Source organism: Platalea leucorodia (genome assembly GCF_965183815.1).
Source record: "Platalea leucorodia genome assembly, chromosome: 6".
Classification (NCBI taxonomy): domain Eukaryota; kingdom Metazoa; phylum Chordata; class Aves; order Pelecaniformes; family Threskiornithidae; genus Platalea; species Platalea leucorodia.
In genome coordinates, this window is record NC_138828.1 from 36,554,337 (window position 1) to 36,693,624 (window position 139,288).

Sequence of the window (139,288 nt, forward strand, 5' to 3'; positions counted from 1 at the left end):
TGAACAAGGGAAACCCCCCTGTGTCAGCATGGCTGAGCTTTAAAAACAAACAAACAAAAACCAACCACCAAACCAACACCAGGAACCCAGCATTTCGGCTCCTTCAGAGCATCAGCAAAGCCTGAGTAAGGCAGCCGAATTAAGACGTGAGCTTGCTCTGTCCCCATGCAAGCCGGCAGGAAGCTAAGCCGCCCCCACTTGAGCTAATTCACCTTTGGGGCATCTCAGCGTGTGGGCAGGAGCTCACGCTGGCCTGCAAGGTGCCGCAGAGCCATGTGCTTGTGCTCGGCTACCCAGTTCTGTAAAACAACAATTTAGCATAAAGCATAAAGCTTCTAAGCATATTTTCAGCCTAGAAGGTTTTATCCTGGTTCTCTATCAGGAAAAAATTAGCATGTTTTCTGCCACGGTGCAAGGAGCTAGTCAAAGATCAGGATGACCTGACTGCAGGTTTAAGGGAAAATGGTTTCTCAGGTTGCCAGCCCACTCATGCTCTCTCGTTTCAGCTGGCTTGTCCCCAGAACACCTTCCTGGGGCAGGGGGCAGCACTAGCTGGTGGTACAAAGGGCAGGGCCTCCTCTATCGATCCAGCCTGAAATCATTAACTCACACAGGCCAGGCAAAGAAGCTCACAAGCACCCAGACCCTGCCGTCTCTATGCCACGCTCTCACAGCATCTCCCTTGCAGCCCATGGGTACCGCTGCTGTTCCCTGTCCTTACACCGGCTTTACCACCAACTGCATACACGCTGCCTACAAGACTTGGAGGGGAGCAAACCCAAACCTGCCCCTTGCCCAGGTGATGACAGCCCCCGCCACCCTGCAGCCCTCCAAGGCCATGTCCCGTGGTAGCGGTGCACCCTGCTCGTTGCTGCTTGACTACTGACGGCATGGCTCAGAAACCCAAATTCCCATTGACAGACTAAGACCACTCTGGGGGGGCATTGCTTCTGGGAAAACATGTAATCAGAAGGCAAATGCTCACAGCTTTTAGAGCGTCCCAAATTGTTCAAAGCTGCAGCAGCTGCATATACAACTATCCCCACAAGTTCATCAAATGCCGTTTGCCTCGATCCCTTAGCAAGTAAGAGTTGTTCTGCTTTAGTAGGAGGTAGGAATGACCAAGCCCTAGAAGGCAGGTTAGTTAGCATCATGGGCTTATCCAGCTCAGGTTTTCAAAGAGGGACGGGCTGGCAGAGAGATGAAAAGTCACCCTTGCAAGCTATACGGGGCTCCACAGCTCTCAAGCCATTTTCAGTATCTATATACAGTATCGTAGCCACAGGGATGATGGGTGACCTCATTTTTATACATCTACTGTCAATTCCCAAGTGAGACAGCGCCAGAGACCCTTTTGGAACACAGAAGGAATTGCCACCTGCATGACCTCCAAAACTCACATTTAGAAGCTGCGGCTTCCCTCAAGTCGCATTTCTTCTCACATGGCAGGGAACACGCATTTCATGCCCATCAGGCCTGTCCTGCCAAGCCACAAACAGGTCCAGCATTAAGTCTGAACTTCATCCGCCTGCATGCATCTCCCACCTTGTGCCCGGCCCTCACTGAAGCGGGCAGGGAAACGAACGCAATACGCTGAAATGGCAAAAGAACCTCTTTCTGGAGCCGTTGCCCCTGCCTGCAGTCAAGTCTGCGTGTGCACGCACGTGGCATCTGCGTACTGGCTGCCCCGGGCCATGCTGGCGGGAGGTCTTGAGAGCTCTGCCAACGATGCTTGCGCTGCTCCTGCCTTTAGTGACAAACGGCTTTCATAGCCGTTAATAAGTGGGAGATAGAAGCTGCGAGTTCCTTAATAAAGTTTATTTAATCATAACTATGCTTAGGACAATACACTTGTAAGGGTTAATATAATGCAATTTAGTTTAACTTTATACTACATTTTGGACAAAAGAGTTCTTATACATGTTGTACGTAAAAACAGGATGTATGATCTGGCTTGTTTTACATCTATTACAAACATAGAAAAGACTGTCATGCACTACAGTAGAGAGAGCATGAAAAAAAACTACCTTTGGTTTAATTCAGAGAATACAAGTATTGCACTGTAAAAGCATCAAACATGGTGCAACTAAACATCATAAACATGTTTTCATGCCAGCTTACAAAAGTTTGTTAGCTAGTGTAATTTTAGAGGGGGAAAATACATGTACACATAAGACAATTCCATTAGCTATTTGGATTCTGTTAATATTGTATGCACGCCACATATCTACACAACTGACATTCAAGAAAATCTTGAATTTAATACCTTTCAGCTACATTAAATCTGTTGAAATCAATTAAATCTGTTGAAATCGATGACGTTACCATATCTTAACTGGCCTGTCAGTTGTTAAACATTCTTCTTCAAACGACTAAAGTTCCAGCCTAGATCATCAAAATCCAGAAACAGCAATTATAATACCATGGATTATTATTAATGCCTAGCTACCCACTTCTAGATCATTTCTCAGGGCAGTTACTCCGAGTGTACAGATTCACACAGCAAAAGCCCCAAACACCACGTTGCTCAACCGAGGGCTGGCAGTGTAGGGCTATCAGTGTGCTAATCCTTCCAACCACATATTGGAGGTTGAACACTCGTACAGATACTATTGCCAAGAAACACAAAAATGCTAACATTGGCAAAACCAACACAAAATAATTTAAGAATATTGAAAAAGACAAAAAAAAAAAAAAAGGCATTGTTTAAAGGGAGATACAACAATGTAAGACCACCATGTATGGTGGGTTACCTGACCTGCACCCCCCCCCAAATACTCAATATTATCAATGTCTTAACATTTTAGTTACACATAATGCATTACATCCTTGCTGCTTTACCGTAACATACTCCCAAACCTTGGTCTTAACCAAGCAGAGAATTCCAACACAGTTCTGCACCAACATCAGGTATTTCAGCACATTGTTGATGGGTCTCAGATAGAAAGAATCAACTTTTCTTCTTCTTAATATGTTAATAATTTATTTGCAGTTTCTAATCTTGTGGTAAGAAACACTGCTGAACAGGAGCCGACTGTCGTCTTCAAAGACTTCTTGTCAGATCAAGCATTGAAACCTTGACCACTTCACAGAAATGTGCAGCAGAGTATCTATCTCAGAGAACCACATCTTTGTTTTTATCTCATAGAGAGAGATTTAAAGTCAGTCAACACCATTATTTTCATTTAAAAACAAACGAGAAAAAAATTCAGGCCAGTCCACAAGTTTATTTGAACATAGCTAAAGTCCTTGAAGTCTCTCACGAGATGGCAAAGGCTCTTCGCAAGGATATGAAGGGAGTTATAAAACCTCTACACAGTACTGGAATTCCCAGCATCTGCTCACATCGCTCACAAATGGTGGCAACATTTATATATAAAGGAAACACTATTATGAAGAAAAAAAATACACCTAAGACTATTACAACTCGTTGTTTAGGAAAACAATTCACCTAGGTTTATTTTCTTAATGTTTAACATAAATATAGTTGCAACTTGATCTTCAGTTGACAATGATTGTCACAGCCAAGGTAAGGATTGAACACTATCTAAGCAAACAAAAACTCACTGTACATTATACAATTTATTTCTGCCACGAGGGATGCCTTCCCTCTCAAATCTTTGGCCTCCTATTACCAATCTCTCCCAAAAGCAGAAGCAATGTAGCATCGTTGCTCTCTATTCATTCAAGGCAGTGGGTTTGTTCGGAGGGGAAGATGCTGAGAAGAATAGGGCTTATTCCAGAGCTTGCATCGAGAGTATTTGCCATAAAGCCTCTGACAAATACTGTCTGAACTCCTCTCAACTCCACTCTCCAGGTAACACCTGCCTCCAAATTTGCTTCTTTGGAGTTGACAACCAGAGAAGCTGCCCCCAACTGCTCCCACTGGAAAGGCGGCTAATGACGGTCAGAAGAGTGCAGAGACGGGACTGGAGGGTTTTGCTTTTTCCCTGCTGGTTTGGATTTTGTTTACCTTTTGCCACTGGTTGGCTACAAGCAGTAAGCATGCAATCGCTCTTGTGTTTGTGTGTGCCAGAAATTAAATCTGTTTAGAATTAGAAACTCCTGGTATGACATTTCTTGCATGTAGACCTGAGATGACAATCTGATCACTTATGTGTTTCTCTCCACATGGAAGCAGGATGATTTTATTAAATGCAACTTGAATGAATAAGGAGCAGGAATTCCTACAGTTTTTAATGCCAGGTTTGTTGCTTACCAGTTGATTTATCTTTATTTGTATTTTTGGTGTGTGAGATGTTAGAATTTGATGAATCGTATTTGCACCAGTGCTACTATTTTACCTTTTTTAAGCTCATGAAGTTTGACTGCTGTCCACCCCAGAAATGAAAAGAGGAGGGGGGGGAAAAAAAAAAATCATCTGGACTTGCAGAATCTGCAGACCATTTCCATTGAGATTGAGTATTTTCCTGTCTGGTGACCCCAAATTATAAATTAGAATGTATTACTTTGTCTGCGTATTCAAAATATCAGAAGTGGCATTTCCATGATAAAACAAATCCTATAAAATAGTGTTTTGAAATTGCATTGCTATCCTTTTGCTCAAGAACTATACAATTTTAAAGCCAGTCAAAAATACATAGCCAAGCACTTCATAATTTCAGCAACTTCATGCACAACTAATAATACCCCAGGAAAACAAGAAAAATCTACAGTAAAGAGCATCAGAGAAAACTGTCACAGAAAACGGTTTCATGGTAAGCAACGAATCTGAACCTTTCCAAATTAAAAAAAAACACTTACTTACACAAACAAAACCAAACATGCATATATAAAGTGTACATGTACTGCACAAGCGCTATTCCTAAAAGATTAAACTGCATAGGTAAAAATCAAAAACAATGTGCAATATTTTAAGCCCTTAAAGCACAATCAAAAAAAAAAAAAAAAAAAGCAGAAATTAAAAATAACAGACTTGCTCCCCCTCAACAAAGCAAATTACATATCATAGTCATTAAGATATTAATCAAGACAGAGGTTCTCCAATCAAAAGTTGGAAGGACTACTCCTAAATTTTGGCTCACCATTCACACTTAGGGGATCTGAAATGTATGTTCACAATTATAATTATCTTTAACAGTTATGTTCATCACTAGCCAACTTTGATTTCTTTTACAAAGTGCTGTTTTATGGAATAGAAGCTATCTTCCCGGTAGAAAAACCATCAAGTAGTTTAACACTTTGAATATCAACACACATCAAGAAGAACTAAAAAAAAAAAGGCGGAAGGGAAGAGGGGAGAGAGAGAAGGAGTTGGCTGCTAGAACAAAAAGCAACTAATGCCAATGGGTCTATAAACATCCAACTTGTGTATTGCTAGCTACAGTCTTGTTCCTAAAACACAATTTATAAAAGAACTGCATAAGCTAATAGACTAGAAGCTTACACTGACTTTACACGACACAGCCTCATACACCCTACCTGCCTTCTCTAATGAAGAGCTCCAATAGTTAATGAGTTCACCATTACACAAAAAGTTGTCAAAAATATTTTCAACTTAAAAAAAAAAACCAACAAACCAAAAAACCAAACCAATGCAGACACTAAAGCAAATCGTGCTTAAAAAAAAAAATAATCTACAATATCTGTACATAAGCTGTGTAAGACCTTACAAAAGAAGATTCCCCCAAACCACAGCTATTTCTACTCCTGCCCTTTTGTTGCCTTCTCAAGATAATACACATTGACTAAGTGGCGATTGAGGTGCTTACTGTATTCACCTTCCTTTTCAAATGAACGGTCACAAAAAATGCATACATAGTTCTCCCTGGCCACTGCGGTGTCTGCAGCTTCTTGTGACGTCTTTGGACTTGTCTCCTCTTGTACAGAGCGAGCGCCATTTAACCCCGAGTCATCGCTTCCTTCTGATATGTTGTCACTTATGTCGCTGCCTTCGTGGCTGTGGATGCCCTCATCCTCATCCATTTCCTGAGATTCATTCACTGCTGTGTTATCCGGAGATGATAAGGCCAGAGCAACTTTAGGGCTTTGTGTACACCCTTCTGGGGGCGCAGGTGCCGGCACGGCATCTCCTGTTGCCTCTGTCGCTGGCAGGCATGTCTTAGTCAGGTCCATCGGGTCTGAGTTACTCACAGTTTCTGCCACGCAGGTTTCCTCTGGCTCCTTCTCAGGTGCCAGATCTGGTACCACGTCCATGGGCACATCGAAGCTTTTTTCAGAAGACACTGCACGGGAAGATTCCTCAGGGCAAGTGTCTTGCCCTCTGTCTGCCTTTCTCTCCTCCTCTTTTTCACCAACAGTGTCTTTGCTCTCTCCTGCTGCAGGAGGCATTTCTTGGTCCCCCACCTCAGCTTCTGTGTTTGCAGCCTGAGCTGGCAGACAAAGCTGTCCTGGGTCTTGTATGCAGCTTCCTTTGGGATCAGTGCTCTCCCCCTTGGCAGCATGGCCACCATCGCTGTTTAATGCCACTGTGTCAGTGGGATCTTGCTCCTTCTGGTCGCTGCCCTCAGTGTCCGGCTTCACGCATCCATCCTCTTCTGTGACAGGGCACTCGTCTGGCATCTCCTCGTCCTCGATCTTCTCCTGATCGAGTTTACCGCTCTTCTTACTGTGCTTACTTTTCAGAGATTTCTTTTTTCTGTTTTTCTTGAGGCAAGAATTTTGTTTTTTAGGCTCCTCCTCTGGTACAACATCACTTTTTTGAGCTTCCTGGCAGTCTCTGGGTTTAGTTTCCACTTTCTTTTTCTTTTTTGTTACTGCTGAGGTATCATTTGCAGGCTCTTGCTTTGAGGAAGTTACTTCAGCCTCTGCCTTTCTTTTGATCTTCTTTGTTTTACATGTTTTCTCAGTGTTTTTCTCAGTTTTAATATCCACCTCCTTGTTTTCTGAAGCCGATTTCCGACTTCTGGTTGTCACCTGGCCTGCAGAAACATTGCTCGTTGGCTTCTTTTCCTTTGCCAAATTATCTTTTTTCTCCACTTTCACAGTTTTCTCAGTTTTCTTTGCAGCTGTATCCCCTTTCGTTTGTTCCTTCTCTGCTTTGTCATTAATGCTCTCAGAAAAGTCAGCTTCGCTCTTTTTAGTCCGTAGCTTCACCTTTGAAACATCCATGGTGATGTCAGAACAATCAGGATGCCTGGATTTGATGTGATACTGCAGGTTACATTTTTTAGATGCCGCGTAATCACAAACAGGACAGAGAAACTGGCGCGGATTGACGTGGAGCTCAACGTGCTTTTTGAAATTGCTGCGGTCAGCTGTTTTGTAGTCACAGTGTGGGCAAGTCAGAGGCTTCGGCCCATTGTGAACCTGCCTTGCATGACGAGTTACTTCATGCTGGTTTGAGGCCACATAGCTGCACTGATCACATTTGAATGGCTTCTCACCTAAAGAAGGAAGGGCGGAAGGGAATGATGGTGATTATTAAGCATGGGGGGTGAGGGGGGGAATCACTTCCCACTAATACAGATACAGAAATATGAAACTCATAAAGAAAAAAAAAATCATCCATGCGCCTTTAAAATTAAGTAAAGTCAACATAAGAAATCCACAAGTCACAAACACATTCACAAGACACCAAGAACAAAATACAAAAAAAAGAGAGAAGGGGCAAGGGTTGGGAGGAAGGGGATCCAAAAACCAAACAAGCAGTAACAACGTCACAGGTTCTGGCTATGCATACATACCGGCAGAGATCTCTCTACAGTAATATTAGCAAATGGAATCCATACCCAACTGGTCCATTGAATGCATTGTAGAAAAATGGAAATGTAACATTTGATGAATAGCAGTTTCACACAAACGTTTCAAAAAAGTCCAACTTTACACAGATTTAGCATACTTCATGTTTGCATTGAAAAGGAAACGAGGGAAAAGAAGCTAGCAAAACCCAAAGCACATGAAAAGGACACACTGCTCAGATGATCTTTACCTCTGATAATTCAGTTCACTGTTACGATGTCTCAAAACACATGGCGTACTGGCTGCAGCCTACTCTTGGCAAGCCAACCATATGCAGTCCAAAGCCATTGTGTTACTACTGAAATATGGATTTACAATTTTGCAGTGACTCTTGCAGAAGCATTCCTGAAATGTTCTGCTTAGTACGTGCTGCTGCAGCAGAAGTGGCTTTCCATTTACACATCAAAGCAAACAGGAAAAGCACTTCCAGCGCAACAACTCAAGTCCAGAACTACTTTGAGAACATCTGTGCATGTGCAAATTCAGCTGAGGAATTTAGGATGCTCCTGAGCTCTGAACCAGCATCTCAAAACCGACCTGCAGAACTAATGCATGCCACTTCCTAAGTACGTTGAAAATCTACTCCAGCCCCTTCTGTTCACGGTACAATAGTACTGCTCCCACCCCTGCAACCCACTGCCCTGACACTGCCCATACTCATGCTGCTCCTCTGCAGCACAACTCAGGAGACCGGAGCAGCCTGCAGTGAAGATGAAGTCACTGTGACTGTGGTGTCTGTGTGTTAGCCTCATGGCAGACCTGCAACACCCGCACAAACTCTATATAAGGCTGTGCCACCTCCCTGGCAGGAAGGATGGGGACACTTGTTCAAGAGTCTAGATCATTTCATGTCTGCCTGCAGCATCTCTTCATTATTTAAAGAAGGGTTACTTTGATTCCCTATTATCTTCAGCCTGTCTTCTTTCTTTCCTTCCTTCCTTTCCCCCCCCATTTTCTGGCGACATTTTCCACAAGTTTAAGCTTGATGTGCTTCACTGCTCATCCTTCTCGCAAGTATGCACCTTTATCGCGTGCACTTCAAGGAACAGTTCCATGTTACACAGAGCGAGGACAAGAACAGCCTCTCTCTCACATACACATGAACAAGCCGTTCTAACTGCACCGAGTGCTCAGAGGTAGCTGCAACAGGGTAACTCAAAGGTTGTATGCGAAGATTTTGTGTCCAGCACCTCTACTAAATCCAGGGGTTTTGTTGCACAAGTGGAAAGGACATGTACCAAGATGGCTACGAATACAGCTGTGAAGTAGGCTCTAAACCACTGTCATTCACTGTCTGACATTTGAAGAAAGCTCCAGCACCAGTTTGCCTTAAAAGGCCAGCCTACAAGCTTCAGGAGTCCAGAAACTGCCACAGAGAAGGTTCACTGCCTGGGCAATGCAGCAAGACATGCAACAGAAGTTATCAGAGCTATTAATAAAACACTCCCGATAGCAAGAGTCCCATGTGCACTCCTACTTCTCTCAGCACAGCTCACGCCCTCCCTCCCAGACCTTTGAGTCAAGGGCCAAGGGCAGATCCCACTCCTCATCTCCTCTGGATTTGAAACATCTTTGCACAGACAAGGGGAGAATAAGGAGTTCATGAAATAGTTTCTGGGCTCAGTATTGACCAAACCATTTGCAAATTCACATTTAGCCCAGAGGTTCAGCCAAAAATGATTTTTGTTTCTGGAAGCACAATAGTCGATTCACAAAATTCTCAAACCAAAATACTGGCATGTCATTTTAAAGCTGGCTATTTTTAATGGGTCCAAACCCCTCATCCTCAACAGTTAAAATTGCCTGCCTTCTGGTTTGAAGTAAAAGCCTCATCTATTGAAATTGAAACAATTACTGATCAGGAGACTTTCAGGAGACTGTTTTTTAGGATTAGGAATTCACGTGGGTCTGGCCAATTCAGATATTAGCAAACCAAAAGGCACAGGCTGAGATCTACCTGAACTCCCCTACGAGGGTCACAAAGGACGACTGTGCTTGTGTCTAGCATGCCTATGCTGTTACAACTCACAAAAATGCTGTTAATTCATTCAAAAAGAGATTCGCAAGAGAGCGAGAGCAGATATTTGTAACACCACAGCTTATGACCAGTAATGGGAAATAAAGGCTAGTGAAAATTGCTAATTTGGCTTTTAGTGCCACAAGACCGAGTAACTTGTGAACACCCTCTGAGTTTGCTTTTTTCTCTTCCGTGTCTCCTTGCCATAAGCAGACACTATTTTACATCTTTCTGTAATACTGAGCAAAAGCTAAGGTTTCCCTCAGAACCCCTGGATAAGATGAAATCACAGACATCACAGAGGAGACTCTCAGCTGCTCAAAATTTTCCCAGCTTCATTGATTTGAACTGAGTTACGGCAGCAGACAGAAGACAAGAATCTGCTCCTATATCATCACAATGTTGTATTTGCTACTAGATTACTAGGACTACTAGAGCAGCCCTATGAACCTCAGACTACACCTTGGAAAGTAAAAGGGAAAGAAGATATATTCCACTGTTATCACTTTTATTAATGACACTTCGCATTTCCTTAGCAGGTAAAGACAACCTCCCCTGTTAAAACAGGAGCTAAAGCTCAGGCCGTACTGGATGACATCTCACACAGAACGGGGCAGCCCGCTCTCGGTGGCCCTGCTTGACCAGGGGGGCTGAACCAGACGACCTCCAGAGGTCCCTTCCAACTTCAACCATGCTGTGATTCTGTGAACCACCCCCTTTTCCTGAGTCATGCTGCTGCCGCCCCTTACCAACCTGAGTGGGTGCGCATGTGCCTGGTTAAATGGGTCTTCTGAGAGCTGGAGTAAGGACACATAGCACATTGATAGGGTCGCTCTCCTGCAAAAACAAACAGCAAATTAGTTACTGAAACACAGCTGATTCCCAAACTTGGCTACCAAGCCATACATGTGAGGCTGTCACAGATCCCCAAGTTGTATTTGAGGGCACATTATCTCTCAGCAAAGGGCCACAGTGAGAAGCATATGCCCGAGCTGGACCAGTGCACCGTGTCATGCCATATGAACGAGGGTAGTGAAGGGGCAGAATAGGAGAGAGGCACATCCTGATGTCCATCTGGGGTCAGACGGTAACCTCAGGCAAAAGGTGATGAGGACAGCCACCTTTAGGAAGGCCTAAGCCACCAGAGCTGACTTTCCTACAGTATTTTCTCCCAGCACTCAAAAGATGCACAGAAGATATAGACCCTGTAAGAAACCAGGTATGTTCTCGCTTCATGTAACACCTTACCTGAAACCTCCGTGTTTAATTCGGATTAAGATGGGGAGCAACCACCCATTCAGCACAGATCTGCATTTGCCAGAACACAAGCACAGATAGAGACTGGGTCTCTACTTCCAAAGTTTTATTGGCAGAGTGAAATTAGCTTGGAGCATGGAAAAGCACGATGCCCTTGCTCAATGAAACTATGCTGCTAGCAAAAGCTCCAGCGTAGCAGCAACATTTATTTTGAAGACTCAAATCCGTCTGCCTGCAGAGTTATTGTTTCTGGAGCACTGATGGAAACTAACCTGTCATAAATTAGGTCTCCACAAGGGACAGTTAGCTTGTGTAACTATCAGTACAGCGATACTTGAAAATCCTCTTCAAGTGAAGACAAGCCCCAAATAAAGGCAGACAGTTTTAGAATTAACATGTTAGGCAGGTCCTGATAAGTACATGGGGTGTTTGCCCCAAACTGCTAGCACAGCCAAGGGATCTAGGCTGCCTTGTCTCCACTACAAGTTGTAAAAACACTTTTTAGTCTAGGGTGGATGGATACCCCCAACAGAAGAGGGGAGAGAAGCTGGGAAGGGAAAAGTAATATTTATTACTTGGTTTTAGTATTTATTCAAGTCATGGTCAGAATTACACTACAGCACTTTGCTGCATCAGTTGAAGCATACAACCAACGTGCTCTCCAAATCACTGAGACCTGAACACGAGCAAAAGCCCTGCATACAGGCTGTTCACTTTCAGAGGCATAGCTCTGTCCGCCGCAGCAAAGACCTTCATCTGCCAGCGTGTGATGTGAGGCTCCACTGCACGCCTTTGCCAAAAGAGCAGCAGAAGCGGTCTTCCTAACACAGACTGATCCCACATTTCTTCCTCCCATCAAACATTTAGACTATCGTTCTTGATTAGATCAGCAGTTTAAAGGTAAATTCACCCTAACAACCATACCCCTCCTCCTCTTCCAATTAAAACAAGGTAGGAGATTGGTGCAATACACACAATAAGATTAAGTCATGTACAAGGGAGGGGTAGGCCTTTTGTTATAAAGAAATGGGTTTGTTTTTAAATGACTCCTTATAATCTGAAAATATGTGGCCAAAGGTCCTGGAATATTCAGTTATGTCTTCTTCCCATTACCTGAAATTTCTTATCTTTAAAGTTACCTACAACATTAGGAATGTGGAAAAGGCTTTCTTTCAGGTATTTTATACAGAGCACAGCATCAAAACGTACTAGATTTAAAAGTATGATGAATGCAACTCATTTAAAATGTGTTATTGCCACTTGAGAATTAAATGCCTGACTATATTGTAAGGGCTGTTCTATAAAACGCTATTCCCCAAAGGATTTTTATTGTAATTTTACAGGCTCATTATATGCAAACAAGCCACCAAAAAAACTCTCCACAAGACACTTAAAGAATAAGCACCGACCTAGCAAAAGCTTAAGCAGGCACATAATTCTATGCAAATGAACACATCAGTGAACGAGGTTAAGATCATCTCTTTGTAAAGCCTTTCTTGTAAAAGTATTAAAAGTTCCGTCTGCTTGAAAAGAAACTGCTTCCACCAAACTTCCAACACAGTGGCAAGCAAGAAAGCTCCCCTATGACAACCAAAAAAAAAAAAAAAAGACAGCCCAAAGTTAGGCACTGAACACTGGGAAGTGGCTGTCTTATTCATATAGCTCTGCAGATGATTTTCAATTAAGTTTTCTAGAATTTGCTTCTAACAAGTAAAATGGAAAAAACTGAGAACAATGCTGCACTGTCTTGCACGTAGTATAGTTCCAGGATCAGCAGTGTGGATAGTTGGTGGGATAAACCAAGTCAAAACTTGGTCTAACGCATCTAATGAGCACAAATGAGTCCAGGTAGATCTGTCCCTGACACAAAGGGTCCTTTCTGCCCCATCAGCAAAGGAAGGAACAGCCCTGAACATCTCCAGCCACCCCCTCCTGGGCAGCAGACAGGCTCTTCTAGATGTAGCTCTCCCAGCTGACAAGCTTATGACCATCTGCAGGGTCCTTAAACCACCCCTCCGCCCAAGGTCCCCCATATTTGTCAGCAGCCTGCCACACAAGCACTGTCACAAGCTGCAAGGCATCTTTCAGTACAGGGCGGGTTCATGGACACCTAGCTTTCCAACACGGACGCAAGCGACCGGCAAGCAGCCAACCTCTGCCAGCCTTCCCCGGGTGCCCAAACATGTGGAGGATCAGTTATTTCTCCCACCGTGCAACGTACTAGCAGGCAGCCCCCTTCCCTGCTCCTGGCCATGTGCTCTGGCATCTGTATGCGTCCTTAGTAAGTCGATTCAGTTCACTAACCAGCAAAAAAACAACCTGGGGAAGAGGAAAGGAATATTTTATTGCCATTTTAGTGAGCTGAATCAACTAGTCCCAGGATACAGGGAGAAAACTGAGACTGCCTTTCTCCAGCAGCAGCAGCAGCAGAGCATTTGATCCTGTGAAACTGCACTCTGTACAGAGTCAGTGTTTCAGAAAACTGGATGGCTCAAACACAGCAGGATCCAATTATCTGCAAGGAGGCATTTTCCCACACAGAAAAAAAGCAGGTGAAGTACAAAAAATAGGAGAGAGAAAAGAGCATCTAATTATCTAACCTATTAGCAATCAGGAAACTAAAGAAACAAACAATTCCAACTTTCTTCTTAATATTCTGAACCCATAAAATAGGAAGAAAATGCGGTATGTATTTATCCCTCGCATCTTTTTTCCAACAAATATTTTTCTTGTTTTAAATGAAAACTATAATCCAAAGATATTTTAGTATTATTCAGACAGTTCTTATTAAATTCAGTAGTGTTATGTTAACAGTCTGCAAATACTTTTGACTATAAAATATCTGTGGGTGTTTTTTTGGGGGGGGTTGTTTGTTTGTTTGTTTGTTTTGCATTGTGGTTTTGTTTGTCTTTTTTTAAGGCAATTGATTATACGTTAATACCAGCAGAAACTTTTAGCCTGATGTATAAATATACCTGCCAGTAGCTTCTTCATTCTTCTAATACTCTTCCTTTAGCTTTAACACTCTCCCCCACGAAATCAATGTTACTGAAAACAAGGCACATTCCTAAATGAGCCTACTAACATATTTGAAAGATTTTTATCAAGTGAGAGCTGGCTGAAAGATCTAAAGTTTTAGGTAAGAGCTAGCAAAGAAACAACTACCAGGGTGGACTAAAAAATGCTGAAATCATAATCACTCATTTCAGCTTAATTAAAACAATGAAAAGACATGGCAAACCAAAGAACCCGACACCTTGATTGCACCACTATTTTTAAAGGAGAAAAGAGGAACTGGACAATAGCCTACATAGTTAACCATGCTTGATTTTTTTTTTTTTTAATACAGTTCACTGGTAAATTGGTCAAATGCAGTGATAACAGAGCGCTTCCTCAGCAAACACGCTTTCATGGTTAGTTCCTGTAAAACTCAACAAGAGCTTTCAGAGATCAGAGCGGGGACCTAATGTCATGTACAAACACAAGCAGGGATGAATTTAAAGTCGAGACAAATGTAAAACAGACAGGCACCACAGCATGGGGTCACATTTGGCCATGAGTTCCCGGGATGATTTATTTCTTTTTCTCCTATTATTTCGTCATTTTTACCTGGTCTCTCTCCTGTTATCTCCCACAATACAAACAAAGAAAACAAACTGGAGGATAAACCACACCATTTTCCTAACACCTCTCACAACAATCTGTTTACTTGTTTAGGAAAAAAATATTTAGACAGGCCTGATTTTTAAACTGATGGTATCCTCTAAACAACAGCACGTGGCTATTGTTAAGAGAAGAACATGCCTTAACGGACTAAAAATCCCAGCAGACCCTCCCAACCCCGTCAAAGCAGATACTGATGCACGCTGACGAATGCAAAGTTGTGCACACTGGAGCTCAAGCCCAGCCCCGTGGCTGCCCGAGTCCAGCCCTCCCCTTCCAGACAGCTGCAGACAACTGAACTGAAGCCTCCAAACCATTCATGTCACTGCTGTGACAAAACATGACTTCAAAAGAGAAATTCCCCAGTGTTTTGCTCAGCCGGCACAGCCTACAATAAAGGGGAACCGAGTCAGGTCAGCCCGCTAGAAGATGGTTAGCAAGTCTGCCCTCTCCTCAGAAAGCCTTGACAAGTTGGAAATGAAAGCTGCTGAGAAGCTGCAAGAAAGGTCGGAACTGCCCTCCTGCTTCCACAAAAGGGATCAGGAGGCAAAGCAGCTATACCCCACTGCCCGAAGAGGTGAGGGGGCTATGACGGCCCCTCCTAGAAAGGAGTCTCAAGTTTGGGCACGCTTCAGGACTCCCCATGTGAGAGGCTGGCGAGGCTCCCCGACACCAAGGAAGGTATTTCCTAAATCACCTGTGGCCCCAGCTCACGGGACGGCAGCAACAGCGAAGGTCCTCCGATTCCACTTGGTATAAACCAGAGTAGAAAGGGGCCTCACGCTTTTCCTCCAGATTAAAACCGATGCTAGGAGAAGACGGGAAATCAGGCCAAAGACTCCCTAGAGGGCTTCCTCTAGGCCAACAGAAGCATGTGTCTACTTCTGGCTACTGCAGTGATGCAGACCTTAGAAAAAACGAGGCTCCTGCACATTAAGAGGAATTCATTCACTGGGAGCACTACTCAGCTCTTATTCTGACTTTGTAGATGCTGGAGGGCTCCTTTGCATGTGTGTATCAGCCCTTTCTTCTCTGTAATTACAGCTTAGTCAAGTTTCAGCTCAGTATGAAGGTACCATTTTCAAAACTACCTATGTGATTTAGGCACCTTTTGTCAACCTGCCTGTTTTGTTTTTACACTACATCAGGCTTTCGTGTCGTAGACCCTGACAATCATCACAGCTGCACTTTGTCATGCCCTCTTCAAAAAATCGGCTTAAAATTACTAAACAGGATGCTCTTCATCTCCTCTTTTCCCCAACATCGAGAGATTTTCTCAGCCCTCTAGGACTGCAGACTGTAGCTCCAACCAAATCCACACTTCCATGAGGCTACAACCTGGTAGCACCAAGAGGAGAGAGCGCAGAGCTTTATCAGGGTGCAAGAAACTTTGCAAACAGAAGACTCTTGGCTTGCTTCATTCATCACAGTTGCTCAGTACTCTTACCACACTTAAATCAAAAAAGATGAAAGCCTTACCTGTGTGAGTTCGAATATGTTGAATATAATTGTTCTTCCTGTCTGAAAAATAGGAGCATTGTGAGCAGGTATACACTTTCCTGGGAAAATGATTTCTTAGGTGTTTCTTCCAGTGATATTCACTGACGGTAGTATAAGTGCATATGGTACACTTGTAGACTCTTTCATTTTCCCCTGCTTTGTTGTGGTGCTTCAAGTGAGCCAGATAGTGATCGTATCTGTTAGTGTTATAGCCACAACGATCACAACGGATCGGGCCCTTCGAGAAATCCACCTCTTCTGCGGTGCAAGAATCAGACTCCTTCACCTGGGCTTGCTTTTCTGCATTTTCTTCCACAAAGAATTTCTTAGCACTGTGAACCCTGATATGATGCACAAACTCCTCTTCAGACTCTGCCTCATACTGGCAAGGCTTACAACGAAACGGCTTGCTCTTCAAGCTCTTACACTTGTCCTCTGTGCTTTCGGGAGTACCCGGTGCTTCCAGTGAGGCATCTTTGTCCACACTGGGAGTCTTAGGAGGAGGGCAAGCAGATGGACCTTGGGTTTCTGCAGCAGGAACTTCCAGAGAGCTTAATTCCACATTTTCAGGTGCCTCGCGGTCACTCTCCGCAGCCTGGGTATCTTCCATACCCTCTCCATCGCTGTCTGAGAAGTTGCTGTCCCCCACCGTTGTCAGTTCTGCCATTTGTCTCTCTTCTCCAACCAGGTAATCGCAGCAGTTGCCATTGACTTCTCCCGTCAAGGCCACGTTTGCCAACATAATAAGCTGAGGAGCTGCCAGCTCAGCTTTAGAAAGGTCGTGTAAGTCATACATGTCATTGGACAATGCCATACCGATATTAGCGCTGCCAGGAAAGAGGCTGTTCCCACCAGACTGTCCCAGCACTTGAGTTGCCATGGCAGTAATTCTGTTGGAAGAGGAAAGAACACCTGTAAGCACCCGCGTTGCACGAGAGCCTCCTCTGCTTCGTCCTGTCCCAGCAGCCCTCCCTCCAGGTACCGCCAGAAAATCAAACCTCTTCGCCGAGGCACCGGGGCGGCGGGTGGCAGGACCCGGGCCCAGAGGCCTCCCCGCTCCCACGGGCCCTGCTCGGCCTCGGGGGCGGGTGGGGGGTCCCGCTCCGCTCCCCGAAGGGCTCCCTGCTTCCGCCCCGCGCCTGGAGCGGGACCCCGCCGTGCGGAGGCCGGGCGGGGGGCGCTGACAGCGGCGTGCCGCCTCCCCGGTCCCCCAGGGCCCAGGCAGGGCTCCGGGCCGGGTCGCAGCGCCGCCCGCTCCCACGGGGGCCGCCGGGACCCCCCCGCTGCGGCGAGGCCCGCCATGTCAGACACCGGGGGCGGCGCAGGCGCCCGCGGGTGGGTGCTGAGGCCGCCGGGCCCCGCCGAGGGCCCCCGCCCGGCTGCCGGCCGCCCGGGGGACCCCGCCGGGCCCAAGGCCGCCAACAAAAGGGGGCGGCCCGGCCCGGCCCGGCCGCCGCCCCCCCTCCGCGGCCCGGCGCACATCCGCCGCGGGAGGCGGGGGAGGCGGCCGGGGGATCCGGGCCGTGCCGTGCCCCCGCCGCCGCCGCCCTCCCTCCCTGCCAGGCATGCGGCCATTTTCTGCCTGCCCACACAAAGCGGCCCTCCCCGCGCCGCCCGCCGCCACCGCCGCCCCCGGCCCACCCGCCGTCGCCGCCGCCGGGGGGCCTTGGCCGGGCACGGCCGCCCCGCCGCTCCCCCTGCCGCCGGCCCGCGGGGACGGGAGGCGAGGCGAGGGCTCGGCTTCCTCCTCCCCCCCGCGGCGGGCAGGGCAGGGCAGGGCAGGGCAGCGGCCCCAGTGCGGGGGCGCGGGGTGCGGGAAGCGGCTCGGTACCGGCAAGGTCACGGCGGCCGCGCCCACCCGGTGCCCGGCGGCGGGAGGGCGAGCGGCGCCCCGGGCCTCCGCCCCGGCCCGCGGCCTGGGGCTGCGCCCGGCCCGGCCCGGCCCGGCCGGCGGCGGCATCGCCTTCCGGCGGCGGCGAGGCCCGGCTAGCGCCCCCGCGGCCGGCGCGGCGCAGGCGGCGGCGGCTCCTTAGCCGTGGTGCTGATCCCCCCCGCGGCCCGGCCCGCCCCGCCGGGCCCGGCCGCCCCCGCCCGCCCGCCGGCCGCAGATCAGCCCTGGACAGCGCCTCTCGCCCGGCCCGGCCCGGCCCGGCCCGGCTCCCCCCCTCCCCGGGCCCGGGCCCCGCCGGGCCCCGCCGCACTCACCGGCGGCGCGGGGCCGCCCGGCCGCGCGGCTGCTGCGGGGCGCGGGGCGGTGCGCGCGGGGCCGGGCGCGCGCGAGGCGGGGAGGCGCTGCTGGCGGCGGCGGCGGCGCGGCGGGAGGCGCCGCGCATTCCAGCACACAGCGCGCAGCGGCGGCCCCGCCCCGCCCCGCCCGCCCCCACCGGCGCCGCGCGCCCCGCCCCGCCCCGGGAGGGGCGGGGCCGGCGAGGGGGCGGGGCCGGGCGGGGAGCCGGGGGGCGGCGGGGGCACGGCGGCGGCGGGGCTGCCCCGGCGCTGGCGCTGGCGGCCGCCAGCCGGGGAGGAGGCGCGTCCCCGGGAGCAGAACCGGCAGCCGGGGGGCTCGTCCGTGCCCGGCGCCGCTCCCCGGACCCGCCCCGCGGTGCTGCCGCGGCGTCGCCTTGGCCGCGCTCCGCCCTGGCACCGGCCGGGCAGCAGCGCGGTACCCACGTCGCCCGTGCGTGCGGAGCGCCTCGGGGAGCGGCGGGACGGCGGCCCCCGTGGGGGTTCCCCTTTGCTCCAGCGCGGGGGGAGCGGCGGGGCCGGTGCGGCTGGCAGAGCCCTGCCGCGGCAGCTGCCTGCCGGGGCGGCGGCCGTCCTGCGGGGCTGGCGATGGGCGCCGCTCCCCAGCGAGGAGCCCAGGCTTCCCGGCGGCTGGTGCTTCTCTTGGGCGCTTCGCCGTTCCTACCTGAAAAGTCACCTCGGGCCTGCAGTCCTTCGGCTTGAGCCCGTCGGTAAACGGGGAACCTTTCGGCAGGTGGCGAGCACCTCCCGAGCCGGCGGCGCGGGGGGGCTGCGGGAGCCCTCGCCTCGCTTCGTCCGGCCAGCTGTCCCGGGCAGCCTCCCCGGCCGGCAAGGCCGAAACCTCCCCGCAACCGGGGAGAGCAAACGGGGTTTTTTCCTAGCTGCAAAAATAACCAGAGAATTAAAACTGCCTCGGGAATTGCTGAAGGAGCGTAAAGATATTTTGTCAGCTATTTAAATGGGGCATCTAACGGGCATCCCTGACCCGTTCCTGTTTAGTCTGTATCCCAACAGGAATTTCGGCTCAGCTGAGCCCAGTTGATGCCAATACTCCTGGGCTGCACTTCAAGTTGTGGAAAATTTTGAAACTTCCCCCCCCACAGATGGCTGAGAGATTTCATATGGCGTTTTCTTCCCTGGGTTGTGAAAGCTGTTTTTTTTCTAACCGTCATCAGCAGAGGCTCTGATCGAACCAGGCCCCCGAAGGCTTTAAAGCAGGGTAGGGGAGTTCATCTTCGAAGCAATTGTACAGTATTTAATTTAATTGAATGGTACAGGTGCTGGGGTCAAGCTGCAAGTACCAGGCGGCGGGATGCAGACCGCAGCCTGATAACTCCTCCAGACGTGCTTGTAGCTGTGTTTTTCAGAATCCAAGCCCACGTAATTACTTAAATCGAGATGTAGACAAACGCCGAGATTTTAGGGCTCGCCCCAAAGCGCGATGGTGAGTCGTGACCTTCCCGGCCCGCGCAGCAGAGGTTCGGGGTGCGCACCGGACGGGCCTTGCCACCCTCCTTGCCAACGCGCCTGCGATGGGCACGCGCCGCGACCCTTCGGTTTAAAGCACTGCCACCGGCCAGCTCTTCGAATCTCTTTTTCAGTATCTGATGAAGACCCGTGGCGCTTTGGGTTTTACGCTGGAAGGGTTTTTTTCAGGAAAATATAGGAGTGGACTCTTCTACCACTTCAGTGCTTTTTTAAGTGTGACGCTGCACTTCCAGCTTTCAGAAAGCTGCTGAATAAAACTTAGGAAAGCATATAATAATAACCTAAGAACGTAGCTTTCTTTCAAGAAGGCTTCATTTTCTAAGCCATTTTAAAGGAGTTTTGATGTTTCCCACCTCCTTTGAAAAATTCTTAAATGCCTTTTACAATTTATATTTCTAGAGTTTCTTCATTGTATAATTATTTTTTTTAAAAGACTCATTCATTAGCAGTCACAGAAATGCCAGCCACACTTGCAAATCTTTCCAACTGGCCCTACTTCTGCTTACGTATTTCTGGTTCCCAAAGGCAAGCTCCTTTCTCCAACCCCCATGTCTGCTTGCCTGTCATTTGCTTCATCCAGAAAAGGAACTCTGTAATACAGGTATGTTATGTTATGGATTTTTATATATATATTTATATATATTATGTTACGGATTTATTTGAAAGAGGTGGCCCTAAAATCTTAACCTGAGGTCCCTTGCCAAAGCGTCATGCTCTTGCGACCTCCACGTGTCTTTTCTCCTGCTCTGAGGATAATTTCCCCTAGTTTGGAGTGGGGTGCTTGGACCACAGCCGCGCTCTGGTATTAACACAGGCTACAGCTCGGAGCTGCTCTTCAGGCAGAGAAAGTTGAGCGCATGGGAGGCCGGACTCAGGTCAAAGCTTTGCCTTTCCAAAAGATACGGATGCGACTGGGTCAGACTACTTGGCTCCGAAAAATCGAACCTGACTTTCAGTCCAGCTTCCGTAAGTGGTTTCGACATTGCCGTTGCCGACGCCTCTTCCTGAAGAACTCGCCTTATTTCGCAGACAGCTCTTTGCTCAATGCTTTCCTTATCCCAGCCCAACACAAAAGCTGCGTTCCCCAGTGAAAAGCTCCTTTGAGCTGTAAAAGTTGAATGTTGCCCCTAAGTCAAGTCTGAGCCATTCACTAACCCCCTTAACTCTAGTGGCTGCCACATCAGATTTGTAAGTTAAAACTCAAGTTACACCACTCCTTAGCTGCGCCAGCAGTCAAGTGCTGTTAGTTCTCCAGTGCCTTCCAAAAAATCCCACATGTGCACCCCAAGAAATCTTAGGGGCACACGGAAGTGGCTACAGCAATTATTTTGTGGTTGGGATGCTTTCGAGCAGCTTGAATGTAGATAATTCTGCAGTGAATATGTCTCCTGAAAGAAATGATCCACATCAAAGCCTGTAATGTCTGCAAAAAAATGCAATAGTAAATAAAAACTTCTGCCAAAACAAGAAACTTGACGTTAACGCTAAGATGGATTGTTTCCATTCTGGATCAGCTGGGGAGCAGGGAGTTGAAACTGGATTTGTAATAGAGAGCATACTTCGATATTAACATCCATCTGTTATAAAGGCGCTGCATTTATAACTGTTAAAGCATTTTAGATCACTCGAGGTTCCTAAGGGAACTTAGGTTCTTTCCTTTGTGTATAATTTCACAATTGGATTTGACATAAGTGCCCTTTTAGTTTCATTCCCTGAAGTGTTTTTTTTTTTTGCACCGTCTGGTTTTCCTCATCTGTTTTGGGGTGGTTTGGTTTTTTTTGAGTGACCAGATTGCTTAAGCTTCTCTGAAAGCACCACTATTAATGCTATCTTAATAGTATTTTAATGTTTATCACTTCAACAGATCTCTCTCTCTGTCTCTCTCTCTCTCTCCCCCCCCTTTCAGAAACCAGTCTGACCAGATTTCTCAACTTTTGTACTCTGCAAGTACTCCAATTTGCTGTAACTGTCTATGTTAATGTTGTAAAAATGTCTTTATGGTTGCAGTGTTCTAAATACCTTAAATATTAATTGCTTCACTGCCCGGAAAATAGACCCTACAAGCACTTGCTTTAAAAATACAATGTAGGCTCTACTGAACTTCTAAAAAGCTATTCAGAGCATCACAGGATATATACACTTTGCAGTATTGTGCTCTGGGAGGACTCTCTTTTGGTGCTAGTGGAGAAAAAGCATTGCTGCCTGGGTTAAAAAAGGTCTCCATTTGTTTTGTTTTGTGTCATTTGCTACTTATAACACACCTCGTGTTCGAAGGTCAGAATAGGACAAAATTTAAGCCCTCTGCAGCATCACTTGCATTTCAGAAATCCTGGCTTTAATGAAAAAGCTCTTTCTACAGCTTTCAGAATATGCAGGTTGCATGATGACAGGCATCTAATCAATTTTTTTTTCCGAATAGTCAGTAAAATTCTCCGACTTGTAGCCATTCCGCTGTGGCACCTCCTCCCTCCTTCTAACATGAAGGTTTCTGCATCCGTGTGGCGAGCAGGATCAGTAAAACAACACATACTAAAATGACCTCTCCAAAAAGCCCCTCTTTGGTCAGCAGGGTCGGCTTATCCCACCTTGCAGGGTCAGTGGAAATGCCACGTTAGCCCTTCTGCGTAAAAATGAATGTAATGCAGAGTCAGTTTGTGGGAATACCAGTTTACACGTGGTTGTCTGGACTTAGCTACTTGTTCCTAGCTCTTTCAGAAAAGCACACAGAGTAGATTGCGTTTGTTATGGTTTTGCTGCCTGCTTGGGTAGCAGTGGCTGCTGTGAAGGGGCAAACTTCAGCGAAGCCATAATTTTATACAGTACAAAATATCACGCTCAAATAAGGCAAAGACTCTTCACGTAAGTACTTACTGAAAGTCATTTTTCTACTCACAGGGCATTTCTCTACAAGCAATAAGGTTTAAGATGTCTACCTATTTTTACACAGCCTTTTCAAAATGTCTTTTGGCTCCTAACGTACGCCTGCTACCAACTGCTGTGGCCGTGATTTTACCAAGCAGTAAATCTGGCGTTCAGGCTGCCGCTGCCAGACCTAAGCCACCACAGCCGCTGGCCTCAAAGCACGAACACGGCACAAATGCATCCTGTAGAGTCCTGTTCATTTCAAGATGCTCTGAACGCTTCGTTTTGTGCCATCAGACTTTACGCAGCTCCCATTTATGTGGCTGGGTTTCCAAATGATTTCAGGCCAGGGAAGGGAGAGCCGGTAGGTGCTGCGTGCTGTGGAAAGCCTGCTCTCAAGTTTGCAGCTGGAAGCCATGCAGGGTGTCAGGGCTAGGCCCATAGCACCTCATCCTCTGCAGCGATCCCTGGCTTCTGAACCAGACAAATAAAGTTGCCCGAGTAACTGTTTGGAGGGGAGGGCAATGCTGTCCTCGCAGTTACAGTGCCACAGCCTAAACAGAGGTGCAGCCGCCACACATGAAACTGTTTTGAAAAGCCTTTCTCGTATGGAAGCAGAGGAGCTTGCCCTGGTGTAAGCGGATTTGGAGGGGTACATCTTTTGTCTTGGGCGATGGTGGCGTAGGGAACGGTGCTGGTGTCTGGTGTTTGACAACAGTTCTCCGGGTGAGCAGTTGTTTCTGAAGCGTCAGCTCCCTGCTCTTTGCCGCTGGCTAATGGCTAGCGACAGCGATTGTGTGGGGAGGAGAGAGGATGCAATGGGCAATTACTGGGTAAGAGGAAGGATACGGCGGAGGAAGGCCCTCTGTAGAAAGAAGGTGCGGTTGTGTGGTGGGGCTCAGCTGACCACGGGCCCTCTGCCTTGGTTTCCCTTTCATTCCCAGCAAGTCAAACACCAGGCTGCACGTCTGCTCTCAGTAACTCTCCCGCTGGGAAGAGTCTGGCTTATTCACCTCAGGTTCAGAAATTCCGCCTAACTAACTTTCCTAAACACACACCTCTGGGTTTAACCCACAATCCTCTCGCTCCTGCTTCTCACCAGGCGTCCTGTGCCCACTGGCTGGGAAGTGTCACTCAGCCAAACCCATTTGGGATGTTCACCCCATCTTTAATCGAGTGCTTTCTTCCTGCGTTCCCTCCTTCCCCAACTCTTCGCCTTACCTTCCCCAGCACGGGAGCCGCCGCCTCTTCTGGCACCTGCTGCAGCACAAGCTCGTCCTCTGACACCCAGGCAGTATTTAACCCCGAGTTTTACTCTCTGGAAGAGCTGTACCTTTCCAGTACCAGCGACAAAAGAGGCTAGAGACTGGAGAGTAGTGAGGGCAGGGTACCCCAAATCATGGGGTAAGACTGAAATACATCCAGCGTTAGATGTAGAGATGCAGTAAAAGCATCTTTGCCACTTGCTTCAGTGCAGTTTTTTTTTTTTTCCAGAAGACATGAGGATGCAATCTCATTGTATCAAGTCACTGTTTGCTCCAGCCCAGCTCTCCAACCTTTGCTGTTTGCACCAGCACAGCTATACTGGGGAAAAAATGAAAACATTGCCTAAATAAACATATAAACTATGTGTCCTTTCCACTTCGCCTCCAGTAATTGTTCAGTCAACAGAAACATCGTTCCACCAGCCTGAAATAATCCCTAAGAACCAGTGAAGTGTACGAGCATTTTCCCAAGCACGCTTCCCTGGAGTTTTACAGACTTTCGCAAAGGCTGAACCCTCGGTGATGCTGTGGCTCTGGGCGCTGGGAGAGCCGCAGGGGGCAGGACACCCAGCTCCCGGCTGGACAAAGCCCCCGGGGGTCTTTTTTGCCCTTCTGTTCCCAGGGCAAGCTGTGGGGTTGCAGCACAAGTTTCAAGAGAGGTTTCACTGATGCAGCCACACCAGTACAATATTGGCTAATGCCCAGATGTAAGTGAGGCCTAACATTTCTTTTAAATATGGAAAATTCAGTGATCTGTGCAGAGAAAATGTCTTTTCTATTGTCCTTTTTTTTTTTTTTTTTTTTTTTTGAATGGGAAGCCAGGAAAAAAACAAGCCCCAAACTGACAGCGCTCAGTAACACCGATTGACCTCGATGGGCAGTTCAGCCTCAAACCCCGGTTATGAATGTCCCCCTTTTCACTCTTTTCTTTCGCGTATCTCTGCAGCTCATCTCGGACTGACAAACCTCTGCCCACGAGGTAAGCGAGGAACCGGAGAAACCGCATCCCACCCATCCCTGCAGGGCGATCCCTGCCCCCAGCCTTTTGTCTGGGGGCCCAGCAGGACCCGGGTTGTGCCTTACTGGGCGGGGGGGGGTGGGGGTGTGCAGTGCCCAGTACGATCGGTTTCCTCTCCCAGTCTGGGCTGGGGCCTGAGGCACTACTGCAGGGTAGGAAAATCGTGCCAGTCCTGTTAACTCTCCCCTTGCCAGCCAGCCAGCCCCCTCTGGGACAGATGCAGTTGCCAGCTGAACTCAGTGGGCTTCAGCAGCAAGGCAAGTTGCTAGGGAAAAATAAGCTGAAAAAGCTTATTGCAGAAAAATAGCGAAGAAAAAGCAAAACGCAAACTCTGTTTCATGCTAATAAAAGATATTTCTTCTGCCTACCGCTCTCACCTGGCTTATAAAAGTAGCCTGCTATGGCAAGAAGAAGCTCCTGCAACATCCCTGTCTCGGGTGGAAATGCAGACTAGTGCACTGAGATTTTATTTGCTAAGATCTCTCAGGTTTGTTAAGATCTTATCTTCTGTAGGTCTAGGTGTTATGTGGCCGCTCTGATATAGCACACGCTGTAATGTAGCACAGACTACAGCTCCACCTCTTGAAACACAAATGAAGTATTTGATAATTGGCTTTTTGTTTATTTAGGATGTTCAGTAAAAATGGCGTAGTTGTCCGAAATGTTGACTATGCCTTTTCGCCTGATTTCAGTGGGAAATCAGGCCACTTACTGAGATGAAAGAATGTGGATTTTATTTCATCATCAAAATCTTAACATTAATGTTTCATGCACAAACTCTCCTGGAAGACAGGTAATAATGTTACCTGTCCGGGTCTGGCACTTTGAAACAATAACCCTTGTTTAGCAGTCTTGTCTGCAAAGTGTGAACGTGTCTGCATGCAGTAAGGGTAACTTCTTATTCAAGTCATTGGTCTAACAGAAATGCTGAATAAAGGGTTGCCAGCTATTGTAACTTTATTATTAAGTTTGGTCTACATTTAAATTTTCTGCTAAGAAGGTATATTGGGACAGGAATGCAAAATACCTGTGCTCTTCTCTCCTTCCACCTACGCCAGCAAAAGCTCTCGTGTAATTACAAGTATGCTGTTTGCAGAATTTCAGTAAACTATACTGGGAACAGCGCTTCTCAGATAGCATTACCCTTCTGTCCTCTGAGGCTGTGCCAGGAGACTCGTCCTAGCAGATAAGGATGTAAAAGCTGTCATACTGCCTCGGAAGAAAGCTCTGTCCGCCCCAGCACCCCAACTCTGACAGAGGCCATTAACACCTTCTGCTTCTGGACTTCAAGATCTAGGAATTTCTGAGCCAGAAGTCACATAATGGCTCAGTCACTGATGTGTTTACTTTCTGAGAAATCGCCTAATCCCTTCCACCTCATGTTTGCTTTTGGCCTGTACAATGTCCTGCGGTAAGGAGTTTCATAAACCAGAGGGCCTGTATTTTGAGGTGCACATTATCTCTGAGCTGGCGAGATTGTGAAAATGTATGGTTAAGCCATACATTTGCGAGGAGAGGAAGAGAACAGTGGGGATGGCCTGACCCGGCAGCTGAATGTACGTGGTGTCCTCATAAACCATGTGCAGACTGGGGGATACAGCGCCTTTAGTGTGCACGGAGCACAAGAACACCCTCCAGTACATCGGCTGGCTTCACCCGAGCATCCTACATCATTTTTCAAAGATCTCTGTTGCTGACCGTCCCTCGCCCTTGCTTCATTTGTCATTTCAGGGCATGAAACATTCCTGTAGCTCAGCTGTCTTCCCAGGCCTCTCCTGACATGCTGTCCAAAGGTCATCAAATACAATCATCTTCCCTCGCCCACAGCCTCTTGGCTTGGAGATCGGCCAAGCCGAGGCTGAGTGGTGGCACTCGTTGCTTCGCGAGGCCTCTCAGGTGCTTGAGCAAACAAAGACTGGAGAGGAGCAGATGCCTCGGTAGCGCGTTCAGGCTGGAAGCGCTCACCGGTTCCTGCCCGGGACTCCTTGCTCTCCCCTGCCCTTCTCGGGTCCAACGCTGTTGGAGACGGCGCACGTTGTGTTTCTCTCTCAGCTGCTGCAGAAAGTTCTGTTTCTCAGTTATGCCCAAAGCAGCTTTGCAATGTAAAACCCAAAAAATGTCCAAACCCTAATTTCTCTTTAGCAGCCGTGTCAGCTGAGCTAAAGGGAATGTATGAGTATCTTGGGTAAGACTGGATTACTTGGTTCAGGTGCGGTCTTCCTCTCATCACTTATGTTTGCACTGTTCCAGCTCTATACACATTCACTTAGTTGCAGCCTAATCCCCAGCTCCTTGTTACAAAGGAAACAAACCCTTCCACCTGTTATGAAAGAGAGCATGCAGAATTAACCGGCCAAGCTTGCCAAGAGAGAATCAAGCTGCACCGTGACCCAGGGGGCCTGGCCGGTTTTCTGGTAGTCGTGATGAGGACACGGGAGTTGCCCGCCTAAGGAAAGCAGCGCTTCCCTGCTGACAGTAGGTGTCAGCAGCACACGGCCATTGGTGCCGAACGGGATCTCCTGGGCTGGAAAGCAGAGACAGAAACGACTCTCTGAGCTGTTTCAGCCTACGTTGAGCTTGCTTTTGACCTCCATTTCAGAAACAGCACAGATCGGTTTGTTTCTGTCTGTGCTGCAACCACATGAATTTCTGCACTGATCTAACTTCACTTGTTACTGCTACCAATTCTTTGCAAGGTGTGTATCAAACTAGAAAGAGCCCCAGACAGGTCTGACTTCATTGAACACCAAACCTGTTACGGTTCTAAGTCTCCCACTCTTGCTGGAGTGCTGCAGAAAGCACTGGTGGTATTATTCAAATCCACAGCAATAATAAAGTACTCCTGCTCCCCCTGGAAAAAGAATGCTGGTAAAGCATTCCCAGCGTGAAGGTCAGCTCTGCAAAGTTGTTCCACCTCAACATTTTATCTACATTCATTACACCACTTCTTTCCTTTTTCCCCTGAACCGTAATTGTTCTCTGTCCATTACAGCAGATGTGATGCATTTACAGCTGCTAAATGACATGAAAACAACTGCAGGAGTTGACTGGGAGATGAATAACTCCCGTTACTCAGCAGCAGCAAAAGGTATTCTGGATTGGTGGCAATTCTAGTGCTGCCTCAATAAAAATACATCCCCACATGCTGAGTACAAGGGCACAGGAGGCCTGTAGAAGACGGCTTGCAGGGGCTATGATCTCAGGGCTATGATCTCAAGGCCAAGTCTCAGAGGATCCTGTAAAATGACATCCGAATACGGTTGTAGAGCAAAGACTGCGCAAGAATCTCAGTGCCAGGGAAGTCAAGGCAAATCCAGTAAACAAGCAAAAAATTCCGTGTGGTAACTCCAAGAACCTGGTCTCGAGGTAGATGGTGATTTGTCTCCACCAGACTTCCCAGTGGATATTTGGAAGACTGAATTGGGCTATGGCTGAGACAGTCCTCAGAGCAAAAGGTGTCAATACGTATCACTGACAATTGCCCTCAGGATTTCTTTAGGTACGCAGGATGAAATTTTCAAGCCCAGTAAAATAATCCTGATAGAACTGCTATTAGAGCTGCCTCGTGTTTCCTGCTGTGGTGTAAGAAGAGTGAGCAGGCAGGACGTATCAGGGCAAAGGCTCCACCTGCAAGCCTGGCTTTGGCCAGCGCAGGTGTAAACTTGCTACCCTCTGGCGGGCTGACCCTGGCTGGACACCAGGTGCCCACTGAAGCCACTCTATCACTCCCCCTCCTCAGCTGGACAGGGGAGAGGAAATATAACGAAAGGCTTGTGGGTTGAGATAAGGACAGTTTAATGAAAGAGGAAGCAAAGGCTGCACGTGAAAAAGCAAAAGGCAAACAAAAATATTTTATTCTGTACTCCCCATCAGCAGCGATGTCCAGCCACCCCCCAGGAAGCAGGGCCTCAGCACGTGTAGCGGTTGTTGCGGAGGACAAACACCGTAAAAACAACGAATGCCCCCCCCGTCCTACTCCTTTCTCCTAGCTTTTATTACTGAGCGGATATCATACGGTACGGAATATCCCTTTGGTCAGTCTGGCTCAGCTGTCCTGGCTACGCCCCCCTCCCAAGAGACAGCCTCGATGCTGCGCGAGCACCGCTCAGCAGCAGCCAAAACGCCGGTGTGTTCTCAACACCCTTCCAGCTATCAGTACAAAGCACAGCACTACGAGGGCTGCTACGGGGAAAATTAACTTCCTCTCAGCCAGACCCAACACATACCCTTTCCATTTCTGGCCTTCTCAGTTCATTCCAAGACACACCGCAGTGGGAAAGAAAGATGGATGCAGGGCCAAGTCCCCTTTCTTGTGCTTGGCATGAGCACTGTGGCGTTTTCAGGAGCATCTGGTATCTTTCAACCTACATCTACGGACAGGATTTGCAATGGCATGTCTGTGGAGCAGCTGAGCTAGCAGATCCTAGGCCAGCTTCCTGGTTACGCTAGTACCAGTCCTTGTCATTCCTAAGGTAGGATGGAGAGGATGTTTTCAGGTCCTCTCCATGCTGCCCGTTCACCAGTCCTTAATCTGCTCCAGTCACCAGCTGCTAATACCGTACCCTTGACAAAAATCCTTCTCTGACAGAAGGCTGAAAAAAGTGCTTTTCACGGCCTGCAAAGGTCAATTCACAGCCTGGCAGTTTGCTCCCTTGACTTCATCTCAATCTCCACCAGCCATTCCCAGCTCAACGTACTTTTTGCAAGTGCTCGTCACTTCCTTACTGAAGAAACATTGACACTCAGCAGGAACAGAGGGAACTGTAAGGCGGAAGACAGTGGGAGATAAGAAATACAGGCCACAAAGGGAGTCTGCTGGTTATTTTCATTAGCACTGGCAAAACACAGCTGCAATAGAAAAGGAGGTGTCAGAAAGTGAAAACTACTGTAGTGGGACATGATATCAGGAAAGCAAGAGATGGGCTACAAAGGAAGGTTTCAGCAAAGCATGCTGAGGGATAGGGAGCCTCTCCCAAGCAGCACTTCACCCTGAACTGCCCCAATAGGTACGGAAGGAGAACAAGGGACCTAACACTATGTTTCATTACACACAACATGAGGCAACAGCTTTGGCTGTTGGTACAGACTGCATCTCTCAGATTTTTATTTATTTATTTATTTTTGTGGGTTTAGTCTAACACACACCTTGCACCCAGATAAAAGAGCAAGTCGCATAGCATGACAGTCTGCGGAGCTAGCCAAGATCCGACCTGCAGGCTGAGTCACAAGACAGACTGGCATAGAGAAAGCTTATCTCTGTGCATCTTTTTTTCTTTCATCACATGCTTCAGGGGAAGTCAGCTGTAAAACCAGGAGTTTTGTTCCTGTAATGAGCTTTAGCTTGGTGTGAGGATGTAAGCCATGAGCAGAACTAGTCCCAGGTGCCAAATAGAACTGCAATTATCCTACAACAGCATTTAACAGTTTAAGCATTTACATATGCCTTGCAACTATGAAGTTGCTGTGAAGATGCTGCCAAAAGCCTGCCCAGGAGCAGAAGACAGACTAGGATCTTCCATATCAGATATTCAGGAAGGAAACTCGAGATCTCTCACAAGTACGAGCGCTAAGCTGCCTTCCACAAGTTCTTTTCTTTCAGGAGCCTCACCAACATCCTTGATCAAGGAAAATTTGATACTGGAATTTGCAGGCCTCCATTTAACCTTAACATTACTACTGCCAAGAAGTTGAACTGCCTCTAGCCATAAGCCATGTCTCTGTTCAGCAGCGACACATTCTCAGTGTAAGCAGCAGATCTGCCAGCTGCTACCCCAGGGCGGAGTTCTGCTATACCCACAACCGGGAACAGCAGTGGTGATCATAACTTCTTTTGCAAGGTTCAGCTCATCACCTTGTAAAACCAGAAACTCACCAACATAATCCAGCTTTTCTACAGACTCAGATATGAAACCTTGATTTACAAGAAATCCTTCATTTCATTACATGGTTCCGTATTTTGTTCTTGAAAATCCAATCAATCAATAAGATAACTCTATTCACAGTATTGTTTTATTTTGCTGAAACAAAATAGCTTACTAGCTCTGCATCTGGGAGTAAAGGCTGTTATTACACCAGCTGGGAAGCTAATAGTGAGACATAGCCAATCCTGAAAAACAAAAAAACAAACAAACAAACAAACAGACAGTGCCATCCCTGCAGGCCTCAATACAGTGCTTTAAAGACAAAAGTACCCCTTATTCACTTATTTCATTACTTTATCAAAGGGAAGGGCAAAAATATCCTACAAACAGATTCAGGAACTATGGTAATTCATCAGGTTTATGCATCAAAACACATTTCAAGCAGAAACTATAAATACAAATGAAAATGTTGTTTAAAACATAACACATTTGAGAGCAAACTTCAGCTTCAAACTACCTAAACAGTTAGCAAAAGTCATTTCATTGTTACGTAATTAGCTGGCAGAGTACTGACTGTGACAAGTTTCAACCTGAATACACTTACAAGTAAGTACAAACTCCACATTTAAAATATGTTATTTTGCTATATTTGTTCAAAAAGATTTATCATATACCTTTCCTCGTAAAAGGTAAAACTTTCTAATGGGCCAACATTAAGGTCTTTGCCATTTCCCTGCTTCCCAGGTTGACAGAGCAGGCTGTTAATGAAGATATTCCCCCCTAATCCTCAAGCAGCTCTGAGCAGCAGACCACTATTTTATCCTGAAGTTATTGATTTTATCACGATTTCCATGTCTTCAGCACAAACTCTACACTTTTTTGTTGCTTCTGTTGACATCTTGAAGATTTCTATGAGTTTGGGTTTTTTTTGTTGTTGTTGTTGCTTAAGCCAGGCACTGAATTCAGGCATTATCATTTGAGCCAATTATTTCTTGTACTCATGAATGGACACGGTTGCTTTTTGATGAGAAACACTGAAGTCACTTTCCTAGACTCACCATACCTGATAAATCTCCTTGTGGAGAAGCAGCTTGTATCAGCAAAACAGTGCTTTGCTTTTGCTGCAATAGTTTACATCAATTCCCAGACACAGTACTTCACAGTATTTTCACAAGGATGAAAGCTATGCTTCTCAGACTGCTGCCAGCATCGAAAACCTGTGCACACACACGCACACTTCTAAGCCGTGTTAGGATGGCCTCTGGAGCAGACCTGGTGGTCAAGCAGCCCATTTTTCAGTCTTCGCTTCTCCCCTCCCCCTGCCAGTCCTGAGAAATTTCTGAGTTTTTTTTCCAGCAATGCCTCTCCCAGGGCACAGTCAATCACACAAGAACTGTACGACACTTCTCAGAGCCTCAAAATATCGTTACAGAACAAAGCAAGGCCTCTCTGCTTCCCACTCTTTGACAGCACTTTGTTTTTAAAAAGTACATTTGGGAAAGTTTACATCCCATTAGACATTCATTTCCCTTTCTTTGCTTAGCCTCAAGGCCTTCTATGTTCTAGAGATACCACCAGCTTTGGATTAAGAGTGCTCCCTTCCCTTTTGCAATGAGCACCTTTGGTGTACTGTGTCCTGGACAGGTCATCTAGCAGGACAGACAAGGGCTGAGACGTAAGCCAGTTCACATCTGAAGTTTTCATAGCACTGCTAACATCCACTGCAAAAAGAAAAGTCTGGAGCCTCAGTGTGGGCAAAGTGTCTGTAGCCACCTGAATTTAAATTACGTCACTCTTCCAGAAGAGGGCCTGAATTAGAGAAGGACTGTCTTGTCTCATTTCCAGTTTTTTTTTTTTTCCATAATTTAGACACAAAATCCCCCAGGTTTGCACAGCCACTTGGATAAACCCTAAAACATGGAGTGTCCTCGAATCTGCGAATTTTGGTTCCGATAGAATCATAGCACAGATACAAACACTATATTGATGTTAGTGTCTCTCTCTAGTTTTGCTCTTTTCCACTAGCGATAAACCCCAACACCCGTCAAAATAGCTGATTGCACTTACAGTAATGTTCACATGAATTTTACAAAGACAAACAAGAGTAGCTTCAAAGAGCAGCCCCCCTTAGATATCAGGTAGATTACACACCAGGTCTTTCAGATGCTGGATCACCAAGAAAAAGAAAACCTCAGAAATTCTGGATTAAATGAAATTAAGCCCAGAACATGAGCTACTTGCTTTGAAAATCTGGTAGGGCTACCATTGCCATAATCCCTCAAGTACAGACAGATATATAGGCACTGTGACATCGTTCTTCTGAACTTGGATGAGTTTATTTTGTATCTTCTGAGAAGCTGTTGTTATGAAATAGTGGATGTTCCAGCACCTGTAATACCCTAAACAAGAGAGAGAGTCCACAGTTCCCCAAGGAAAGAGAGGAATTATTTGCCTAGTCCTTCACACCTCTTCTCATATCCACTTTTGAAGCCCACTGCTAATAAAGTGCTAGCACACAGGAAGATTTAGTTCAATCACTCAGATGTAATAATGTCAAAGATTTCATCTTCGTTTTGTGCCCCCAAAGCCTGTAAAAGAAAAAAAAAAAAAGTCAGGTGCACCACAGCCTTTCCACAGGGCTCTCCCCAGTTCTAGAAATGCTCAAGGTGGTAAGCGAGATGAGTTAAACATATTCACATAAAGCAGAACAGCAAACAACTGTTGAGCTGACTGGCCTGAAAAATGTCCTCCTCTTGCAGATTAGACAACCTGCTTTCTACAAAGAAATCATGTTTGCACATGTTTGCTAGAGAAGGGCATGTGTAGCGCACACCAAAGGGGAAAGCCTTAAACTAATGCACCCTGCAGGTGAAGACAAACCCAGTGCCGGTGGTACCATGCCCAGTGTAGGCCTGTGGGGAGTTTCATGCCCCACAATGCTGCCCTACTTTCATAGGAAACAGAAATAAGGGACACGGTTACATGCCCACCTGTACCAAGTGGGAAAATAAAAGAGAGAACGCTGGCTGAACCTCAACTCACATCTGTGTATTTTTGATAGGTCAAAGTCTCTCGAGCTTCAGGACATTAAAAGGTCTTTTGCCTTACCAGAAGCAGTTCTTGTTCCTGAACTGCTGCCTTGTGTGGAATTGCTTGACTGCCCATTCATTGGAGGCGCAGCTGTGGGATCCGTCCACATACCGTAATATGGGGAACGTGGCTGTGCTCTGATGAGTAGAAGGAAGGCTTCATTAGCGCCCTTATGAAAATTTAAGGAATTACCATTCCAAACAACAAGGGGACTGCATCTCCGAGGGAAAACTGTAAGCAGACAGTTGTTTCAAAGCTGGAAATCTCCCTATTTAATATAATTAACATATACATTGACAGCAAGGATATCCAGCATTGTCACAAGAACATCTGTAGATTTCCAAAAGGAATTTAAACCTTATTCTTCAGGATAAGGAATTTAACAACTTCAAATGAGGAGATTTCTCCCTCTGAAATTCTGTCAGACAAGAAAGTAGATTTGACATCTAAACCTTAAATGCATTTTGACAACACCTACATCTCAGCCACGTAAGACAAAAGAAAACATCCCTCTGTTCTGTTAACTATCTTGAAAAGGTTATAAGACTGACACATCATGACCTTTGACTCACTGATTTAAATTGCTTGTTTCTATGGATATGGAATTTCCTGCTGTTGAAATTTACAAATAGCTCGCTCTCACCCATGTTTTCAGGCACATCATTTCAAATGACTGAAAAAAAAAAAAAAATAATGGACCAAAGACTGTTTCAAGAGAAAAGAAGCCCAAGTTAGGAAGCTTGTTCATGTATTTGGACGTAAATATTCAGTTAGGCCTCTAATCTTGAACAATAAGAGGTGGCTACTGAAATGGGGGGTGGGGTGGGTGGAGTGGGGTGTGGAAATCAAAGGAACCTGTATGTAGATAATACACAAATACTGCTTAAACACAAGGGTCCTGTATTTAAGACTTAAGAAATATCAAGTCAATAAAACCTCTAAAACATTATACCTTTTAAGAATTCTTAGCAGGGTTAATGTAATAGAACAAGATATGACCTTTCAACCTCTAAAGCTCTATTCAAAGTGAATTTATAGACAATTTCTACCGTTGAGGACATCGCTGTCCCAGTTTCACCTTACTCGATCTCGACTCAAGATCAAGACTGCACACTAGACACTTTAGAAATTCTCTTACGTATCAAGGTTTTACTTCCTTAATAAACAGGCAATCCTGATAAGGCTTCTGTCATTACCACAAAACTTTACAATGGAGGAAGATGCTTTAACACACTCCTGTCCACATCATCTCTTACTCCCAAACTTTCAACATATAAAAACATATGTTGTTTTATTTAATCTGTTATATTACTGCATTCTTACAGGATTAGGATTGATACACATGCAGTTATTTGATAAATAGAGGAAACTGCTCAGGCTCTAAAGATTCCCTGCAGAAGCCACATATTTTCTCTAGTGAAACCTAAAATGGCAGCAATTGCTCCCTTTAAACTGTTTATTAAGATGCCCTTTAAATGTTTACAAGTATTTAGCAAATATGACCAGCAGATGTTTACTCCAGCACTGAAACTGCTTTTGAATGCTGTTTCTGTTATTTTTTTCCCCAAAATGCAACTTACATATGACATACAAATCCTTTGGAAAACGACACCTTTTGGATTTCCATACATGGGCTATTAGGAGACGGTAAATTAAAGGCTGTTTAATCTGACCACGCTGAGTATCACAGGAGAGCAGCTGCCATCCAGACGGACTTTAGGAAATGGTTTTATGCTTAATATTAATTATCTGTGTTTTAAGGCAGTCTGGAGATGGATGTTTAAATGCTCATTTTAAATTTGCAGGCCATCATGCCAGGTCAGAGTAATCAGCTAAAGCAGAATGAAATACCTCGGTCCTCCCAATTCTTCTTCCCCAGAAACGTGTCTCTGGAGGTATAAATTGCTGCTCAAAGTTGTTCTAGAGGTTAGGATTTTACAGCTTGAATGATACAGGCTTGAAAGCTTAGAAACAATGTAAACATAGTATATGGCATACCCCCTGAAAGCTTAAATACTTAAAATGTGATAGCATGCATATTTACCTGTGACTGCCAGCCAAGTAGCCCAGCAACCCTCCTGCTCCTAGTCCAGTCCAAAATCCTGGTCCTGAATTGGTTCCATGACTGGAATGAGTCCCAAAATTATGGCTGTCTTAAACAAAATGAAAATGGAAAACATCACTTAGCGGCACCTAATTCTCAGGCCAGCTGTGGCAACAAGACTCTCCCCTGTTACAGATAATGGAAAACTAGACCATGAACTCCTCCTGATTTCAGCAGATTCTTGATCAAGCTTAACTTGAAAGGCCTCACAGTTTGCAAAGCAGGAAAAAACATGAAAATGACCACTAAATAATGTAAAGAGCTTTATGTTAAAAAATTAGCTTCCACTCAATCTCACAGCCCTGATGCTCTCAAAACATGGCAAAAAGTCCCTGCCTGCAGATTCATAAACAGACAAGTTAGATTAGAGAAGGAAATGAAGACAAAGTAATCTGCTCAAGGTCACACAGCAGAAGCAGGAACAGAAATCAAGTACGTAAGACCAAAGACTGAACTAAACACTAGGACACACAGCTTCTAATCTCACTCAGAACAGCTGCGCAGTTTGAGTAACAGTGGCTTCTAATCTCACTCAAAACAGCTGCAGTTTGAGTAACAGTGGCTCAGTCTAATGGCTAACATTACTTTGTATTGTTTCTGGTAATTCTAGTCAGGTATTTGTTCTCAAAAAGACATGCTAACTGCAATCACATTGCAATGTTTTTTATTATGCATGAGTCACCAAGCTTGACAAATACCTTGATGAAACTGCAAGCGTATCAAGTGGGTTGTGGGGGGAGGAGAGTCACATTTCATGTGACCCACATAAGATGAAGTTCTGACTCAGAACCAAATGTCTTCCATTTAGAAATAAAAAGAGAAGATGCAAAACCAAAGTAAAATCATTTCCTGGTCTAAAGAAAAACAAGGATGCAAGAATAAGCTCAACCACAGGTTTAACACATAAGGAAGTGTAAAAGGCAAGGACTGGAGGTTAGAGTCTCCCTGAAATACACCCACCTAAACAAGTGGACCAGAGATTGTGTGTGTAAAAGTTATACAGGGCCTGGTTTGTCTTCAAGCTGGTGTGGATTGTTTGACGTCACAGAAGATTAAAAAAAAATATTTAAATAATCAGTTTAAGTCTATATTGGATTTGATATTGAATTTCATTTTTAATGCACTGGGAGAAAAACTCGTGTTGGGATGATATACCCATTAAACTATGCTGATTTAGAACAACAACAAAAAAATAGTACTTCATTTATTGTAAAAACAATGTTAATCAGGGAGATGAACCAACTCATTTGTTCAAAAGCACCATGGCTCAACACTGACTCAGAAAACTGAGTCATTTTCTGTTGAAATATCTAGAGTAAACGTTAAGGATCATGTCAAACCACTAACTGAGCAAAAGCAGAATTTAATTAAGATAGGCTAGCTAAACACGTTTCACAGGACACATTCTGCATGTTAAGGGGATTTTAAAATGAGGCAAATTAAATATTAACAGCAATAAGTGAATGACAGTGCTTTTCATTAACATCCAAATTTTCAAAGACTAATACATTTGTGGAACATATGGACACACGCACTGAAATGCGCTTTTGCTCCGCTGCCAAAATCTAAGGCAGATATTAAGTGCATGAAGTAGCATAACACTTAAGATTTTTAAGGTGGCCCTACATTTGACAGGTTTCCTCCTTACACTGTTTGAAATCTACAGAAAGCATTGACACTCGTTATTAAAAATGCCATAAATTAAGCCTTATATGGCTCCCAACACGCATTTTAACTGTTTCCATTTTCAGTATTAATCAAGAAAACATTTTCAAGGCCCTACCCTTGCTAGATTTCAGACTCCTGCAATGAAAAATGCATTAATGCAATTAATTGACAAGGAACAGGACAGAAGAAAAAAAATAATTAAGTAACCCTGCACTCTGTTTTGCCTGTGCCTGGTAGGACAGAGCCCTGTCTTAGGACCAGGACTTCTAGTAACTACCACAATAACGCCAGCAGCAAGTGGCATGGACACAAAGCTACTGATGCACACAGCATAGACAGGCTGTCTGAAGTCTGAAATAACTACATGGAAACCAATTTGCCAAGCCACTAGTAATACAGAAGCAGAACCCCTTTAATTTTCTGCTGCAGATACATCTGAAAGTTTCTGCTGCACATGCCCTGCACAAGGATATCCAAAAGAGTTATGCTGGCACCATCTGTTGGCCAAGTGCCTTGAGCAACCCTGGAAGAAAGCATTAACAAGCATTACTAAAATATAAGCTTTTCACTAAGCGAACTTAATCCTTGCTATTTATTTACTTGACAGAACCCCTTCTCTGCTGCACAAAAAAAGATGGAGATTATGCAACCTGTCAGAATGTAATTTGAGTTCCAGTGCTGTGAGCATTTCACATGTTCACAGGTTTAATGAGTTGGTCAGACACCAGATGAATAATGTCTATTTCCCCTAGACACCATGACCCTCTAAGGCAGCCTATTTATTAAGTGACAAAAGTCATCAGTTTTCTGGGAGAAGCAAAAGTGCACTTTTTCCTAGCAGCAGCCTTGTCACTACTTACACAACTTCCAGCTTCAGATGAAAGGCACTGCATGAGATTCAGGTGCTGCACCCCTAACGACAGTTCACAGACACTGTTCTCTGCTCTGGGAACCAAACCTTTCAGCCACTGGGACAACACTGAAGCACCTGTTAAACCGAGGGCTAGTACAGGATACTCGACTTACCAACCGTTTTGTGAGTGCAATCAAGGGCCAGCAGCCCAGCGGCTGAAAGACCCTTCTGCAAAGTTTCACAGCGCTTCTTTGGCATGAGTTTGTTTCTGCCTGCATGAGACTATCCTCTCTTCCAGGTTACTTATGAAAATTATCCTTCCCTGTCGCAATCCTCGTATTTCACAGAGTAAGAAAAGAATGCAGAGCACGGGGAGATGGATTGTCAAAGGTTCAAAAGGCAGCTTGCTGCACAGCCTGCCCTAAAAGCCTGAGGGAAACCAAGTTTCATTTTCACTTTCGAACAAAGAACAGAATGCAAAGCTGGCTGCAGGCTCTGCAGCTGATTCAGCAGAGTCACCTGCCAATATATTGGTTTTAAGTCTATCCTACCTACTCTCACTGCAGATAAGACAGCACAATCCTGCTTGCTCTTTTGAGTACTGTAAATGGCTTGCAGCCTTACCTGTGAAGCTGGACTTAAAGCCAGGAGGAGGAGGTGCCTGCTGACTCTGCCAGGAAGGCCTAGTGAATCCATCACTGTCACCAAAACTCTGCTGAGGCTGCTGGTTACCGAGGAAGAGCTTGTATACTCCAAAAGCAAGAGCCAGGAGAACAATGATAACAATGGCTCCAGCACCAGAATCAGAAGGACCCTTCCTTGACTGATAATAGCCAGAGCCAAAGCTTCCAGAGTTCTTCACTTTCCTTTCACCTTCCTCAGTCAGCTCTAGCCTGAACAGCAAACTACAGGAGCCTCTTAAGATGTAGGGATCATCCGGATAATCGTAGCCCTCACAGCTCACTTCAATCTGTCCAAAACGGTAGGTATTTTCCAAGTCTGCTTTGCACTGCCACTGAAAAAATAAACAAAATACAAAGTAAAACCACCTGCTCCAGAGATGAAAATACCTGTCTGCTTCCCCAAATACGCTCTGAAATAAAGCTGTAATTGCTAACAAATCATCTCAAAGGCCACAGGGTAAGAAATTTCTGAGCACTCTTATTTTGAAAAGGACTAAGAACTTGAAATTAACTAAGAATGTTTTTTAAAATCCTAGAAGTTAAAAAAAATCAGACCTTTCGGAACACAGAAGTGTTACAACGCTGGAAGATTTTGTTTTTCTTCACGGAACAGGTTTTTCAAGTATCCCTTCTTTAGGTATAGGAATACTTCTGAAAATAACTGTGCAACAGTTACTTAATAAAAATGCCTGTCCTATGTAAACTGGATGGCAGCTACAAAAACATAATACGGAAACCTGAAATCCAGTGCACCTGATTCCATTTATGAACACAGAGAAATCAAAAGAAGTTGGGACAGACATCATTAGGCATTCACATGCAACACTTAACAATCAGATTGCAATTCTGCTGTTGAATACATGCAGATTCCTCAGTCTCACATTTCCTTGAAGTATCTGAACTTAGGTATCACCTCTTACTGCAAGTGACACATATTTGGGGGGAGAAGCAGTTTCTAAATTATTAATTCAGGACAGCAGTACCAACTGCCAATTCAAATTTGACTGTACTTTTACAACACTGTATCAGTTTTAACAATTATCTTCAGCCTTGATTCCTGGTTAATCTACTGGTAGAAGCCAAGGTAACAAAACAGAAATACATGACCATTTACTGGCTAGTACTGACATACTAACATGCAAGAGGAAGTCACGTAAGTCTGAAATTTAGTTTTTAAAAGCTAGAGCTGAAGGGATGCAAATATTTATAGCCCCTTCTACTCTAAAAAATTGGACATCCACGCAGCAATACCAAAGCAAGAGCATGCTCAAGGGTTCACAAGAGTTGGATTTTATAAACTCGAGCAACATTTTAATTAGAACCAATGAAGGTTTGCTATGCAGTGTTTTTACATTACAGTCTTTAGGAATATTTCAAAGATATACCTACAGTAGTTCTAGAAAATCCAAATGCAAAAGTATTTAGGTTAAGCTTTAGCTGTCAAAGGTCCTCTAACAAGAAGCAAACCGAACTGACACCCTAGCCTGTTTCTCTTTTCTCCTTCAGAAGTTACCAAGTCCAGGGGAAGATGATTTCATGAAACGTTTAACAAGTTTTAAAGAGTTACCTGTACATCATAGCCATCCCAGCCTTTGTTGTAACACTGAACAACCTCAGGGACACGGGAACATCCAGCAGTGCCTCCCGTACACTGTAACTGTGGGACTGCAGCTGTCCGGCGGGACGTCGTGTACTGACCTCTGCGGAGAGTGAGCGCCTGCACCTCCCTCAGCAGGACCCTCCCTGAAACAGGCAGCACAAAGGTCAGCGCTGGCCCAGGCGCGCTCCCCGGAGCCACAGGGGCCTCCTTTCAGGAGAAGGCTGACAACACAAAGGACAAAACAGCGTGCTTCCTCAAGAGGCGAAGCTCTAAGAAGCATCGGACGCGCAGAGGGGTGCGCGGCGGAGCTCCCCATTCCCTTCGGAGGGGGCTCTGGGCTCCTCCTCTCAGAGCGCACAGCCACCACGGGCGGCGCAGCGGGATTATTACTGCGGCACGGGCCGACGTAAGGGCAGGCCGAACCAAAAAGCCGCGCTGGCGCAGGCCCCCTCCCCCGTACCGGGCCGCCGCTGACCCAGCAGCGCTGCGCGGCGCTCGGGCCCGAGAAGCCGCCGCGCCCCCGCTCCGCCTCGCCGCAACGGCGACGGAGGGGCTCGAGGCCCCTTCAGCCGGGAGGGCCTGGCAGGGACGTGCCCAGCCCCGCGCATCTCACCCGGCTGGTCCCAGCCCCGCGCGGGGCCGGCGGCAGCGCAGAGGAGGAGCAGGAAGGACGCAGCCGCCGCCGCAGCCGCCATGACGGCCCCGAGGTGAGTCTTCCCCGGGCACGGCGCCTCTCATTGGCCGACCCCACCGGAAGCGGGCGGGGCCCGACGAGGGGCATGCGCCCTGAAGCCCCGCCCCAGTCGCCATCAGGGCCAATGGGCGGCGAGGGCGCGGCGCGCCGCGGGCGGGCCCCTTGCTTCGAGCGGCGGCGCGGCAGCTTCGCGCGCGGCGGGGAGGGGGCGGAGCCGGCGCCGTGGGCCCTTCGCGCGGGCACCACGTCGCGCGCGTCACGCGGGCGGGGCGCGCCCGGCGCCTGCGCCCTCCCCTCCCGGAAGCGGCTGCGGGCCGCGCCAGTTCCGCTTCCCGGCGCGCGCCCCTCCGCCTGTGCGGCTCGCGGGACGGGCGGCGCCATGGCCGGCATCAAAGGTGCGCGAGCGGCGGGGGGGCGGGGGCGGAGCGGTTGCCCTGGCAACGGCGGCGGGGCGCTGCCCCCGGTGGGCCGCCCGGAGCCCCCAGGGCGGCCGGGGCGGGCAGGGCAGGGCAGGGCAGGGCGGCTCGGTGGTTCCCGCCGGCTGTGGCGGGGCGGGGGGCGGCGAAGGGGCCGAGCGGCCCTGCTCGGGCGGGGCGGGGCGGGGCGGGGGGGCTTCCCGAGGGGCTGCCCGCCCCGGCACCCCGCGGGCCGCAGGGGAGGGCGGCGGGCGCGGGTCGCGCCTGTCGGAAGGCCCGTGAAGGCCTCTCACCTGCCGTCGGCCTGTGCTCTCGTTGCAGCCCTGATCAGCCTGTCCTTCGGGGGAGCGGTCGGACTCATGTTCCTGATGCTCGGCTGTGCCCTTCCCCAGTACAAGTAACGTGCAGCCTCCCCCCTGCCCGCATGCCTGCACCCCCGGGGCAGCTCGGCTTTCAGGCCTGCGGGCGGATCAGTCCACTGCGTCTAGGAGGGGGTTTGGGTGGGGTGGTTTTGACTTCAAAAGACTGGGGCGGAAAAAAAGACCACCCAGGAGTTAATTCGCCGTAAAAGTAAGGGCAGCAAAAGTTGAATTACCAGGCCTGGCCGCAGACTGTTGGAGAACGCGCTGTCGTAGCGGTCTCCGGTGTTGTCCCTCTGCGGCTGATAAGCAGACGGCGAGCAGGTATTATCAGGGAAGCCTTTGCATTTTCCCTGGCTCCTTGGCGGTAGCTGGGCTGTGGGTGGCTCTCAGGTGGCCCCTTGGCCGTGCACCGCGCCTGGTAATGCAGCGTCCGCGGTAGCTGCAGCTGCTGCCTGTACTTTCGCTCTACTGATTCCTATCTCTCAGTTTCCAGGAGATAGGAAGCAGTAGACCAAAAGTTCAGAAAGTTAGGCCTAGGGCTTTCACCCTTTGCAACTGAATGCTGACTTCACAGAAAATCTTTCGACTTACTTAATGTTAAATAAATAGCAAAAATCCTGTCGATAGTCCTGTTGGTGGCTGTGCATTGCAGTTCTCTACATATATGACTAGCTTTCTTGTGCCAGCTTCCTTTTGTTATGAAACCAGGGCTGCTGACACAAACCCTTAGGAAGGAGAGCATCATGCAGTCACCCTTCAAACTGCAGTAAAGTTTTACTGAAACAATGCGCAGCTGCATCACTGTGTCTGAGAAATCTAGTCCGGCGAGCTGCAAGCGGTAAAAGAAAACATTGCCAAATATGATGGTGTAGTTTTTGTAGGTTTTTGTTGGTTGCGTTCAGATTTTAAAAAAAAATATGTCTCGATGCCCCATGGCGGCCGAGTATTGGCTGAGAACAATGCTCTGTTCCATATATGTGCACTGAAAGCTTACAGGCAAAATGATGTGAGGGCTCTGCAAAGGTATCTCTGCAATTCTTGAGTAGAGCTGACAGGTTAAACTTAAGAGTTAAGCTCATCTCGTGAGGTGGTGTTAGATTTAGGCTTGCTTAGTGAAATCTTGCTTTATGAATATCCTATTAGTGAGCTCTCTGCTGCTGCCCTTGAGGTCGGCTGAAGCCGCTCACAAACATGGTCTGTTGGATTAATGTCAGCTTGGTCCAAAGCGAAGGATTTGCTTTCTCTGGGCTTGTGTCTGTCTTTCCCGAATGTGGATGCTGGATGGGGAAAATGCCTTGCATTGATTTTAGGAAGAACAGGAAGTAAATCAGGTTAACTTTAACTTTTCTTCTCCTTTCTTTTTCAGCCAGTACTGGCCACTGTTTGTTCTGTTTTTTTACATCCTTTCTCCTATCCCGTACTGCATAGCAAGAAGATTAGTAGATGACACAGATGCTACAAGTAATGCCTGCAAGGAGCTAGCAATATTTCTTACAACAGGCATTGTTGTCTCAGCATTTGGGCTACCGATAGTGTTTGCGAGAGCAGAACTGGTTAGTAATATTTCAATCTATGATTTTTTTTTCCCTCCCTAGAAAACTTTGTTCTTTATGTTTTTTTTACTGAAGGTAAAGCTCTCATGCACTTATAAGTATGTACTTAAGATGCTTGCAGTGGAAACAGAACAAGAGTTCTTTTGGCAAGAAAAACTAATACTAGAAACGGAAGCATGGGAGAGTGTCGTGATTGCCAATTGCTTCACGTGGTCATGGAATAAACCCTAACAGCCCATATGCAATGCAGAGAAAACGAGATAGAAAATAGTGTGAAAACTCAACAGGCAAGTAACCAAATATAAAAGTGTATAGAATACTCTGAAGACAATTTGTGAAATAGTTGGGCTGAAGAAGCATGAATAAACAATGCACTCACTGTCAGTGATATGTGGTGTTATTTTTTAAACTTGTGAGTTGTCGTTACATCTTTCCCAGTATATGGCTTTTCACTAAAATCCTTTAAAAGGTGACCTTGTTTGTGTGAATTTCAGGGAGCACTACTAAGTCAAAAAACATGGAGTGTGCTTTCATAAAATCTCTTTAGGCAAGAACAGCTCAGATGGTCAGTTTGAATGCCTCACGCCCTTTGAGCAATCCACTTACTCTCCTTGGAAAACATTCACCTCCTTTTTTGTTACTGGGATATCTGCTGGCATTTTGAAGAAAATGTCTGTTTAAAAAAGTCTCGTAGCACAGCTAGCCAGTATAGCTGGGCTGCAGATGCGTTTGATGCTGTTGCCTAGCCTTACTTTACGATTTTTGGATGTTACAACAGAACAGCTGTGCCCGCTAGCCAACGCTTTGTAGACAGCTAGAAGAAACTCGCAGTGCCCCTTGGCTAACTGTGAATGGGTCGTTTTGGGTAAACCCAGCCTTCTTGGCCTAACCACAAATAATGAGATACTGCCTTCGTGCATCGTGGGCCTGTTGCTGAGCTTTGTCTGGAGCGTGACGTTAAGACGTTACCTTTTATCTTGTCAGTGTTCGGTTCAAAACGTGTCTAACTAAAGTCCCCTTGTTCACAGATTTACTGGGGCGCGTGCGCACTTGTGCTAACGGGGAATACGGTCATCTTTGCCACGATCCTAGGATTTTTCTTGGTGTTTGGCAGCAATGACGACTTCAGCTGGCAGCAGTGGTGAAAGGAAGATAAGAGAACTATCACAGGCATCTTGTCATGCAGTGGCCATCCATACAAATGAGAGAATGGGCAATAAAGAGAAGTAGCGTAGCAAGCCTCTTGAGTATTCTAGATGCTCCTTTTCACCTTGTTCGTTCTGAGTGTACTACTGTTGCTGACAGGGTTTCTACATTTTTATGAAGTGGAGATGATTGATTTCATTTTTACCTACGGTATGTTTTTAGGTGCTCTCTTGGTTTAAAATTGTCATCCTTCTGTCTGGTGTTTATGTGAAGCTTTAAATCTGGAACAAGAACATTTAAACATGGTTTCAAAGAAGATTTAAAGTTGGTGTTTTTTTGTTTTGTTTTGTTTTTTTTTAAGTTAAGCATTAATACTGTGTTCAAAAATACCTTTTTTTATATAGTGATTAAATTATATACAAACTGAATGGAGGTAAGAGATTGTGCAGCACCATTGTCAATTACCAGGTCAATAGATTGTTGCTATATTTTAGCAGAGGCAAGGCGGGGTGGGGAGTACCAGTTGCAGATCTTTGTTCTGCCCATACCTCAAACTGGGTGATGAATGTTGATAGCCTTCATTTCAGGAGAAGGCTGAGGAGCAGGTAGAGTTATTTGGGAGAAGTCCTAAATTTTAACACCGCTAGCACTTTTACCTGCTTTGTTATCAATTCTTGTGTGGATGTGACATTCAAATACTCTGTAAACGTATTGATGCTATGACATACAAAACTGAAGTGTAATGTAGGGGAGGGGAAAATGATGTTTAAATTCCATTTTTTAAAAAAAACAATCTTTTGAACTCTTTCTAATTATAAGTATTCTATGGTTTTGAACTTTTATGTCAGCTTTTTACCACAAAGATGGTAAAGTGATCATTTATGGAACTATTGGTCTGTGTTAATTTGAAGCATATACAAAGCTATTTCCTCCTTCCCCTTTTTAATTTATTTTATACATAGTATATATATATAAATAATAAAACAGCTTTTCAAATGTTGATTAAAACTTTGTGTTAAACTTGCCTAGGAATGATTTTTTTTTTTTTGCTCCTTCCCCTTTACACAATGCAGTTGAGGCATGACTTTGCAAGTCACTGGCTGAACTGATTTCACTGACTGTTTTTAAGTTCTTATGCACTATCAGTTAATAAGATTTAATGTTATGTCTGTAACTGTAGCTTGTGTTCTGTAAGATTGCACATGTAGCTTCAAATATTTAAGACAAGTTTTCTGCATACCTCTCAATTGTCTGGATTTTTTCATTTAAAGAAATCTGCCATTAGACATTCCATCACAAGATAGTTGATAAGTGCCAGTTAACCAGGTTTGATTGTACCACATGCGGTGATAAACTTGACCAAACATACTTCTAAACTATATTTTTGTTCAATCCTTTAAAAAAAAGTCTAGGAAACTTACTGTGCATAATTAAAAGCTGACGATTGCTTAGGTTTTGCTTAACAGCGCAGCAGCACGGAAAGGCACGGCGTTGCAGGTCTTAGCTGTAGCATTTGTGCGCAGATGTAAGCAAAGTATAAAGCTTGAATATTTGAAGTCTGATAGTAGTGGTAGTTACCTACGTGATACGCTCAAGGAACTTACACCAGCAGGTAGGGGCAGCAGGGGTGTAGCTACCTACATGCGCTGCTTTGTTAATCTCGTCCTGTGTATAAAATAAGGGCTCGATTTTAGGCGTGCTGGTAGAGGAGCAAACGGGTGTCAAGACCCTAGCGCAGAAGCCGGTCTGTAGCAGACGGTCTTTCAGCCACAAGTGCTTCGCCAGACCGCCTGCGATGGTGACGTTCGGAGGTGTGCAAGGGCTGTAGAATCACTCCTTTCATCACCGCTTTCAGTGAGACTTCTGCGTGCCTGCCCCCAGCGCGGCGGATGCTTCGGAAAATCTTCCAAACCAGCGGCTCAGCGTGCAGTCCTTTGCAGTCCTCGTGAAGGAGGAACGCTTAGGACTTGTGCAAGTCTTCTCAATCTGTTACGGACTCCTTTTTTGTGGTCAGAAGCTGTGTTTTCTTTTTCATTCGTGTGCTGCTAAGCCTGCTTCTCAATGTGATGCTACGCTCCGGATCGCTGGGCCGTAGAGCTGACCGTGTATGTATTGGCGGTGCGTTTTTGTATGTTAATTGCATTACAGCATTACCTTCTTTTGCTTGCACGCCGAGTACGTGCAGCATTGCTCTGATTTATGAGCTGGACACTTGAGAGGTATGATCCTTCCATATAATATGCACTGAGGTAGCGTTACCGTCCTTCTAGAGGGAAAAACTTTGAACGATAGAAATTTTAAATAGCAATTTTGAGTTCTGTATGTTTAATCAAAAATACTCTAATAAAAGGAGTATTTTGTTTAAAGTATTAATCGTTGTGTTTTTTTTTTCTTTCTTTCTTTCCTGTGGTTGTCATGCCTGGTGAATAGGTGTCACCAGATGACTCAGTAGTCCTTCAGGGTGAGTGTTTGCGTCGTTCGCCTTGGGCGGCTGCGTAGAGGGGCCCGACCGTCCCGCGCTGTAGGCGCTGCACCGAGCTGGCTTTGCCGGTCCTGCCTCACCCCTGCAGCCCATCGCCAGCCGGTGCTTGAAGCCCAAGCGCTAATCCTACCTCGGCATCATCGGTGACGCAAAGCCACAGCCGGCTTCGCCCTCGGACAAATTTGTAATTTTTGTTAAAAAAAAACAGCCTTTCATGACGTTTCTGAAATTTGAAAGCTGATGACTGATGGCAGTCTTTTAGCAGAAGAAAGTAATGAGAATTGGGGGGGGGGGAAATCCTTTTGGGGGGGGCAATCGCCCCGTTCCCCCCCCCCCCCCCCCTTTGGTCGTATCTGTTGATTTTTTTTTTTTTTTTAATTCTGGGAGGGGAAAAAAGTTGTTTAAAATATTAACAGAAAAACCCCAGGGCTTCAGTTAAAACATTGGAAGAGAAGTGGAGCCGAAGAACGCGGCGATAACCCAGGCGCGCCCGGGCAGGGGCGGCGGCCGGGGGGCGGTGGGCGGCGGGGGGCGGGGCCCCGCCCGGCCCCTCGCGACGTGGCGGCCGGCGCGCGCGGCCCTTCCGCTACCGGGGCAGCCGCCGGCCCCGCCTCCTCCTCCCCCCCCCCCCCCCCCGACGTGTTTCTCCTCCCGGTTCCAAGATGGCGGCGGCGGCAGCGGCGGGAGGCGCGGGGGCGGCGGCGGCGGCGGCGCTGTGGAGCGAGGTGAACCGCTGCGGCCAGAACGGCGACTTCGCCCGCGCGCTCAAGTCCGTTAACAAGAGTGAGTGAGTGAGGGCCGCCATGCCGGGGCGGGCTTGGCCCTGTGCTCGGCTGCAGCCGCGGTGGGAGCGGAGCGGGGCGGAGCGGGGCGGGGGGGGGGCGGTTTCCGCCGTGCCGGGCTGCGGGAGCAGGGCTGCGGGCACGGGGCGGCCGGCGGCGCTCCGGCGCGTTTCTGGAGGCTTTGCGGTGCCCCGGGAGAGGCACAAGCGGATGGGGGAGGCGAGCGGGGCAGCCGCCTAGGCCCCGCTCCTGCGCCGGGACCGCCGGCTGCCGCATCCCGCAGCCCTTGCTGCGGGCCAGGCCGGCAGGGGCACCGCGGCTTTCCTCCAGCTTGGGTGGTGGGAGGAAGGAGGGCTTTTCCGCCCGGGAGCTGGAGGAGCGGTGTTGTGCATAGGGACCGGCTGACTTGGGAGCGAGAGTCCGCGTTGAGATGTGTTGTTTTGATAGTTTGGCATCCAAAACGGGATCGCGACATAAGGCACGTTACGGCTAAAAGTTCTGTCTTTGCTGTTTGTAGGGAGTAGGGACTCATCTCCTGTCCCGGCCAATCTGAGAGTTGGGGTCACGTGAAAAAATCAAATACCAAAACCTGTTTCTCTCTCCTAGTTCTCCCTTGCTGCCTTCCACTGGCAGAAAGTATTAGCGTATAAAGTGAGAACCTGTCTAGAGCCATACCGATCTTCTATACCAGGTGTTTTTCGTCCTGTATACGTTTCACGTGGCACTCAGGTTTTGGTACTGTGTTCTCTGCCTGGAAGTGAAATGTCAACAAAAGATTTGTCCAGGTGTGTACAGCTCCTTCGGTGCAGCTCTGTTGCAGGCACGTTAGCACAGCAGTCACTTTGGGTAGGTTCAGTATTCGGATTGGATTTTTTTTTTTTTTTTCATCCTGACAGGATTTGTTTCATGAACTGAGCCAAAGCAAGCTATGCCAGGACCCTCTTAAATTGATGTGACTGCTCTCTATGATAGGTTTTTGTGACTGTAACAACATATGGCTCTCACAGAGCCTTCGTGTCTGATAATGAGCTAGATCATTGTGTTGAAACTGGTTTCTTCTCCAGTACTGCAGATCAACAAAGACGATGTGACTGCACTTCAGTGTAAAGTAGTGTGTCTTATCCAGAACGGGAACTTCAAGGAAGCCCTCAGTGTAATCAACACCCATACTAAAGTGTTAACCAGGTAAGTTGTGTCTCACTGTACTCTGCAAAATACGAAACCGCAAGTCCCTGAGAAGCTGCTGCAGCTTCAGTGGAGGGGACTAATAGGCAGCAAAATAAAGAGCAGGAGGTGCTCAGAGCCATTGGGATTGGGCTTCTCAGTGAAATGCTGATTTGTTCTGGGTGTATGGTCTGGATGAGTTTGAGACAGTTCAACATCTTGCTGTTACTGTTGAAGGGATTGTCCCTAGTCTAGTTTTCAGCCACCTTCATGAGCTGATTCTGCTTGTTGACGTGGTTGAGCACTGTAGCTGGTACAGGGGAAGAGGACAAGTCTCATGGGGAGTGAAGAGAGGAGGGAGAAGCCCGTGCCAGTGGCAGCGAGCTGTTAGCTTTGATTGGCTGTCTCATCGCACTGCTACTTGGGGTACTTTTCTTTGCCAGCCTGAAGGTACTGCTTCATCTTTTGGGGTGGTGCAAGCCCTTTGTGCGCGTTCTCAAAATCAGGACCTTGGAGACAACTTGTGTTTGAGAACAAGTCAAGCTTCCCATTTGTGTCATTAAGTAGACTCTAGTTTTCTTCCTAATAAAGATGCTCTTTGTGCAATGACTAGGGTGAAAATTGCTACCCGAGAACAGCCTGGCAGCAAAATTTTTATATTTCAGATACTGCTCTTGTTAAGGAACCTCCCAGAAGAGTGTGTTGTAGTATCAGTGCGATGAAACATACCCTCGTTCATGTTCACATCGGAACAAAACATAATTGCCTTATTCACAAATTCCTTTTTTTCCTGGGATGGAGCGGGTTTAGTTTAATTTTTTTAGCTTGTTTTTTTAGTATATGGTGAGGAGGAGGAGTAATTTCTCTAAATTCAACTGGCTTCAGAGTTCTCCCTATAATTTCCTTAGCTTGGCTCTACTGTTTGTCTGTCTCTGTATCCTGCAGAGCAGGGAAAGTGGTGGTTCTTGCTCTGCCTTAAAGTTGTCCTGTCGTACACTCAGGCTGGCCCACTGCTTTGCTTTAATTCTTAATGCCATTCATTTGTTTTCAGGCTCCCCTAATACTCAGCTAGACTGAGATCATTTTAAATAGACAGAGAAATAGCTGGTGACAAGTGGCACCAGTGATGAACTAAGGGATTTGCTGATTAATTTTCCTTTGGCTTAAGTGGTAACTCAAGGGTAGGTGGAACGTAGCATTCAAGGCTCTGCTTGTTTGATAATGCTTCCCTGCTGGTGTGAGCTTGCTTTGAAGCCGATTTTATGTTAACACCAGCAAACCTTTTTGCTGTGGTTCTGCTGTGCTGATATTTCAAAATAGGTTAATGTTACCATTGGTTTAGTATCAGACTATAAGAGGGACTGTGTTTTATACCATTTCTTTTCTCTCTTCGTGTGAGTCAATTGTCTTTGAAAGTTTGCAGTAACAATCTTTTGCTCTAATGATATGCCTTCTCCTTACGAAGGAGTCACGTAATGAAGTTCGGTATTGTTTTTACCTTTAAGCAATTGATTTGCATAATCAGTAGGAGACGGGGGCGGGGGACGGGGAGTGGGGAGGGCATTTGAAATGCCACGTGTCTGGAAACACTAGAAAAAAGGAACCTCTTCTTTTAGGTGAAGTTTTGATATTCCTTCTCTGTTGAACACAAAGTAGGTTTAAGATATTTTCAGTGCTCAACAGATACATAATTCAGTAGTCTGGGATCATGTGCTCACCTCTGGTGTTGGCTCTTTCGGAATGTAGCAGTCTGTGACTAATTAGGGCTGCTTAAACAAGTGTGTTCAGGTGGGTGAAAGCTGTTGAGTGAAGACTACAGTGCCTGCTCTCAGCCTTTGTCTTGTCCTTGCAGTGATGTTATCGCCTTTGAGAAGGCCTACTGTGAATACAGGTTGAATCGTATTGAAAATGCTCTCAAGACCATTCAGAGTGCCAGTCAGCAGACAGACAAACTGAAGGAGCTTTATGGACAAGTGGTAATTACAAGCTTTTCTTCCTGGTGGGAGTTTCATATGCTGGATGCCTTGTCCCTCCTCTAATGTGGGGCAAGTATTGGGACAGAATTTCCTTCCCTGTCGTGAAGGTAAGGAGAGGTACAGCTCCCAACTGCTCCAGCTTCTGTGGAGCTTCAGTCACCTGTCGCTGGAGGCAGAGTTGTCATCTTATTGCTGCTGAACAAAAGCCATACGTTTGTGACTCCCCCTCCCTTCCTGGGCCTGGCCTCATAATAGCTGTCTGGCTGAGGGGATGGAGGACGAAAGAGAGCTGATGAGATTTATTTGTGGTGGAGCCATCTGCTTGCGTTGGATACCTGTCCAGGAATGGTTTGCGGGACCTGACATCTCAGGCATTAGAAGCGAAGCAGAAAAATTGCGTTTCTTCTCTGATTTCTCCCTGGTTGATCAGAACAGTTCTGTGAAGAACTGGCTGTCTTCTCTCAGCTGCATGAAAGACCATTCATTTTATCTGACATAGAGAGGTGACCTAATCTGGAAAAAGGCTGGCTGAGGACAAAAATGTGTAAACTGCTGCTTTTAAAGAAGCTGCTCTAGGAGTAAGAACTGTGCCGTTTGTGTGCAGGTATCTGATGTCATTGCTTGAGTCCTTGCAAATGTAATCTATAGAGTTTGCCCTTAAAGGTAGATGCAAATGTTAGTAATGTTCAGCTTAAAACATGTGATGCTTTGCTGCTGCCAGTCCGTGGGGAGGGAGGAAGGGGGCTGTACTTACTAGCGTACACGGGGAAATACTATTCTGAAGGCTAATCCCTTCCCCTTGTCAGTTGTACAGGTTGGAGCGTTATGACGATTGTCTGGCTGCATACAGGGATCTCATCCGCAACTCCCAGGATGAGTATGAGGAAGAGAGAAAAACCAACCTCTCTGCTGTTGTGGCAGCACAAAGCACGTGGGAGAAGGTGATGCCAGTAAGTAACTGCGTGCGTGTATGTGCGTAAGAGCAAGAGACAAGGGATAAAGGATATGGAGTCGTAGATATTTAACAGGGTAGAAATGTGTTCCTGTCTCTTAATGACTTCTGAGTCTATTGAAGATCACCTAGTGGCTTCCCCTGTATAGAGGACTAAATGCTGTTATTGTTCTGAGGGATGAAGAGTTATACTTCATCTTTGATCTCTAGGAGACTCGTATTAGTAGATGTCACAGCAGAGCAGGAAGTACATCTTTCTGAGCCTGCACTGGGCAGAACACCTGTGGTAACTAGCGCTTTCCTCTGTCTCGTTACCCTCTTGCCCAGGGTAAAACTAACGGCCTGGATCACCCAGCCATGCTTGGGAATATTTTTGTTAGTGAGCAGTGCAGGTGGTAATGCTCTGATTTTTTCAGAAATCTTTGTCCTTGGAGGTGTGCACAGCATGCTCAGCTTTCCGTTCAGCACTGTGGATCGACTTTCTAGTTCTCTAGAGTAGTGGTTCTTACCTGCCTTCTTTCAGCAGCCTGAGTAGTCCCCAAGTTCAGGCTGGAGTTTTGTTGCTGCCTTGGCAATTGCCTCTGACTTTGTTGTGCAGTTTGAGGGAAGATCCTTTGCACTGTGCCTTATCTGCCAGGTGTGTGCCCTTCTAAAATTGCCTCTAAACTCATTTTGCAAGGAATAGTTTGAATGTACATGAAAACTATAGTTTGTGTCCGTTGCCTGTCAAATCTGTATAGATTGATCGGTGTTTATGCAGTGTTCCATTTTCTTTTCATGCTAGGAGGATTTGGGCCTTCGAGAAGCTACCTACGAGCTGTGTTATAACAGTGCATGTGCATTGATTGGGCAAGGAAAGTTGAATGAAGCAATGAAAAAACTACAGAAAGCAGAAGGTAAGAACATGATGAGGTGAGAGGGAAGCTTTGTGTGATAGAAGTAGTTACTTGCTCTCTATAGACATGCTTAATCAGAGAGAAAGAGGTTTTGAAAAGTTAGAAACTGACCAACAGCAGGATTTGTTGTCAGTTTCCAGATGGTTCCTGACAGAACTCGTGCTTTTGTAGAAGCATTCCTCTGCAGCTCTTTTGCAGAGCCAGGTGGCACGTACCATCTCCTGGCTCTCTTACAGCCCCCCTGATTGGTGTTCAATGCCTTTGAGCAGTTTTTTGAAGTAGGAAGTAGACGTGAGTGTAATCTCATAAGCATGATGTGTTTCATCTATTCTGACTCCTGGTTTTGTTAGTATATGTATATATATAAACGTGTACTACAAAAAATAAAAATACGTCATGGTCTGATTTAGGTATGAAATTAGTGTAAGCCAATAAATGAGTTGCTTTTTTTGCGAAGAGGATTTTTTGTATAGAGTGGAAGAGGGGGATTTTGTGTGTGTTAAAAAAAAAAAAAAAAAAAAAAAGGCTGGGGGGGGAGAATTAGGAAGAATTAGTTTCTTTCTGATCTAATTGCTCTTGCAGATAAATAGGTCAGTTCTGTCCCAATTTTGATGATAGAATAGCAGCTCTCCCATACAACTGATTTATTGAGCATGTGTAACTTCAACGTATGTACTGTGATAGTAGTCCTTTGGAGAGCAAATCAAGTGATGTCCTGGTGAGGTATATGAGAAAGTTAAGAAGTGACTGGTATCTGTACTGAAAATTGATGGAATTGCTGCCCCATAAAGGGTGGTGTAATCTGAGTATTGTAGGCTTGCAGCACTTAAAATAACTCCCAAGAAAGTGAGGAGTTGCAGCTGGGTAATCCCTATGGAAAAGATCAGGAGCTAGGTTTAAGGAAATGTGTTCAGGAGAGAAAATGAGTATGTGACTCTGCTCTCGGAAGGCAGCTTTGGGAGGGACAGTATCTCCTGTGCATTTGATATTTCTTCTGCATCATCTAGTCTTCTACCTCGTGCTCAGTCCCATCCATCATCAGACTTGTAGTCTGATGTGTCCTTGTCATGCTGCAGAAGTTTCAGGGATACGTGAAAAAAGCATATGTTCCCCCATGCTTCTAGGCTGTTTTTTTTCCCCTAAAGCCTTCTAAACTGGGTTCTTCAATTTGTTTTTCCTTCTAGAGCTGTGCCGCCAGTCGCTATCAGAAGACTCTGTAAGTTCTTGATGTTGTTCTGGAAAGCGTTCGATTTGCACAGCATGAACGAGGGGGCGGTCATAAAGCGTACTGCAGGTAGCCAGAGGGCAGCCAGAGCTGCTGTGCAGCGTTACCCGGCAGATCTTGCCGCTGCTGCTGGTACCTGCTTCTGAGGCTGGGGCAGCAATCGTGGTCGTGGCAGAAGTGTAGCTAACACTGCAGACTGTTTGCTGCTGTGCTCCTTGCACAGTCGCCGATGCTGGTGCAGGCAGGATGGGTACAGGTTGTCTGAAACCTCCCCGTGACCCACTCATGCTGTGGATGAACACGCTGAGTGGATGGTGGGAAACATAGGAAATCTGTAATCGCTGTCGTTGGTTCAAGCAGAGGGGCAGATTCAGAGCACAAGTTAAGGGTATCTTCAGATTCTTGCAGGAGCAGGTGAAGTTTTCTTTTCTCCTAGTTTAACCCCGATATGCTTGTGTTTGCGCTGTCGCTACAACCTTCACCTTTAGTGGCTGGGGTACTTTGCTCCTAATACTGCCCAAGAGAGCTCACAGACATTTGCCAGCAGAATGCTGAAGCCAGGGGAAGAGAGGTGAGATGGCAGCTTTTTTTCTTTTTGCCTTGATTTCCCTTCAGGATGTGACAGAGGAAGACATTGAGGCTGAACTGGCCATTATTCATGGTCAGATGGCTTATATCATGCAACTGCAGGGTCGTACAGAGGATGCTCTGCAGCTCTACAATCAAATAATCAAGCTGAAGTAAGGGCTTTCCTAAAACAAATGCTCAGTCTTCCATCTGTAGAGAAATCACTGTTTAATTACAGTCTGCTTTTCTTACCTGCAGGCCAACAGATGTAGGACTGCTCGCTGTCATTGCAAATAACATCATCACAATTAACAAGGTATAGAATTACCTTGCTGCTTTCAACGCAGCCCTTCCTGGTGGTTACTCGGCCTGCTTCTCTGCTTCTGTGGAGAGAAGGGGGATAATCAGGAAAGACTTTCCTAAACAGTAGTTAAATCACATACCCAGAGACCTTTTCTTCTTCAAGGAACGTAGTGAAATCTTCTCATGATGTGTGATTTCTCCAGGACCAAAATGTCTTTGACTCAAAGAAAAAGGTGAAGCTGACCAATGCAGAAGGTGTTGAGCATAAACTCTCCAAGAAACAGCTCCAGGCGATTGAATTCAACAAAGCTTTGCTGGCAATGTACACTAACCAGGTAGGGCAAACTGATCTGCAGTAAGTAGCTGGTGACTTAGCACTCTACACAGGAGTTTGACTAGGCAAAAATGGTTATGTAGCTGTTCTGTGTCAGAAGATAAGGCCACTTGGTTTAGGCACATAAGTGAGGAGGGGAAAAAAAAAATCATCCCTAAAAGAACAGCCAGCCAGTTGTGTAGTGATTTGAGTGTTGCTGTAAGGAGGACGGTGTGGAGATGACTAGGAGACAGAAGGGGTGTGGGGGGTTCTTAGATGCATCTGAAGTGCTACAAAGAGGACTTGTTCTTGGTTCTGTATTCCCATTTCAGGGAAGCCGTCACTAGCATCTCTTCTTAGATACAACTGGTATGTTAAGCCCTGCGTTAGGTGCTTGCAGAGGTTGAGAAAAGTGTATTCTCTCTTCCCACTCCTCAGGCAGATCAGTGCCGCAAGCTGTCGGCAAGCCTGCAGTCGCAGAGCCCTGAGCATCTGCTCCCTGTGCTTATCCAGGCAGCCCAACTGTGTCGCGAGAAGCAGCATGCAAAAGCCGTAGGGCTTCTGCAGGTAGGTTAAGATAAAGTACTCCTTTGGCCAAGCTCCGTTTAAACTTGTGTTTTCTGTTCTTGTGTGCTGTTTCCCTTAGCTTGTTTTTCTGGTTTAGATTTCCAGGGGTATCTGACTGTGCTTATTTTAGTTTGGTTTAACGCTGCTGGAAAGCATTTACACCCAACTGAACGATGCTGCTTTTAAAGGGAAACGGTTCCCTTGCACCTCTGATTTTTATGCTTAGGAAGCTGTAGTAGACTTCTTCTAGGGTCAGCAGTGGGCTCTGCTGCTCTGCTTTCAAGCAGTTTGCAACAGCCCCCTTTTGGGAGGGAGTGAGTGGCCTGGGAAATCTGAGAGGACAATGGGCCACTGGCACAGTTTGGGGCCCTCCTCTGCTGTGTGCTGAAGCCTGCCTGTGCTGGAAAGCTTCCTTTGGCTCTTGCCAGCTTGCTGTGACTGAGCATGAGAGATGATTCACCGGAGCAGCAGCCTAGTGCCCACACACACGTTGAATTGTTCTTTCCTCTGACTCTCAGGAATTTGCAGACCAGCACCCTGCCAATGCAGCTGAGATCAAGCTGACGATGGCCCAGCTAAAAATTGCTCAAGGTATCCAGTGTCCTCCTTTGTTGAGAAGTGTCTGCACATGATAACGGTACAAGGGGTGAGGCTTTAGGGCAATCTGCTGCGGTTGCTGTTATGACAGAGCAGAGATGCTTTCGGTTGGGTATTCTCAATATATGGCTATGGCAGGATAGAGCTTGTAGCTTAATGTCTGGATGTCCAGGCTCCACAGATCCATGGCAGAGATGCCCACAGTCTTTGTAAATAATACGGCTGAATCTGTTCTGGGGCAGGAGGGTCTTGGGAGCAGCGTGGCATTCCCTGATGCTACGATTCCTCTGTATACAGTTGGGCAGTGCAGAGTGGCTCCTGGAAGGGAAGATCCTGCTTGCAAAAGCTTGATCCTGAACCCTTGCAGGATGTGGCAAGAGCAGAAAAGTCCTCTGTGCGGAGGCCTGTCCTTTATTCCTGAAAATGAGGGAGATATTCTGAGAAGGGGATCGTTACGTCCCCGCTGTTTACCTTTGGCTGGAAGTTCACAGGCAGGGTGAAGTGTTAACTGTGCCACTCAGAGCACATTCCTCCCTGTCTCTCTTCTAGGCAGTGTCACCAAAGCCTGCATGATCCTGAGGAGCATAGAAGAACTGCAGCACAAGCCTGGTATGGTAAGCAAAACTCAGTCTGAACTGTGTGAAGTTTTTCCCATGTAGCACAAGGGAAGCAGCCCTGCTCCCTGTTGCCTCTTCCCTGTGGTTTTCCCTTGACCTGAGTGTCTGCAGGGAATTTGAGCCCATCTTCCTTGTCTTGGACAAAGGTGGGATTATAACTTGCATCAGGTGGCCTGAACTTAGCCACAGAAGTACTCTGCCTCTCAGCAGAGATGCTCTCTGCCTATGTTCCCACTCTCTCGTAATCCCTCAGACCTGCGTGTTGCCTGGATTTGCTTGCATAAGATGACTGGAGCAGCTGCTTCCCTGGTAGGTACTGTTGCGAAGTTTTTGCAGCAGCAGGCGTTAGGGAGAAAGTGCTGTATGTTCCATCCCCACGGCATCACCCTGGTCTGCATGCATGTCCGCATCTGGTATTCAGAAAAGCTTGACGACCTTGAAAATGCTCAAGTGTACAACGTGAGCATCTTGAGCAGGATCTGACAGTTGTAGGTCTGTTCCAGCTGCAAGTGGGAATGATAAAAGTAACTTATGGGGGCAGTCAGCAATACCAGCTCCTTGCCCTGGGTCACCTCTAGTTGTGACTGCGGTGTCGACAAGCAGATGATTTCTGTATCATCTCTTCAGTGCTGCTTTTTTTTTTTTTTAATGGCTCTTGGAATAGAGAATTGGGGAAGAAAAAGGATTTCTAATGAAACTGTGTCCAGTGGCAAGCAAAGAAAGTGCCAAGACAAGAAGGTTCTTTCTGTGGATGCAGTCTTAATCTTTGTCCTACGGTACAAGCTTGGTGGGGACATTTCTTTGGGAGGGATGTAGGTAGGAAGGTCTCGCCTGGGTACCCTGCCTGTTACCACAGCTGTTTTTTAGGGACAGAAAGCTCACATGGAGTCTGCTTTTAGGAAATCCCGTCATTTAACTGCTGACTCCGGCTATAGACAGCTTTTGTGAGGATCTGCTATAAGCTGCTCTTGAATGTTTGCAGGTGTCTGCGTTGGTGACGATGTACAGTCACGAAGAGGACATTGACAGTGCAATCGAGGTCTTCACACAGGCTATCCAGTGGTATCAGCAATTCCAGGCAAGTCAGCACGCATGTCCGCATCTGGTATTCAGAAAAGCCAGAGGAGCTAATGCGCAAGGCTTCGTCCCAGTCTCTTCTAGCTAGTCCAACTCGGCCTTTCCCGTTGATGCACAGCCCCAGCAGCTCATCCAGTTGGGGTTTGAGAGACCTGTGAGCTCCTGTTTTGTGAGCGTTCGTTTTGTCACTGTTTCCTTGTTTTAGGTGTGTTGCAAACAGGGAGCAGCACCTCCTGTCAGATGAGGAGAGTGGGGGCAATGGGTGCCCAAATGCAGCAATCGGGCCTTTTCCCTGATTAGAAAACATTGTGGAGCAGCAAGCTGCCTTGTCCCCTGCAGTTCTGCCTCACATCCGAGAGTGCAAAGGTGGTCTACCTTCTGCATGACAGGGTGCTAACTCAGTTCTCCTTGGCCAGGTCTCAGGGCCATTAAAACCAGTTAAAGCTGGGCTCCATACTGCGATAATGAGGAACTAATTATGGCTGCTGTGTCTTTCAGCCAAAGTCTCCTGTCCATTTGTCGCTGATAAGGGAAGCTGCCAACTTCAAACTAAAGCATGGCAGGAAGAAGGAAGCAATCAGCGACTTGGAGGAGCTCTGGAAGTGAGTTGGGTGGTTGCTGAACAGGAGGTCTCCACCCAGAGACCTCTGCAAGCTCTCTGGTGCCAGGCAGTGTCTGTCTGACCATGTTGGTTGACTGGCAGCCCTCCTTTAGAGTTGCTTTTGCGCAGGGGCTCCAGCGCAAAGCCGTATTTTGGAAGAAGATGGCATCATTCATTTGATCTGTAGCTGATGTTCACTTCAAAACCTGGTTGACTTGTCCCAGAGGCCTCTTGTGTGCAGTGAAGGTTGCTTTGGGGACTGGGATGCATCTTTTTTTCTAGTGCTGCATAAACCATGGATGTCTAGGTTTTAGTTTTTATTATGCACTTGATGGGATTTCGGGGGGGACGACACTGTTAACTTGGCTTTGCTACTGGGACCTGAGGGATTTTCATCTTTCACTGCCTGCTTCATGATACTGTGGAGATGTCTGCACCTCCCTTTGTCCACACCAGTGATGTTTGGTGATGTGCTCCGGAGGAGACTGCAGACTGACATGCCTGTCCCCACAGAGAGCAGCTATGCTGCGGTAGCAAGCACTGCATGGTGATAGCAGTCTTTGGGGTGAATGTGTACCCTGGTAACTTGGTCCTTTGCTTTCTTTTCCCTACAAAGGCAAAACCCAAAAGATGTGCATACTCTGGCACAGCTCATCTCTGCCTACTCCCTGGTGGACCCTGAAAAAGCTAAAGTGTATCCTTTTGATGGTGGTATCAGAGCAAAGAAAGAGGCGTTTGGGCATTGCTCCCTTGGATTTCAGCTGTGTGGGGAATTCAGATGCACTCTTACCTGAAGAAAGGCAAGGAACATCTCCAGAGCAGCTACATATCCAGGTCAAGTTGTCTGGAGCTACGTTATTTCCCTAATTGGTTTGATTACTGCGGGATCCCAGGACCCTTTTCTCTTTGGCCTGCTTCTCTCTGAGAATTGATAACTTAAGACTAGGTGGAGCTAGTCTTATGTAGGAGCTCCTGCGTCTTTTCTGTTGGAATCTTAAACCTGTGGTAGTAATGCAGGACTGTACCTGATAAAATATGGCCAAGCTCTCACTGACCAAAAATATCAAGTTCATATACCGCTTTTGCCACCCTGAGCAGCTTTCAGAGGAAGCTGCTGCTTCTGTCCCCATATCAAAGAAGGGAGAAATGAGGCAGATGGCAATTAAGCAGCTAATCCCAGCTTGTGTAGGAAGCTGGTGAGAGAGCCGGAACGAGCCCCGTAGGCCTGTCTGGTGTCTGCATTGCTAACAGGCTGAATTTGTTCAAGCTGCAGTTGCCCGTTGCTATCTGGACAAACCTGGGTGTTTATCTTTCTGCTTGCTGGTTTGCATCCCTGAACTCTTCCCTTGCAGTCTTAGCAAACACTTGCCTTCCTCGGACACCATGTCACTGAAAGTAGATGTTGATGCGCTGGAGAACTCCCATGGAGCAACCTATGTTCGGAAGAAAGCTGGGAAGCTCACGGGAGACAACCAGCAGAAGGAGCAAGGGTAAAGCGGGCTGCTGTAGCTCCGGTGCAGGGTGGCACAGGAACCACACCTGGTGTGGTGGGGGCATTGCTGTAGAAGGCAGGCTGGTGGAAAGGCAGCCTGTCATTTAACTCCAAGGAGGCTTCAGGTAGCAGCAGACCAAGTTTTGAGAGAGATGGGAATGGCTTAGCTTCTTCCAGAGCTGGTTTTTAGTTGGCTTGTTTGCTGTGTCCGTGCTGTGTTGCAGTGGCTGTTTCCCTTCTTGCTTTTCAGACAAGGGGATGTGAAGAAGAAGAAGAAAAAAAAGAAGGGTAAGTTGCATTTCCGAGCTGTTGACACAGCTCAGCTCCAGAGAGCTTGCCAGATCGTTTCTGCAAATAGCCAGCTTTCAGTTCCCCAGGAGCTGGAGCCCTTTGCTGGGACTGGGTCCCTGTGAACCCAGATCTTCGTGATAGCTTGTTTGGATGGGGCATTTTTCCACAGAAGTGAGAGCAACACTCTGATGGGATGATGCGGGTTGCTGGGCTCTTGGCGCTTCCTGGGTACTGACATCCCATGCATATCCCTTGGTGATGCCTCTCTAGTGTGTTGACCCCACTCTCATTTCCTGGCACTGGATGCTCTGCAGGAAAGCTGCCCAAGAACTACGACCCCAAGGTGACTCCTGACCCTGAGCGGTGGCTTCCAATGCGAGAGCGTTCCTACTATCGTGGACGGAAGAAGGGCAAGAAGAAGGATCAGGTCGGCAAGGGGACTCAGGGTTCAACCACAGCTGGCTCCTCTGAACTGTAAGTACCCATTTTGCGGGGCTTGGTGTGGGGAATCACGCCTGGGTGGCTGGGAGGGCTGGATCTGTGCTGCTTTTCTGTGGCTCTGTCACCACGCCAGCCGTGGGTAGCACACGTGAAACTGTACGTTGCCACCTGAACCTCCTACCAGCTGCTCTCCCCAAAGATCCCTATGGGTCGCTGCAAACCAAAGTGATAAAATAGGCACGCTTGAAAGTGCCAAGGTGCAAATAAAATTCATGTAGTCTTTTAATGTGCTTTTCTTAGCTTTGATGATGAGATGAATTTTGCATGCTTTCTCTTGAGCTATTTGCTTTCAAGTCTTTTGGCGGCTGGAGAGCCATTAGCCATGATTTGGGAAAACACTATACTTCCTTCTAAATTGACATTGATCATTTGAGCTGGAATTAGGGTTTTACCATTGTGTATGAGGCCTGACGGCAAGATGGTGACTTACTAGCATCTGAGAGAAGGAAGTACTTCTAAAATAATAGCAATGCAGGGAACTGCCAGTGCTGTCTGATAGTTTCTCTTTACACAGCTGTCTCAAAACAGAAGCATGAAAAGCCTTTTGTGGTACTGTGGGCTTGAGCAGTGTTTGCAAGGGGAGCTGGCACAAAGATGCCTTTGTGGTTAAGGAGAGAGAAAGGATGTTGGGTTTGCACTGCCGAAGCGTGGGGGCCTGGAAGGCTTTTCATGTGTTGCATGAGCCGTCACGTGTCTATTCCAGAGTTAGCCTTGCTTTTGTTGTTGAGGACTTAACGCTGTCTAGTGAACATTGGTTAGAAAGTGATTGCCTGCCGTCTGAGACAGGTTCCCATCATCCATCAGCCCTTCTATATCCGTTGAAGCTTATTTCAGATCTCCTTGCATGAGTGCCCTCCCATACATGATGCTACCTAGTGCTGTCTTACGGGGCAGCTGCTATTTTTCACTGTCAGCTTCCTGCAGCAGCACCGCATCCTGCAGGTGGTTGGGAGCCCACGTGGTATCTCTTTCTCTCGTCTCCCCTGCAGGGACGCCAGCAGGACTGCCAGCAGCCCACCTACCTCCCCTCGGCCTGGCAGCGCTGCAGCTGTATCGGCCACAAGTAACGTCATCCCTCCCAGGCACCAAAAACCCGCTGGTGCCCCAGCCACCAAGAAGAAACAGCAGCAGAAGAAGAAGAAAGGGGCTAAAGGAGGGTGGTAAAAAGCAGGGTGTGTAACCTCCCTCCCTCAGTAGGTGATGCTGGTTGCAGAATAAAGGTCACAAGTGAGTGCTGGCGAAAGACTCTTGGTGTCTGGATCCCTGTCCTGCCTGCCAGTGCCTGGGGGGAGGGTGGGCTGGTATGGGCGCCCCGATGTGTCTGCTCACCAAGTTGCCTTCCTCATACTTGCCCCCACTGTGGCTTAGGGTGTTGCCATCAAACTCAAGTGCAGCCCCCAAGAAGAAGTCTGTCCATTTTGCCAAACATTTAAAAGATGTGGAATAATCAGGAATTTCTTGAAATGTAGATTTATGCTCCTCCTGCATGTGTGAGTTAAGGCCTTTAACAGATTTATCTGACAAGGTCTCTGATTATGCGTGATGCAAACACTGTCTTCTGTGTCTCATCCCAGTCAGTCACTGATCACCGCACAGCACAGGCACAAAGGGTCTTGGAAAACAACATCTGGGGGGCTAGATTATACAGGAGAAGCTCATCTGAGGGGGGAGAACAAGGCTCTTGGGAGAAAGCATGGTGACGTGTGTGGCAGCCGTCTCAGCGTGCCCTTTTCTGCAAGCCAGGTGCCTTACTCGGGGGGGCTTGGCAAAACAGGAGTGAGCTAAAGCAAAGCGGCTGGTTGTGCTGGTGGGCTGCATTGAGGAGGCGTTGCGCTTCCCAGGTGGAAGCTGGCGGTGAGATGAAAGATGCGCCTGCTCTCCTGGCACCCCACAGGCATCTCTTGAAACTTCTGGTTTGGTCTGAATGTAGCAAAAACATCTTTCCATACGTGGACTTTCAAGGGGTAGAAATAGTGCCTCGGGGAGAGTTGTCAGATGTCAGCCCCAAAGGCACAGGCTTCTGTCTCTGAAAGAATTTAAAGCAAAGGCCTGAAGAGGTGGGGAGCAAGGGGAAAGTTACTGCGGCTTAACCCCCCCAGGTCCCCATGGAGTAAAAATCTAGTAAGTAGAATCCAGTGTTTATTACCCTGACTGTGCACCGGGAGCGTCTGGAAGGGGGCTGAAGGCATGTTGTGGTCTGGGTGAGAAGGAAGAACAGCCCAGAGAAAAGAGCTGTACGAGCGGCTGGCCGAGTCGCTCGCTGAACAGCCGGGGTTGCCCGCAGCGGCTTTGCCGGGGCGCTGCGCCGGCAGCTGGTGACTACGGGAGGGAGCGCGCTCTCCTGCGGGCTCTCCTGGGGGCGATGTGGAGCCGGGAGGTACTGCGGGAGGAGGCAACTCCCTCTTCTCCGGGCGCCTTCTCTGGGCGAGCCTGGCTGAAACGCTGACTTGCGGCGCCGCCGGAGCCCTGGCCGGGCGGCCTGGGCAGCGCCCCGGCCGCTTCCCCCGGGGACGGGTGCCCAGGTAGAAGCGAGCTGGGCGCAGGTGCCCTGGCGGGGGGGAGAGGGCAGCGGCGGCTGCGGGGAGAGGCTGCCGTCCCCTGGCAGCCGAAAGCCGCCCGCGCAGCCGTTCGCTCTCTGTGGCACCGGACGTGGCAAGTGCTGGGCCCGGCGCCCCGCCCGGCCGACGGCGGGGGCGCCGCGCGTCCGGGGCGGCAGGGGGAGCCCTGCGTGCGCGCAGGGCCGCGGGGGAGCTCCCTGCCCGCGGCCGGCTGCGCCCCTGTCCGTGCGCCGCGGAGCGGGCCGGGCCGGGCCGGGCCGGGGCGGCCATGGGCACCCGCCTGCGGCCCGCCGCGCTCTGCGGGGCGGCGCTGGCCGTGGCGGGCGGCGCGGCCGTGGCGGCCTGGGCCTGGGCCCGACTGCGGAGCCGGGCCGCGCCGCCCGCCGCCGGCCCTGCCGCCGCTGCCGCCGCCGCCGATCAGGTACCGGGGCCGGGTGGGGACAGCGGGCGAGGCCGCTGGGTCGGGGAGCGCCAGCGGGGCCGCCCGGGGCCTCTCGGCGGGGCTGCGCCGCCCCCGCCCGCCTGGGTGCCACCGGGCCCCTCGCACTCTCTGGCAGCGCGGCGGGGCCCTGGGCCGGGCTGGGCCGGGCGGCGGGGCCCGAGGCCCGAGGCCGCGGCGGGGCGGGCAGGCCGGGGCAGCTCTCTCCGCTTTCCTCCCCAGCTGCGCGTTGTCCGGCCGGGGCCGGGGCCGGGCCGGGGCCGGGGCCGGGGCCGGGGCCGGGCCGGGGCCGGGGGGTGCCCCCCCCTTCCCATCGCCTCGCCGGCGCCGCGGCCGTGTGCTTGTAGCGCAGGAGCCCCGCAGGCACCTTCTCCCCCTTCACCGCGAAGTGGCTTTTGCTCTTCCCTCCAGACCCCTCGTTAAGCCTCCCTCTGTCCCCCGGCCCCGCGCAGCTTTGCACAGGGCCTGGCTGCCGGGCTGAGCGCGCTGCCCCTCCTTTTGCAGGGTCGAGGACACAGCAAGCAGATCCTGGTGCTGGGCCTGGACGGGGCTGGGAAAACCAGCGTTCTCCACTCCCTGGCAACTAACCACGTCAAGCGCAGCGTGGCTCCCACCGAGGGCTTCAATGCCATCTGCGTCAACACCGAAGAGTCCCAGATGGAGTTCCTGGAGAGTGAGTGAACCTGTTTTAGTACGAACATAGAATAAGTTCCTATCCTATGTCCTAGGGCTCAGGCCCATAATTTAAAACCTCCATATTCCCTCGTGCCTGCTCGGATAATGTGAAGTTGTGATTATTTTTTCCTTGGGGATTCTACTTTCCCACCCCGCTTCTTGAATGAGGTGATACGCTGGTGTTAGAAGGGATCTGTGTTCATTCAGCCCTGTCCTCCAGGGAGTTCTGCTCCCAGAGAGAGAAGGGTAACAAGACTGATTGCGTGAAACCAGCCCAAAGCAGAAGTGTCCCCAGTAAGCCCTGCGTCGTGGCCTGTAGCCATTGTGTGTTGTACAGCTTCTCCTTGGTGCTCATGCCTGGCAAAGGGCAAGAGCAGAAGAGGAATAAATAATAAGGTGAAAGAAGAGAGGAGGAAGAGAAAAGCTTTGTATGCTTTTTGTTCAAAAGCCTAAGTGGTGTTTTCTAGTCTTCTAACAGCTTTTGAATGTCTGTACGTTTTCACTAAAGTTTCTGCGTTGTCCTTAGTACTGATTTTTTGGTATTGTCCGTGCCTGCAGAGGACATCCCCTGTGATGCTTTTGGGGTGTGAGAGCTGTTCTAGGAGCAGCTAGCTGATGGGAAAGGCAGGGGCCCTGGCATCAGGTCAGTCCCTGGTACAGAGAGGCTGACACCCTGGCCTCATCAGTACCTGCCTTCTGCGGAGGCAGAGGCTGCCCCTTGCTTCCTGCTGTTTCTGCACTGTGCCGCACCAGTGCTCGACTGGCTCGGTTGGCAGCTAGCCCATAGAAGCTTCCGTACCTTTGTCAGCAGGCCTAAAGGAGTTGTGCTGTTCCCAGGTAAGTCTTCGGGATGTGAGGATGAGGCTGCTAAGGCAGAGTTTCATTCCCAGTCCTACTACCACAGGAGTCTCTGCAGCGTCTTAGGGAAATCCTCTCTCCAGAGATGCGTGTAGTCTGTGCCCCTCTCCCAGTAGATATGAGACACTTGTGTCTCCTACTGGGAGGTGCTTTGTGTAGCTGAGTGCAGAGAAACCCACGGTATTTCTGCTCCTGCCCGGGGATGGCCTGGGCCCAGCGCTGCGCACCCCACGGCAGAACCTGTTGTTTCTGAGTCGTCCTTCCCTCTCTGGTCCAGGTTGGTAGTGACTGAGATGTGATGGCTGCGATCTGACCCATGGGAAATGAAATGTCTCAGGCCAGTTTCAGCCAGGTAAATCCGTGCATGGCTCTCTAATCTGGTTACTTATCCAGTCTGTACCATTGCCTAGTCCAGGGGTTAGCAGCCTGTGCTGTGATCATGTGGCACAAGATGATCAGCAGACAGCAGGGTTTTTATTTTGCTGGCTTAGACAGATAGAAAACTGTTCTATCTTTTTCTTTGTACCGTCATATAGATAAGTGGGTGGTATCTTGCCTCCGCAAGGGACAGGAGCTCCTGGCTTCTGCTGAGTTCCTTCTGGTTTGGGAAAAAAAAAAAAAATGTTCTCTGTGAGGTTGCTGACCCCTGGGTTACGCTATGCATGAATGCATTTAACAGGGGGAACGGTGGTGAGCCCTCAGAATGTCACAGTACAGAATCAGAGGCTCTGTCCCACGCGTGACGTGTCAGTCACGGCCCTTTGGCTCCTTTCCACAGAACTTGCAGTTCTGCTTGCAGATATGCTGGGGCTCTTGAAGAAGAGTCAGGCATGCCCTAGTGGGAAATGTTGCTTCCCTTTCTACGTTCTTGAAACTACAGAATTATTTTGACTTAAGTGAAAGCAAAATTGCTTTGAAACAGCAGAGTCCCTGAGGGCAGTAAAAGATGGCTGACTAGCAAGTCAGTTTTGAAAAGAGCTCCTGTATAAGGCAGGAGACAATTACAGGGAACCCCAAATGTACCGCTTTGAAAACTCGCTACATTTGGGGGACTCACCCATGCCTTTTGAGCAGCTCTGTACACTTGAGTGAGTGGTTCTGCAGTGTACCTAGGAGAAGACCTTGAGAACTGAAAACACATCTGAAATGCTTAATATACTGTTGCTACTCCTGCTCCTATCAAACTCTGCAAACTACCAAACTCTTTTTGTCCCTAGATGGGAACAACAGTCTCGGGCAACTTGCTGCATATGGTTTCACCACAGAATTGTTCTAAGACCTGGTTTTGAAGGTGGACAGCTTTCCTCTGTATCCGCTGGGGTCAGAGGTATCCTGTGCAAAGATTTCTCCCATCACCTAAGGATTGCCTAAAGAGTCTTCTGGGACTTGATTTTTCTGTCTTCCTAAGCACCTCTGGTTATTGGCAGTATGAAAACTGGGGGAGTTTTGAACTAGTCCCTAACGTCATACAAATCTGACGAGAGCCCTCCCCACCTCAGAGCTAAATTTCTTCTTTGGAAATTGTAGGCCTGCTTTGTCTTGAGATGAGATGGGCATGTGGAGATAGGCTATATGGGGACATTCTCACATGGTGTTTATGGACACTCAACCTCTTTCAGCTCTCCCTACTAGCTTGAGAGCAAGAACCAACAAGGCAGAAAGCAACCATAAAGAAAATGAACCCAGAATCCTCTCAAAATAAGAGCGGGTATCATGGAAAGATATTTGTTTTTTCCCCTCAGAGCATACACATATTCCTGTATGGGACTTGGCTGGGGAAAATAAAACTATTTCCAGTCTCATATAGAGTAGCCCAAATACTTTGAGTTTTTGTTAACCCAAATACCTTGCGTTTTCAGCCCAGGGCCTGCTGTCGGCACCTCTGGGAGCAGTGCTGCTTGGAATACTTGGTGAATCTTGTGTTGCTGTCTTCTCTTCCAGTCGGGGGCAGTGAATCTCTGCGTTCATACTGGAAGATGTACCTGCCCAAAGTGCTGTTGCTAATCTATGTCGTGGACTCGGCCGATCATGCCCGACTGCCTGTGGCGAAACAGCTGCTTCATCAACTGATCCAGAACAACTCCACCCTGCCGGTGGTGGTTCTGGCCAACAAGCAGGTAAGAGTTCCCTGCTGCTAGCTGAGCTTGGGCTGGCAGCAGCTCTGAAAACAGCAACAAAGCCTTTCAAAGGAGGCTTCATGCCATTAAGGAGGCCACGTGGCTGGGAGCTGGGGGTCTCTCTGGGATGCCTGTTGACCGCAAAAGAAAACAATTTGAGGCTGAGTTTTGGATCCACAGGATGCGGGTCCTGTGCTTGGAGACGATGCAGAGCTGTGGGTGGAAATAATGGTGAAAACTGCTGTAGAGTTGCAAGGTTTGAGAGCTGCAAGGGAGACCACAGTTAGACCTGGAGTTAGGTGTCTGTTCTGAATGTCGGCCTTGAAGTACCACTTTACCTAGCAGCAGCCGCAAAGTGAAGCACCGTTGTTTGCCTTCAGATTAGTTGGTTGCTCCTAAGGCTGCTGCTGAAGCATGAGAGAAGAGCAGCTTTCCTCACAAGGCAGTGCTTTCTCCCAAGATCTTTGTGAAAGTGTCAGTGACTGGTGCTGTACCTGCAATAGAATTGCGCCTGTGGTACGGTCAGATGACAGAACAGCCCAGGTTTTCTTTTATGAGGGCTATGTGCTCGGTTTGCTTCACGTTGTTACCTCCTAAATTTCTAGTAACTTAGGCACATTACTAGTAGTCGTTTGTGTTACTCTTGAACGCAAGCACAGTCTTCAGCTTCATCAAACACAAATGCTCCTACTGATTCTCTAGGGCCTGGAGTCAGAAACGCTGGTGGCTGAGAAGGTACGCAGGGAATGACTGTTGTACGTTTGCCCTGTTCTTGTAACTCTGTGCTGGGTGCCTGGGGTCTTGGGCCAGCAAGACTTTTGTCTGCCTTGTACAGGTAGTCTTGCATTGTTATCAGAAACACAGAACAGTACCCTTATTTCTTTGGGAAGAAATTAGGTTAAGGATGAACGTTTTTTTCCCAAAGCATTTCAGGGCATGGGAACTTGATCTCACAGAAGGTACATAAGAACGGTGCCCCCAGAGCCGTTGAGACCATTCCCCTCCCTGGACAAAGGCAGTGGCTCAAAGCAGGAATGGTGCCGCCACCTCATGCAACTAACAGGCTTGTTTTGTTTTTGCGTATCAGGACCTCGAAGGTGCATACTGCATCACCGATATCCACGATGCTCTGGCACTGTCTGACATTGGGGACAAGAGGAAGATGTTCTTGATTGGTACCCACGTGGCAGAGGATGGCTCCGAGATCTCCTCCAGCATGAAGGATGCCAAGGAGCTGATAGCGCAGCTGGTTTTGGAAACACAGTGACAGCTCTTTTCCTACAACGTGGTACCTGCAGCTGAAGGAGATGAGGTGTTAGTGTATGGTCAGCTTGCTGCGTGGCAACTGAAATGGACAGATATCTTTTCCTTGTGGGTGTGGAATTCTGATCAGAATGATGTCTAGTTGTTAGGAAAATCTAATTTATAGTGGTTTGAAAAGGCATTTGAAAAGTAGTGTATTTTTTAGCCTATTGTAGGGGAAAATTAGTCTCTCAGACAGCAGAGTTAAGGGGGTGTATAGCTTAGATGGGCTGAGATGGCTTCTTGCCAGGTGAGAATCGAGCATTGACTTCAATGGAACAAAGTTGTATCCAGTGAATTTAACCTGGCTTGATGTCTCAGGCTGAAATTGAAATGTTTACTTCACAGGTTTTGCAGAACCCTGCTAACAGTGTTGTTCTGTTAAAAATGAGGGCTCGCTTCTTGGGAGCGTCAGAAATATAAAGTGCTGCGACTAGTATGTTTGACAGTGACAATTTTTGTTGTCGCTGTATTGGAGCCAACTTTTAAGGGAGTGGCAAATTAGTCGTCTCTGGAAATTGGGTTGGTTACTGTTTCTTTAGCGGATAAGAACAAGAAAACGAAAGCAGCAAGACATTAAGTGTTTCTTTGCCTACAGGGGAAAACCAGAACAGTGCAATTTAAGATAGTGACTGAAATCATTTAAGTTAAATTGGCACCAAAGGTGGGAGACTCCTCCATCGGGCCGAGCAGCTTATTTTGGTTTAGTCCAGGTTGTCCTTGAGCAAGCGCTCTTACGTGTGAAGAACCTGTTGCTTCTTGGAACTGATGTCTGTTAGCGCAGCGGATGAGGAAGATGAGTTGCTGATGAGCGTCACTCTCCCAACGTCCTCGTAATTACACTCCAAGAATGTGATCCAGGATCCGGGTGGTTCTGTAAAGGACGTGTTTTGCAACCGCATTTATTGTATGAAGGTTTTATAGTTTTGTGCTTTGGAATGGATGCATAAAGCAGAAAATTTTACCCTCACCAGAGGTCTGGCCTTCATTGACCCGAACAAGGAGCGCTGCAGGAGACCCTCGAGGCCTTTCTTGGGCAGCCGCCTTTAAAACCCATCTGTACAGGCCGGGTGCCCGGCCGGCCCATCTCCGCAGGGGCCTGCCCGTACCCCCGCGGCCCACCGGGCTCGGGCCTCCGCCGGCAGCCAGCATCTCCCTCCCGGCGCCCGCTGGAGAAGCAGAGGCTGGGGGAGCGGGGCTGGTTCCCCTGGCGACGGGAGCGCCGCCATGGCGGCGGCCGGGCCGCAGGGCGGTGGGTGCGGACGGGGCGGTGGAGGCCTGCGGGGGGGCTCCCGGGCACGGCAGGACGGCGGGCACCAGCAGGCCCCTGGCACCGCAGCTGAGAGCCTCTGCCAGGGAGAACGATGCCAGCCCCTCGCGCGGCCGGTGCCACCATCGGGGCACATGGCTCCCTGAAGTCGCGCCTGGCTTCCCCACGGTGCCGGTGTCTGGTTTTCCTGTGTCCCCCCCCTTAAAACATGGCGGCTTGTTTTGTACTGCTATGGAGTCCCAGTTTAACGCAGCCGCTACTCCCCCGAGGCTCTCAAAAGGTCCCCGTGCAGTTATTGAAGGCAACAGCAAGGGGTAGCTACACTGAGCCAGGCGGGAGCCACAGGTTAGCATGGCCGCTGGCGCTCGTCCCAGGAGGAGGGTGCCAGTGAGGGGACGTGGTGCTGGGGGTGCTTGTCCTGCAGCCTCGGGGGCTGCCAGCACCAGCACCCCCGGAGAGGAGCAGCCACCAGAGAGGAGCGCTTCACCTGCCAGCGCGTTGCTATGCAGCCGCACCGGGAGGGTACCAGGGAAAAACAATACAAATACCTGCCAAACAATTGTATCCTAAGGAGAGGCACAAACTTCACCTGCCCTGTGACTGTTTCACACTGACAAGCAGGCAGCCCAGGCTGCAGGTGTTACCAAGCTTTTAAATTCACCTTTTCTCGTCTTTGCAGTTTCTTGTTACTCGTCTGCATGCTCACGCAACAGGTAAGAAACCCTCCCAGCCCCGGCCTCCTGGCTGGGTGTCCAGGCTGTGCCCCACATCTCTCGGGGAGGGCTCGGTCGGGGATTTACATCGAGCAGTGAGTCGGTATATCGGATGACACCGTGATAAACACACAGAGGAAATGATGCCTGGTTTTGCCCTTCCCCCTGCTTCTCATGACAAACAACGTCTGACTGTCCTGCCCCTTCAAAACAGAAGCTGTGACCCTTTGCTTTACAAGGAATTGATCTCAGAGGGAGTTGATCCCCGTTAAGCGATGAGTCTGTGTGAGCTCAGGCAGCAGAGGGGAGGTGTTTCTGCGTCTGGCTGCGGCGAGGTCTCATTTTCCCTGCTGGGAAGCATGAGCGTGACCAAAGGGCAGAGGCTGCCCCAGGGCTGTCCCCTTGTCAACAAGGTGGCTTAACTCCTTCAAGTTGCAGAGCTGCTGCAGGTGCGTCCTGTGTGGGGATGCCTGTCTGTCCAGAGCTTTTGCCATGATAAAAGAGTAGAAAGTAATCTTTTTTTTGTAATTGGAAAAAAAAAACAAACTTAACGATTGTCAAGTGAGTTGAGGGACCTGACTTGGATGTATGTGTGTGCCTTGTCCCTTGGCTGGATCCTGATGCAAACTTTGCACAGCAGTGTCCAAGCCAGCGGTGCGGGGCACTAGGGCCACCCGGGCTTTGTGCTAGGTTTGGCTGTGGCTATGTACGGGATCTGTGCCAGCGGTGGCGGAAAAGCGATGCGCCTGCCTGCAGGGATAGTGCCAGCTCTGTGACGCAGCTGGGCTGGGGGGGACACCTCCGCCTGGTTATCCGTCACCCCCTTGCACCTTTGCAAGGAAAAGCCTCTGGGGAGCCACTTGGGAATGAACAGCTGAAGCTGGTTTTTGGCTCCTGAAATGACGGCTGCTTTCCAGAGCGTGTCCCATCTTGAACTGGCGGCAGGGGGCCAAAGTGCCGCAGGCAGTTGCCTCTGTGGGATCTCGGTGGGAGCCGCGTTTGCAGTGTTGTGACCAGCAGTTAGGCATGATGGGGAGATAAATCAGCAGGCGTCTCGCAGGGAGCATGCAGCAAGGCAGCCTGCCATTGCAGGGGTCTCTGTGGTGCTGAGCTCGCTGGCAAGGGTTTGCTGGGGCTCAGCATCTCACTAGCGGTATCGGCCCCATCAGAGAAACCACAGGCGTGTCCCCAAAGCACAGACCGTTTTCTGTCAGCAAACATCTCTCTCTGTTGGTGTCCCCGCTCCTCTCTAGGTCTCTGCTGCCTTATTGCCGGGTGATACTAAGCAGGGAAGCAACGCCCCAGGCTTTCACCTTCCGTGCTTTTTCGATGGTGGGGCACTTCCACAGCTGCCCGTGTCGTGTGGTTGTTCCCCCGCCGGCGGGGGGCAGGCACCTGCAGCCCCGGTGGGTGGGGATGGGCTTGGTCCGTGACAGCAGGGAGTTCTGCAACACGCTCGTGGCACTGGCGTCGTCTGGTCCTCCTCTTTGTACCGAGGCTTACAAAGCGCAAGTGCTTCCCAGCCACTGGGATTTCAGGCCTGGGACACTTGAGCAGCAGGAGCAGTGATATCTGATCTTCCTGAAAGGTTTTGGTTTGATGAATATTCAGTAAAAACATTTTCAGTGCTGCTCCTAGGGCACAGACCATGTATGTTCCTGTGTCTCCATAGCATCCAAGACCTCTGTGCTAAATGGACTGAAGTAAAAGGATAAATAAAAAGTATGTCTTCACCTGTGCTCCTGAAGCCATGTGGGAACAGTGCTGTCTCCACGGTGCCTTTTAGTAAACCACAGGAGTGTTGATAACAGGTGTTTCTGTTCATCTGGACTCCTGTAGGCTGGGAGATCATCCATCTCCTACCTGCTGGGGTTGCACGGTATGTTATTAACAATAAAAGTACCTGCCCCCTCTCTCTGCTGTGTCCCAAAGGGACCCTGCAGTGAGGGCAGAATTGCAAATTCGTGTCTCTGCGATCCAAGAGAGAGCACAAAAATCCATGGGCTAATGAGTCCACCAGGTTAAATGGATGGAAAGTTACTTGGAGAGAGAGATCCCATAAACGCACTCTCACAAGGGATGGAGGCAAAGGCGCGGAGGTTCAAGAGTGTGTTATGGCTTTGAGTACAGCAGTAGCTTCTTTATGCTTTGTTGATTTAACTGTGTGTTTAATGGCACATTTGTCCTTTTCTGCAATTTTGACAGGATACGAGAACTTGCAGAACCCAAGAAACCGGCTCGTGCAAATGATCCCAGGTAAGGAGACGCCCAGACAGCCCTGGCTTGAGGGCTGGGGACTGATGGGGCCTCAGCTGGTGCAGACCCTTGCATTTGTTTTGCTACTGCTTTCCTCTCCAGAGCAGAAGTGGCTCCGAAAAAACAGACTGAGATGTTCAGTGCGTGAGGGACCCTCTTCAATTTGCTCTTTCTTGTTTTCAGTCCAAAAACTGGGCTTGACCTGTGTCTTGCCTTTGCTGCCCCATCTGAGCTGCCCCACTGAGGTGTTGTAGGGTAGGATGGTGCTGTGGTGCAAGGGGACCGGGCCTCATTGGAGCCGCAGGCTGCTGTATCCCAGAGGATGCAGTCAGGCTTTAGGAACAGGGTTGCTGTCTGCATTACCGGGTCAAGCTATGGCTTGACAAGCCAGGACAACAGTTTCTTGATAATGTCTCTTCTCCACTGTCTGGATGGGTGTCACTGTGCTTGAAAAAGGCTCCACAAACCCATCACCCTGCTGTTCCCTGTCCTGACCACCCTAGTACCCTCTCCCACCATGGCCTCTCTCTCAGTGGGGAATGAGCAACTCCAAATTTGCCCTGGGCACAGGAGAGTAACCACTAGCATGCTGCAAAACCTCACCCACTTTCCATGGCACACCCTGACCATAACATTATTATTTTTACTGTCATACCTGTGGTATAGTTAGGTGGTAATGGTGAGGCAAGAAAAATGCAATCATAAAAGTCTCCCAGGGGTTTCAGAGATGTAAGGAAACGACCCTTTCTGCATGTCCACTGGGAACTGTAAAACCAGACTCATCACTTGAAGGCTCTTTTCTTTTTGAGTTGACAACAACCACCTGGACAGTGTTAGGAAATTCAGTGCCAGAGAAGGTGAGTGCTCAGGGGATGGCAGTGGCACTGTGCAGCTGTGGGGAGCCATAGGGACTCTGTGTGTGTCCCATCCTAGGCAGGGAAGGATAGCCCCAGCAAGCGCATTTCACACTTGTGCCTGTGTCTAAAATTTCACACCCTTGCTGCTCTTGCTAGGCTCGTGTGGGGAAACCAAGAGATGATCTGGACCCTCTCGCGGGGTGCTGTGACAGCTCGACCATCCCCAAGAACAGTGGCACTGGCCAAGCCCAAGCAAGATTTTGGCAAGCACCAGTGCAGGTCAGTGATGTGGTAGCACATCCTGGGGAAGGAGGTAGCTCGGATGGTGCTCTCTAATCAGAGTGTGTGCTGGCTCCCAGGGGAATGGGAGATGCCATCTCCTCTCCTGCCACCACTGCCTCACAGGTGGCTGCATGCCACTGAGACCCACCAGGCTGTACTGATGCTTGGAACAGGGGCTGTCTGTAGCAGGGAAGAAAGTGCTATGGGAGGAGCATAGTGATCCTGAGTGCTTGACTTCCAAAATGAGGAGGAACTGGGGGGTGCTAAGTCTTGGTGCCCTTTTATTTCCTCATACCTGCTTCCTGGCTGTGGGAAGGGCTTCTGCAACACGTGGTGGTTGCTGGTCTGATCAGAGCTCTGGATTTGGATCAGCTGCCATAGGAGCCAGCCTTGATCTCAGTCTCCAAGCTCATGGGGGCATGTTCCTCTGCTGTAACAAAAAAAAAAAAAAGCCAAACCAACAGCTCTGCTTCGTCTTGGAAGCAGAGACATCATCTGCATGCGTTCATGCCTTGATGGAAATGTGTGTATCAGACCTGTGCATACAGAGGGACTGTCTGTTCCTAGAGTGTTCCCTGTCTGTATTGGGGCTGATGCAGCCCAGCCAGGCACTGCAACAAAGAGGTTTCTAAATTGGCAGAGCTGAACAACAGAGATGCTGCCACGTTTGTGTTGTGGAGTGGCTTCTTGAAATGGTCCAGGGAAAGGCTTAGACTTTGAAAGCAATGCACTTATGGTGCTTAAAAGAGGACTCTGCATATGCAAACAGCGTTTACCTTTAAAGTCAGGAAATCTCAAGTGTAAAGGCCCCTTTGTTCATGGCTTTTCCGTGTGCACCAGTGCCAACTTTTATACATCCAGCAGGCATGGATGTTTAACCAGACTTAGGTTACCATCTGCCAGGATCACGTTCTCTGTCAGTTGCCTTTTACTAACTCTTCTGTGCTGTTCCTCAAGGTCCCTCTTCTTGTACAGCTGTGGACGGGAATCAACGATCTGGGAGCGTCCCCCGCTAGTGGATATTGGCTTCCCTTCTGATCGGCTGCTCAAGCTGTCTGAACCTAAAAAATACCAGGCTGCTTACCTGCAGCAAAGGTGAGAGGTCAGAAAGCTTGCAGGGTGCTATAGGTAGGCCCTTGGGTCTTGTAGCATCAGTGCAGCTTCAAAATAATACATATGGGAACAGAGGATGGGTACAAGAGAGGGCAAAATGCAGAGCAGGGATTCTGCTGGGATTAGGACCTCTGGACTCATGGCATGACTCGGTTCTACACTGGAAATGGCCACAAGACAAAGCTGCCTTCTACTGTGGCAAATATGAGGCTTAAACATCCCAGCTGCAGCCTGGTTTAACCAGTGTGGGGGAATATCTGTGAGTGGCAGTGCCACGACTCTCTGTTTCCAGACCTCGCCAGTCCCCTGAGTGGCCCGTGTCGCCAGCCGCGCTGACCTATAAGGCCTCCCCGCGGATCCTGGAGCTTGCATGGCCAAAGGTGCTGCACCCAGAGTTCCTGCTGGCCAGAGAGGTGAGGAGGTGGTTGAGTGACATTTGGAGGGGGACAGTGATGTAGCAAACTGTCCTGAGGTTTTACACTGTGTCCCGCTCCTGGATGTGCCCAGTGTGTGCTATGGAGGCGAGAAGCTGTCTGGTTCTGCTGGGGTTTGAGACACTGAGAGAAACTGCCTTTTCAGAGTGAGATGCTGTCTTTGAAAATCTCCCTGCTGAAAGACAGAAAACAGCCAGGCTGGAGCAGCCTAGAATAGCAGGAGAGCCAAGGGAGGAATCTGGGCTGCATCCCCTGATAAAGCAGCCTGGGAAAGTGGAGAAACCTGATGGGAACGGCCTGTTTGGCTCCTAGAGAGTACAGTCATCTTTGTAGTCGGGCAGCTGTGCTCCTATCTGTGTATATAGGGGGGATGAGCCTGCAAACACTATGTATATTTTAACAGTGTTTTACCAGAAGCCTAATTTAGAGATGTATTTCTGAACTTGCTCCTTTTAGGCGGGTCACTGCTTTGGCAGGGGTGAAAGGGCTTGGGGCAATCTCAGATTACAGTCATTTCCATGGCAAAGGCTAAGTTTTCTGGCTGCAGTCTCCGGGCTGGGAAATAAGGGAGGCTCTGCTGGAGCGGGCCTTGGCGTCAGTAACCCTGTGAAAAATAAGGGAAGAAGTCCCATGCTGGAGCAGGAATCACTTTTGCTGTAGGAATGCAGTTAACTGTACCAGCACTTTTACCCTGAAATCCGAGCGTCTTTCCTTAGCAAGGAAATTATTTGATTCAGCCAGGAAGATGAATATGAAAAACATTACTCTGGAAGAAATGTCTCTGCACTTTTACCTGGCTACACAGGCTCTCATTACAGGCATTCCTCTCCTGGCTATGAGTGGGCGACAGTTGGGGAAAAAAGTAATATTGGCTAAGATGTACAGATCCCAATAGCACCAAAATTACCTTGTAGTTCGGGTGAAAGAAAAATAACGGGTGCTGTGAAAGTAAGAATGCTCCTTCTTGTGACCATGTCTGTAGAGGAAGGGTGCTGGGTGCTCATCCTTTTGGAGCAGGAGCGTGTCCCTATGGGCTGCTGTGGACGAGCTCCGTGTCTGCACATCCCTCCCCCATTCTGAACCCATGTAGGTGCCAACACAGGTTACAAATGCCGCAACCTCAGCCAAAGCGTCCTCGCGGTTACAGCGTCTCGCAGAGCCCCGGGTCAGGGAGGTGACCTGCTGCTATGAACACAGCTTTCCCGAATCTGTCATCCGTCCGGTAAGGCAGCGTCAGCCGGGACCGCGCGTGGCAGGGACGCCGGGCAGAGGGGAGGGCGCTGGGTGCCCAGTCGCTGGTGGCTCTCTTCGTGGCAGCCCTGGATGTGCAGCTGTCTGTGAGGCTGATGTCACTGCTTCCTGGGCTGGAGAGCAGGACTCGTCCTCCATCCAGAGCATGGACGTCCCAGCAGACATCCCAGGAGAAGGGCAGCTCTGTGCCTAGCCTGCGGTTGTGGGGACGGGGAGAGATGGACAAGTATCTAATCAGGATCTCCAGTGCTGGGGGATGGGTTGGACAACGGGCTATGAGTAAGAGGAGGTTGGAAGGCAGGTTGTGGGACTGGCCAGGCAGTGGTTTCTCCTTCCACAGTTTGTCTGGTGCCAGACACAACTGTGGACAGGATCATTTCCCATCGGTGCGTGGTCAGCGGCTGTGAACCTGGCTACACTGAGTTGCAGGCTGGTGACCCTTGAATGCCAGGCGCACCTGTAAGGACCTTTCTCCCCATTCTTCCACAGGTTTCCAAGTTGGCTCAGAAGGCAATTGCAAGCCCTCGGACCCTGGAGCTGGCTCGGGCAAAAAGATTGCACCCTGACTATGTGCCCCTGCGGGATGCTGAGTGGCCAGTGACAAAGGCTGCAAAGCACGCAGTGGCCACACCAAGGCTTGTGGAACTGGCCCAGCCTTGCAAAAGGTAGGTGCTGCTTCCCTGCCGCCTGGAAATGATCCGCTGTCAGCCCATTTTGTGCAGGCCATGGCACCTTGTTGATTTGGGTCTGGCCAATGTGATTTAGCCACTGCTTTTCCACTTTCAAAATGCATGGATTTTATATGGCTGGATGTGCTAATGCTGCATGGATTGTGGTTTAAAAAGCATTTTTGAGGTGGAAGGAGAACCAAAAGAGAAGAAATAGGAACTTTCTAATTCCGGTAGGAATTACTGGTTGGGACTTCTTGATTATTAACTAAAAAGCAAGCAGCTGACAGATGGCACAGTGCAGCACATTCATGTCACCCAGCGCGATGCAGCTGGCCTCAGCCTGGGCCGCAGGAAATGCCGGGTAGGATGTTTCACAGAGGGTGAGGGAATGCCTGGCTGTAGTGGCTGTGACAGCTTCAGTGGGCGATGGGGCACCCCTCTCACTAGTGTCCTGGTGAAAGCAGCGGAGGCATGACTGCTTTTGTCCTCCCTTGGCAGGGCAGGGCTCAGGTGGAGGTGTCTCGGCTGGCAGGCAGCCCTGAGAGCTGGCCCTGCTCCAGCTGGAATTGACTGGCTCTGTCCTCGCTCCCCCAGGCCTCCTATGGGCTCGGTTCAACTCAACCCAGATGCGTTCACAGTGAAGGAGACTGCTAAGAAGGCAACTTGTTCTGCTCGGATCCTAGAGCTGGCTCGTCCGATTAAGCGCTGAGCTCCCTCAGAAACACAGCCTGCTGCTCATGCTGGCTGCCCCCATCACTCCTTGCAACATCACCCTCTTTGGGCTGTGCTGCGGCTGGAAAACCTGCTTGAACACAGCGCAGAGGCAGCACCCAGCAGGAATATTTTCTTAGGAGCAGCCACTTTTATTGGGCTTATCTGGGGAGTTAAATAAAATGAGCATTCTTTAAGAAGAAAATAGTCACCAGGGGAAGCGAGCAGAATTTGACCTAATGTGGGAAGCCTCTCTCCCTAGGATGGGTTATGTCTGGGGTTTATCACTCTTCTTATTTTTTTTTGCTGTAATAGTTAAAGAAGTAATGAAAGAACTGTTGGGGGAAGCCAGCACAGGAACTGTTCTTTCACATAAATAAGTGTGGCAACCAAAGCTGATGGCGGGCAGTAGGTTGATGCAACATGACTCCTGACCTTGGGTTTCAAAATTTTTGCTAAAGTTTAGAGATCTTCTTGGTGACACTCAAAGTTTTGTGCTTGTGACAGAAATAGAAACACAAAAGGCTGCAAAATTCCAGATCCAGGGATGGATTTGATAAGGTGCAAAGCTTTAGCACAGACTTTGGAAATGCTGGGGTGGCATGTGCATTGAGTTGGCTTGGATTTGGGGCTCGTTTTGTCAAATGCCTGGAGAATGGGCAGGTCCAGCCTTTTGCTTTGCATGCATCTTTGATACAAGTTACATAGGGGGTTTAAATCTGTGAGGTTCAGATATTCTGTTGTGTGACCCTGGGCAAAATAACGCAGCTCTGATTGGGATTTTTGGAGCCTGACTCAAAAAAGCGGAGTTCCCCTCAGTGTAAGGGAGAAGGCATGTTGTTAAGACTAAGAAGAAAACAGATTTCGGTGCTAGACTCTGCAGAACAAACTCTGAGCTCCGGTCGGGTCTGAGGGTGAGTCAGTTTGGCAGCTGGATTGCAGGGGCACAACACAGCCTGTGTAGGACATGGCACAGGGAGACTGCTTTTATCTGTTTCCTACGAGTTTGGTGCTTTGCACTGGCAGCCTAACCACTGGTGATGGGCTGGAGATACTGAGGCAAGAGAGATGCTCTCCAGCAAGGGACAAAAGCCATAAAGGAAAGCATGTGGCAGTTTCAGTGCCGGTGTATCTTAATCTTCCCTGTGTTAAGCTGATTCTCCTTCCAAAGGAGTAGAGGCAGGTGACCACAAACCAGAAGAGGATTAATCAGAGGATCCACTAATTGATTCAATAATCCACTAAGCAGAGGATTTTTGGACCCTTTTGAACGAGGTAAGGTCACTGGGCAACGGTGCTGGTTATTTTTTAGCCCCTGCATTGTCCTGTACCAGGATGGATGAGAGTTTGGGCTTTGTGCAAGAACCTCAGTGCAGCTGCATCCCTCAGGCTTGAGAATGGAGGCTGGGGTCTGCCCCCCAGCACTGCGGGGTAACCCCAGCGCCACCAGCCTCTGCCACCTCGGGGCCTGGGGGGTGTGTGGGGCTGTGTGGGCTGCCAGGGGTGGACCCGTGGGTGCCCTGGAAGAGGTGCACGGTGCGCACTGAGGCTGCCTTGGAGAAGTGTTGCCCTCCTGGAGGAGTCTGCCTCCTGCCACTGGGGCAGGGATCACAAGCAGGGACATAACACAGCTCCTCTCATCAAAAAGTTTGGTTTTTTTATTAATGCATTGGAAGAAAAAAAAAAAAAAAAGACCAGTTCTTTTCCTTTGGTGACCTTTAACAGAAATGTGAGAAATGCATTCAAGGGGGGCTTGGCTTGGTCTGATTACGGTGTAGGCACTCAGTTTGCCAATATCCAGAGCTGACTTAGGCATCTTGAGCTAACCAAGATCACCTGAACAACACATCTGGTTTTCCAGGTGCCCTCCTCTCTGGATGACCTGTATATTAGAGCTAGCACACATACTTTGCCTCTGGGGATCACAAAGAAATGAAATCTTTCTTCCCCTTCTGTGTTTGAACCTTTCGTGGCAGCTTTTCTGCAAGCCTGGGACAAGGGCATGAGATTGCTTTGCCCTGGGAAGCCGCTGTTAATGGATAGGAACCACTAGACAGGTTACGCAGCTGTCAGAAGCTGTATACACATATATATAATATTTTTTTCCTGATTATGTACACTTTAAATAAGAATTATGTTAAATAGCAGGGTATTACTTTGTATCTAAAACTTATTGCAACAGAATCCCAAGGAAACCCACTCTGAAGAGCTTCACCATCATTTACAGCAGGCATGGGTATCAGAGCAGCATCCTCTAGTCCCTGACAGACCCGCTTTCTGAGGGCAGCCCTTCAGACTTCCTCCACTCTGCCAGGCGCTGCTTGAACCATTTCTGGAGAAAAAAAAAAAACAAAACAAAACAGAGATTGAGGGCACTGGGCTGAGTGAACCCTCCAAATTAACTTCGCTAAAGGTGCAGATGTGGTCAGCACATGGGACCAGGCGGGGGAACCTCACGGCACCGCTGTTTCGTAGCAAGGTGATGCTGCGCTGTTCCCAGGCAGTACAGGCAGCAGGACAGCCGCTCTTGAACGAACGGTCTTGTTACCTGTGTGTGCACCTCTTTCAAACTCATTTCTCTTGCTTGCTTCAGACCTTGACAGCATGGGTGAGTCCTTGTTTTATTGCTGTGAGTCCAAGTTTTTCTTGCAAACAGAGTAAGAGATTGGCTAAGGAGCTGCTGGACGGTGTCTGTTTAAAGGGCTGGAGCAGTGAAACAATCACTGCAGGTCCAAAAATGACATGAATCAAAAGTTGACCTGCTTCAGAAAGGATGAGAGGGACAACACAGTGGCTCTCAGCAAATTTAACAACAAAAAGATTTAAAATGGGTTAAAAATTATCTTAGTCTTCAAACAATATGCACAGCTACGTTATTCTGTAGTAACTTAGCATCTCTGAGCCAACTCCCAGAGCTGCTGATGCCACTTCAACACAGCTGCAATTTCAAATGTTAGATAAAATGTGGCTGGACAAAGCCACGCTACCTCTGTAAGAAGAGAGAGATTACTCATGCGTGCCGGAAGCACAGCTCAGCCTTTTGTTTGGGAACGTGCCTGAGACTTGCTTTGTTGCCGCTCATTTTGTTGCTATATTTGTTCATGGCTATTTTTGAAGCTATTGTGGTCCGTAATGATACAACCACGGTGCTCTCTACAAGTGGCTCTCGCACTAGCGCTGCCTTGGACCACATCCAGTCAGATGATTGCCTGCCTAGCCTCCTCCCAAAAATTTCACTTCCTATCATAAACCATCATCTCCTGTTGACTCAGTACCTCTTTGCGTCTCATCTTTACTAAATTTTTTATTAAAATGGCTGCTATATCTAGCCAATGAAGCACTCCAGATGTCAGGAGGGATGATTCTCTGTGTCATACGCAATGCGGGCACTTTGCACCTCGCCATCCCAGTCTTGATCCTGTCCCTAAGGTGACCTTCATCTCTAGATCTCTAGGAGCACCCTGGATTCATGGAAAAAGATGACTATCAGGGAAGATTTTAAGACATGTCCAGAGGTGTCCTGGGCATATATGGCCTGTGTTTACACTTGCTTTAGGAAAAAAAATGAACCAGTGCCAGTTCTAAGGAGGAAAAGGTATTTGAAGGGTACTGTCTCCTTGCTGCCTCAAACAAGCAGTGCAACGTGGTACCCGCCTGTCACCGAAGCACAGCAGAGGAGGGGTCTCCTTTTCCACTCCAGCCAAGGACTATCAGTGCAAAGGATGTTATAGCAGCATCCTTCCCCGGGGCAGGCTAAATGCTGGCATTGCCTGCTCGGCTCTCATCCCTTTGGCTTTGCCCAGGGAGAGCCAGGCTTGGCAGCTCTCTGCAAAATGCTGCGAACTTTTCAGTGGGTTGAATTTCTCTTCTATACCCATCAATGCTGCTATGGGTCTAGTAGCTTATAAAACACCTGCATCAAAAACAGCTGCACTGCAACCTGAAGGAATGGGGAAGGAGCTGTTTGCTTCTGAAGCCCAGGGTAGCCTGCAGGTAGCCAGATGGAGCACAGGGCTTGGTGGAAGTCCCAGACAGTGGCAGCCTGTCCCTGGGGAGGGACATTTGGAGGCCTCTGTGTCTCCTGGAGAGGCTGACAGACTTGTCCAGCACTGGGGCTTGGGGATGCTGAACTAGCTAATTGCAGTGAGGGGGAGTGTGCACAGCCTGAGCACACAATCATAGCATCATAGGATGGTTTGGGTTGGAAGGGACCTTTAAAGGTCACCTAGTCCAACCCCCCTGCAATGAGCAGGGCCATCTTCAACTAGATCAGGTGGCTCAGAGCCCCGTCCACCCTGACCTTGAATGTTTCCAGGGATGGGGCATCTACCATCTCTCTGGGCAACCTGTTCCAGTGTTTCACTGCCCTCATAGTAAAAAATTTCTTCATTACTACATTATTGGGTAAGCTGATCTGTTACTTCATTATATCTAGCCTACCCTCTTTTAGTTTAAAACCATCACCCCTTGTCCTATCGCAACAGATCTAAAAAGTCTTCCTCATCTTTCTTATAAGCCCCCTTTAAATACTGAAAGGCTGCAATAAGGTCTCCCCAGAGCCTTCTCTTCTCCAGGCTAAACAGCACCAACTCTCTCAGCATCTCCTCACAGGAGAGGTGTTCCATCCCTCTGATCATTTTTGTGGCCCTCCTCTGGACCCACTCCAACAGGTCCATGTCTTTCCTGTGCTGAGGACCCCAGAGCTGGACACAGTACTCCAGGTGGGGTCTCACAAGAGCAGAGTAGAGGGGCAGAATCACCTCCCTCGACCTGCTGGCCATGCTTCTTTTGATGCACCCCAGGATACGGTTGGCTTTCTGGGCTGCAAGGGCACATTGGTGGCTCATGTCCAGCTTTTCATCCACAGCATGTCCCACAGAACATCTGCAGGAGTTGCATCTATCCTGTATCTGTTTATAAATGACTGTAGTTTCTTCAGACCATAAAGCCAGCAGTGGTTTGGGCATCTGAGACTATTAGAAATGGTTGGAAGGAAAGGACAGCATGCACAGGTTGCGTATTCAGGGCTCCACAGCCAGCCAGTGACCCTTGGCGTGTGCCCTCGTTCTGGCTGCGAGAAGCACTAGCCTGGTCTCCGAGCCCAGGCTGGGGATGGAGCTCCCAGGCAGGGGGGATGCAGGGATCCCAGTGGGGCACAGGGCTGCTATGCAGGAGGCCGCGGCTGTGGGATGAAGGGGCTGCGATTACAGGGGAAGGGGCTTTGGGGATGCAGGGGTAGGAACATACGGGGTGCAGGGAGGATGTGGGGTACAGGGAGGTGCGGTGGTGCAGAACTCTGTGGGTGCAGTGTGAGGTTGGGGATGCACTGGGGGTTGCAGAGGTGCAGAGGAGATTTGTGGGTGCGGTGTGGGGTGCAGTAAGGAGTATGCAGGGTGCAGAGTGGCGCAGAGAATGTAAGTAGGGAGTGTATGGGGCACAGAGGCGTGCAGGTGGTGCAGTAGGAAGCATGTGGGCAGACAGAAGGGTGCAGGGGGTATGATAGAGAGCCAGGGACAGGAGAGGCAGGAGAGGTGGGGGGAGTGTGTGGGGCACAGGGGCATGCAGGGGGAGCAGGGCTGGTGCCAAGGCGGGGGCGAGGGGCGCACACTCACCAGGGTCTGCTCCTCAGAGAGCCCGGTCTCAGCCGCAATGAGGCACAGCGTGGTGGGGTCAGGATGCTTGTTCACCTTGCAGAAGTTGTACTCCAGGATCTCCAGCTGCTCCTCAGTGGGAGTCACTGGCTTCTCCGTGGCCATCTCCTCCTGGGGCAGGGCTATGGGGCCAGGCACTGCAGAGAGGGGCCATCGTCATTGCCCAAGCTGGGAGTGGCCAGTGGGGCCACACTTGCTGAGCCCCAGGTTTGCCATCCCCATCCCTGCCAGCTCCCTCTCCCCAGTGGCCTCTGGCCACGGCAGGGTACAACTCCCTTCCCAAAGGCACGCCGGGGAGCTCAGCCGGGAGCCCCAGCCCCCCAGAAACTCCTGCCTCTGTTTCCCCACTGTGGCGACCACGCGCCAGCAGCGCCCAGCTGAGCTGCCTCACCATCCTTAGCTGGCAGGAAACTGCAGCCTGTCCTCTGCTCAGTGCTCCCCTGCTGCTGTATTTATAGCCAGGATGACTCCCGTGGGGACGATTCCTGTTTACAGCCGTATTTAGGCCTGGGCGTCACTTGGGAGTGATGTCACAGCAACGGGCATTTTGGGGGGGTTAGTTTAAAGATATTAATTAAAAAACACCATTTATCCTCTGGGTGAGGGAACAGTATATGGTATCCAGCCTAGTGGTATTTTGGTTTGTTTTTTTTTTCTTCTCCCCAGCTACCAGGCAAGTTTAGAATCATAGAATATCCTGAGTTGGAAGGGACCCACAAGGATCATCGAGTCCAACTCCTGTCCCTGCATAGGACAACCCCAAAAATCGTACCATAAAGTTTGTGCAGGGGAATCACAAACCAGAGGACGCAGGATCTTTTGGGAGCGTGGGCTTGGACCCAGCAATCACCCCAGTTTCCCTCCTGATCAATGTCCTGTTCCTCCTCCTAGCAGCATGGCCAGACATCACACAAAGCTGGCAATGAGCAGTTGAGCTGCTTTGTTTTTATTAATATTTAATGTTATCATGCATAGGCATAAACAGTCATGTTGTTTGTTTGTTTTTTGGTGTATAAGTAAAGGGTCAGTCCTCGGAGCACCATACCCCATGCATGTCCATTGCCCAAGCGCTCACTGCCTTCGGCTGTGATCAGTGCTAGGTGCTCCCCGCAACGGCAGAAGCAAGAAGCCCACATTCTCCTCCAGGTAACGTTTGTCCCACTTGTGCTTTGCACGAATCTCTGGCAGACTTGGCACAAAAGCACAAGCAAAACAAGTAAGTACACCTTGGGTAAGTCCCACACCTCTCTTCTGCAGGGCTCCAAGTTTGCTCCCCTGTGGCAGAGGGTCAAGCCTGCCAATTCAGTCAACTAAAACACGAGGCGTTGCCCCCACAAAGCACGCAGAAGTCCCTTGACACTGAATCATCTTGGTGTTTCCGAAACCAAGCTGTGGGGTGTTGGCGGGGGAGGAGCTGGATGCAAAAATGCGGCCTTTCTTGATCTGCTCTCTTGGTGTCCGAGTTGCCTGGCCCATCTCTGGCAGGCGGGCCGGTTGGTGTTGCTAGCTCTCCAGTGCTGTCAGGAGCCCTTGGCCTGCCATGGGACCCCTCTGGGCCGTCTGCTCCCCTCCTCACCTGCAGGCCTGCCCTGCCTCCACCTTGCAGTCCAGCTTCTCCTTCCCTTTGGCTCTGGGATGTAAGCCAGGCACCTCCATCATGCTGCACCCCTACTGCATAGCTTTAAGCCCAACTGCTTTCCTGGTTGACGGATAACTCGCCTTAGCCCACTCGGTACCCTGGGGTGTACTGAATGCCCCAGGGCTCTCACTTGCTGACAGCACTGCTGGGATGGGGCTCAGCTCCAAAACTGCCTTGCAGCTTGCCGAGAGCCAGCTCTCCTATCATGAGAGGCTGGAGAGATCCTCTTCTTTGAGCTTTACCTCAAAAAGCAAAGACCCCATTAGGCCTTGACTGCAAGAGGTTGCTTTGACTAATAAAAGGGTCTTTTGGCGTTTGAGCAGGGGCTCATAAATAGACCAGGGCTGGTTGTGAAACAGCCTACTCTGCTTGAGTCACTTGGTGAACACTGGTTGTAACACAGTGGTTGCGTAAGGCCAGAGGATATCTGAGCATGATGGAGTGTGCTGGTAGACGGCATCATCCACCACCCTGGATGGACTGGGGAAAGACCATCTTTAGCCCCAGGTGCTGCAAGCCAAGCTAGCCTTGTCTGCAGAGTGTTGCAGCCATGGCTGTGCAGCAGCACTGCCTGGGGTTTTCTGGTGTCGGCTCGGTTCAGAGGTGTCCATATAGGAAGGGGGTGGACAAAGTTCAGTCCCTCATCCGTGTGAGCTGGTGGGGGCCAGGTGAATGCTGCTTATCTACCTTGGGCATTTGGAGACCTCTGGAAATGATGCAGGGGGAGAAGGAGATCCCTTGGATGCCAGCACCATGGCTGCCGGGATGTCCATGAGGTCCAAGTGCCGATGAGGCCAGGCTCAGGCCGCAAATCCTTCCTCCCCTCCTTGATCAGCATCCTAGGTCAAGTCTGAGCCACCTGCCCTTCTGCTAGAAATCCCAGTCACCCCAGGTCACCTCTAGACCATGCATCTAGCCTGGGCCGCCAGCAGCAACATGTCCCAGCGGTTTATAAATCATTGTTTACAGCCTGCTGCATTAATGTACATTGATGTGTGTGCATTGATTTGCATAGGGAACACATGCTTCAACTTTCATCTTCACAGCTGTTTCTATTTCTGATAATCTCCAGGTTCCTGAGGCGTTTCCCCGTAGGATACAGTATCTTCTACCTGCTGGCAGCTCAGGGTGCCCCAGCACGCAGGACGTGATGCCTGATGGTTTTACCTTGTCTCCCCTCTACCCTTGCTCCAGAGGGAGAACAGTTCCTACCTCTCAAGGCTGTGAGATGGCTTTCAGGAAAAGGTCAAAACCCTGGGGGTCCTGGAGGGCTCTGCAGGTCTCCCCACATGGCTCCACTGGGCCCTGGAGGTTTTCAGGAGCCACGTGGCCCTGAGCAGCATGTGGCACCCAGCACTTGGCACCTCTTGGGTGCTAAAAACTGGGGGTATATGACGGGACTTGAGGGCACCAGGAGTCCCTAAATGTCCTGATTGGCCATATCTGGACCACTGCTCACCTACCCACTACGTAAATGGAGCCCCGTTTAAGCCAAGGCCTAGACCCTGGCCTTCAGGCTGCACAGGACCTCTCCTCTGTACAGGAGAGGTGATTTTCTTGCTTACGTTTCTTTAAGCCTAGCAGAAATATGGAGAATCACAACTGGTTTGCTTGGCTGCTGAAAAGCACCACTGCTCACTGCTTTTTTCTGCCGAAATTTTTGCAGGCATTGGAAAAAAATGGCTTTTTCAGTGCAAAGGATGTAACCTATCTATTCGTCTTTCAGAAAGGCTTGGGGGCTGAAGTCGTCATTGAGCTCCGTGAGCAGTCCCATGCCCACTGCTCTCTCCCCTGGGTAGCAGAGGGGCGAGAGTTCGGTGGCAGGGGGTTACTCACCCAGGCAGAAGTGACAATGCCAGATGCACTGTCACAGTGAAACCACAGCCCCAGTGACACCTGCTCTGTCCTACGTGTCAAGCTAAAGAGCCCTGGGGGATTCACACTTGGCTCTGACTAACTGTCTTGGTTTTAGGTAGAGCAATGTGAGAGCAGCCACCAGCTGAAGCTTGCAAGGGGTTCATCGGTTGCCTGGCCTGCGGGCGGCTCCAGCCAGCGTTGCCATCTACGTGGAGGCTGTGCAGGCAGCAGCTGGTGCTCTTAGTGTGGCTGATGGGGCATTTAAATGCACCTCCAGGGCCATTTTGGAGTGAGCAGACAAAAGCCAATGGCTGACGGACACAAGTTCCAGCAAGAGAAAGTCTTATTAGATATTTGGGAAAAAATCTTCATAGTGTAGGGGGTCCAACATGGGGACAGGGACCAGAGAAGTGGGGGCACCTCCATCCTCAGTGATCTCTAAAAATCAGCTGGACAAGGCCCTGAGTGACCTGACCTAGATGTGAGGTAGGAGCAGTGGGGTGGAGAGAGACCTCCCTCCGCAGTTATACTGCCCGTGTCCTCTGGTTGCGCCCAGCTCCCCAGAGACATCCTGGGGTTACTACCAGGGCTCCCATCTCTGGCCTGAGATGGGAGAGGACATCCCTCTGTCTCCCGGCATGCCTGCCCAGCACTGCTAGTGCAGTCAGCATTTACTATCCTGGCAGAAAGCAGCCACTTTTCCAGAAAAGACATGATCTCTGCTCAGCTTTGCTTTTTTGAACGGCAGACACAATAGCTGGCCGGCTGTGCAGCTTTCTAATGATTTACTGCACCCGAAGCCCCTGGAAAACTCTCTGAGTGGTAGCTCCTGCTGAGCTGATGGGGCCCCATAGCCCCCGCTGGGCTTCCTGACCCCTTCCCCAGTGCTCTCCCCACTGTCACGGTTGGGATGCGACTGCAGGCATCTGCGTCTGGTTTTAGCTTGCAGCTATTTCCTGCCACTGCAGGGATCAAAATAGCAGTTCTCAATGCAAACGAGCCCTCCTACCCTCCCTTGCTCTGCTGCAGAGCCATGTCCTGCCCCGAGCTTTGCTTGGACTCCTGCTGTTGGGTGGCTGTGGATAACATCAGCCGGCATGGTGCACAGGATAAGGTGGGACAGAGGCTTTAAAAATAAACCAGACCCTGCCATAAATAAGGGAAAACCACCTGTCATGCATCCTGTAAACGACCCGTTCAGCCTTTTAGAAGATAATATCGGGTGGGAACAAAGCAAACAAGAGCACAGCAGCTGCTGAAGCAGAGGCAGGTCCCCGTGGTACCCGCAGCCTGGGCTCCCTGCTTCCCCGTGTGCCCCTCTCCCTGCCCCAGGCATGAAGCGTTCCCACCACAGCCCTGCTGGGTGCTGCTCCAACCTCCCCAGCATCAGTAGGCGCAGGTCAGCTCCTCCCTCCATCCCCCCCGCCCCGATCCCCAACTGCAAATCCACCCCAGCACCCCCAGCTCAAAGCCTGTGCTTACCTGGAGCTGGCAGGGACCAGAATTGTGTAAAACAAGAACCCCGCAGGTCCTTGGGTGACTGCTTAAGTATCTGCGTGTGTGTGTGACAGGCGGGGACCTGAAAAACCTGCCGCAAATCACAGGAGCTCCCGGGATCCACAGCCACTCTCTGGGCTGGTAATTCAGGTTTGGCATCCACTCTCCTTGGCAGGGCTCAACGCATGGTTGTACGCGCTGCGGGGCTCTCCGGACGGGTGGCACGGGGAGCCGTCGGGGCTCGTCCCGCCACGCACGGGGCTGGGGGATGCCGTCCTGCGGGCCATGGGCAAGGGCCGCTGGGGCTGTTTCCTGCAGGGGTACTGGAAGGGTGAAGGCAGGATGTGGTGGAAACTGTGCTCAGCCGTTCATCGGTGTTTCAGCTGAGCCTGCCTGTCCCTCTGGGGGCCCTGGGGCCCCCACCACTGCCCCTTCGGCCAGGCTGCGACCAGCTCCCCTGCTGTGGGCAGCCCTGCTCCTGACTTTGCTGATGGAGCACGGTGGCAGTTGCTGCTGTGTGGGGCTGGCTGCTCATCTGACTTTAGTCCCCTGCAAATGATTTGTCCAGGTTTAAGGTTCCTGACTCTGCTGTCGCTTTAGTCAGCCCCGTGATCCCACCAGGCTGGGTATAGGAGCAGGACTGGGTCCTGGATCTGACCTGCTGCTGCAGCCCAAGTGCCAGGGCATCTCCTTCTGCCAAAGACCTCTACTGTCCTCGATTAAAGTGCCTGGGAGCCTGCAGTCCACAGTGGGGTGGGCTGGAACCATTAGACAGCAGCTTAAAAAGAGACATCTTGTGGGGTGGGGTGCAGTGGGGAGGAGCTGATTTTCTCTCAGCTCACAGACAGCTGGAAGGAGATGCTGGAAAATCAGAGGGGTTGGAGAAAGGGCTCATGAGAAACCAAGTATGGGTTGCAATGACTGAGATTATCTGCCAGAGCAAAAGGAAAACTGGCACTGGATGCAAAAAGCTGTGGAGCTAGCTGGAGCCAGGGGCAAGGAGCCCTGCCCCTGGGGAGAAGTGGCTAGACAAACCCAGGCAAGAAACCTGCCATTTGTTCAGCAATGAGCTAAAACTGTCTTGAAGATTGAGTGGTTTTGTAATGTGGGGGGAGACATGGGCCAAGGCAAGGGGATTGCGAAGAGATCTGCACCAAAGGGCAGGCAGACCGGTGCCAATTTTCCTAGCAGGATGACGTTGATCAAGCAAGAGTGCTTTTGCTACAGGGATAGCCTAACTGCCTGGATAAACCAAGTGGTGCTGTTCAGTGGCTGCCAGAAGAGGTTTTTGGGAGAAGACTTGATCCTGCATGCCTTGGGCAGGCACCCGGCCAAGGGGATATGCCCTGTTTATCACTGGTGCTAAGCAACAGGAGCATGGGTAGCAATGGGTGGAGGCAAGCAGGTTGGAAAACATGTCCGATGGGATGGCTCCAGCAGCTGTGGCTGGGGGGATCAGGGTGCGTTCAAGGGGGCTGGAGCAGACCCCTGCAGCAGGACACAGCCTTGGATTTTGAACCCAGTGTCCAGGGAGGTCCAGGCAGAGGCTCTGAATTGCATACCGTCATGTCCTTGGGGGAGCTCTGGTGGGTATTGCTGCTTACCTGCCCCGTGCCTATGCTCTGCCCTGGCACCTGCTCTTGGCTGCCCTTGGAGACAGGACAGATGGGAAGATAGTCTGTCCCAGACAGTTTTTCTTACGTTTATATGCTGTCTTTTATTCTCTCCCATGCATGTGCCCCAAGCATTGCAAAATGTGAGTAACCTGGCCCACGGGAACAGGATCAGCTCCTCTCTTCCCTTGTTTATTACTGTCAACAGAGAGAAAGTCTTTAATGTGGAAAAAACCCTTTTCCTTTAGCCTGTGAACCCAGCCCAGACTTGCACTGGGAGCGCTGGCAGCGACGTGTTTCAGGCTGAGACATGCCACTGAAATGGCTTCAGAGCTGCTGGGAGTCCTGCAGTGACAGTGCGAAAGTCACGTCACTAATCTGTCTGCGTCTGGCTGGCAAATGCTAATGCTCTTCTGATCCTGAAATATTTCAGGCCCCATTTCTCTTCCTGGGAGAGGGTCAGAGTACTGCTGAAGTTTATGCCTCACCTGGTATGAGGAGATCCTGTCCCCAGAGGATGTCCCTTTGTCAGGAGAGTTAGATTAAATAGAAATAAAATGCAGGGTGCATCCAGGCCCATCTCAGAGTTTTCCTCCCTACAGGAGAAGAAATACAGCTGTTGTGATGTGCATTTGACAATTTTGCATGATACCGTGGCATTGCAGCAAGGAGTTGGCAGCTGCAGCCTGTGTTCAGCATCCCGCTCCTCTGGACCCCTCTTGCAGAGGCTTGAATATCATCCAGTGCTTGCATGTTGTGGGGGGCATCAGACACATAGCTCATGACCATCCTGGCCCAAATGTTGTCCCTTTAATCCTGTGTGGAGACAGGATGGAAAAAAAGATGAAGAGGAGAGGGGGAAAGCAACTTGTCAAGCCATCAGGAGAGAATGGGATAGAATTCAGCTTTTCTGGCTCGTTCATACTGCTTCCTTTGCATGCATGTATCTCTCCTGAATTTTGCCATGTTTTCCTTCCTGAAAACGAGGCTTAGTACCAGCACCTCTTGTCTGGGCATTAAGCAGAGATTTTTGATTTTTTTTCTTTTTCTAAGTGAGTGAGTTAAAAATATGTGCTTTCCAGAGACACCCCCCCGCCAACCCAACTGTCAGAGAGGGAGCGAAACCTTGCCTTCTCCCCCTGAACACACCAATGCAAAGGGAAACCACAAAAGCCATCTTCTGTTTTGTTTTCCAGTGTTTTTTTTCCTGATGTGCTGGGGTTTTCTGGCTACTAATCCAAAAAATGTGGCTGGAACAAGGCTTTACAGAATTTTTTGGCTTCCATTCAGTTGGAGAAGAGTTTCCTAACCAGTCAGTACTGACTCACAGGATAACTCTTGCAGCTAATCAGATGAGATTTCTACCTGCAAAACCCACTTGCCCCAGAATAGCGTAAGAGATGGGTTGCTCTGCAGGGTGCAGCTAACAATTGCCTTTGTCAGGTACCCCAAAACACAAGAACCTGGCTGAACCATTGATCTTTTGATCAGTCTTGCCCTGGGAGAGCAGCAACGCAGGCTGCAGCCCAAGAGCCAGCAGCACACAGTGCTCAGATCATGTCCCGGGCAGGGGGAAGAGGAGGAGGTGGGCGCAGGTGGCTCCTTGCTGCCTGTGTTGCTGGAGCAGGGCTGCCCGCTGCCCACCCAGGCTCAGCAACTGCCTCGCCTGCATTCTCCTTCATGCATTTTCCTTTTGTTTTAGTGGGCAGGGTTCAACCTGTCTCTCCTCAGCAGCAGAACTGATTCAGGCCAGGCAGATATGAATCAGATGTGACTTCCAATAAGATCTCTGCCTTTTCTTTGTCCGTGGGATACAGCCATGTGGATGGCAACTGCAGTGTTTTATTGTTCCTCCAGTTGTTCCAATACTTCTCAGAGAACAGTGTCATCTCATCGGTATTTCCATGTGCAATCTCTGCCTGGGGTACAGTCTTCCTCCCTCCTCTCTCTCTTACTAACTAGATTGTTTTGAAGTGACTAAACCAGGCGCTGATACGTGCAGTTCCTTGCCAGGAGGCTTTTCAGCAGTGCTGCCATTGCTTGTAGGCAGAGCGTGCCCTGGCATGTGGAGGGAGCTGGTAGGGCATCACACGTGTGAGCCCAGGAAAACATGGGCTCCGGCACTGGTGAGAGGCAGGGAAGAAGCTAGAGGAGACACGCAAATCTGCTCTCTACTCCTGGAGCGCTGAAGGGATATGAAGAGGAGCAAGCACCCTTCCAGAGATTTGGATGGCTGCGCATTTTCTAGGGAGGAAGTCAGGGAGGTGGGAGGCTGGAAAATGCCTACTGAAATCCATTCCTGGTCTGAACCTCTAGGCTGAAGCTGCCTGGTTTTTGAAGTTCTGACTCAAATACTTGTATATAGGTCAATGAAAGGACGTTATCCCTCCCCGGAGAAGGGACGAGCTCTGCCAGACCACTAGCACGCGACCAACGTGGCCCTCCCGGTTGCAAGCATGCTGTCCCGAAGGCTTACCCTGAGGAGAACGAGGGGCCGTAGTGGGGTGAGCAGGGACACAGACCAGCCTGTAGCTGCACCACCGAGCTCAGCTGTTCTCCTCCACCTTCACCGTGAGGGACAAGGACCACATTTTCCCCTGTGCTGTCCCAGGCTGGGCAGCCCATGGGCAGGGAGGGTGCCCCTGGCTGTGGGAGGCGCCTGGCCCCTGCACCCGCCTCGCGGCAGCAATGACGTGCAGCTGGCAGCGGTCCCTGTGGTTTCTGTCAGACCAGTTTGGGCGGGTGGCACAGGGCCACCCATCGTGGGTGCCCGCTGAGTGGTGACCCCGGCACCACCAGCTGCTGGGGCATTGCCGCAGGCCGCAGGGCTGTGGGCAGGATGGGGCGTCTCCCTGCGACACACACCACAGCCCCCGGGGCACCCGTGGGGCCCCTGTGGCACCCGTGGGGCCCCTGTGGCACTGGCAGGTGACCAAGATGACTTGCAGAGTGACAGTGAACAGGGAAGGGACATAATGGAGACTGGCCCTCTGCTCCAGCTGATGGGTGTCAGGGAGCGGCTTCAGGGGCCCTGCACAACTAACTTACTTACTTAAAAAATATTTTTTCCTTTAGCAACTCAGGTTTTGCTGCTCTTGGGAAGACGGCACTGACGAAGGCATCACAGCTACCTGTGTGCTAGCTGCCAACAGTCTTCTCTACGTGGCTGGCCACAGGGACAGCTGGGTAAGCACAACAGAGGCGCTCACAGCTGGCTCCCTCGTTGCTCTGACAGCCTCACCGCCCCAGGGAGCGGGTCACCCGCAGCGGGACATCCCCTGCTCCTGGGAGCTCCCCCTGCTCCAGCTCCGGGGGCTGGGGCACTCCACTGTCAGAGGGTCGGTTGTGTCCAGCGTGTCTGGCAGAGAGGCTCCCGGCTGGAGGAGGATGCTCCTTGTCGTCTCTCTCAGGACGCAGTGACTGGGCTGGTGGACGGGGGTGCTTTCCAGGGAGGAGGAGTGGGAGCAGGGTGCTGTGCTGCACAGGCAAACAGCTGGAGAGTGCTCAACCCATGGCAGAGCCCAGCAGGCTCAAACAAGCACAAATACCCTAACAAACCTGAGCTAAAGAGGCTGTACCTGCGCCACTGCTTAAGGAAGACCCACTCTTGCCTGCAGCATGTGTTTTTGCTCCTTGTCCTGCTGGAGGGGAGTGATTTGGGGGGACACAAGAGGCTGGAGCGCCCGTTCCCATCGGCAGTGAGGTCAGGTCCTGGGGGCTCACTGCCAAGCTGAGGCTGTTTGAAGCAGAAGGAGAGCTTCTGGCGCTGGCATGGGATTGCCTTCCTGTTGCTCCAAGTGTCTGTGTGCCTGTCTCTTGGCTGGCTGGTACTACATATGGCCAGTGGGTCTGGCTTCCCTGTGTGGGTTTTCCTCCCTTCTTCGAAGGCTGTTTCTTGGCTCAGGCCTATTCCTGGCTAATAGGATCTTCTCCAGAGAGGGCTTGGTGTAGGCCTGTGTCTCCTGTTTTTTAAGTCTATAGCCTGGCCACAGGGAACCCTGCTCAGTGGGGTGGGCACAGCGGGACTGAGCTGAGAGAGCCCACTGGAGAGCTGTGTCCCCATCACTGTGCTGCTCCTGCTGTCCAGCGCTGGCCTGTCTGCATGGCAAGGGAGCACTGGACCAGGCTGTCAGGGCTTTCCAGAGCCTGCTTCCCTTGAAATACACTTCACTTAGCAGATAATTTTTTGAGCAAGATACTAGTTCTAGCCTCTGCTGCCCATTCAGCTCTTCTGCACATAGACATGGCTTTGCTGACTTGTGAGGCTGAGCTGGCTTTAAGTCGGGGAAAGGTAGTCTTGAGTTCTGACTTGATTTCTGCTGGCTTGATTTCTCCCCCCTGCTCCATTGTTGGGTTGTGGCTCTGGGACACCTCTGCCAAAAGTGAAGAAGTGACAAACTTGCACCAGCCAGGGTGCCAGGATTTGTCCAGAGCATCTTACTGCTATGCTGCAGCATCACCTCTGTGCGAGATGTCTGCACAGCTTCAAAAGAAACAGTTCATGGCAGTGCCGTAGAGTGCTTCCAGCTGCTCTGGACCTTCTCTGGTCTAGGGGAAAGCAGGGACAAAAGAGTACTCTCTGGCTGAAAATGCCACTTTGCTGACCCTCAGCTAGCAGGCTGGAAAGACCATGAAGTCTGGAAGAGACCTGACAATGCACTGACACTTTCCCGGGTGCTCCCAGCCACTGCCCAGTCTGGCAGCAGTGTCTCCTCTTGGCATTAACTCTCAGGAAGAGGAAGAAGCAGGGAAATGTATGTCTAGGTTAGACCCAAACCTGCAGGCCACTGGAATTGCCCTCCCAGATTCAGCCCTTAGCGAAAGTTTTTTCTGCATGTGCCACCTCTTCATAAACCATCTCCCCTTGCTGCTGGGGTCTCATTTGCTGAAAAAGAGAAGAAGAGGTGTGCACCGAAGCAAAGCTCAAATTCCAGAAGGTGTTTGTTGAAGCTTCTGGGTTTTACATACAGGCAGGACAGAAAACTGGCGACTTCGGATGAAGCAACAGAGTCCCAGAGTGGCTCCACTTCTACAGACACAACTACTTTATACAGTAAGCTAAAGAAACAGGATGGGTACAAGTAGCTCACATGTGTCTGCTCATTACTGAGCTAAGAGTGTTATCCCTTCTTTGTTGTGATGTGTAATTCCCGAGTTAGAGTTAATCACTCTGCAGTGGGATGTCAGCTTGGCTGGGGTACCTACTCCTTGTAGAGTATTTTGGATGTACATGCACCACATTTAGCCGGCTCCTGCTTTCAGCCTGGCCATGCAACCCCCTGACCACATCCCATGTTACTGACTGCCAGAATGGATCAGGGCTCCGAGTACATCCAAGGTCTGTCATGGGCTCAGCAGCGTTCCCACAGCTCAGCTGGGTGAGCAGAAATGCCGTTGTGCCTGATCATGGCAAATGTGAGCCATGGAGAAAATAAAATACATGAGGGGCCAGCTCTGCTCTCCGTGCCCAGCCTGTTGTCACACTGGAAATCTGAGTGACCTGGGGGTAGGAACACACAGGTGAGTCTGTACCCTGCCTGGAGAGACCTGGCGTGAGCTTGGGACTGTTCACAGCCTGCTGGTTTCTGTAAGCTGTGGTTCAGGCCTGCCATTTCTGAAGACCTGGAGGCTTTCCTGAGCCTCTGAGACTGTACTCTCTCTTCTAAAGAAAGTTATCTTATCACTAGCTAATGGCTGACTGTTGAACCTGACTGGATGGCTGGGCCCAAAGAGGCCGGAGAGCTGCCCAGCAGAAAAGGACCTGGGGGTGTTGGTTGACAGCTGGCTGAATATGAGCCAGCGGTGTGCCCAGGTGGCCCAGAAGGCCAGGAGCCATCCCCGTTTTCGTGTCTATTATGGTTTTGGGGGGCATCTGCCCGCTTTATCCAAAGAGCCGCTGGGGGCTTGCTCCCGCCGGGCAGGTCTGTACTCGGTGTGTTGTCTGGGCCCCGCTCAGTCGGGCGGTGGGGTGGAAGGCTGGGGCTTGCCGTCTGGGTGATGCTGCTCTGCTGGCTGTGACAGCACAGAGGACAAGTCACAATGGGAGCTGTCCCCAGGGACATCTCCAGGCAGCCCCACTGCAGTCTGCCTTGGGCGATCGGTGAGTGCAGCGTGCCGGGGGAAGGCTGGGCTGGATGGGGGCTGGGGCAGGTGGCCAGGGGGTTTCTAAGCCAGAGCGAGAGCCGAGCCCCTCAGGGCAGGGCACGGTAGCGCCCTCGGGGCTGGGGGCAGAGGTGCTCGGGGCTCCCAGCGGTGGCAGGTGCCCAGAGAGGCTTTGGGGATGTGCTGGGTGCCCGTGGCTCCGTGGGACACTGTTGTGTGGCAGGGATGGGGCCCTGGGACACTCTCCTCTGGTGCCCCTTGCCCTTTCACGGGGCACAGCCCAGCCAGGGGCTGGCCATCAGGGTGGCTTGGCCAGGATGGGCCCCATGCTGTCTCCAGCTAGGGCCTGCGGCCCCTTCAAGCCGGTCGACACCAGTGCCCCAATGCTTTCCTGGCACAGCCCGTGGCTCCCACCCGGGCAGTGCTCGCAAACCCTGCCCTTGCTCCCTCCCACCTCCCTCACCCCCTCTCCGACCGGCCCCCACCTCCAGGCGGCTCCTGCCCGCTCCCCCAGCCCCGTGCTCTCTCTCACCCAGCCCTGCTCAGCCCCCTTTTCTCCCACCCCTCCAGGCCATGGCTTCGGCAATCGCCCTCGTCCTGGCTCTGCTGGCCATCCAGCAGGGGATGAACCGCGATCACCAGATCGATGTGGCTGCGGCTGAGCGGATGCAGCAGCGTGAAGAATACCTGCGTCAGCAGATGGCTCGGCTGCTGCAGGAGGTTGAGCAGAGCAGGGCCGCGGAGGAAGCCACGCTCCTTTCCGCGTTGCAGCAGTGGCCGTTTTGGACCATTGCAGGAGCCCTGGTCCTGCTCGCTGAGGTCAGCTGGCTGGCCAGGGAAATCAGGCTTGCCTCCAACAGCCGCAGCGAGCACGACAGCTCGAGCACGGATGAGGAGGATGACGACGACGATGAGGAGGATGACGACGACGACGACGACGATGACGACGACGACGATGACGACGACGACGACGACGACGATGACGACTACGACGATGAGCAGGAGGAGGAAGACTTCAGCGGTGCACACAATGTTGTCAGGTCTTTGGCTGTGTCCGCCCCATCGCCAATGCAGGGCCTGCCCGACACGTGCAAGGTGATGAAGAAGGTGGTGGATGACCTCCTCGGCGTCTGCCGACTGCTCTGCAAGGGGACTTTCATGCCACAGATGCACCCAGCTGTTGGCATGGGCGGCACCTATGAAGCCTGGAGCGTCCGCGAGAACAACATCGTCTACTGCCTGCTCGTCTCCCTGCAGCCACCGCCCGGGCACTCTTTCAGCCTGGAGCCGCACACCACGGGGCAGCTGCCAGCAAGGCGCTCCAGCATCCACGTGGCGCGGGAGTGCACGTGCTCGAGGGAGCAGCTGCTGGGGAATACTCTGTGCTTTCTTCACCAGCCCGACGGCAAGCTGCGGTGCGATCAGAGCTCGTACCTGCTACGCACCCTCTGCACGCACTCCTGCTTAGACGTGGAGAAAATCGCCTGCTGGGCCCAGCTGTTGGTGAGATCAGCCTGGCTCCTGTTGCCTCAGTCGCACCACTGCCAGCTAACGGTGCTGCCCTCCTCCCAGTCCTGCAGGTTCCAGCTGATGAGCACGTCCAAGATGAACTTCTGCACTGAGATGACTTTTGCAGTGCAGCAAGGCGCCTCAGGCGCCTACCTGAGCCTGGAGTAGGCAGAGGCCAGCTTTGCTAGCAGCACACCATGGGCGGAGAGCTGCGCTGTTGTCGAGATGCAGCTTTTCAGACCGACGGCGAGGCACGCCCGGCAGGACAATTTCCACCTCCGAGGTCTGCAGCTCTGCACCCGTATCCTGGTGGTCACAGGCTTTTGTACCCATGCCTGTGACCCTGAGGACCTCCCTTGCTCTCACCCTGGTGGGGCCCAGGCGACAGTTTCGGACACTGGGACGGAGAATCTGCTCATCCCAGAGGCTGCCTGTGGAGTCTGTGCCGCAGATCTGAGCAAACTAGGCATGGAGATGACACCGCTCAAGAGGAGCTCAGTATAACCAGAGTTTGGAGGATCTCCCCCAGTCCAGCTGAAGATGGACTTGGGGCAAACCAACCCCTGGGAGCCCGGCAGCATTGCTGGGGGGCAATCCCCTAGGAAGGCGGACATCGTGGTCTCCAAGCGGTGAGCCCTCTGCACAGGGAACAAGCACCACGAGTGCAGAGCGGGGCTCTGGATGCTCTGCTTGCTGCAGCGGTGGGAGACTTGGGCACGCGCCAATGCAGAGCAGCAGCTGGAGAGCTGGAGGCACAGCCAGGGCCAGCGCAGGAGGGAGGAGTGTCCTGCAGCACCGGGCACCTCCCCTCCTGCACCCCCTCATCCCCATTGGGAAACAGAGCCTCTTTTGGAACACCGATCTCTCACCAGCACAGCAAGGACAGAGACCCTGCCATGGAGAGGCCCCATCCTGCCACAGGGATAGACACCATCACCCCCACATCAGTGTCACGAAGGCACCAAGAGCACCGTCATGTCCACAAGCACAAAGGCCAGCACCCAGGGACCTGATCCGTCTCCCAGGGTGGCAGAGCAGGAGTAAACCATCCACGGGCCACACCACCTTCTCTCACACGTGCACGCTTTGAATTCCTTTGGCTGGCCTGCCTACAGTCACAGGCAGATAGAGCAAAGATATGTCTAGGAGGTTCCTGGCGTGTGTGGAAGATGATAACTTCCTGACGCAGCTGGTGAGGGAGCCAAGTGGGGAAGGCCTGTTGTTTGCTAACGGAGGAGGACTGGTGGGTGATGTGGTGCTCGGAGGCTGTCTCGGGCACAGCGATCACAAAATGATAGAGTTTTCGATTCTCAGAGAAGTAAGGAGGGGGGTCAGCAGAACTGCTGCTACTTTGGGCTTGCAGAGGGCAGACAAATGTGATGCCCATCTACAGGAAGGGCTGGAAGGAGGACCCGGGGAACTCCAGGCCTGTCAGTCTGACCTCGGTGCTGGGGAGGGTTATGGAGCAGAACATCTTGAGTTGTGCTTGCCGTCACGCGGCACGTGCAGGACCACCAGGGGATTGGGCCCAGTCAGCGTGGGTTTATGAAAGGCAGGTCCTGCTTGACTAACGTGATCTCCTTCTAGGACGAGGTGACGCGCTTAGTGGATGAGGGAAAGGCTGTGGATGTTGTCTGACTGGACTTTAGTAAAGCCTTTGACACTGTTTCCCACAGCATTCTCCTGGAGAAAGTGGCTGCTCATGGCTTGGATGGGCGTACTCTTTGCTGGGTAAAAAAGTGGCTGGATGGCTGGGCCCAAAGAGTTGTGGTGAATGGAGTGAAATCCAGTGAAATCCAGTTGGCAGCCGGTCACAGGTGGTGTTCCCCAGGGCTCAGTATTGGGACCACTTCTGTTTAATACCTCTATCAATGATCTGGATGAGGGGATCGAGTGCACCCTCAGTAAGTTTGCAGACGAGACCATGTTGGGTGGGAGTGTTGATCTGCTGGAGGGTAGGAAGGCTCTGCAGAGGGACCTGGGCAGGCTGGATCGCTGGGCCGAGGCCAGCTGTATGAGGTTCAACAAGGCTCAGTGCCGGGTCCTGTGCTTGGCTCACAACAACCCCAAGCAACGCTACAGGCTTGGGGAAGAGTGGCTGGAGAGCTGCCTGGTGGAAGAGGACCTGGGGGTGTTGGTCGACAGCCACCTGAACATGAGCCATCAGTGTGCCCAGGTGGCCAAAAAGGCCACTGGCATCCTGGCTTGTATCAGAAATAGTGTGGCCAGCAGGACCAGGGAGGTGATCTTGTGCCCTGTACTCGGCACTGGTGAGGCCGCACCGCAAATCCGGTGTTCAATTTTGGCCCCCTCACTACAAGAAGGACACTGAGGTGCTGGAGCGCGTCCAAAGAAGGGCAAGGAAGCTGGTGAAGGGCCTAGAGCACAAGTCCTATGAGGAGCGGCCGCGGGAGCTGGGGTTGTTTAGTGTGGAGAGAAGGAGGCTCAGGGGAGACCTTATCGCTCTCTACAGCTACCTGAAAGGAGGCTGTAGGGAGGTGGGGGTTGGTCTCTCCTGCCAAGTGACAAGCGATAGGACCAGAGGAAATGGCCTCAAGTTGCACCACTTCAGGGCATGCTCCCACTTACTGGGAGGACATCCCCTCCCTCTTTTTGCCTCCAGAAGGCTTTGGACAGGAGGCGCATGGGATGTACGGTTTTGCACAGGCCGAACTGACAGAAACATGGCACCCGTGTCAGTCTCGGCACGTATGCAGCAAGGCTGAAGAAAGCTTTTGGGGGGCCTGGGTCTCAAGGCGTGCACTCATGCAGTACAGGCCACGTTTCCGGGAGGCCCGATCCGCAGCAGAGCGCTCCAGCGCGGTGTGGAGGGGACTCTCCTGAACCGGGGAAACCTCAGGGGAGCAGAGAGACGCGGGCCCCGGCGTGGCCTCTCTGGCCCCCTCGCTTGCCCTTGCAAGGGGCAAGTTGGTAGCCGGAGGCAGGAGCCACAGCATCTTTTCCACTTGCACCAGGGACACAATTTGCATTTGGCTTGATCGTCAGGGTTTGCAGGGCTAAGTCCAAGAAGGAAGACCCGAGGAGAAGAGGGAAGAGGAGTTGTGTCTCTGCCCAAGGGCTCGTAGCTCTTCTTTTCAAGACAGCTCGGAGTCAGACCACCTGGCCCAGAAACCTTTGCACTTCTCTGCCTAAGTGGGGGACATCCTCATCCCTGTTTTCATGCCCATTACAATTTTGGGGGGCGTCTGCCTGCTTTATCCAAAGAGCCGCTGGGGGCTTGCTCCCGCCGGGCAGGTCTGTACTCGGTGTGTTGTCTGGGCCCCGCTCAGTCGGGCGGTGGGGTGGAAGGCTGGGGCTTGCCGTCTGGGTGATGCTGCTCTGCTGGCTGTGACAGCACAGAGGACAAGTCACAATGGGAGCTGTCCCCAGGGACATCTCCAGGCAGCCCCACTGCAGTCTGCCTTGGGCGATCGGTGAGTGCAGCGTGCCGGGGGAAGGCTGGGCTGGATGGGGGCTGGGGCAGGTGGCCAGGGGGTTTCTAAGCCAGAGCGAGAGCCGAGCCCCTCAGGGCAGGGCACGGTAGCACCCTCGGGGCTGGGGGCAGAGGTGCTCAGGGCTCCCAGCGGTGGCAGGTGCCCAGAGAGGCTTTGGGGATGTGCCGGGTGCCCGTGGCTCCGTGGGACACTGTTGTGTGGCAGGGATGGGGCCCTGGGACACTCTCCTCTGGTGCCCCTTGCCCTTTCACGGGGCACAGCCCAGCCAGGGGCTGGCCATCAGGGTGGCTTGGCCAGGATGGGCCCCATGCTGTCTCCAGCTAGGGCCTGCGGCCCCTTCAAGCCGGTCGACACCAGTGCCCCAATGCTTTCCTGGCACAGCCCGTGGCTCCCACCCGGGCAGTGCTCGCAAACCCTGCCCTTGCTCCCTCCCACCTCCCTCACCCCCTCTCCGACCGGCCCCCACCTCCAGGCGGCTCCTGCCCGCTCCCCCAGCCCCGTGCTCTCTCTCACCCAGCCCTGCTCAGCCCCCTTTTCTCCCACCCCTCCAGGCCATGGCTTCGGCAATCGCCCTCGTCCTGGCTCTGCTGGCCATCCAGCAGGGGATGAACCGCGATCACCAGATCGATGTGGCTGCGGCTGAGCGGATGCAGCAGCGTGAAGAATACCTGCGTCAGCAGATGGCTCGGCTGCTGCAGGAGGTTGAGCAGAGCAGGGCCGCGGAGGAAGCCACGCTCCTTTCCGCGTTGCAGCAGTGGCCGTTTTGGACCATTGCAGGAGCCCTGGTCCTGCTCGCTGAGGTCAGCTGGCTGGCCAGGGAAATCAGGCTTGCCTCCAACAGCCGCAGCGAGCACGACAGCTCGAGCACGGATGAGGAGGATGACGATGACGACGACGATGACGACTACGACGATGAGCAGGAGGAGGAAGACTTCAGCGGTGCACACAATGTTGTCAGGTCTTTGGCTGTGTCCGCCCCATCGCCAATGCAGGGCCTGCCCGACACGTGCAAGGTGATGAAGAAGGTGGTGGATGACCTCCTCGGCGTCTGCCGACTGCTCTGCAAGGGGACTTTCATGCCACAGATGCACCCAGCTGTTGGCATGGGCGGCACCTATGAAGCCTGGAGCGTCCGCGAGAACAACATCGTCTACTGCCTGCTCGTCTCCCTGCAGCCACCGCCCGGGCACTCTTTCAGCCTGGAGCCGCACACCACGGGGCAGCTGCCAGCAAGGCGCTCCAGCATCCACGTGGCGCGGGAGTGCACGTGCTCGAGGGAGCAGCTGCTGGGGAATACTCTGTGCTTTCTTCACCAGCCCGACGGCAAGCTGCGGTGCGATCAGAGCTCGTACCTGCTACGCACCCTCTGCACGCACTCCTGCTTAGACGTGGAGAAAATCGCCTGCTGGGCCCAGCTGTTGGTGAGATCAGCCTGGCTCCTGTTGCCTCAGTCGCACCACTGCCAGCTAACGGTGCTGCCCTCCTCCCAGTCCTGCAGGTTCCAGCTGATGAGCACGTCCAAGATGAACTTCTGCACTGAGATGACTTTTGCAGTGCAGCAAGGCGCCTCAGGCGCCTACCTGAGCCTGGAGTAGGCAGAGGCCAGCTTTGCTAGCAGCACACCATGGGCGGAGAGCTGCGCTGTTGTCGAGATGCAGCTTTTCAGACCGACGGCGAGGCACGCCCGGCAGGACAATTTCCACCTCCGAGGTCTGCAGCTCTGCACCCGTATCCTGGTGGTCACAGGCTTTTGTACCCATGCCTGTGACCCTGAGGACCTCCCTTGCTCTCACCCTGGTGGGGCCCAGGCGACAGTTTCGGACACTGGGACGGAGAATCTGCTCATCCCAGAGGCTGCCTGTGGAGTCTGTGCCGCAGATCTGAGCAAACTAGGCATGGAGATGACACCGCTCAAGAGGAGCTCAGTATAACCAGAGTTTGGAGGATCTCCCCCAGTCCAGCTGAAGATGGACTTGGGGCAAACCAACCCCTGGGAGCCCGGCAGCATTGCTGGGGGGCAATCCCCTAGGAAGGCGGACATCGTGGTCTCCAAGCGGTGAGCCCTCTGCACAGGGAACAAGCACCACGAGTGCAGAGCGGGGCTCTGGATGCTCTGCTTGCTGCAGCGGTGGGAGACTTGGGCACGCGCCAATGCAGAGCAGCAGCTGGAGAGCTGGAGGCACAGCCAGGGCCAGCGCAGGAGGGAGGAGTGTCCTGCAGCACCGGGCACCTCCCCTCCTGCACCCCCTCATCCCCATTGGGAAACAGAGCCTCTTTTGGAACACCGATCTCTCACCAGCACAGCAAGGACAGAGACCCTGCCATGGAGAGGCCCCATCCTGCCACAGGGATAGACACCATCACCCCCACATCAGTGTCACGAAGGCACCAAGAGCACCGTCATGTCCACAAGCACAAAGGCCAGCACCCAGGGACCTGATCCGTCTCCCAGGGTGGCAGAGCAGGAGTAAACCATCCACGGGCCACACCACCTTCTCTCACACGTGCACGCTTTGAATTCCTTTGGCTGGCCTGCCTACAGTCACAGGCAGATAGAGCAAAGATATGTCTAGGAGGTTCCTGGCGTGTGTGGAAGATGATAACTTCCTGACGCAGCTGGTGAGGGAGCCAAGTGGGGAAGGCCTGTTGTTTGCTAACGGAGGAGGACTGGTGGGTGATGTGGTGCTCGGAGGCTGTCTCGGGCACAGCGATCACAAAATGATAGAGTTTTCGATTCTCAGAGAAGTAAGGAGGGGGGTCAGCAGAACTGCTGCTACTTTGGGCTTGCAGAGGGCAGACAAATGTGATGCCCATCTACAGGAAGGGCTGGAAGGAGGACCCGGGGAACTCCAGGCCTGTCAGTCTGACCTCGGTGCTGGGGAGGGTTATGGAGCAGAACATCTTGAGTTGTGCTTGCCGTCACGCGGCACGTGCAGGACCACCAGGGGATTGGGCCCAGTCAGCGTGGGTTTATGAAAGGCAGGTCCTGCTTGACTAACGTGATCTCCTTCTAGGACGAGGTGACGCGCTTAGTGGATGAGGGAAAGGCTGTGGATGTTGTCTGACTGGACTTTAGTAAAGCCTTTGACACTGTTTCCCACAGCATTCTCCTGGAGAAAGTGGCTGCTCATGGCTTGGATGGGCGTACTCTTTGCTGGGTAAAAAAGTGGCTGGATGGCTGGGCCCAAAGAGTTGTGGTGAATGGAGTGAAATCCAGTGAAATCCAGTTGGCAGCCGGTCACAGGTGGTGTTCCCCAGGGCTCAGTATTGGGACCACTTCTGTTTAATACCTCTATCAATGATCTGGATGAGGGGATCGAGTGCACCCTCAGTAAGTTTGCAGACGAGACCATGTTGGGTGGGAGTGTTGATCTGCTGGAGGGTAGGAAGGCTCTGCAGAGGGACCTGGGCAGGCTGGATCGCTGGGCCGAGGCCAGCTGTATGAGGTTCAACAAGGCTCAGTGCCGGGTCCTGTGCTTGGCTCACAACAACCCCAAGCAACGCTACAGGCTTGGGGAAGAGTGGCTGGAGAGCTGCCTGGTGGAAGAGGACCTGGGGGTGTTGGTCGACAGCCACCTGAACATGAGCCATCAGTGTGCCCAGGTGGCCAAAAAGGCCACTGGCATCCTGGCTTGTATCAGAAATAGTGTGGCCAGCAGGACCAGGGAGGTGATCTTGTGCCCTGTACTCGGCACTGGTGAGGCCGCACCGCAAATCCGGTGTTCAATTTTGGCCCCCTCACTACAAGAAGGACACTGAGGTGCTGGAGCGCGTCCAAAGAAGGGCAAGGAAGCTGGTGAAGGGCCTAGAGCACAAGTCCTATGAGGAGCGGCCGCGGGAGCTGGGGTTGTTTAGTGTGGAGAGAAGGAGGCTCAGGGGAGACCTTATCGCTCTCTACAGCTACCTGAAAGGAGGCTGTAGGGAGGTGGGGGTTGGTCTCTCCTGCCAAGTGACAAGCGATAGGACCAGAGGAAATGGCCTCAAGTTGCACCACTTCAGGGCATGCTCCCACTTACTGGGAGGACATCCCCTCCCTCTTTTTGCCTCCAGAAGGCTTTGGACAGGAGGCGCATGGGATGTACGGTTTTGCACAGGCCGAACTGACAGAAACATGGCACCCGTGTCAGTCTCGGCACGTATGCAGCAAGGCTGAAGAAAGCTTTTGGGGGGCCTGGGTCTCAAGGCGTGCACTCATGCAGTACAGGCCACGTTTCCGGGAGGCCCGATCCGCAGCAGAGCGCTCCAGCGCGGTGTGGAGGGGACTCTCCTGAACCGGGGAAACCTCAGGGGAGCAGAGAGACGCGGGCCCCGGCGTGGCCTCTCTGGCCCCCTCGCTTGCCCTTGCAAGGGGCAAGTTGGTAGCCGGAGGCAGGAGCCACAGCATCTTTTCCACTTGCACCAGGGACACAATTTGCATTTGGCTTGATCGTCAGGGTTTGCAGGGCTAAGTCCAAGAAGGAAGACCCGAGGAGAAGAGGGAAGAGGAGTTGTGTCTCTGCCCAAGGGCTCGTAGCTCTTCTTTTCAAGACAGCTCGGAGTCAGACCACCTGGCCCAGAAACCTTTGCACTTCTCTGCCTAAGTGGGGGACATCCTCATCCCTGTTTTCATGCCCATTACAATTTTGGGGGGCGTCTGCCTGCTTTATCCAAAGAGCCGCTGGGGGCTTGCTCCCGCCGGGCAGGTCTGTACTCGGTGTGTTGTCTGGGCCCCGCTCAGTCGGGCGGTGGGGTGGAAGGCTGGGGCTTGCCGTCTGGGTGATGCTGCTCTGCTGGCTGTGACAGCACAGAGGACAAGTCACAATGGGAGCTGTCCCCAGGGACATCTCCAGGCAGCCCCACTGCAGTCTGCCTTGGGCGATCGGTGAGTGCAGCGTGCCGGGGGAAGGCTGGGCTGGATGGGGGCTGGGGCAGGTGGCCAGGGGGTTTCTAAGCCAGAGCGAGAGCCGAGCCCCTCAGGGCAGGGCACGGTAGCACCCTCGGGGCTGGGGGCAGAGGTGCTCAGGGCTCCCAGCGGTGGCAGGTGCCCAGAGAGGCTTTGGGGATGTGCCGGGTGCCCGTGGCTCCGTGGGACACTGTTGTGTGGCAGGGATGGGGCCCTGGGACACTCTCCTCTGGTGCCCCTTGCCCTTTCACGGGGCACAGCCCAGCCAGGGGCTGGCCATCAGGGTGGCTTGGCCAGGATGGGCCCCATGCTGTCTCCAGCTAGGGCCTGCGGCCCCTTCAAGCCGGTCGACACCAGTGCCCCAATGCTTTCCTGGCACAGCCCGTGGCTCCCACCCGGGCAGTGCTCGCAAACCCTGCCCTTGCTCCCTCCCACCTCCCTCACCCCCTCTCCGACCGGCCCCCACCTCCAGGCGGCTCCTGCCCGCTCCCCCAGCCCCGTGCTCTCTCTCACCCAGCCCTGCTCAGCCCCCTTTTCTCCCACCCCTCCAGGCCATGGCTTCGGCAATCGCCCTCGTCCTGGCTCTGCTGGCCATCCAGCAGGGGATGAACCGCGATCACCAGATCGATGTGGCTGCGGCTGAGCGGATGCAGCAGCGTGAAGAATACCTGCGTCAGCAGATGGCTCGGCTGCTGCAGGAGGTTGAGCAGAGCAGGGCCGCGGAGGAAGCCACGCTCCTTTCCGCGTTGCAGCAGTGGCCGTTTTGGACCATTGCAGGAGCCCTGGTCCTGCTCGCTGAGGTCAGCTGGCTGGCCAGGGAAATCAGGCTTGCCTCCAACAGCCGCAGCGAGCACGACAGCTCGAGCACGGATGAGGAGGATGACGATGACGACGACGATGACGACTACGACGATGAGCAGGAGGAGGAAGACTTCAGCGGTGCACACAATGTTGTCAGGTCTTTGGCTGTGTCCGCCCCATCGCCAATGCAGGGCCTGCCCGACACGTGCAAGGTGATGAAGAAGGTGGTGGATGACCTCCTCGGCGTCTGCCGACTGCTCTGCAAGGGGACTTTCATGCCACAGATGCACCCAGCTGTTGGCATGGGCGGCACCTATGAAGCCTGGAGCGTCCGCGAGAACAACATCGTCTACTGCCTGCTCGTCTCCCTGCAGCCACCGCCCGGGCACTCTTTCAGCCTGGAGCCGCACACCACGGGGCAGCTGCCAGCAAGGCGCTCCAGCATCCACGTGGCGCGGGAGTGCACGTGCTCGAGGGAGCAGCTGCTGGGGAATACTCTGTGCTTTCTTCACCAGCCCGACGGCAAGCTGCGGTGCGATCAGAGCTCATACCTGCTACGCACCCTCTGCACGCACTCCTGCTTAGACGTGGAGAAAATCGCCTGCTGGGCCCAGCTGTTGGTGAGATCAGCCTGGCTCCTGTTGCCTCAGTCGCACCACTGCCAGCTAACGGTGCTGCCCTCCTCCCAGTCCTGCAGGTTCCAGCTGATGAGCACGTCCAAGATGAACTTCTGCACTGAGATGACTTTTGCAGTGCAGCAAGGCGCCTCAGGCGCCTACCTGAGCCTGGAGTAGGCAGAGGCCAGCTTTGCTAGCAGCACACCATGGGCGGAGAGCTGCGCTGTTGTCGAGATGCAGCTTTTCAGACCGACGGCGAGGCACGCCCGGCAGGACAATTTCCACCTCCGAGGTCTGCAGCTCTGCACCCGTATCCTGGTGGTCACAGGCTTTTGTACCCATGCCTGTGACCCTGAGGACCTCCCTTGCTCTCACCCTGGTGGGGCCCAGGTGACAGTTTCGGACACTGGGACGGAGAATCTGCTCATCCCAGAGGCTGCCTGTGGAGTCTGTGCCGCAGATCTGAGCAAACTAGGCATGGAGATGACACCGCTCAAGAGGAGCTCAGTATAACCAGAGTTTGGAGGATTTCCTCCGGTCCAGCGGAAGATGCCGTTGCAACTGAGGCTCCTGCTAGCACCTGTAACAGGATGGGCCCGGCCATCCTGTTGGAAAGAGTGGATCCCCTCTGGGACCTTTATGCGAAGAAAAGATGGCAATAAATTAGCTTGTTTTAACCAACCCTCTGTCTGCGAGTGTCTGTGCAACACTTTGTTGGGAAATGTGGGCAGGTAGCAGGTTGCTTCCTGCTCAGATGCAGAAGAAGCGGGGCAGCATCTTGAGGTTGCAGATGACACCAAGTTGGACGGGAGTGTTGATCTGCTGGAGAGTAGGAAGGCTCTGCAGAGGGACCTGGGCAGGCTGGATCGCTGGGCCGAGGCCAGCTGTATGAGGTTCAACAAGGCTCAGTGCCGGGTCCTGTGCTTGGCTCACAACAACCCCAAGCAACGCTACAGGCTTGGGGAAGAGTGGCTGGAGAGCTGCCTGGTGGAAGAGGACCTGGGGGTGTTGGTCGACAGCCACCTGAACATGAGCCATCAGTGTGCCCAGGTGGCCAAGAAGGCCACTGGCATCCTGGCTTGTATCAGAAATAGTGTGGCCAGCAGGACCAGGGAAGTGATAGTGCCCCTGTACTCGGCACTGGTGAGGCCGTACCTCGAGTACTGTGTTCAGTTTTGTGCCCCTCACTACAAGAAGGACATTGAGCTGCTGGATCATGTCCAAAGAAGGGCAAGGAAGCTGGTGAAGGGTCTGGAGCACAAGTCCTATGAGGAGCGGCTGAGGGAACTGGGGTTGTTTAGTGTGGAGAGGAGGAGGCTCAGGGGAGACCTTATCGCTCTCTACAGCTACCTGAAAGGAGGCTGTAGGGAGGTGGGGGTCGGTCTAGGAGGTTCCTGGCGTGTGTGGAAGATGATAACTTCCTGACGCAGCTGGTGAGGGAGCCAAGTGGGGAAGGCCTGTTGTTTGCTAACGGAGGAGGACTGGTGGGTGATGTGGTGGTCGGAGGCTGTCTCGGGCACAGCGATCACAAAATGACAGAGTTTTTGATTCTCAGAGAAGTAAGGAGAGGGGTCAGCAGAACTGCTGCTACTTTGGGCTTGCGGAGGGCAGACGTTGGCCTGTTTAGGGGCCTGGTTGACAGAGACCCTTGGGAGGCAGTCCTGAAGGGCAAAGGAGTCCAGGAAGGCTGGACATGCTTCAAGAAGGAAATCTCAAACGCGCAGGAGCAGGCTGTGCCCATGTGCCGAAAGATGAGCTGGCGGGGCAGATGACTGGCCTGGCTGAGCAGGGAGCTTTGGCTGGAACTCAGGAAAAAAAGGAGAGTTTACGACCTTTGGAAGAAGGGGCAGGCCACTCAGAAGACCTGCAAGGAAGTCGTGAGGTGATGCAGGGAGAAAATTAGAAGGGCCAAAGCCCAATTTGCACTTAATCTGGCTTCTGCCATAAAAGACAAGAAAATATGTTTCTGTAAATCCATCAGCAACAAAAGGAGGGCCAAGGAGAATCTCCATCCTTTATTGTGTCCGGGGGCAAACATAGCGATGAAGGATGAGGAAAAGGCGGAGGTGCTTAATGCTTTCCTTGCCTCAGTCTTTAGCAGTCAGACCAGTTGTTCTCGGGGTACCCAGCGCTCTGAGCTGGAAGACAGGGACGGGGAGCAGAATGAAGCCCCCATAACCCAAGGGGAAATGGTCAGCAACCTGCTACACCGCTTAGACACACAGAAGTCTATGGGGCTGGATGGGATCCACCCAAGGGTACCGAGGGAGCTGGCAGAAGGGCTCACCAAGCCACCTCCCCTCATCTGCCAGCAGTCCTGGCTAACCGGGGAGGTCCCAGTTGACTGGAGGTTAGCAAATGTGATGCCCATCTACAGGAAGGGCTGGAAGGAGGACCCGGGGAACTCCAGGCCTGTCAGTCTGACCTCGGTGCTGGGGAGGGTTATGGAGCAGAACATCTCGAGTGCCGTCACGCGGCACGTGCAGGACCACCAGGGGATTGGGCCCAGTCAGCGTGGGTTTATGAAAGGCAGGTCCTGCTTAACTAATGTGATCTCCTTCTAGGACGAGGTGACGCGCTTAGTGGATGAGGGAAAGGCTGTGGATGTTGTCTGCCTGGACTTTAGTAAAGCCTTTGACACTGTTTCCCACAGCATTCTCCTGGAGAAAGTGGCTGCTCATGGCTTGGATGGGCGTACTCTTTGCTGGGTAAAAAAGTGGCTGGATGGCTGGGCCCAAAGAGTTGTGGTGAATGGAGTGAAATCCAGTGAAATCCAGTTGGCAGCCGGTCACAGGTGGTGTTCCCCAGGGCTCAGTATTGGGACCACTTCTGTTTAATACCTCTATCAATGATCTGGATGAGGGGATCGAGTGCACCCTCAGTAAGTTTGCAGACGAGACCATGTTGGGTGGGAGTGTTGATCTGCTGGAGGGTAGGAAGGCTCTGCAGAGGGACCTGGGCAGGCTGGATCGCTGGGCCGAGGCCAGCTGTATGAGGTTCAACAAGGCTCAGTGCCGGGTCCTGTGCTTGGCTCACAACAACCCCAAGCAACGCTACAGGCTTGGGGAAGAGTGGCTGGAGAGCTGCCTGGTGGAAGAGGACCTGGGGGTGTTGGTCGACAGCCACCTGAACATGAGCCATCAGTGTGCCCAGGTGGCCAAAAAGGCCACTGGCATCCTGGCTTGTATCAGAAATAGTGTGGCCAGCAGGACCAGGGAGGTGATCTTGTGCCCTGTACTCGGCACTGGTGAGGCCGCACCGCAAATCCGGTGTTCAATTTTGGCCCCCTCACTACAAGAAGGACACTGAGGTGCTGGAGCGCGTCCAAAGAAGGGCAAGGAAGCTGGTGAAGGGCCTAGAGCACAAGTCCTATGAGGAGCGGCCGCGGGAGCTGGGGTTGTTTAGTGTGGAGAGAAGGAGGCTCAGGGGAGACCTTATCGCTCTCTACAGCTACCTGAAAGGAGGCTGTAGGGAGGTGGGGGTTGGTCTCTCCTGCCAAGTGACAAGCGATAGGACCAGAGGAAATGGCCTCAAGTTGCACCACTTCAGGGCATGCTCCCACTTACTGGGAGGACATCCCCTCCCTCTTTTTGCCTCCAGAAGGCTTTGGACAGGAGGCGCATGGGATGTACGGTTTTGCACAGGCCGAACTGACAGAAACATGGCACCCGTGTCAGTCTCGGCACGTATGTAGCAAGGCTGAAGAAAGCTTTTGGGGGGCCTGGGTCTCAAGGCGTGCACTCATGCAGTACAGGCCACGTTTCCGGGAGGCCCGATCCGCAGCAGAGCGCTCCAGCGCGGTGTGGAGGGGACTCTCCTGAACCGGGGAAACCTCAGGGGAGCAGAGAGACGCGGGCCCCGGCGTGGCCTCTCTGGCCCCCTCGCTTGCCCTTGCAAGGGGCAAGTTGGTAGCCGGAGGCAGGAGCCACAGCATCTTTTCCACTTGCACCAGGGACACAATTTGCATTTGGCTTGATCGTCAGGGTTTGCAGGGCTAAGTCCAAGAAGGAAGACCCGAGGAGAAGAGGGAAGAGGAGTTGTGTCTCTGCCCAAGGGCTCGTAGCTCTTCTTTTCAAGACAGCTCGGAGTCAGACCACCTGGCCCAGAAACCTTTGCACTTCTCTGCCTAAGTGGGGGACATCCTCATCCCTGTTTTCATGCCCATTACAATTTTGGGGGGCGTCTGCCTGCTTTATCCAAAGAGCCGCTGGGGGCTTGCTCCCGCCGGGCAGGTCTGTACTCGGTGTGTTGTCTGGGCCCCGCTCAGTCGGGCGGTGGGGTGGAAGGCTGGGGCTTGCCGTCTGGGTGATGCTGCTCTGCTGGCTGTGACAGCACAGAGGACAAGTCACAATGGGAGCTGTCCCCAGGGACATCTCCAGGCAGCCCCACTGCAGTCTGCCTTGGGCGATCGGTGAGTGCAGCGTGCCGGGGGAAGGCTGGGCTGGATGGGGGCTGGGGCAGGTGGCCAGGGGGTTTCTAAGCCAGAGCGAGAGCCGAGCCCCTCAGGGCAGGGCACGGTAGCACCCTCGGGGCTGGGGGCAGAGGTGCTCAGGGCTCCCAGCGGTGGCAGGTGCCCAGAGAGGCTTTGGGGATGTGCCGGGTGCCCGTGGCTCCGTGGGACACTGTTGTGTGGCAGGGATGGGGCCCTGGGACACTCTCCTCTGGTGCCCCTTGCCCTTTCACGGGGCACAGCCCAGCCAGGGGCTGGCCATCAGGGTGGCTTGGCCAGGATGGGCCCCATGCTGTCTCCAGCTAGGGCCTGCGGCCCCTTCAAGCCGGTCGACACCAGTGCCCCAATGCTTTCCTGGCACAGCCCGTGGCTCCCACCCGGGCAGTGCTCGCAAACCCTGCCCTTGCTCCCTCCCACCTCCCTCACCCCCTCTCCGACCGGCCCCCACCTCCAGGCGGCTCCTGCCCGCTCCCCCAGCCCCGTGCTCTCTCTCACCCAGCCCTGCTCAGCCCCCTTTTCTCCCACCCCTCCAGGCCATGGCTTCGGCAATCGCCCTCGTCCTGGCTCTGCTGGCCATCCAGCAGGGGATGAACCGCGATCACCAGATCGATGTGGCTGCGGCTGAGCGGATGCAGCAGCGTGAAGAATACCTGCGTCAGCAGATGGCTCGGCTGCTGCAGGAGGTTGAGCAGAGCAGGGCCGCGGAGGAAGCCACGCTCCTTTCCGCGTTGCAGCAGTGGCCGTTTTGGACCATTGCAGGAGCCCTGGTCCTGCTCGCTGAGGTCAGCTGGCTGGCCAGGGAAATCAGGCTTGCCTCCAACAGCCGCAGCGAGCACGACAGCTCGAGCACGGATGAGGAGGATGACGACGACGATGAGGAGGATGACGACGACGACGACGACGATGACGACGACGACGATGACGACGACGACGATGACGACTACGACGATGAGCAGGAGGAGGAAGACTTCAGCGGTGCACACAATGTTGTCAGGTCTTTGGCTGTGTCCGCCCCATCGCCAATGCAGGGCCTGCCCGACACGTGCAAGGTGATGAAGAAGGTGGTGGATGACCTCCTCGGCGTCTGCCGACTGCTCTGCAAGGGGACTTTCATGCCACAGATGCACCCAGCTGTTGGCATGGGCGGCACCTATGAAGCCTGGAGCGTCCGCGAGAACAACATCGTCTACTGCCTGCTCGTCTCCCTGCAGCCACCGCCCGGGCACTCTTTCAGCCTGGAGCCGCACACCACGGGGCAGCTGCCAGCAAGGCGCTCCAGCATCCACGTGGCGCGGGAGTGCACGTGCTCGAGGGAGCAGCTGCTGGGGAATACTCTGTGCTTTCTTCACCAGCCCGACGGCAAGCTGCGGTGCGATCAGAGCTCATACCTGCTACGCACCCTCTGCACGCACTCCTGCTTAGACGTGGAGAAAATCGCCTGCTGGGCCCAGCTGTTGGTGAGATCAGCCTGGCTCCTGTTGCCTCAGTCGCACCACTGCCAGCTAACGGTGCTGCCCTCCTCCCAGTCCTGCAGGTTCCAGCTGATGAGCACGTCCAAGATGAACTTCTGCACTGAGATGACTTTTGCAGTGCAGCAAGGCGCCTCAGGCGCCTACCTGAGCCTGGAGTAGGCAGAGGCCAGCTTTGCTAGCAGCACACCATGGGCGGAGAGCTGCACTGTTGTCGAGATGCAGCTTTTCAGACCGACGGCGAGGCACGCCCGGCAGGACAATTTCCACCTCCGAGGTCTGCAGCTCTGCACCCGTATCCTGGTGGTCACAGGCTTTTGTACCCATGCCTGTGACCCTGAGGACCTCCCTTGCTCTCACCCTGGTGGGGCCCAGGCGACAGTTTCGGACACTGGGACGGAGAATCTGCTCATCCCAGAGGCTGCCTGTGGAGTCTGTGCCGCAGATCTGAGCAAACTAGGCATGGAGATGACACCGCTCAAGAGGAGCTCAGTATAACCAGAGTTTGGAGGATCTCCCCCAGTCCAGCTGAAGATGGACTTGGGGCAAACCAACCCCTGGGAGCCCGGCAGCATTGCTGGGGGGCAATCCCCTAGGAAGGCGGACATCGTGGTCTCCAAGCGGTGAGCCCTCTGCACAGGGAACAAGCACCACGAGTGCAGAGCGGGGCTCTGGATGCTCTGCTTGCTGCAGCGGTGGGAGACTTGGGCACGCGCCAATGCAGAGCAGCAGCTGGAGAGCTGGAGGCACAGCCAGGGCCAGCGCAGGAGGGAGGAGTGTCCTGCAGCACCGGGCACCTCCCCTCCTGCACCCCCTCATCCCCATTGGGAAACAGAGCCTCTTTTGGAACACCGATCTCTCACCAGCACAGCAAGGACAGAGACCCTGCCATGGAGAGGCCCCATCCTGCCACAGGGATAGACACCATCACCCCCACATCAGTGTCACGAAGGCACCAAGAGCACCGTCATGTCCACAAGCACAAAGGCCAGCACCCAGGGACCTGATCCGTCTCCCAGGGTGGCAGAGCAGGAGTAAACCATCCACGGGCCACACCACCTTCTCTCACACGTGCACGCTTTGAATTCCTTTGGCTGGCCTGCCTACAGTCACAGGCAGATAGAGCAAAGATATGTCTAGGAGGTTCCTGGCGTGTGTGGAAGATGATAACTTCCTGACGCAGCTGGTGAGGGAGCCAAGTGGGGAAGGCCTGTTGTTTGCTAACGGAGGAGGACTGGTGGGTGATGTGGTGCTCGGAGGCTGTCTCGGGCACAGCGATCACAAAATGATAGAGTTTTCGATTCTCAGAGAAGTAAGGAGGGGGGGTCAGCAGAACTGCTGCTACTTTGGGCTTGCAGAGGGCAGACAAATGTGATGCCCATCTACAGGAAGGGCTGGAAGGAGGACCCGGGGAACTCCAGGCCTGTCAGTCTGACCTCGGTGCTGGGGAGGGTTATGGAGCAGAACATCTTGAGTTGTGCTTGCCGTCACGCGGCACGTGCAGGACCACCAGGGGATTGGGCCCAGTCAGCGTGGGTTTATGAAAGGCAGGTCCTGCTTAACTAATGTGATCTCCTTCTAGGACGAGGTGACGCGCTTAGTGGATGAGGGAAAGGCTGTGGATGTTGTCTGCCTGGACTTTAGTAAAGCCTTTGAGCATGCTGGCTTGTATCAGAAATAGTGTGGCCAGCAGGACCAGGGAGGTGATCTTGTGCCCTGTACTCGGCACTGGTGAGGCCGCACCTCGAGTACTGTGTTCAGTTTTGTGCCCCTCACTACAAGAAGGACACTGAGGTGCTGGAGCGCGTCCAAAGAAGGGCAAGGAAGCTGGTGAAGGGCCTAGAGCACAAGTCCTATGAGGAGCGGCCGCGGGAGCTGGGGTTGTTTAGTGTGGAGAGAAGGAGGCTCAGGGGAGACCTTATCGCTCTCTACAGCTACCTGAAAGGAGGCTGTAGGGAGGTGGGGGTTGGTCTCTCCTGCCAAGTGACAAGCGATAGGACCAGAGGAAATGGCCTCAAGTTGCACCACTTCAGGGCATGCTCCCACTTACTGGGAGGACATCCCCTCCCTCTTTTTGCCTCCAGAAGGCTTTGGACAGGAGGCGCATGGGATGTACGGTTTTGCACAGGCCGAACTGACAGAAACATGGCACCCGTGTCAGTCTCGGCACGTATGCAGCAAGGCTGAAGAAAGCTTTTGGGGGGCCTGGGTCTCAAGGCGTGCACTCATGCAGTACAGGCCACGTTTCCGGGAGGCCCGATCCGCAGCAGAGCGCTCCAGCGCGGTGTGGAGGGGACTCTCCTGAACCGGGGAAACCTCAGGGGAGCAGAGAGACGCGGGCCCCGGCGTGGCCTCTCTGGCCCCCTCGCTTGCCCTTGCAAGGGGCAAGTTGGTAGCCGGAGGCAGGAGCCACAGCATCTTTTCCACTTGCACCAGGGACACAATTTGCATTTGGCTTGATCGTCAGGGTTTGCAGGGCTAAGTCCAAGAAGGAAGACCCGAGGAGAAGAGGGAAGAGGAGTTGTGTCTCTGCCCAAGGGCTCGTAGCTCTTCTTTTCAAGACAGCTCGGAGTCAGACCACCTGGCCCAGAAACCTTTGCACTTCTCTGCCTAAGTGGGGGACATCCTCATCCCTGTTTTCATGCCCATTACAATTTTGGGGGGCGTCTGCCTGCTTTATCCAAAGAGCCGCTGGGGGCTTGCTCCCGCCGGGCGGGTCTGTACTCGGTGTGTGATGTGTATTCACTATAACCAGAGTTCGGAGGATCTCCTCCGGTCCAGCGGAAGATGCCGTTGCAACTGAGGCTCCTGCTAGCACCTGTAACAGGATGGGCCCGGCCATCCTGTTGGAAAGAGTGGATCCCCTCTGGGACCTTTATGCGAAGAAAAGATGGCAATAAATTAGCTTGTTTTAACCAACCCTCTGTCTGCGAGTGTCTGTGCAACACTTTGTTGGGGAATGTGGGCAGGTAGCAGGTTGCTTCCTGCTCAGATGCAGAAGAAGCGGGGCAGCATCTTGAGGTTGCAGATGACACCAAGTTGGACGGGAGTGTTGATCTGCTGGAGAGTAGGAAGGCTCTGCAGAGGGACCTGGGCAGGCTGGATCGCTGGGCCGAGGCCAGCTGTATGAGGTTCAACAAGGCTCAGTGCCGGGTCCTGTGCTTGGCTCACAACAACCCCAAGCAACGCTACAGGCTTGGGGAAGAGTGGCTGGAGAGCTGCCTGGTGGAAAAGGACCTGGGGGTGTTGGTCGACAGCTGCCTGAACATGAGCCATCAGTGTGCCCAGGTGGCCAAGAAGGCCACTGGCATCCTGGCTTGTATCAGAAATAGTGTGGCCAGCAGGACCAGGACTGTGATGTTGTGCCCTGTACTCAGCACTGAGCTGCTGGATCATGTCCAAAGAAGGGCAAGGAAGCTGGTGAAGGGCCTGGAGCACAAGCCTTATGAGGAGCGGCTGAGGGAACTGGGGTTGTTTAGTGTGGAGAGAAGGAGGCTCAGGGGAGACCTTATCGCTCTCTACAGCTACCTGAAAGGAGGCTGTAGGGAGGTGGGGGTTGGTCTCTCCTGCCAAGTGACAAGCGATAGGAGAAGAGGAAATGGCCTCAAGTTGCAACAGGGAAGGTTTAGATTGGATATTGGGAAACGTTTCTTCACTGAAAGGGTTGTCGAGCATTGGAACAGGCTGCAGAGGGAAGTGGTCAAGTCCCCATCCCTGGAGGTATTTGAGAGACGTGTAGATGTGGTGCTTAGTGACAGGGTTTCATGGTGGACTTGGTAGTGCTAAGTTAACAGTTGGACTTGGTGACTTTAAGCGTCTTTTTCAACCTAAATGATTCTATGATTCCTATTAGATAAACTTCATCATTGACGTGACTTCCCATTCACAATCACTTCACTACCGTTTTGTGCATTCTAGCTGTATTTATGTCTTTTAGCATAAGCTTAGGGAAGGCAGGAACATTGTGGGGCAAGCATATCCATAAATTTACAGGACACCACCTATTTCATAAAAGAAAATTCCCCAGAAAAGCTCTGAAATCACGTAAATGCAAACCTGATTTTTAGAAATTCACAGAAACAAGCTACTTGATGTTTCCCAATGCTTACCAGATGGTAAGCATATGCATACAGATAGCTATTGTAGAGCATCCCCAAAGCTTCCTAAAGGACACACTCCTCACTTTGATAGATGCTCTTCAAACAGAGAAGAAGAGAGAGGGCTCACTTTAGGTGTCCATTTACAGACATCTGCAGCTTGCTGGGTATCCAAAATATTTGAAGCTGACTGGCAGATAAGAAAAAGGACTTCCAGGAAACCCAGGACCTTCCAGGCCAGCAGTTTAAGGCTTGCTGCAATATCCCACAGAACCTACAATGACACCAGACTAGTACTAGACAAGTTCAACATCTCATCTCCCAGCCCTATTCTCTGCTTCAGAAAGCCTCACGGTAGGATTTTTCAGCCCCTTTGCCTCTGTCACTGGGGAAACTGGAACAGACTAGCTTAAGTAGGAACAGTTTTAGGTCAACTCTAAACGCTTTTCCATCTAATGTCAGGAAGAAGAATTCAGATCTGCTTAAAAGGTAAAACAAAACAAGTGTACCAAAATCTTACATGATTTCTCACCAGTTGACAAAAAAAAGCACTTACAAAGGGTTAATTTTTCCTCAATGTAAAGATGAGACTCAGTCACAGAGGAAAATTACTTTTTTTCTGAGGTTATCTAGTTAAGAATGTTCAGTCCAGAAACCTATGCTGCTTCTATAAATGTTTAGGGACTAGAAAATGAAGCAACTGCTACGTGACCAGCTAGAAAATCGTAAAGCTAAGACAGAACCTAATGCAATCCCACGCATGGCAATGAATGCCACAGGTTCATCTATGAGGCATCTGCCCACAAAACAAAATTTTTACAAAATGGTGTACTGTAGCGTCTCTTTCAGCAAACATACTCGGATTCAGTGACCAAGAAAAAAGCAAGCTAACTTTGCCAAGTAAATGAGATTGACTGTGTATAAATGACACTAATAATACAGATGAAAAGAAACAGCTCCTAATAGAATGCTTATGCATACAAACGATAATTATTAATAAAAAGTCTTTCCTACACCTCGACTGAGAACACAAAATAAAATGAGATTTAAAAGAAAACAAATGCTGCCGCCTAGGGAGCAAGATGGAAATCCACAAGTTCAAGCCCGCCCTTCTGACTCGTCTCCCACAGGATTCAGACCCGGCTCCCCCAGTTCGGCCTCTCCCTTCTGCTCTTGCTCATGGTTCTGTGCCGCGCAGGACGAACGGAGAGGCTCTGTACGAGTACAGGCTAACACTACACTGGGACCTAAGAGGAAGAGAGAAGTCTCTTCTGGGTGACTGTTTATGGCCAGCACATTTGGAGAGATGTTCTCCAATAGACAAGGGTTTTCAACGGCGAGCAATATTTTTTGAGCCTTAAATGTTTCTGTGGAAGCATGGTGGGTTTGGTATGTTTCTATCCCACCCAAGAGAACTTCAGGATTCCCAGTCCTGAAAGACTGTGCCAGCAATTCAAGGAGAGATGCTTTCCTCCTTGTTCAAACAGAAGTGTGTTACCGCCTCTGGTTGAGAAAAACCTGCAAATCCTTCAAAGAGTGCCTGAAGCAAAGGGGCTGAGCACTTCCAAACTACCCACAACTAAGCTGGGAGCTGGAGCCCAGCTGTCCCAGAAAACACACCTGCAGTGTCTGCTGGGCAACAGTGCGTGGAGTCCAGGGAACATTTTGTTTACGTATGTTTCCTGGAGAAAATTTAAAAAAAATATTTCCACAGGAGGGAGAGTTGGGAATTTAATCAATTAAAAAAGCTCTTCTTGTAGCTCAACCAGGGACAAAACCATTCAAATCTACCCTTCATTAGAAAAAGCCAATAAGACTTCTTCTGACCTTCATTTGACCTAGATGGACGGCTGCACATTTTCCTCCCAGTCAGATCAAGACCGTGCTGATCCTGGGAAGCTAGAAAATATCATAAAATCATAATCTAACAAAATATTATCCAACCATCTGAGTTCAGACAGAAAAGAGATCCTTTCATATGTTGTTTCACAATCATGCCATTCAGCTAGTATAACCCCTTGTTAGCCTCATGCAGATGTAATAAGCTAACAAGAATGCTTGGCATAAGGTTCGTTGATGTCTAACGGTTACAGTAACATCCCTCTATGTTACTGATTTTAGCTAGTTCATAAATGCCATGAGTAGATGCCAGTCAACGCTTTGAGTGATCAAAGTGACATATGCATCTTAATGCATCCGATAAATCAAACATGGTGGTCACCAAACACTGGTGAGTTGTCCTGTACCAGCCAATTTTTAATTTCAAGGAGGCTGGGATTTTATCAATTCCTGGCAGAGCCAGGCATGGCATGACTCAATGCTATGCACCAGTCTCTCTGTTAAAGAGAAATACACCTCTTTGCTCCAGCTGGAAATGTGTGTTTAAACAGTTTGAAGAACAGCAAGAAGTATAAAGCACAACTTAAAATGCAACAGAGGAGAGCAAAAGGAAAGTTGGGCAATATAGCTACAGCAGTAGCTGTAAACTTTTTACTGTAAACTGTAAACAACAAACTTTCAGAACGGTTCCATCCAAAAATAATTCGCCTGGAGAGTGAATAACAGTAAGATATATGAAAATAAAAGTAAAATTAAAAGTTTACAAAAATAAGGAGATTCTGGGCAACTTCTGCTTTCAATGATTCTGTTTATTTATTACAATAAGAAGAGCAATGTAAAAAGTTTAAAAGAAAAATAATCTCAAAAGAAAAGAAATACTTCTGCTTTGGTTTAGAGTAAAAGTTAATGCCACCTGCTCCAAGGAGCTCTGGGTACCAAGATCGAGAGGGTTGCTAGGCCCAGTGCAATGTGGCTATGGCCTCAGCGCCTGGGTACTTTGTCACACTCTGAGCCTGCTCAATTGCCTTCCCCTCCAAGTAACACACTTCCAGAATCCAGTGACTCCAGAAATAGGAAGGATAGCAACATAGTCTGGCTTCAAAATCTTCCTTGCTGGGTGACTTCTCTGAGCAGCAAAAGCTAGAGTTGCCAGCAGTGAAACCATTCCTGCAGCCAAAGAGGCAGCTGGGTGACAGTTTTGGGAACAACTAGATTGTTTTCCAAATTTTGGGCAGAGCAGGTGGAAGTCATCAACGTCGACACATTGTAGCCACTGATGCAAGACCCACAGGCTGTCTTTTCCTCTTTGCTACTTAATTTTGCTGCTCTAGCACTCAGTCATCTAGATTATTTCCTGCCTCACCGGTATGTAAAATGGACCACTAACAGCATCACAGAAGGCAATTGGATTAAACCATAAGAGTGAGGACTCCTTGTCCTAAGGCTTCATAGGAAGCCTTAGAGTCCTACTCTAGAAGCATGAGATCTACTCTTCATATGAATAAGACCAGCATTGTCCTAAGTGTAATGTATGATTTTAACTTAAAACAAAAATTAAGCCTGTCATACTGAAATTCACCATTTTTGTGAGCTATAAAGCTTCATAAACACCCAACTGGAGTACACTACTGGATTTTTTTTCTGAGATTGAGAAAGGGTTTCTTTTGAGTGAGGATTAAGATATGATTACGCCTTTCTAGCATTGTCCCACATGCACCACAAAATTCTGATTTAAAACAAAAATGAAGTCCACTGTACTGAAATTCTGAGACATCAACTTTTTGATCTACAAAGGTTCATAAGTGCCAAACTGGAGTACAACACTGGTTTGTTTTTTGTTTTTGTTTCTGTTTGTTTTGGGGGTTTTTTTTGAGTTTGGGAAAGCACACAAGTGATGTTTTGCATTCAGCTCTGGAAGGATACAGTTGACAGCACTGAGAGTCATTTATTTTTCTACATTTTAGTTTTCATCATGGCAAAGCACATTGAGAAGATGGCACTACATAAAGCAAGAATATAACTTCATAATAAAATACCCTATAAGAAATGTTGAAACATTACTTAAAAATGTATCAAATGCCCCTCAAGATTATTTCAGACCATGATAAGGAAAATTCTGCTCCTACATAGTAATCCTTCTCCCTTAGTCTTCACAGACAGTAGCGCAGAAGTTACCGTGAACTTGTGTTCACCTCCGAAGACTCTAACGTGTTCTAGGCATTCCCAAGCACAGGAACCATTCCACCCACCTTCTCTCTAGATCTCTACTGAATGAGAGGTCTCTCATCTTGGGTAAGACTAGAAAGAAGTAGGATCCATAATGTACATTTGCACTTCTTAACAAATCTTGCTGTCAAAATTTACCTGTGGGTATTGCCAAAAATTTTTGTGAATGAAGCCCAGATGTCAGGGGCAGATTTGGTGAGTAATTACATGCAGTGCTGAATTCACCACTTTTCAAATACGCAGAAAAATAATAGGAAGATTTAAAGTCAGCTAAAAGGTTATATCTTAGGCATTCATGTGCTGGGAGCAGTGCTCTAGTGTGATTACAATTGTCAGCCTACATGCTATTTTTTATTTGGATTTGTTTCATTCAGTGGTGTTTACAAAACCAGATACTTTTTCTGAGTTTTGCAAAAAAACCCGCAATGCTATGCATACTTTTGTCAAATATACTGAAGGAACATTTCTACAACTAACAAGACTGGAGTTGTTAAAGTTCCTTTGTAAGCACAATTAGTTATCAAAATAGAAATACAAAAAGAAACAGCTTGTCATTTCCATTCACTTGTTAATTCATAGCATAGCAGACAACTGCTTTGGCATTTGGTACAATTCGAAAAAGTGAAAATTTCCAGATCTGAATGTGGAAACGACAGCTGGGAGCACACAGGAACGTTCTCTAATAGCTTTGCCACCAAAAGAGAAATTGGTTTTCCATCCACAACTGATACCTTGTTGGGAGGCACTGGTCGTCTTTCTCTTTTCCATCCACATATTCATGTCTCCACGTGCCCGCTTTATTCTAAGCTTCCAGCCCTCCAGTTGTGCCACACATAACATCCCTTCATCAATGATTAGTCTTTGCACGAAGGAAATAAAGCAGGCATGTGCTGGAAGATAAGGATAGCTTCGTCCCTTTAAAGGAACTGTAAGACAAAAGCATTATTGTTTTTCAAAAGCAAGGTCACTGACCTGTAAGTGTTCATCAGGCATGAAGTGTGCCCATACATCGCTGCCCGCACTGCTGCTGCCCAGCAAAGCCTGATGAAGCCATCGTCAGGGGCCGGGGCCAGAGCACTTGCCTTGAATCGAAAGGCAGAAGCCATCTGTGTATTACCAAGGCACCGTAAGACAACCCAAATACAATTCATTTCAAGGAACATGCAGATAACAGAGGTGTTTAGCAGAACAAACATAAGAACGGTTATGTGTCCATGTGCACGACATGGGCGAAGGAAAGACCGAACCCCAGTCCTCGCACACCCTCCCTGCAGGAAGGCCTGCCAGACCCACTCCGGAGTGCGCCCTTTTACACGAGTCTTGAGTTTTCTGATTTTGCTTTGATGTTTGCCATGGCAAGTGGCCTTTGGGTGCCAGCCCAGGGCAGTGACACTGGCGCCCCAGGGACCAGACCCAGAGGGCCGGGGCCCGGGGAGCAACGCGTGCCCCCTGCCCACGCCTCCAGCGCTCTGAAACAGCCATTACTTGCAGCAGGAGCAGAGGGTGCCCAGGTCGTTGCCCTGCGCCGGCAGGACCTGCAGGTAGGGAGCCTGGGGCAGAGGCTTGGTACATGTCAGGCCGTCGTCACCAGTTTGGTAGCCGCCCCAGGAAACCCCTCTGGTGGCTCCCCAGGGGTTGCTGGCACCTGCGGGCTCAGATCCTCCCAGAAACAACGAGCTGCTGCTGCCGCCAGCGCTGCCCGCGGCAGAGGTGCTGGGGCCTCCTTGCTCCCAGGTGCTGCTGTGGAAACGGCACTGGGTACCCATTCATTCCCTTCTCCAAACAACCGACTTACTGGTACATAGTCAGGACATCTCCTTCTTCCCCTATGATCTGTCTTGCATGAGAAAATAAATGGGGGTTCAGGTTCTAAGTGTACTATGGCTATGTTTATAAATGCTGGTTTTAATACAGTAACAGTACTTTGTTTAAACAGGCAAGCTTATTTATTAAGACAGGCTACATAGAAGGTACATTTAAGGCATTGTTTCCATTTGGACTGCTTGTGTCCCTCTCATTTTCTTGAAAAGCGGCCATCTGCCACATCAGCATCTTCCCATCTTGAAAATTCGGACATTCTTTTTATTTTCACTGCAAGCACAAGAAAAATATTTTAGAAGAGAAGCACTACGCTTGAATTTAACAGAGACATTTTATAAAGCGGACTTTCCCATGTCTTTCTATGTGTTCAATTAAATGCAGCTATGCATTTAACTGCATCACTTACGGCAAACATTACCGCAAAGTAACTGTGATGCAAAGAGGTACGAATCACACACGCAGAGTGAGTAACTTACCAGAGACAGCCTCACGTCAGGCTTTGTTACCTATAAAAACCTGACAAAGCCATCTGCAAATCTGAGAAGTATCAAACCACATGACAAATCTTGCAATGAGGACTAAAGCGTCCGTTACAAAGCGCTAATGCAAGTCAAACTTCACAGTCCCTGAAGTGGGAAACAGTTCTAAGGCTTACAGAATTTCCCCCTTTCACGTGGGAATTCAGTGGGAAGGGTGTGCATCCTGATGCACTGCTGGGCATCCCAGGCTTCACTAAAATTTGAATGTGTGGTTCTCTGAACCTTGGAATCTTCTTTAAGGAAATTTTAGCCAAGTCTCCCTTTGTTTGGGAACATTAGATTTTTTTTTTTTTTGGGAAGTCCCATACGTGGTACTTTGGGGCATTCCATTTACAAATCTCAGTTTACCAAGCAAGTGCAGATACAAAAAGAAAGTGATAGAATGCAAACTGCCCTAGATCTTCAGTTCGCTTCCCTATCTTGATAGAATCAAGCTGTTTTACTCCTCATGAAATTCAAGAGGTTTATGATTACTCAAAAGCAGGGATAATCTGTACCAATAGTTGTATTAGGGATCTTCTAACCAGAAGGTAGTGGAGCAGATTAGGAATACGAAAGGAAAAATCAAGCCCAGGGGATGTAAAACATCCGTAAAGCTGTAAGGAAAAGTTCTGGCTGAAGGACAGCCCTTATGCTAAACCCTGCAGATGCAGCTCAGGCTGCTGTGTCTGCTTCCAAAGAGCTTGTGGTGCTGCCAGACTAGGTTTAAATTAAGATCAGCTGTTGTCCCTGCTACTGGACACTAAGTGTGGAAGGGACCTGGGATTTGCATTTGAGCACCCATTTAAGAATGGATTAGATTTAAGCTTTTAAAACAAAACAAAAAAAAAGGCAGGGAGGAAGACCAGCTTTGGTCTTACAGCTAGCGGGCTGCACTGCAGAACCAGGATGGGCAGAGCTTCTGCTGCACCTTTGCTCTTCAGGTGCCCACACAGTCTTGCATAGCTAAAAGAGCCCATGGACGGTACTGCCTTGGCCATCAGGGAACTACAACTCCCTTTAAAAGGTCCTGCAACGGGCTTAAACACAGGATGGAAGTTACCTGCAAGTTGGCCGTTGAGAATCACCCCGGTTAATTTAGAACTGACTGCTTCGTAATTCACTATGGGATATGCCCATGTATCTGTTTGTACATCACCACATCACACTATTTATCTCAGCAACTAGTGGTCATGCAGCTTGTTAAAAAGGGCAGAAAGACCTCTTTGTTCTCTCCTCCTAAGGAGTGTGATGGACTGTACCTTAAACTCCTTGAAGTAAAATGACCATTGCTTATAACTATGAACCATTTTTCAAAGCTGAAATTCTTCCAAGAAGACAAAGTGTTTTATCCTTGTTGTTGTGTTCATGCCAAGTCAAACACTTTAGAACAACTCCAGACTGAACTACAAAGCCACTGAGTACACCAACTACTGAATTATTTAAAAAAAAAAAAAATCAGGATAGTATCTGATCACCCCGTGCCCCTTCAGACCAAAATGCATGTTTCTGAGCACGTAAGATGCCAGCAAAAAAAAGATGGTTAAGATAAAAATCTATCATGTGTGTGTAACTGGATTAAAACCCATGTTTCACACAAAACATGTACCTTACGTCTTATACTAATAAGACGTAAGCCCCGTCATGAATTACTTAAGGAACGGAGTGGAAATAAACAGCAGGTTTGCCTAGAAAACCCTTTGTGCTATGTGCAATGCTGTATTCAGGAATCTACCATGCACCCATCTGGAACTGAGGGACCATGCCTAAAAAATGAAACATCCTAGAAATGTAAGGCTGGATCTCAAAGCCCATCATTCTGCTCTGAGAAAGGATCAAATATCAATAAAGGATCTAATATCAATATATATTTAGGTCGTGAGAAACTCTCCTGCCTATACCTCCACGACATGGATTTGCACTCTCTGCGTGCGATACTTCGCACTTCTCTTTTGACTTTTATTGTACTGATTTCAGTCCATTTCTCTAGATCCCTGGGACTTTTTGTTACTGTCCTGCACAGATCATTGTATCTCATGCCATTTTGCAAATTTTTATTATCTTGTTTCCGATATCCAATTCATTGCAAAAATACTGAATTATATACTACACCTAAAGGAAATCCTGCTTAGTAGCTCTTTCCAGTTTGACTGTAAAATGCTGATTACTGCTTTTAAACCACAGCATTTCAAACTGCTGTGACTTCATCCTTTAATAATTTCAGCTGAATAACTATTTGTCTGTTTAGGTGAATGTCAAGTGGAGCTATGTAAAATGCCTTATTAATGTCATGGAGCAACACTTTTGTTTCTTCCTACTCTGCTAGGCCAGTTATCTTGCCAAAAACTAAATCTCATGGATTTGATCAGATTATTTCTGACAAATCTGTACCAGCTTTGCTTACTCTTTTTTACCTCTGGCAGTCTACAAGTCAATTACTTAATAACTGACTCCAACATTGGTCTAGGCAGCAAAGATGGTTAGGCTCCTAATATTTAATATGCCAGCACTTCTTTTCTCCCCTTTTCACAGATTGTACTGTGTGTCCCCTTTGATTCCCTGGTTGTTTGTTTTTTTTTTTTTTTTCCAGACTGTAGGTTTACCCATCCTCTTTGCAATTTGTCATTTGCTTGGGTAGTTTGTGATGTACTCTGGTGAAAATGTTACCAAATTCTACAGATCTGCATCCCTTTAAACACACTTTGACACACTTTGGCACTTTCTTTAAAATATTATTTCCTTAAGTGTCCTTTGACACCTTTGACATTTTCCTTATTCTGGCCTATGTTCCCTCTATCCTGGTCATTTGGAGTTTGTAAATTATCTGGTCAGAATTAATCTTTCCTCCACCCCAAAGTCAGAAACGTCTAATTTTGTAAATGCCCATCACTGCTGTTGTGCTACTCTCACTTCTTCCCTCTGCTGGAAACAGAAATTCTGTTATTTCATTTTTATAAATCCCTTCCACCATGAAATTCAATTCGTAAGCAGTTCATAAGTTCATAAGCAGAGAGGATGCTCTATGGACATTTCCAGTCAATCATAATGGGGGTAACAATGCTCATTAAGTACTGATTTTCTATGTTTTCAGTTTGTTTTAAAACAATGATTAAATTATTAAAGAATAAAATACCCTCTCTCAAATATTAGGAGATCTTTTTCTTGATTTTTAAACAATCTGAATGGCAAAAATGGTATTTTCTCCTAACATTTGGCATTCTTACTCTTCTCTGTGAAAGGCAGTACAGGAGATGGGATCTTGAATGTAAACGTTTTGTAGTAAAAGCTGCCTTTTGGGTGGGATATTTCATGTTTTCTGATGGAGAGTGTGGAAGAGTCCGGCATTATATTTAATGGCAATGTGGCACTGCATGAACGTGAGAGGCAACCCCACCCTGAGATGCTCCTTCTTAAGAATTACAAAAGCAAATATTCAGTACTCCCAGCTAGCTGAATCCAGTCTGAGCCATTTACAGGTATCACGATAAAAGCCGTTGCGAGGGACTGACAATTGAGAAGACACTGCTAAAACTGCAGTTTAACACAGTGTGAACGATCCAAAGCCAATAACCTATCAGTTAATCGGGATGTGAGGGTGAATATTTTGCTTGCGCATAGGGAAGGTAAGGTTAGGACGTCAATTAAGGGACTACCTGTTTGAAAGGCAGAGCACACACTCGTTGGAGTAGGTCTCTCCATCGGTCCCACAAACGGGATTGTAGTCCCTTGGACATCCAGGCACACCGTACTTGTAGCAAGCAGGCTAGGGAAGACAGGTAGACAAGAAGTCTAAGATACACCATTTGAAAGACGCCTCCGACCGGCCTCTATCCGAGAGCTTCTGAAGAACACTGGCACACGCGTGCACGGAAAGGAGCGCCCAACAGGAGCCGGCACGGTGTTACAAAGCGCCACGTTATCTTTCATGCTCTTATGGGAATTTATCGCTTGAGGCTTGGCTCCTGCCGCCCGGCACGGCTTGAGCTGCGGTGTCAGGACACATGCAGGCTACAAAACGCAGCTCCGTCGGGAGTCTTACGGCAGCGGGACGCGCGGACGGCGGGTCCCTGGGAAGGGCGACCACAGCTCCGGCGGGTCAGCGGCGGGCACCAGCAGGGCCCGGGCGCCGCAGCCCTCGGCAGGCGGCTGCCGGGCTCCCGCGCCCCTCGGCTGTGGGGAGGGACCGCCCGGGGCTCGGGGCCAGGCCCTGCCGCCCGCCGCCGGGCCCGGGGCGCCGGGGAAGGGGCCGCCCGGCACCGGGAGGCCTGGCTGGCGACACGGAGGGCAGCGGGTGGGATCGTCCTTCCCGGGGACGACGGGGCAGGTCGCACTCACCGGGACGCTGGCAGCTCCGGGAGACGAGAGGAGCCCTGCGGAGAGCAACCGGCGTTAACGGCGTCTGGTCCCGCCTGGATTCGCCCCGTCCCGGCAGCGGCCCGGACCAGCCGGTGTCCGGTCCGGGCCCGTCCCCGAGCAGCCGCTGTCCGGTCCCGGCACCCCCCGACCAGCCGCTGTCCGGCACCGTCCTGTGCCGGTTCTGCCCCCGGACGGCTGATGCCCGCTACCGGCTTAGATTCCGCGGCCGCCCCCCCCAGCCGCCCGGTACCGGTTCAGGTTTCCCCTTCCCTGGGACGGGACCGGCCCGGGGCACGGTACCGGTCCGGTTCCCGCTTCCCCGCGACCGGCTCGCCCCCCTCCCACCCCCTCCCACCACTGCCCCGACGCCGTGCGCCCGGTACCGGCGAGGAGGGCGGGCAGCAACACCAGCACCGGCACCGGCACCGCCATGTCCGCGAACAGAGCAACGGCGGCAGGCGGGGGCGGGGGGGCGGCGGGGCGAAACGGCCGCGGCGGAGGGCGGGGGGGGCACGGGCGGGCAGGGGCGGGAGCGCCGGGCGCTGGGGCTGGGGGGGGGGGCACTGGGATGCCACGGGGGGGCCTGGGGGTTGAGGCGCCGTGGGGCACCCTCAGGAGTGGGAGTGGGAGCGGGAGGGCCCCGGGAGATAGCGGAGAGGCGGGGAGTAAGGGTGCACGGCGGGGAGCGGGGGCACCGGTGGGGCTGGAGGCGGCGGGAGGGGTGCGGGGGTGTGTGCTGTCGTCTGCCCAACCCGTGGGCTTGGGGAGGGGGCAGGCACCTCCAGAGGCACCTCCGGGGGGGGGAGGGATAGGAAGCCCCCCCGGGGTGCTGGGGGCACGTGGGGTTAGGGTGCCCGAATGCCGTCCTTGGCAAGCGAGCCTGTGCCTGCCCTACCATGTGTAGGGCATGTGCCACCCCCATGGGGTCGCTTATCCCTGCCATTTCCACGAGGACCTCCCAAAATATCCAGTAGCCAGCAGCTCATCAAGCTCTGCTTCTGCGACGCACAGAGCAGTGCAGAAACCTTAGCAGGACCATGCTCACGGGATGAAAAGCTTTAAGGTCAGGGCAGTGCCGGGGCCCAGCAGCGTTAATGGTGGGCGCCCGGCTGTAATTTCAGCATTCCCTGGGCTTCCCTGCTGGACTTCACCTCGTTAGCGCTGTGCTTTGATTGCAGAGCGTCTTGGGCAACGCGGGGAAGTTGGAAGTACACGTGCAGCGCCATGTGGCTGTTAAGGTCACAGCCCCTGTCTTGTCATAACGTGACGCGAGATGGCTTGTGCTGAGCTATGAATGCATGCCTGCCAAGAGGAAGAGAAAATTGATACAGCCCCAGCAATAAAGCCAACCTGCCTGCATCCAAAGTCATGGGAATCCAGGCCAGCGGGGGCTGGAAGGGCTTGGCACACTGTCCTGCCAGCATGACTGGGTGTCTTGGCAGTGTGGCTCTCCAAAGAGTATCTCATCTGTTAGTCGCTGATAAGAGCGGTGGTTAGATTTGCAAAGCCCAGGGGTTAGCTTTACACAGAGTCTGGCTCTGGAATTGTTTTTATGCAGTTTCCTAAAATCTAAGGTATAGGCTTTTTGCGAAATGCCCTGTGCTTGTGTATATGAGCTGGGGTTTAGATCTGTCAAGTGGTTTGATATGTCCCGTATAGGTACATATGCAGGCATCACACCCATCCTTCTTGTCTCTGTTTCAGCCTCCGGGTCCTTACAAGCACGGCTTTTCTTCTCCTCTGTGTTTCTGAGAGTGTGCCCTTTCTGCATGGCATCATAGTGAGCTTATTTTATTATCTGCTGAATATATTCTTATCCCTCCAGGTAATCTCTGCAAATTGATTGCAGTGTTATCTTCCCATTCAGAGCACACCTTTGAAATGAATACCCATCACAAGGGATGTTTCATGCAGAAGCCTCTGGCTTGGATATTTTAAGCAAGATGCCTTTAAGCAAGAACGTTTCAGGGCTGGTGGAGCATGCAGAGGAGTATTTCTCTCTGCTGGATCTCCTTCCCTAGCTTTGCTCAAGTTTTTGCCCCATCTTTGCCTGCTGTGCTATTTGAAAAGAGGGCACCTTTCTGTTACCTTGTTATTGGTGGGGAGGTTGCTGGATTTGCCATCCTTGGGGGACCTTTAGGTCCCAGAGAGATTTTCATGGGAGAAGGACCATCAAGGGGTTAAATACTGGAAACTTAGGCCAGGGTGGGTTTCCTTGCTTCTTGAAGGTGTTATTTTTCAAAGGAAAACGTACCACCTGAAAGTGAAGAAAGCAAAACCAAGGGGAAGGTGAAGAAAGCAAAACCAAGGGGAAGGTGAAGAAAGCAATACCAAGGGTAGGACGTATCTATTAAGTTGTTCATTTTTTAAGTTCATGTCACTAAACAGTTAAGTGCAAAGCTCTTGCACAGAGCTGTGTTTGCACAGGAAAAAAAAAAAAACAAACACAACAAACCAAGTAAGAGCTCAATGCCCCAGCTGTTGGTAGCCCAGACAAGCTTTCTCCTGAACAACTCCAGCACAGCAACCACAAGATGGATGTGTACTGTCATCATGTCACCCAGGAGAATAGCTGCCCCCAAAAAACCATTCTCCATACTAATGCATTTTCCAATGAGTTAATTACATGCTCATTAATTTATTGCACTTGATCCCAGATAAACGGGGTGAATGGGACCATTTTGGTTTAACATCACTTCAGTTGCCTCTCTGTGACAGTAACGTGAACTCATTCGAAGCCCAGTGTTTTGTCCTGGATGCCTCCCCTTGATGTTGCAGAGAAAATATGGAAAAGTAATCTGCAGGTGCTTTATTAACTCTTGACACGACACTCATGTTTTAACTTGGTGCCAGTCCAGCCGCCTCAGTGCTGAACGCATTTCCTTTCACTTGTTCAAAGTCTTTCCACTGAGAGTATTTAACCTTGCCTTATTTGAATAAAATTTCAGATACAGGTCTTTAGAGAAGGGAAAATGAAAGAAATGAGATTTTAAAAAGAAGAAAAGATAACTTACACAATTTTTCTTCTGGCAAAATGGAGTATCTATTAGAAAACACCCATTTTCTTCCATAAATTATTAAGAACTGGAGGCGAGGAAGATGATAATTACACAAGGGGCTTCTTAATAGCCTTTGTATCCTGTTAACACATTTCTGATAAGAATGCTGAGTCACTGGAAAAGAAAATTGCAGAATTATTTGCATATCTCCTAGCAGTTATCTTCTTGTTAACATCAGGTAACTGATTAATAAACATGGAAGATAATAATGATCCTAGCATATAGGCTGCAGGGAGCAATACATGATTAGAAGTTACATCCCTGCAGAGAAGGTCTGTTTCTGCCTTATGCTTAGTGGAATAATCCTCTGTGCTTGGAAGCTAGAATTTATTTCAACTTCAGTCACTGTTCTAAGTAAATGTATTTGATTCCCTGAAAGAAAGAATTTCCTTTGGTGAGTTTATATGTACTTCATATTCTTCTGCTGCCCAGTGGCTAGGTACTAGCAAGGTTGTGACCCAACACATAGAGGTTTTGTGACGGAATGATGTTAAGAGCAGCAGAACTGACTAAGGGCAGGTTTCACACCAGAAGTGCGTGTCTGTGTCCTTCTCTTGGAGCAAAGAAGTGTTATGCGTGAAAGTCTATGTTTGACCTGGAGAACACGGGGCATAGTTCAGAGCCTCAGGTTCACCTAAGAAGAAAGTGATTGTATAGGAAGGAGGGACAGCATTCCCCACTGCTTCCAGCAGGGCTGGCCTGTAGTCTGGCCGCATCTTGGAAGAAACAAAACTGCAGCAAAAAGAATGTGGCTGAATGTGGAATGGTTCAACATAAAGAGAAAGCTTTTAGACAAATAATGATAAACGCCATTATCTGATGTTCCTTTTTAAATAATTGAGTCCTCTTGTGAAAAAACTGAACTCGCCCCACTCTTGGTGTTCCTCAGAAAAAAAATGTGTTGAAGACCTGTGGACTCTGACGTCTTCATCCTTGGGGATTTCCAAGACTCAGCTAGACAAGGCTACAACTTCACTGATCTGCTGTTGGCAATAGTCCTGTTCCGAGTGCGAGGGTGGGCGAGAGACCCCAGAGGTCCCTTCCCGCTATCGCTGCCATGACTCTATGTCCCTGTCCCTGAAATCCATTCAGAGCTTTCATCTGCTGATTCATACTGCATTTACTTATGTCACCTGTCCTCCTGAAATCAATGGGCATCAGGTGCTGGAAGGATGGAGGCTTCCAGTGAGAGACAGCCCAAAGCTCATGCCTGTGCTAGGAACTTCTACCAGTATCGTTTTGCAACATTTCAATACCAACAAACCTCTAGATATGCAGCTTAACACAGGTATCAGAAATGTATTTGGTGGTCCCATTTATTCCTGTTATTTGAAATGGTATCACCTTTGTTGGGAAAGAGGGGTTGGCTGGCATGGTTGGGGGGGTGGTGTGTCAAAGTTGAAGGGACAGCAGGTTGTTATTTGTCAGGTCCTCAGGAACATATCAGTGAGACACAAGCAATTTCTGGGAGTGCAGAAGTACTTGCATTGCAGTAGAAAGGGCTTCGATATGTTCCTTACTCTTCTAACACCTGAAAAAAAATCGGTGAGGATCTGGGTTATAAACCTTAGCAGCATTCTCTGTTATTCTCTGATTCATGGAAAGCATCTGAATTAGTGGCTTAACATCTGCTTCGGGCCTCTCCCAGTGCCTCAGAGAGTAAGGCCACTGAGCCTAATAAAAAACCACATTATTTCATGAAGATGGGACAAGTGGAGAGCTGTTTTGCACCACTTAGTGAAATGAAGTCTCTTTGCAAACAGGGAGTCAGGTTGCGTATAGCTTTGCTCAAGCACAAGAACAGCATGGGTTTAGGTGGCAGGGCAAGTTGGGAACAAGCTAGGAGACACCAGTTCTCAGTATAAAATTAGTTCACAATCTCAAAAGAAAGCTGATCTATCAGCTCACCTGCTTAAAACAGGTACAGAGAGAGGTCCAGGTGCCAGGAGGATTGGGACTAAGGCACTGGAGGATTCAGCAGTGTGGCGTAGAATATCCTCTTTGCCACAAGTTGTGGTGGATGCTAAAAGTTTAAAAATGGAAGAAAAAAAATAGAGTTGCAGAGCAAGAAACCATAGGTGGCCTTAATAGCATGAAAATTCCCACTTGAAGAGTTTCCTGCAGGCTGCTGCAGGCAGGAAGGTGACACAGGAGAAGTCTGGCTATGCATTTGCTCCGGTTTTCTCTTCTCTTGGCCATCGCTGCTGGCCTCTCTTGGAGAGAGGAGGCTGGTGAGAAGGATGCTACAGTCACACGTAACCTGCAGTTAACGTCCTCCCGCAGTCCCCAGTCATATGGGGGAGGAGGTTGACATCCACTGAAGCAGCCGGATGGTGCAGCTGGCTTGCCTGCGCTGCTTCAGGCAGTCTGGCAGGGCACAGTGCTTGGGCACGTCCCAGCTGTACTTGTGCCATGCATGTGAGTCTCTTGCCCTAAGTGCGGGAGCGTGTCTTTCCACCTGAGTAATTACTGGGGTAAAAGCAAGCAACACACTTGAAGGAACATAGCAGAGGACAATCAAAAATGCTTCTGAGCTGCTTTTCAGTACATCAGCCTGGCGTGGCACGGCTGAAAGCCTCTTTCCTAAGGCACTGGAGGGCCCCTGCTTCTGGTGAGCCTGGGAACGCCCTAGAAATGGTTTGGCACTTGCTAATTGGTCATTTCTGCCCACTTGTACCTGGCACAGCAGCAGGGCGGAGAAGGACAGAGGGGAAAGAGCTGATTTTCCTGAACATTTTCATCTCCCTGGCAATGATTCCTGTAGGGAAGAAGTCAGCAGCACCGAGCAGACTAATAAGCTTTTGGTGTAAGTCTGGGTTTGTTGTGCAGGGGGGATTGGTTCCAGCTGACAAGCTGCCTCCCTGCCCCGGTCCAGAGCACTGAGCTGTGGCATCACCTCTAATTTTGGTAGACTCCTCCAGGCTGTTTTCGTAAAGGCTGGGTTCAAAGGTTCACAGAAAGATGTGGAGGAAGCTCCTTGTCTCATCACATTCCCTCACCATCCTGTCAGTGGCATTCCCGCCCCCACACCAATAAGAGATTGCTCTGGGGGTCCTATCTGTCACACACAGCCCATGAATCATTCACTTCAGCTGCGCTCCTACATTTGCAATCCCACGTAGCCCAAAAGACAGGATCCAGGCCTCAGGGATTCAATTATGTACACGCCGCTCAGTGTCTCCTTCCTTGGTCCCTCTGTGCCCATTCATTTTGCTCATCCTGCGCTGTTCTCTGCTGTATTAGTCACAGATGGGCAATTTATCCTCTCCCGTTTCCCACATGAACCCCATCTATCACTTGCCTGCCTTTGAAATTAATTTACTGGCTGGCCAACTGCCCACTTTGCGTCCCTGGCTCCCTCCCATAACATGAGGGGTGGTCCCTGGAGGGGGGGTGAGCATCTCATGGTGGCTGCATGTGCTGCAGCGTACTATGGCCCTGAGGAGTGTTGCCGACCTGCGGGTAGTGCTGCTGGACGGCACCGCTGCGCGTGCTGTGGGACGGTGGGGAAAGGGCTGCTGTGAGTTACCCACGCACTCCGGGTGGATCTGCTCGTGCCATCGGTCACTATCACAGCACGAAGCAGCGGCCTTCTGCCTGGCAGAGAAATGCGTGTGGATTGCTGTGATACTCAGTCTTGAACAGGGGCTTTAGTAGTCCCTGGAGCCTCCAGAAAGCTCCTGAAGGGGTGTCCTGGGCAGAAATTAACATAGTTTTCCTTTTCTCTCTCTTCCCAAAGTTTTTTTCTGCTGTTGTTTTCAACTCGACTAAGCACATCTAGCTACTTGATCTGTCATGGACAGATTTAGAGGTGCTGGCTTTGACTTCTGCTGTCTACATGCTAGTTCAAATGATGCATGGCAGAGCAGGGCCACACATCCTGCTGGAGGGGAAACGCGCTTCGTCTTAGTGATTTGCCCTGCGATCACAACCCCTTTGGAGGGAGGTGGCTGGTCCCAGTGGCATTTCTTATGTTGAAAGTTTTTTCAAAGAGCAGAAACTTTGAAGACGGGCTGTAAAAGGTTCTTCTAACTGCTGAAGCTGTTAAAGGAGACAGGATTAAGGGAATCTGCCTGGAAGGCTGCTCACCTTTTTCTGGGTGCTAAGGCTAAACCCCGTAGGTGACCTGCAGCTATAGAGCAGCAGCCAGGCTGGTGGGTCAGCAGAAACTGCTTTCAGCTGTGAAAGGGCAGAGATTGTCCATGGGGGAGGGAGCAAAGCTGCTACTGAATCAGCACAGTGCTTGAAAGTTAATTGATCTGGCAATGCTTGTCTTATTTCCATATGGGAAGACACTTTGAAAAGTCAAAGGCATCCTCTTTAATGGCCACCTATTTCTCACAAAGTGGGTGGTTTCAGCCAGGGCAGTGTCCATCTGAAGCTGCTTTCAGAGACAAGAAGAGGCTCTGTGAATGGAGTGGTCACCTGAGAAATGCTTAATCCAAGCAAAGCCTGTGTTCCCCATCTCTGTCCCTGCAGAGCTTCTGTCCAGCTTCTAGTGCCCTTGGGCTGGGTTTGTATGACAAGGGCACTGTATCTGATCTGTGACAGGGGAAAAGGGTTGCTGGTAGCTATCAATGGCAGAGGGAAGGCAGGTGGAAGGGAGGACAGGCAGTAGGGTCAACATCTCCATCTTCCCTGTGCCCTGTTTATGCAGTGCTGTGACCTGAGCATGTTTCATGGCAACATGTGCTGCAGCTTTCTCTGAGCCCATAAACAAAGGTATTCTTACCCTGGGAAAACCCACCCAATGTACTTTATGGTCTCCAGGAGTGAGGATGAACTGCAAATAAGAATTTCAGAGTTGGCTGGTATATCGCAGTCAAGGTCAGTCAGGCTTTCATGCCTGTCTGCCTGATGGATTGTCTGGTAAAATGGAGGATAAAAAGACCTTTATTCACCAAGCAAGTTAAGTGATGGCTTGGAGATGGAGATGAGTTTGCTGCAAAGGTGGCAGGCACCATCCTCATGAAGGCTCAATGCTGCTGAAGGCTGTGCTTTCCCTGTGAAGGCCAGCACCAGAGGTACCACTTCCAGATGGGGGGGGGTGTGTGTCTTACTGCCTGCACCACTGCCAGCCAAGGCTGCGGGGTCTGTGTCTCATTAGAAGCCAGCCATCAGTCAAGGGAGGAGAACAGCAAAAGGAGGAGGAGGTGACAAAGCCTGGGGCTTGTTGGAGGCACCATTTCTGAATGGTGCTCCTGGATGGAAGATCTACAAAAGGCAGGAGTTCCCAAAACACTGTCTGGGCTTGAGGATGATGGAGGAAGGCAAATCTCAGCTTTGTTTCCCCCTCACCCTTTTGTGGCCGGACCTGGCCAGTACTCCTCCATCACAAAGCTGCGGTTTCTCTTGCTCTTCTTGCTTCTACATTTAGGGCAGCATCTGGCATCTGGGCTGTGTATTGGTAGGCCTGCATTCTAGAGAAAGCTTTTTTTTTAATAGTGTTTGAAATGTTTTTTGTCCGCATGATGTTTTTTCCAACAATAAAGGCAATTTCCATGTGTAATGGAAAAGTCTCAGTTTTCCTCTGGATTTTCAACTCTTCTCTCCCCCACATTTTTGGGGAGTATTTTGAGGGGGCTGAAAGGGAGGAAGAAAAAATATTTTCTGTCTTTTGCAGGTGATTCTGTTATTGCAGAGCAGAATCACAGTTACCTGAACTGCTCTGTAGTTCAACACGAGAGGCCAAGGCTCCCCAGCCATCATTGGAAGTATCATGCTTTTGGATTAATTCCACACCCACAAGCAATGTGAGTTTAGGAACTGCAAGAGCTTGGTATATTTTTGTATATCAGTGCTCCCAGGCTCTGCTGAGCCCAGACTTTTCTGATCTTTGGGGCACTCTTGAACTGGTTCACTTGATTCAAATCTTCCCTAGTGAGAACAGCCAGATCTCATCTGTGTCTTAGGGATCCCTATTTTGCAAGACTCTGGTGGTTTCTTTGCAAGAGATTTTAATGACTCGGAGGGGAGGAAAGGGTGCAAGAGCGACAGTTCCTGATCAAATTAATTGATCAGGCTGAGACATCAGGATTTGGCCATAGCTGGTTAATGAGGCCAGGGCTGGTTGAGGGTGTGAGGATGGTTTTTCCACTCCTGCTCTGGCTGAAGGAGTCTGCAAGCTTGTCCTTGTACCATGTGGTGGCAGCCTTGCTCACAGTACGTGCTCTGTCTTGCCTCTCGCATGACTGGTTTTGTTTGCAACATTTTTTAGGCTGAAGGGCTCAATGGACCATATATGCTGTCAGCTGGGTAATATTGTGCTGTAATGTAGTGTGTTCATCCCCACAGCATCAGCAATGCACAACTGCTTCCTTTCTTTGCCATGCTGGAGACATCTATAATTCGGTGTGAAAGAGCCCATTCTGCTGGGCTGGGTGCACCGACATACCTTGTCAGGGCCGCACGAGTGACAGGGCTGTGCAGGCGTGAGGATGTGAGGATGTTTGGGGCGAGGATGTGAGGATGTTTGGGGCATGTGAGACCTCACCCAGCCTTTCAGATCTCTGCCTGGCAATCCCAGAGGCGCCTAGGAGCTGTGAGCATGGATGGATAGCAGGTAGCAAGGGCCATTCCTGGCTGAGTCCCGTCCCCTTTCTCCTGCTAATTCACACAGGATCTGTCTGCTCCATACTGTGTGTGGCTCACCCTGAGCCCCATTTTGGAGGGCTGGGGTCTCTTCTGCTTGCAGGTTTGCCTGTGGTTATGAGGGGAAGAAGGAGACAGGTGGTATTTATTTTGATGGAACTGCAGTGTTGTGTTTGGCGGGGCTTTCCAGCAGCAATGGCTTAGCAGGTTGTGGGCATACTCGGGAGTGAGTCACCAAGCAGTAATGACAGTAGGAAGAGAAG

The 139,288-nt window shown here is 50.5% G+C and overlaps 7 protein-coding genes across 13 annotated transcripts; 4 read left to right on the forward strand and 3 right to left on the reverse strand.

Moving 5' to 3' along the window:
- Window positions 1-1,842: 1,842 nt before the first annotated feature.
- On the reverse strand, window positions 1,843-18,457 carry REST (RE1 silencing transcription factor). Of its 3 annotated transcripts, XM_082314935.1 has the most exons (4): window positions 18,365-18,457; window positions 16,139-17,049; window positions 10,493-10,576; window positions 1,843-7,367 (listed from the first exon to the last, which is right to left on the reverse strand). In XM_082314935.1, the coding sequence occupies exons 2-4, from the start codon at window positions 17,037-17,039 to the stop codon at window positions 5,665-5,667; spliced, it is 2,688 nt and encodes an 895-aa protein (XP_082171061.1). In that variant the 5' UTR covers window positions 17,040-17,049; window positions 18,365-18,457; the 3' UTR covers window positions 1,843-5,664. The 3 variants fall into 3 exon arrangements, with proteins under 3 accessions (XP_082171061.1, XP_082171063.1, XP_082171062.1); XM_082314937.1 differs by lacking the exon at window positions 10,493-10,576; XM_082314936.1 differs by lacking the exon at window positions 18,365-18,457 and having other exon boundaries at window positions 16,139-17,125.
- An 11,308-nt stretch (window positions 18,458-29,765) lies between these two features.
- Window positions 29,766-41,611, reverse strand: SARAF (store-operated calcium entry associated regulatory factor). The gene is made up of 6 exons (XM_082314938.1): window positions 41,509-41,611; window positions 40,863-41,038; window positions 39,237-39,627; window positions 36,032-36,140; window positions 34,006-34,124; window positions 29,766-33,485 (listed from the first exon to the last, which is right to left on the reverse strand). Exons 1-6 carry the CDS (start codon window positions 41,588-41,590, stop codon window positions 33,460-33,462), a joined length of 903 nt encoding a protein of 300 aa, XP_082171064.1. The 5' UTR covers window positions 41,591-41,611; the 3' UTR covers window positions 29,766-33,459.
- Window positions 41,612-41,871: 260 nt separating this feature from the next.
- LEPROTL1 (leptin receptor overlapping transcript like 1) lies at window positions 41,872-47,822 on the forward strand. Of its 5 annotated transcripts, none has more exons than XR_014228591.1 (5): window positions 41,872-41,984; window positions 42,327-42,402; window positions 43,734-43,920; window positions 44,032-47,171; window positions 47,497-47,822. XR_014228591.1 is itself a non-coding variant. In XM_082315945.1 (4 exons), exons 1-4 carry the CDS (start codon window positions 41,969-41,971, stop codon window positions 44,149-44,151), a joined length of 399 nt encoding a protein of 132 aa, XP_082172071.1. In that variant the 5' UTR covers window positions 41,872-41,968; the 3' UTR covers window positions 44,152-47,452. The 5 variants fall into 5 exon arrangements, 2 of the variants coding, with proteins under 2 accessions (XP_082172071.1, XP_082172072.1); XR_014228592.1 differs by having other exon boundaries at window positions 44,032-45,276; XR_014228593.1 differs by lacking the exon at window positions 47,497-47,822 and having other exon boundaries at window positions 44,032-44,207; window positions 44,949-45,075.
- A 388-nt stretch (window positions 47,823-48,210) lies between these two features.
- On the forward strand, window positions 48,211-65,050 carry SRP72 (signal recognition particle 72; the record flags this gene model as incomplete). The annotated part of the gene is made up of 20 exons (XM_082315940.1): window positions 48,211-48,331; window positions 49,395-49,515; window positions 51,347-51,470; window positions 52,277-52,420; window positions 53,207-53,318; window positions 54,503-54,534; window positions 55,159-55,283; window positions 55,369-55,426; window positions 55,617-55,748; window positions 56,165-56,293; window positions 56,812-56,884; window positions 57,440-57,504; window positions 58,490-58,585; window positions 59,083-59,186; window positions 59,802-59,879; window positions 60,538-60,675; window positions 60,928-60,965; window positions 61,283-61,442; window positions 62,459-62,641; window positions 64,971-65,050. 19 exons carry the CDS (start codon window positions 48,211-48,213, stop codon window positions 62,631-62,633), a joined length of 2,025 nt encoding a protein of 674 aa, XP_082172066.1. The 3' UTR covers window positions 62,634-62,641; window positions 64,971-65,050.
- Window positions 64,296-70,388, forward strand: ARL9 (ARF like GTPase 9; the record flags this gene model as incomplete). Its single annotated transcript, XM_082315944.1, has 4 exons — window positions 64,296-64,448; window positions 64,971-65,139; window positions 67,941-68,116; window positions 69,204-70,388. 4 exons carry the CDS (start codon window positions 64,296-64,298, stop codon window positions 69,381-69,383), a joined length of 678 nt encoding a protein of 225 aa, XP_082172070.1. The 3' UTR covers window positions 69,384-70,388.
- A 257-nt stretch (window positions 70,389-70,645) lies between these two features.
- On the forward strand, window positions 70,646-79,157 carry SPMAP2L (sperm microtubule associated protein 2 like; the record flags this gene model as incomplete). The annotated part of the gene is made up of 10 exons (XM_082315055.1): window positions 70,646-70,670; window positions 71,113-71,210; window positions 71,310-71,401; window positions 73,607-73,657; window positions 74,671-74,793; window positions 75,754-75,891; window positions 76,202-76,322; window positions 77,434-77,565; window positions 78,084-78,259; window positions 78,860-79,157. The coding sequence occupies 10 exons, from the start codon at window positions 70,646-70,648 to the stop codon at window positions 78,972-78,974; spliced, it is 1,071 nt and encodes a 356-aa protein (XP_082171181.1). The 3' UTR covers window positions 78,975-79,157.
- A 1,462-nt stretch (window positions 79,158-80,619) lies between these two features.
- On the reverse strand, window positions 80,620-85,040 carry HOPX (HOP homeobox). The gene is made up of 3 exons (XM_082316176.1): window positions 85,019-85,040; window positions 84,589-84,764; window positions 80,620-81,308 (listed from the first exon to the last, which is right to left on the reverse strand). Exons 2-3 carry the CDS (start codon window positions 84,730-84,732, stop codon window positions 81,231-81,233), a joined length of 222 nt encoding a protein of 73 aa, XP_082172302.1. The 5' UTR covers window positions 84,733-84,764; window positions 85,019-85,040; the 3' UTR covers window positions 80,620-81,230.
- Between the last annotated feature and the right edge of the window lie 54,248 nt (window positions 85,041-139,288).

Bases quoted from the DNA above. Each gene is read 5' to 3' on its own strand.
- REST (XM_082314935.1), bottom strand. From the start codon at position 17,039: ATGGCAACTCAAGTGCTGGGACAGTCTGGTGGGAACAGCCTCTTTCCT. The intron at 10,577-16,138 runs GTAAGGCTTTCA...TTGTTTTTGCAG, and splicing joins ACATATTCGAACTCACACAG to GAGAGCGACCCTATCAATGT. The intron at 7,368-10,492 runs GTTGGTAAGGGG...TTCCTTCTTTAG, and splicing joins GCACATGCGCACCCACTCAG to GTGAGAAGCCATTCAAATGT.
- SARAF (XM_082314938.1), bottom strand. From the start codon at position 41,590: ATGGCGGCTGCGGCGGCGGCTGCGTCCTTCCTGCTCCTCCTCTGCGCT. The intron at 39,628-40,862 runs GTAACTCTTTAA...TTATTTTTTCAG, and splicing joins GGGATGGCTATGATGTACAG to TGGCAGTGCAAAGCAGACTT. The intron at 36,141-39,236 runs GTAAGGCTGCAA...ATTTTGTTTAAG, and splicing joins CTTTAAGTCCAGCTTCACAG to ACAGCCATAATTTTGGGACT.
- LEPROTL1 (XM_082315945.1), top strand. The intron at 42,403-43,733 runs GTAACGTGCAGC...TTTCTTTTTCAG, and splicing joins TGTGCCCTTCCCCAGTACAA to CCAGTACTGGCCACTGTTTG. The intron at 43,921-44,031 runs GTTAGTAATATT...TATGTACTTAAG, and splicing joins TGTTTGCGAGAGCAGAACTG to ATGCTTGCAGTGGAAACAGA.
- HOPX (XM_082316176.1), bottom strand. From the start codon at position 84,732: ATGGCCACGGAGAAGCCAGTGACTCCCACTGAGGAGCAGCTGGAGATC. The intron at 81,309-84,588 runs GTGAGTGTGCGC...TTTTTTCTCCAG, and splicing joins TCTCTGAGGAGCAGACCCTG to AAATGGTTCAAGCAGCGCCT.